The sequence below is a fragment of the Crotalus tigris genome, unplaced genomic scaffold, assembly GCF_016545835.1.
Source record: "Crotalus tigris isolate CLP2741 ecotype Arizona unplaced genomic scaffold, ASM1654583v1 scf7180000018784.18638703518:1950463, whole genome shotgun sequence".
Lineage (NCBI taxonomy): Eukaryota > Metazoa > Chordata > Lepidosauria > Squamata > Viperidae > Crotalus > Crotalus tigris.
Window position 1 is genome coordinate 1,575,545 of NW_024097199.1, and position 144,179 is coordinate 1,719,723.

Genomic DNA, 144,179 nt, shown 5'->3' on the forward strand with positions numbered 1-144,179 from the left:
GGCATAATTGCTTTTGGTCTGTTGGCAGCAATATTTTAGGATGTTTTAGCATTTAAAAGAATAGCCCAGACATGTCAAACACAAGGCCCAGGGCTAGATGTGGCCCGCAGTGTGGTTTCATGTGGCCCGCGAAGCCATCCTGGAAACAGTGAGGGAATGGCCCCTGCTGCCTTGGCCCTGGCCCAGGTCGCCCGTGAGCCAATGTACAATTTTTTGGTGGCTATCTATGCTGAAACGCATTCAGTCTTAGCTCCACAAGGCCATCTGGAAACAGCAAGGGACTGGCCCCTGCTGCGTTGGCTCCACTCCATGGGCACACGCTGGGGAGATGTCACCCTTTGGGAAGAATGAAGAAATGCACCATCGCCTGGAAGTGGCCAGCAAATGGCCCTTGTCTACTTCACATATCCAGCTTGATGGGCTCCGGGGGAGAGGTTTCAGCAGGCAGTGGGGTGCTGTCCTCACAGCGCCGAGAGACTGAGCCAGGTGGTGTGAATCTAAAAAGAAGCACGCCGCCGCTCAGCCCCCAGCCTGCCCAATTTCAGCAGGCAGCAAGATGCAAAGCTGGCAAGCTTTGCACTGCCCAGCTCAGCCTCTTGGCAGTGAGGAGAGCACCCCGCTGCCTGCCGAAACTGGACAGGCTGGCTGGCGTCATGCTTCTTTTCGGATTCACGCTGCCTGGCTCTGGGAAGTCCGCACACCATCCAGCCCTCCTCTCATGGCCTGAGAGGAACAGTGAGGCTCTTCCAGTGGACCATGCCTTGGTGCTTGCCCCAGTTCCACCCCCTTCTGCCAGAGACCCTCAGATCTGTCCCACTCCTGCCCAGGCACCCTTGACACGAACAATGAAGAGCTGGCCATGCCCACCCGGTAAGCCACACCCACTCCAGCCATGCCCACCCTGGCCATACCTACCCCCCCCCCCGAGGACAACCGCAATGCTGATGCGGCCCTCAATAAAATTAAGTTTGACACCCCTGGAATAGACAATGGAATAATTCTGTGAAGAGCAAAATAATGAACTCAAAATGCATCTTGCAAGTGGAAATTACCAAGGCATGTTTTGGATAGGTCCCGTCCATTTTAAGACAAGGTGAATGGCCAGTATCCATTTTCTAAAGTAAACTTTTCTGAAGGTTTAGAACCAGTGGTGGGATTCAAGTATGTGAAACAACCAGTTCTCTGTGTGGGTACTGCTTCTGGAAGTCTAGCCTGGGCAACAAAAAATTAGCTACGGGTTCTGCCAAAGTGGTGCAAACTGGCTGAATCCCACCACTGTTTAGAACTTTCCAATATGTATTTGTATTTAATGAAATACACTAGCCCAACAAAACCTATGCTACAACTATCCAGAGATTAACTGCTGTCTCTGTACATTTTGACTGTGAGGGATGCAATATCCAATTTGGTCGCTGTGTATATAGACTATTAGCCACTCTGTTAAGACAGAACATTGCCCGGGGTATACCATTGTGGAGGTAGTCTTCATACTTCCATCAGTAATTGCATGACTTCTATAGATGCCATACACTAAATAAATACATAAATAACTATCCAGAGGGCAGATATAGATTCTTGTGGGGGAGGGGTGGCTTACTCTGAATTCCTGCATTGAACAGATGGTTGCATTCTGTGCCAAAAATGCCAGCTTTATTTTATGGCTGATGCCAGGGGAAAGATTTCTGAATATGATATGTTGTGCTGGATCATCTTGACAGGATATCAAGAACATTTCAGGCTGCCCAAATGGGCACACTGGGTTAGCACCACATACATACAGCAAAATATAACAATTTTGTTGAAAAGGCATACTGATAACAACAATTTATATGAAGGCAACTTTTTATGGCCAAGAGACACATTTAACATGGTGGAGGCCAAGGATGTTTATGGGTGGGGCAATTATGGAAGAAAAATGGGCATGACACAACAATGGGTGGAATTAGGAATTCTGCGAACTATAGAGAGAGAATTTTGTTTTAAAATTTAATTTATTTTCATGTATTTTTCATGGATTCTGTGCTACAACTATTAAAATAGTTGCTTCCAGGATGGCCTAAATGAAGACCTGTACAACATCTATATGGCCCACAGGGCAATTGTACAATTGGTGCCTCTTTGCAGAAGAAGTGGAAATAGATCAACGCGAGCACCAGCGCCGCCCGGTAAAACCCACCTTCAAGCCAATACCAGAGAAGAGATCTGAGACGGCCCGGCCATCACCAACCACACCTCGCTCTACTGCATGTTTCAAGTGTGGGAAAGGGACACTGAGTAGTTAACTGCTGTAGCAAGGTACCAGCCAAGAGAGGAGACCGACAATCCACTGGCAGATCTACGAAAACGACACTATGCCCAAGAGAGCTGGTGATGGTGTTTGAGGAGACTGTAGAACTCTCCCAAGCTCGTGGGTCAGAGGGTCGAGTTCCGGCTCCCACAAACGATGACTTCAAGGCAGTTGAGAGTGACTTTGAGAACGACCCCTCAAATGCAGCAAAAATAACAAACTGGAGCTTTTATGGTGTAGTGCTTCTGTGCAGGGCTTTTTTTTTGTCATAGAATGCCCAGAACAGAGTTCTGGTACCTTGTAGAGTAGGCAAGGTGGGTTGTATGACATGTGTGAGTTCCTGCACCTTTTTTTTATTTTACAAAAAAAAAACACTGCTTCTGTGTATAAAGCAACAAACTGTATATATAGTCATCTTCTCTAAATTTGGATCAGTTACACGAACAGTAATAATCTATTAGGAATCTTGACTAGATATTGCCTCCTTCCTTCCTATTTCATAAGAATATACAAATCCCATTTACAAATTATTTATTCTTAAAACATTGTCTTAGTCATAGCTATCAATATTCTTGTTTTGAAAGCCCAATTGATTCATAGACCATATTCCAGTAAAATAAGATATACATTTTCAAGATCAAACCAGAAGATGGTGCTATCTTAGCTGACAATGGTTTTCTCAATTTTTGAGATATTTTACAGACACAAAGACAGAATCACCAATGGGTATGCAGGCTAGAAATGACAAGGGTTACTGTTCCACAGATATGGGAAGTAGATATTTAAGATAAATCCACTCCTCATTTGTGTCAATGTTTAATCTCCAGAGAAAGCAAGAATAAGGAAGTGATAAAACAATATACATTTTATGAAAAGTGGCTGTGTAATATGACTCAAACAGATCCAAAAGCAAGTATTATTTTTTATTTATTTATTCAATGCATATAACTATAATGTGAACAAAACAAGTAGAAGGATAAAAAAAAGGGAAGGAAAGAAATATAATTCTTTCTTTTAAAGAAAAATACAGCTCCAACCAGAAGTAGCAGAAAATGCACTGATTTTATAATACAAATTGAGAAAAATGACAAATGTTTCTTTTTAGTACCAAGGACTAGTCAAAATGTAGCATATTTAAATATCATAGAACTCAGTGAGAAAATTGAAGAATTCATTTCTTCACTTGGCTTAATAGTTCTTATTTATGGGACTAAACTTCAGATTGTATAAAAGAAATATACCAGTATTGGGCAAAAAAAAATCTTTATCTTGGGATGTTTATTTAAAATTATGTGTACATGATAACCTCTGGTGCAAATCAATCTATTCATCTATGTTATTTCCATGCATTCAAAGGTACCTGCGTATATTAGAACTCCTGAAACAATAAATGTAAACCCCCCCAATTGTTTGAGATATAAAGTATTAGATGCCCACACATTCACTAGACTATGGATATCCCCTGGATCCCACTAGGTGACACTGTTTCATGGAATGGACCCAGAGCATGCCCCTTCTGCCAGGATGAAGAGAAATGATTGGAGAGAAGTTGTTGTCCTGCAATAATTTGACATTATGCCACAAGAGGCTTTTTAAGTGGTAACCAGCACTTTGAATTACACATGGAAGTTTATGAGGCACTAGTAAAGTGCTGCTACAGGAGTACACCGAAGTGCTTCAATAATAACTACTGTATTTCAGATCAATAGCAGCTTCTGCATGGTTTTTCAAAGTTAATCTAATGTACAGTAGTATGCAATAATCCTGCCAAGGTGTGGCTAGGCAATGCAGATGGATGACTTCACTTGGAGATTTCATGTAGACGTTAAATAGTAGTTGAGAAAATGTAGAGGCCTGGGAAACCCCATAGAATAGAGACTTGGGGCACAATTTCTCCTTTATCTACCAGCACTAATTGGAAAGGGAGTGGCTGCGTGTTTCAGGAGGACTGCAAAAGGCGTGCACGGATCCCTGCAGCTCCTGGAGGCTCCGAGCACTCTTTTTGGTGCTGCTTCTGTGTGCGCGTCTGCCTCGCTGTTTTAAGCAGTGCTTCAGATCAGCTGCAGAGTGCCATGGAGAGGATGGCTGAAGTTTGAAAGATGGTCTATTCCCATTTGTAGCATGGCTGCCTGTTCTGTCCCAGCCTACGCGACTCCTTGTTAAGCTCACAAGGAGGAACCCCTCTTCCAACAAGCAGGCTGGAACTGCAGGAAAAAACCAATCCCCTTTTATTATTTACAGATCTGAGTCAATGTCCAAGGCAAACAAACACAGTTCACAGAAACTCGATCCTCAACACGAACGGTTGCCTTCAGCAACCAGCACTTCCCACACCTTCCCTTTTATTATGCAGCCAAGGCGTGGCTTCCTAATGCCTTCTCCTTTGCCTTTGGAGCCGCCCCATTGCATTCCTCTGTCCTACTCTCTTTTCTTGCCGGTGTTTTCGTGCATCCTGGATGTCTCCCAGCTGTGATTCATCACTGTCCAACTCAGACTCCCAGCACAGCTGTGTCTCAGCCTGAGCGCGAGTAGAGGGGCCAGGCTCCTCGTCAGACTGTAAGTCTTGGAGCTCCTCAGAGCCTTCCTCTGACTCTGATCTCACTCCAGGCCCCTCCTCCTCCTCTGATTCCTCAGATTCAGCTGTTCAGTCCACTGGCTGGTGAGGAATCACAACACTGCCGTCCAATCACCGTTTTGCCTCTTAGGAGGGCAGCGTCAGCTGCCAATGCAGCGGTGGGGAAGGCAGAAGGCAATCCCGCCCACCAGATCAGCCTGGCAGGATGGGGTGGGAAACCGAGTGGTGCCAAAAATAGCGCTCGAAACCTCCAGGAGCTGCAGGGATCCACGTATGCCCTTTGCAGTCGTCATCCTGCAATTCACAGCCTCTCCCTGTAAGCAATCCGGCTCGACCACAGTCAGGTTGGCTGTCACAGAAGACTTGTCCTGCATGTGCGGCAGAGCTGGAGGACAGGGATGGGCCACGTCTCTGGCGATGGCCAACCTGACCTGGGTGAGCCGGATTGCTTCAACTGCGAGAAACCTGGCCCAAGGTTTCCATCACCCAGGCTGCCTGAAGCTGATGGGAACTGTGACCCACCGCAGCTGAAGAGCTTAGCTCAGCCACAAAGTTGAACACACCTGCAACAAGTCTCCCTGAACGAGGAAGAGGCGTGAGGGTATGAGTGTCTGTATTTCTGTGGCTCATGCGCAGAATTCATACCACGCCTTCTCATAGGAGGCTAATCGTGGTAAATACAAATAATTTTTTTAAAAAAATAAAGGGATGGATTACAATATTGATGATGAATGTAAATGAAAAGGCAGTTTCCAAAGCCTTCCTCCCCCACCAAGGGAAACCTGAGTCTCCTGGTGGGGCGGGGCCCCAGCCAGGCTGGGCCTTGTGGTGAAAAAAATAAGACATCCTCTGAAAATAAGCCCTAATGGGTCTTTTGCACCAAAAATAAATATAAGACCCGGGCTTATTTTCAGGGCAATACAGTACCTCTACTGGAATCCAGCTACATATTACCAACCGGGAGCCCCTAACCAGCTAAGAGAAGCATTTAACTAATATACAGCCTATTGGTGATATTTCATTCCATACTGGCCATGATCTCTCCAAGTGACTTTATGCGGCTGTTAAATAGTAATGGAGACAGGAACAAGGTCTGGGACACTCTATAATGAAATGGCCAAAGGCTCAATCTCTTCCACTGACCACCACTGACTGAAACTGTGAGATTCTCCAGGAAGGAGATTCACTGAGGAACAATGCTCTCTACAGTTTTCCCAATCCTTACAGAAGTTTTAGTATACCATGGTCAGTGGTACTGAAGAACATTGAGAAAATCAGCAGGATAACACTCATACATTTCTCCCCTTCATACTACCGGTAATTGAAAACAAACAGAAAATAAAACAGGCCTATAATAGTTATCTCTGATTCATAACATTGGATCTAGAATTGATAAATGCAGACTTTTCTATTTTAGCAGCCGTTAAGTTTAACAAGCCTACTGCATTAAATATACAGGGGTTGGAAAGCACCTCCTTCCCCAAAATAAGTAGAGACATATTCCATACTCCCACTAGCAGAAGTTGCCTCTATTCAGTTTTTACTCTCCTCGTTGTTTTATAGAATAATCCTTCCTGTTCAACAGAGTCCTCTACTCTCAAAATAGGTTTCAGAGGATGATGGGATGATTAGGAAGGAAAGGCGACTGTCATCAATCCTCTTCAATATGGCCTCAAACCTTCTGTACCAAGTGGCATAGTTACAAAACTGATAAATAGCCAAATTCTAAACCATACAAGGATATTTTACACTTAATGGGAAGCCAATTGTACAGTTATTTAATATATAAAAATAAAACAATATATTGATATTCACAACAAAGACCTGAGAGCTAATTCTATTTAAGTCACCTTAAATCACAAACATTTGGACACCCTAATACTCAACTATATCAATGTACATAATGAAAAACACAAAATGTAAAATATTTTAGGAAAATGTAGTTTCCTTTAAAGATATGTAGTATTTAATTCAAGGATCGTGTTTCTACCTACTTTTACCCAGTCATTCTGTAACCCAGTCAAATGATGATTTCTGGCAACACACAATCACCCTAAGCAGGTCACAATTAACCATTTACAGAATACAGTGTCCCATATACTTTCTCCAGGAAATATATAGTTTTATCAGGAGTTTTACCCAAATATCATTATATCACTATCATCTTCCCCAGGGAATAGGCTTGCTTGAATCATGCCACTAAACAGCATTTGGTACATACATTACGTGTGCTTGAGCCTCAAAAATTAGTTCTGTCACTGAGAAGGTTGCTTTTTTATTTACTCTTTTTCTTCTGGTCTTTTTCTTCTCAGGTATTAAGTAGATAACTCAACTACCTGTCTTTATATATTCCCACAATATGATTGGATAAAGTTAATTTAACTTTTCCTTGTTGGGGTTCCTAGTTTAATTCCCTTCTTGACCTACTTAACATTATTATAAAAACAGGGCCCCAACAGTGTGCAGTAAATAGTAAAAACATATATACAGTACACATACTTGTGCCTCTGAGATTTTTTTGTATGACATTGTTTCTCAACGTTCAGAGACAGTAAGTTGTTCTCTAGAAAGCATGCATTTATTTGCCAATATATTTATATGAAGAAAAGGTATGGCTTGCTCCAGCTTCACAGTGTAAGTAAGATGGATTCAGAGGTGATTTGGGGTTCACTAAATTTGAAAGCTAGCACATCACAGGAAGAATGTTTAGCTTGCTTTCGGATGGAGTTTTCATCTGTAACATCATCAGATTTCAAGGCATATTCAAATAAAGAAAAGCGTCCCGGAGTAAAATCAGGCCTAGGTGCACTTCCACATTCCCTTTTAGAACACACAATATAGTATCCTAGTTTTGTAGAATGACCTTTTTGTTTCCTGAAACAAAACTACTTTCCATTTGTGGAACATGTTAAATTTATAAGAATCATTTCTTTCAAGAATTCTCAAGTGCCAAATATTTTACAAAAACATGCTTTGGTGTCCATAAACAGCTTTTTCTTCACTGAAGAAAAATCAGGTTGTCAGTCTTATCAAGATTGTTCCTGCAGTTAACTTTTGAAAAAGCACATGATTTTAACTAGCCCATTTTGAAACATTACTGTTTAGTTTCAGAATGTATTGTTTCACATTACAATTTAGGAGTCCAAAAGCAATGTCTGCTTGGATTCAGAAACACACACATACACCCACCTCCTTGTAATCACATATGACAATTTTTTTTATTAATTTCCATTTCAATGCAGTCTTTGCCCTCAACTCTTCATAAAAGCATATGAAACTATAGATTCTTTTAAAATAGCAACTGAACAAAAATGTTAGCCACTCTATTGTATTTTTTGTATGCATGAAAAAAGAGGGGGAAAGCTGTTCTGTATCCAAGCCATGATTTACAATCTGAATCCAGGGTACATTTTCTATTGAAGAAGAGGAACAGATAAAGGCACAATATTTATATATACTGTAATTTTCTGTGCACTTAAGCAAGTTAAATAACACTGCTTTCCTATTTTCCATAATGAAGATGGCTACAGAATTCTTTCATAGAAAAGCAAATAGGCTTGTGAATTTAATACTCTTGATTCTGGGACTGCTTGTACATAGGTATCACTGACATATACCCACTGTCCTACAGTTGATCCCAGAGATTCTTTTAAACCTGCAATGCAAACAGACATGTACACCAGTTTTCATTAGCTGTAAAATCAACAAATAAGAGAAGGTACAATCAAGGGTATAAGGCAGAGGTAGGCAACCTTGGCTCTTTTATGACTCGTGGGCTTCAACTCCCAAAATTCCTGAGCCAGCCATGCTGAGGAGAAATGGAGAGGTTTCCATGCTGAGCCATGCTTGCTCAGGAGTCATAAAAGAACCAAGGTTGCCTACCCCTGGTATAAGGGAAGGTTTGGTTACCTAAATGTAATTAATTATGAGAAAAATGATAACTGATTAAGTTATTTTGAATATTGATGGGGAATTACAATTGAAAAAAAAAAGAAAACTGGGATAAGGATTGAATAAGGGAATTTTGATTGCATATACATTTGATATGTTTTGGCCAGAGAAGATATTATAAACTGACATTATAGATACTAGACATAACATTGGAAACATGTGATGAAGATACTTATATTTAACTGTATAGGTATTAATAGCAGTAAGAATTGTATTTGCCTAGTGTGGAAAAACGATTATTATTGGGAGAAGAGAGTACTGGGGAAATACTGGATGGAGTAGTATTGGATATTTTGAGTGAAAGTTAATATGTACCACTGAATGACAAAAGAACCCAGACACACTTGAAAGTAATAAAATATTTATATATAAAAAAGAATGCTTAGCTGAATGTTGTTCATTAACTAAACTTTCAAAGCAAAATGATGTTTCTAAAAAAATAAGTATACATACAGGTGATTCTTGACTTACAACCATTCATTCAGTGACCATTCAAAATTACAAAGGCACTGAAAATAATAAGCAGAAACCGTCCTTGCATTTATGACCGTAGCAGCATACACTGGTCACATAATCAAAATTTAGGCACTTGGCAACCAGCTTGTATTTATGACAGCTGCAATGTCTTAAAGTCATGTGATCACCATTTCCAACTTTCCCAGCTGGCTTCCGACAAGCAAAGTCAATGCAGGAAGTCAGATTCATTTAACGCCCACATGATTCACTTAACAAATGTAATGATTCACTTAACTGCAGCAAAACAGGTCATAAAATTGGGTGCCACTCACTTAAATACTGTCTTGCTGATCCCAACTGTGGTCGTAAGTTGAGGACCACCTGTATACACAACACAAAAGGTATATATATATATGTGTGTGTGTGTGTGTGTGTGTGTGTGTGTGTGTGTGTGTGTGTTTGTGTATATATATATATATATATATATATATATATACACACACACACACATATATATATATATATATATATATACACACACACACACATATATATATATATATATATATATATATATATATATATATATAATCTAATCACACAGTTTTTGTTTAGATACCTACCTTGAACATTTTTATTGCTAGAATTGTGCTCCAAATGTTTTTTAGACGATGATCGGATTTTTACATAAGCTGCATAATGACCTCCCCGCATTGAACCATTATGCTCTACTATTCCATAAAGCGCATAGAGGACCTTCCCACCGTCAGCCACATTCTAGGAAAGGAAGGAAGGAAGTGAGGGCCACGCAGTATGGACTTTGTAATATTTTCAATATAGGTTTTGAAATGCTGTTGCACTGGCTAACTAACATGGTTTTTTTATATTTTAATTTGCCTTATTTCTCTCTTTCTTTGTCTTTTAAATGTATTGTTAATAATTAGCCATAAATCTAAGCTACCAAGAAGAATGTAAAGCCTTTATTGTAGAAACTAGGACTGGCCAACTGTTTGATACATGTTAAATAAATGCAATTTTATTTTTTTAAAAAAACAGCCAGTTTATTCTAATTTCAAGTAGCAAAAGGTATTTTCAGCTAATGTTAAAGCTTGGTTTAACAGAATAATCCTGTGTTGTATAAGAATCTAACTGAAATGTATGACTAAAAATGTTTGACATCTGTAAGAAGAAATTTTCAACTGAAACATTACCAATTTTGCTTCAAACACAATCTGATATTATGTTTTTATTATGTCTTACCTTGCAAAAGGCAGAACAAAATGGAGCCAGGTCCAAAACAAGTGGGAAATCTACATGCCGATTTACTTTTCGTAGGCTCATACCAGCCTTAAGAAGAAATTGAAAATATTTGTAAAATTTTAATTTAATGCTTAAATATTTGAAATGTTACATTTTAAAATAAGTAAATCAGTACTTACTATGAGTGATCTACAAAACAAATGATCTTATAGAGCTACAATATACAACCTAAAATATCTTCTTGCTTTGTATCATTCCAGTCCAGCAAAAATTAAACATAGAATATTTAGGAATCAAGAGCAAAACCTGAACCTTCATGCTATATTTGAAGCATATTATTAAGCTAGGAGTCAAGTAGTGCTGAAACAAAACTTGACCCATTTATTTTTTTCTTTTAACAGAAAATATGCTATATTACTTTGCAAAAGTATTGGAAAGACAACTAACTCTGAATATAACCTATATATCAGCTGCTCAGTCAAAATGGTAAAATTCTAGTGTGCAACAAAGACCATTTTGTTTTTGCAAATTTTCCACCACTCCTAGACAACTTTTGAAAATGAACCATACAAATATTAAATGTAGCGCTAATAAAAAAAAACTCCTGTCTATTAACTTTGGGGGGGGAACCCATCTATTTCAGGGCATTACCTGATGAAATCTTTTCAGATGAAGGATCAGAATAGCAGGAACCAAAGAAATCAGTAGCTGCTTCCTAGCATTTGTATAGACACCTTCTGTCTTCTTATCTATAAAAAAAATTACATCATTTATAAGGAAAATGATCTGGAAATACATGAAAAACACATCATTTATAAGGCAGAGCATAGAGACAGAGATGGAGATAGAGACAGAGATGATAGAAATAGAGAGAGATGATAGAGATAGAAACAGATGTTCCAACAATATATCCTGGTCAATAGTATCACAAGCCACTGAAAGAGCCAGTAGCATTAATAAGGGTTTTCCTTGTCATTCTATATGTACAGGTCAACCAATGGACAACTCCATGGCTAAACTCAGAATGTTAAAAAAAAAAAACCTTTGAATGAGTATCTTCTCCATCAACTTAGCTGAGTGTGGAATATGGGATATCACCCAACAGTCATTAAAACTGACAAAGCTATAATTCCTTCAGCAACAACTTTACTCTTTCCTTCTATCTGCAAGAAGGAAGCAACAATCTGATCATTGGCTGAATAGTTTTTCTTTTTTTATAGGGCCCTCAAAGCCAACTTGAGAAGAGTTTCAACTGGCTCCAACAGATTCAAGAACATTCCCCTATTCTTCAGGAGATAAACTATAAATCTGCCACAAAAGGATGCTGCTGGGTGGTTCAGCAGACACCCTTGGTTCAAAGGGCCATCAAAGCCAGCAATGAACTCGAACAATCTTACCTGCAAAGAATCAATGAACAGTTCACCTCTAGGTGAGTTTATATAAGGTCTTTGAAATGGATTCCCCAATTCACTTTTAAAGCAGATAGTATAGATTATAACAGGGGTGTCAAACTCGCAATGTCACATGACATGTCGTGACGTATCATGACTTTTTCTCCATTGCCGGCAATGGGGTGGACACGGTTTCAGCATGACGCATCCAGCCCACGGGCCGGCAGTTTGACACTCCTGGATTAGAACATGGGGAGGGCACGGCTTTGCAGGACACGCAAATACCACTCTTGAAGGAGCATGTCCTTGAATCAGAAAGATTTTTTTATTATTATTACCAGCTACCTGCGGAATTTGCTTTTTTCTGGTTTCTGTGCTTCTGATCTGTACAGTTTTCACACAGCAGCTTATTGTTTCCCATTAGCAGCTCCACGGAGGTAAACTGATAGAGGCATGATTGAACCGAACATTCCTTAGAGCTTGTTACATAACTCTGAGAAAGAGTCTGGAAAGCATTTTGAGGGTTTTGCCCCTCTGTTGAAAAGGCAGTGCTCTTCGACAGGCTCGAAAGAGTGTTGAGAGGGCCTTCGCTCTCAATGGCTGTGCTTCCAAAGTGAAATTTTGACAAGGCACTAGTAAGTGCCTCTGTACTGCTATTGCTTGATTTGCTGTACTGCATTTTAGTATTTGCAGGTAAGTGTCTGTGTCCATTTGTGCACAAATCAGGCGTGGGGCAAGTTTTATTGGCCGTCATTTGCTTAGAAGTGTTTTCACTTTCAGAAGCCTCGCTATCGGCATCAATGCTACTTTCAGAACGGCTGACTTCTTTCTCACTGCCTTCAGTCTGACTTCCATTTCCTGGAGAGTCCAGGAGGGCACTGCTGTCTCTTGCACATGAAGGATTGGCTCTGTCTTCTATTTTAGAGTTTCTGATTTTTCCAGGCAGGATAAAAGGGCTTGTTTCTTTTTCATCAGATTTGTTGGCAAGTCGTCTTTCATGGTTTACTTGGTTCTGCCAAGTCATCATCAAAGTGTTAAAGGAAAAAGAAAAAAAAAAACATTACCACATGATTCAAACCGCATAGAAGCAGTGCAAATACATTTATGGTTGGAGAAAATAATTAAAAAACAAATAGTCTTTAAACCAGAATTATTTTTGTTAGGAATAATAGGAGCTAATTATGAGAAAGATTGCAGCAAGAATTGTATTTGCCCAACATTGGAAAAATGAAAATTTACCAACTGAAGAAGTACTAATCAAGAAAATTCTAGAGTGTGCAGAAATGGATAGATTGACTTTAAAGATAAAAGAGAAAGAAGACTCAGTGTATTTTAGAACATGGGATAATTTTCATCAATGGCTAGAAAAACAAGTCACAGAGAAAAGAATGTGATATGTAATTTTGCATATATATTAGTAAGAAGGCTATTGAGTGATTAATATATTGTTTATGATAATTGACTACATCTATTATTGTTAGTTAAATACATGTACCCAGACATTATGCTGTTTGCTAAATATTGAAAATGTTATTTGGAAAAAAACCCACCCTCACCCCGACCCTAACCCTAACCCAAATCCCAACCCTAATCCCAACCCCACCTTATCCCTAACCCTATAATAAAATCTATATATATATAAAAAGAAGCACTGCAAATACAATCTTACTTTCTTTACACATGCATAAATATGTAGGTATACCTAGAAACTGGGCCTTCTATACGATTAGATTTTAGAGTTCAGACTGATAGTCTAAGCAGGGATGGTACCAAGTGGTTGGGAAGAAGAGCTGGGGCATTTGCTCTCTGTTCTTGAAAAACGTGAAATCCTACCCATTTTATAAAAATGCATAGCTTTATTTTATATTGCACATTAATTAAACTTCTGGCTCATTCAGATTTATATTAGATATAACTGTTAGCAAGTCAATATGATTCGGTCCCTTCAGCCAATTTTTGTTTTATTATTTGTAAAACCTGTGGTAACTAATCATACTGATTATCTAAGTCATTGTTTCTTTTCATTTATTTTTACATTTCCCATGTCTTAATTTCTATTTCCTGGTAAGTGTAATTTTGGTCACTGACCTTCATAAAAGACTGACTGACCTTCTTTTAGACCTTTCTTGTATTCAAGCTAGTTTTTATTCAATGATGTCCAGCTGAAGTTTTATTTTTGCTGTTTATTGTTGGCCTACCTATGGCACATTTGTTATTTCCTTTGGAAATATGTCCTTTTTCTTTTTAAATTGTGTTATGTTCTGCTTTTATTGCAAGAGTTTGCTTTTTACTATTTAATATAGTTTGTGTGTGTAGAATATATATTAATAATTTGTATTATTAGAATTCTTCTATTTACTTTTTGGTATATTTGATTCTTCATTTACATTGCTGACTGCCAGCAGTTCGGCAGTTTGATTCCCACTGGCTCAGGTTTGACTCAGCCTTCCACCCTTTCGAAGTCGGTAAAATGATCCAGATTGCTGGGGGCAATTTGTTGAATCTGTAAACTGCTTAAAGAGATATATAAGTCTAAGTGCTATCACTATTGTTATTTATATTTGAATTCCATTATTGTCCTTTTCTGTTTGCTACAAATTAAAGGCAATGGGTTTTTTTTAAAACTCTCCACAAATTAAAAAGACATAAGATGACATCTTTTTCTTCAGATTAATTCCTGATCCACAATATTTCATGAAAGAGTCTTTCTTAAAGAAAGGCCATTTTTTACTGGGTTTGTTGTAGCCAATTTGAAACTGTAAATGAACATTAATATTACAACATAAATAAAAGAATAATTTAAAAAGTTTATGTTGGAATTCCACTACTGGTGCTTTTTATTTTTGAATTTTAGGTTTGGCAATGAGAAATTTAAAAATTGCTATTCAATTCAGTAAGGTACATTACTGAATTAATTATTTTGTTTATTTGTTTGTTATTAAATTTATTTGCCACAAGGTGAATTAGAATGGCCTTAATTTTTTATAGAGAAGCAAAGTTTTCTGTCATCCTTGGCTAAGAATACAGGATTTCAACACAGGACATAAAAAAGAAAATAACAGCAATACGTGTATTTTGTAGGTAAAAAATATTTCTATATTACACCATTCGGCTTTAGGAACTTACTTAGGAACTTAGGAAATAAGTATCAATGGTGATTACTATCATACATTGTGCTAAACCATGGTTTATTTTAGGCATAATCAGATAACCCAAGTTTCTCTTGAAGATGAACAAATTATCATACTGTAGTTTCTATGGCTTATTCATGATTTATTTTCCTTCTTTCTTTAGCTGGTCTTTAGCTGCACTATGGATTGATTAAAGGGTTGAGCAAAATGCAACCCATTAACCAGGAAACTATAAAAAACTCAAGCACATTCATTGGCACAATCTTTTTGGCATCTTTTCAATTTATTTATTAAGTTAAACCAAATGTCAACCGCATTATCGCTTACTGTGATTTGTAATATTGTAAAATGTTTATGTCTGAAGGGGCCAAAAAGCCTGAATAAGAAACTATCAAATGAAAGGAAATCTACATAATTATGAGATGACAGAAATTTAAACAGAAAACCATTTAGTTTTAGTCTTTGTGTAAATAGTTTAAATTAATACATAAATTACTTTAAATTGATAGAGCCTCTTGATCTTGTTAGAACCTGCCAACTTCATATGTTTGTAATTGACGCTGCCATTTATAACCAATGTGCAGAATGTGGAAACTAAATTTTGATAATGAATAAACAAACAGCTTCTGAATTTATGGAAGTTCTTTTCAAAAGATTTTAAATGATACTGTTTAAAATCATTTTTCAGCAAGGTTCCCAAATCAGATTTGAATGTTTGTCTTCAAGTACCTATACTTTAAATCTATCATTTTAAGATATCTTCAGTCTCTTCATACTTATATACAATCTTATATATATTTCAGTCACAATCATTTCTTTTATTAAAATCTTTCAATCAATGCAGTACTAAGATTTCTGAAAAAAGTGATCAAAGTACATCGAAACACTTGGGATCTACAATTGCAAATTAAAAATATGTTACTCCAGGTATTTAGAGAGAACATTGAAATTTATGTGAAAAACATCTGAATTCATGTACAATTGTCCATACTGGCTTATTCTTACCTTATCCTTTGTTAATGAACATTTTCTAGATAATTTTGATTGCTGATTAGTCAGAACTCTTATGGAAGAACAGCTGAATCGATCAATATCTGCTTCTTGTATTTGTTTACCTTTGCTTGTCCTTCCAAAACAAACAGGTTTTGAGATCTAGAAAAATCAAGATGGGTTATTAGGGTGTATCAAATCATCTTAAGACATTTTTAACCAGAATTGGAGTTCATACATACCATGAATTAAAAATTGTAATGTCTGAGTTTACACAGTAATCTAGTCTAAATCAAAACCAAGCCAGATTTAAAGTGATATATGACACCAGCTATAATTTCTATGAGTAACAATATATTCTTCTTTTCTTCATCCTAAATTGGCTGAGTTCTTTATATCAACTGGCACAAAGAAGACTTCTGACAATTAAAATGAAGGCTTTATTGAACAAGAACTTTCTTACCCTTTCTTCTATGATAGGAAGGGAAAGATCAATGAAGGGTTCTTTTACTGTGGAAATCTTAAAACACAAAAAAATGAAAATGGCAAGTGAATATACACATCTTCTGGATTCCCCCATACATACAAAGTTATATAGTAAACACATTTTTATTAGGCATTGGAATACTTTACAAAACTCGAAGAACTGGGATTTGGAAATGGAAAAAACAAATCCCTACTGTACAGGTAGTATTTAATGAGCACAATTGGGATTAGCAACTCTGTTGCTAAGCAATATAGTCATTGTGAGATACCACATGAATGCAAATGGGCTTACAGCCATACATGCACTGTGATTGTTAAGCAAATCACCTGTGGACATCACATGATCACAGCTTGCAATTTTATTGCCAGCTTCTCTGTTGACTCGGCTTGTTGGTAGCCAGCTGTGAGGCAATCATGTAACCGTGGGACACTGTGACAGATTCTATTCTGTGTGCTTTGCTGTTTAATAGCTTTATAAAAGAGTAGCACTTAGCAATAGCACTTGGACTTATATACCACTTCACAGTACTTTACAGCCCTCTCTAAGCAGTTTACAGAATCAGCATATTTCAACAATCTGGGTCCTCATTTTACCGACCTCATAAAGGCCGGAAGGCCGAGTCAACCTTGAGCTGGTGAATAACTCTTTATGCAAGTAAAACAGTTTTCATGTACCTTTACACAGATAAGACACATTAAAATGCACTGGAAGTATTATAAAATACAGTATCCTATTACAAAAGAGAACAGAGATTCCTTTAGAATAGAGGTCCCCAACCTTTTGGGCACCAGGGACCGGTTCCGTGGAGAGGAGAGAGGTTTTCCACAGACCAGAGAATGTGTGCTTTTGTGTGCTACCTGCATCCCGCAGATGGGGCTTTGCTTGTTTGTGCAGACTGGTTGCTGGTATGCCGTGGCCTGGTATTGGTCCACAGATCGGGGTTGGGGGCTCCTGCTTTAGAATTTTATGTTGAATTCTACAAGCATGAACACATAATTTGACTACTTTATAGGTCAGTGGTTCTCAACCTGTGGGTCGGGACCCCATTTGGGGTCGAACGACCATTTCATGGGGGTCGCCAAACAATGCAGTCCGCCCTTTTTCCCCCTTTTCCTTAGCTGTGCTACTCTCTTTTATCCTATTGGCTTTTGAAAGCCAATAGAATAGACTCTCTTGAATAGAGTCTAATTCTATTGGCTTTCAAAAGCCAATAGGAATTGTCCAGGCTGTCTCTGCCCTGCTGAGCCCGCCAAAAGTTCCATTCTGCAAACGGTGCTGCACCAGTTGAGTAGTCCTCGACTTACGACCGGTTTAGTAGTCCTCGACTTACGACCGGTTGGGGGTCGCGGCATTAAAAAGGTTGAGAACCACTGTTATAGGTGGTTTCAGGATGTTGTCCACTAAAAGCAGAGAAAAATAACCAACTTCTATATATGTCTAATAGTAGTATCAAACCTCTTGACAACAATGTACAAGATATGAAGCAAGGTTTATATGGAATTTCATTAATCTGCTCTAATACTAGGAAAAAGGGAGCAGGATAAAGAATCTTGGAAACTGAATACGTAATCCTCGTTGCTTATGAATTCAGAAATACAGACACATTAGGAAAAAAACTCACGTAATTATGAACTGCTCATTATCACCAATGTAAGTTATAGAAACTATTAAAAGATGATTCTTCATGGGTATCGACAAATATATTTAAATCAGTACTATTCATAAAAAATACTTCTTTAAAATACTTAATTATTCCCCAGTCACATGACTATATATTCAGCTAATGTCTCTTGACTAATAGAAAGTTTTTGCTATCTATTAGAAGTAGAGGGTGAAGAGATCATTTTCAGTTATTTCCCCTCTTCCTGCTCTGATGGATTGGCAGCTCTTTAAAAAGAACTGTGGAAGGCAGTGAGGCCAAAGAGTAGTTATCAAAATTGTCATTCCTTCCTTAATGCATAAACTTCTACTGGATCACAGAATCTTCCTTCAGCAGAGACACCAATTAAAGCAAACTATGAAACAAGGCCAAGTGTACTGGCTGGTAGAATCAGGCACCAAGCAACTGAGTTGTCTCTCATCTTAGAAGCTAGAATATCAAAGTCCGCACCCTGGTAGGAGGCCCACTCCCAACTCCGTTGCCTAGAGTTGCTTTTCTTCCTTATTATTCTGATTTGTTCACTTGCTTTTTTTCAAGCAATTGAAGGCAATGCAATTGAAGGCAGTGAAGAAAGAAAAATAGATGTAATTTCTGCATATATATATATATATATATATATATATATATATATATATATATATGTATTTGCCCTTTTCATCTTATACCAGTACCTGAGGCAGCCTATTGACTTCTGTGATGTGCCTCCATCCCCTGCTCAAGTTGCAGGCTACAACACAAGTGTTGGCCTGCATGCACTAATGAATATTTCAGGAAAAAAAAAACATTCTTTCTCTTTACATATTAGTATATTTTCCATAACTGGTATTCTTAGATCTATGCTGATTATAAGAAAAACATTTCTTTTTTTTTAATCCAAGTAAAGCAAATACTTGACAAATTGGAGAGCTGGAAGATCAAGTTGAACTTAGTGAATTGATTTCTCTAATATTTAAGAAGCCAATCCACATTGTCATGACAATATCAGAAATTAGCCTACCATTATCCAAATGATTATTCAACACCCTTCTTATCAAATCATATCGAATTCCATAATACTTACGTTTTCACATTCCTCACACATGATAGTGCTGGTCAATTCACCCACAAAAATCCTGTCTATGAAATTCATCTTCACACCCTCTCTTCCATATGCTGCAAAAAAAGAACTTCTTTAAAAATTGTGCACCTCTCTTCTAAATTTAGCAGAATTAATTCTAGGATTTATTTCAGAAAATATACACCCAAAATAAGTTATAGTTTGCATCCATCAGCAGGAAAAATATATACACCAGTATATCATACCAAAGCTGCAAATGCTTGGGTGGCCACCAGATGGCAATAAGAGGAAAGAGGTCACTGGATGTTTGCATCCAGATACAGTTTGATTATAAAAATGAGTAATCTATGACTGCATTCAGTTTTGGTTTTTATTTCTGATGATTAGATAAAGATATGTCCTTTGTATTTCACAAGGAATGTGGCAGATATTTTATTACGTTGTGTGATGCATCAGTAAATTCCAATAGATTTTATTTTTCCCCCTTAATATAATTTTAGAAACTATTCAAAGAATATGGGTTTCACTATCTTTAAATAATTATGTCAACTTTACTCATTAACAAGCTGGGAAGCACAACTATTTTCCCTGAAATGACATAGCTGATGTTTTATCAGCAGAAAATAATCTCTCCAACTCCTTACATAGCATGAATTTTATACATTCTGCAGCTAAATTATGTTGAGGGCTATAGTCTTCTATTTATATCTGAAATCTTTTTTATTGCACCCATCAAGTTGCCAACTTTTCAACTTTTCTATCTAAAAGAAAAGTAGTGCCTCATGGTACAATCCTAGTACCTTCTCAGAAATCAGTGAAACATTTCCCTAGATAAGTGTGTACAGACTCTGCAGTCTTCTACTTGTGTACTCTTCTTCCCTCCTCAATTATTGATCGAGTACTTCAGCATGCAGCTTAAATACACTACCTCTGTTATACAATATTCTGCCTTCTAGTGAAAATGCTAGGATATCCATTTTTATGGAGTCTATTAGAGAACAATCTGATTGTCTCTATCAGAGAATCAGGCTATTATGGATAAACCACCCTGATCCAACAAGTGTTTCATATCATCACTAGGTGGCGCCAGAATAGATACAAACTCCTAATATATACTGCTCAAAAAAATAAAGGGAACATAAACGTATAGGATCCTATACGTTTGTGTTCCCTTTATTTTTTTGAGCAGTATATATCAAACATTTATTTCAATCTGAGTTAAATTCCTGGTGATGGGGGTCAGTTGTCTTGATAACAATACAGAAGTCATTTGCTTCTACCACTTTCTGGGATGTTTACTCAATCTCTCAGTTAATGCACTCTCTTAAATTTTCTTGTGGTTTCCCATCCAACAACAACAACAAATTAGATCCAGATAAAACCAGGTCAGCTTCCAAGTCCAGTTAATGTATGCATGTATGTATACACAGAGAGATAGACACACATATGACTTTGGAACTCAGTATTCTTTATAAATGAATTTGCCTTTTAGACAACACTATAAAAGTCACTCATTTGCACAATAAGAGAACTCTATGAAATAACACAGGTAAGTTCTGCCAAAGGAAACCATACCTTTGACTTTTCTTTTGGTTTCTTCATCTGCTGTTTTAGTTGTTGGATTATTAAATGCTTTTAAGATTGCAGCTTGTATGCGCTGAAACACAGATATTTAGCACATTTTTATTAAAGTTTGTAGTTTTAACTTTAAAAAAAATTAAACGGCCTACTTAGATGAGAGGAATAGAATAGAGCTGGAAGGGACCTTGGAGGTCTTCTAGTCCAGCCCCCTGCTCAAGCAGGAGATCCTATAGTATACCATCTCAGACAAGTGGCTTGTCTAGTTTCTTCTTAAAGGAGTTACTCTTCTTTCAAACACATAGACTTATATTAATGACAGAGTTTGAAATACAATCTCAGTCTTTCACAATAAGGCCCCTACTCTTGTTTCCACATTCTTTTATTTAATTATTCTTAGTTATTTTTATACTTCCTTTTCCTTAAGGCCGAGTCAAAGGAGTTGCAAAATGAGTCCAAAACTACAAAATATATAAGAACAGCTATAATAAAATACGGTTCTACAACAAATTAAATATATATTATCAGCAATAATTCAATCAGAAAACAACAGAATGATGAACTTTTCCCTTCTTATACAAAAAACATATGTGTGTCACAAGAAAAGATATAGTGGATTTTATCAAGTTTTTAAATACATTGTTGCTCCTTTTCTAACATAAAACTAGCAATTTGCATAATTAAAATTAACTTAAACCAGAAAGCGTCCACTTCAAAACTCATTCAGCCTAAAGATGAAAATATATATATACATATATATACATATATATATATATATATATATACATACATATATATTGCTGCTCGAAGCACGAAGCTGAAAACACCAGCCTGAAGATGACGAATGGGACTTCGTCGAAACGTCGCCAAAACACTTCCAATTTTACGCGGGAGAAAACCCGAACAACCAAAGACCTACATATATATATATATATATATATATATATATATATATATATATATACACACACATACATATATATATATACACACACACATACACACACACACAAAGTCTACTGTTGTCTGAAAATACACATACACACACACACAAAGTCTACTGTTGTCTGAAAATCCATTACTTCAATAATGTTGCAGTCTGTGTATTTTAGTAAAATGCATCACTTCTGGAATGATTTAAAAGAAGATTACTGCTCGCATCAAGCATACACAGAAAAAAAAATTAGAGAAAATATTAAAATCATTAGCAGAAGGAGAAAAGATGACCACATGGAAGGGGAAAACCAAATTCAGTTCCAGTGAGAAAAGGAGGAAAAGGTTCCTTTCTTTGCAGGATAATATATATCCCGATGAATTGGCTAACAGATGGGGTTAATGTTACAAAGACAAAAGAAAATAATAAATTACAAAAGATCAATTGATCTGTCTCCTTCCGGTTTGAAAAAAATAAACTTATGATAAAAATGTAATCTTGGACACTTTTACTTGAGTACTTGTTTCTCAAAAATATTAAGAGGTTTGCTGGATGGGTAGCACAATAGAAGTTTTAATCTGATATCTGGAGGTAAAAATAAGTCCAAATATTTGGCAGGGAAAATATTGGGCAAGACAAAATTTACACCTGGATATTTTTGGTATTAATATATATTAATGTAACATTCAGGACGGACATCATTAAACAATCCATACAAAAAGTTTTAACATTAAAATGTATGCTACAACTCGACTGTGATTATTGCATAGACCTCTGTGCTTCTAATTAAATCATACATGACTGCATTTTAAAAATAGGTCTCTATAAAGTGATTTCTCATTTATGTGAATAAAATGTGTCACTATCACCATCAGAAAACCTAGAAAAAATTTAATCATGAAACAGATGAAGGGTACCTACTTATATATTACTGGTTTAATGGTACAATGATGAATATATAGTGAAATATATTAGCACTACTCTACCAAATGAGTTTCTACTTCACAAATACTTGCCCTAGTTATTAATTCCCAATGACTCAAGGACTTTTTCTAATCATCTTAAATCCAATAACATGTTAAAAAGAATCCATCCATGAAACTAAATAAATAACTCATTAAGATGATCTCATAAACAAATTTGCAGGCAAAAGAAACTCTCTTTTTATTGAAATGACATATTGAACCATTTATTTAGATCAAAAAGACAGTCTTTTAAGAGTTTGAGTGCATCAGACATTAATCAATTAACAAGCAATGGTGTGAAGCACTCTTAGTATGCAACACTGGGATAAGGGGACTGTATGCAATTTCACCCGGATTACTGACTTTTTGAAAAATAGTTATGTATTAATTTATCTAAACGCTATATTTATAATAATTCAGGACAAACCAATTACAAATACAAGTCCATGAACAGGACATATTACTAAGAGAACTGTCTCAAAATACAAAATACAGATTAAGTAGCCACAAATCCCTCTGTGGCTCTAAAGTAAGAAAATTTAATTTTACCAAAATGCTTATTATTTCTAATGATTGTTTATGATTAAAAACAGTTCTTATTAAAAAAAACTTCACAAGCTACAAAAAATACCTATTTTAATTACTTGTGCAGAAATATAGATAACTCAGAAAGATGGGATAATACAGAACTGCAAATTAAACAAAAGTTGACCCAAAGTGAATCCTTATAAGAACCACATTTAAGAAAAACATGAGAACAGAGTGCTTAGTCGTTCTAATCAGTTTTAAAGGATTCTGGTGGCGGATAGACTGCTGGAGGCTTTCTTCAATTAAAAAAAAAAAAAAGACACCGTAGTGACACTCTCTAACAATAGCACGATTAACAGCTGTGGTATTCCCATGACAGACAATGTTGTTCAGGTTTGTTCAGGCTGGCACAACTGTCGCTGCTCACAAGATGGTCCAGATTCTCAGATTTGACATTCTCCATTTGCCATGATTATACAGAAACCTGAAAAGTGGAGGGGGGGGAAGGAAGGGGGGGGTGCAACAGCTTTTACTAGTAATGCCCCTTGCTGTGAAGCCTGAGGTAATAAAATCCCTGTTTGCTATATTGCTCTATTATGGCAAAATATGGGTTTAATTGTTGATGCAGGCTCAACATTTGCCCTCCTTAAAGGGAAAGGAAGAAAGGAATGTAGGATTATGGGCAATGAAGAAAACAGATGATAGGATCGTTTTGATTTATTTCTGCTAATACGCTATCAGATAGTGCTCTTTTGGGAATTAGCACTTTTCCTGCTATATAATTTCACAACGGGCTAAAATCAAGATAGTTATCTCCCTGTTTCCTGACACTCCCCTTCATATGTGTTTTTATTACATTATTATAATTATTAAATTACAATATAATAAAAACAGCAGTATAAAATAAAAGAACTTCTTTCAGTGAATCCCTGAACATAGTAAAATATGAGAGCAAATCTTAGGTTTCATTTGCAAAACAAATTCACACAGCAATCAGACAGTACCCAATGAATAAACTCTATTTAAAATTAATAAATGGAAATAGCTACAAACATCATCGGTGCTTCACTGAAGACCCACAATACACAGTCGACATCTTGAAGATGTAAACCAAAGTAAATCATTTTCTTCATATACAGCATATAATAGCACAAAGTTGTTGTTTTTTTTAAAAAAGTAGTCATTTCAGTCAAACTGGTACTTTTTGCAAAAATAAACACTTCACCTTCGTTTCTTCTATTCTCATTGCATCCAACAAGTAGTGGAGCACCTCCTGGCTATCCTGTTGTTGAAATCCTTTAAACCGAGGGGCCCTGCAGAGAGAAAAATGGAAAAGGAATTATAAGGCTTCAAAATAGAGATTTAACATGTACATGCAAGCATATGTTCAAGAACAGTGTTGCTGTGATGGGCAGAGAGGAAAACAACATTCAGAAAGAGGGTGAGAAACACAGGTCAAAGTGTGAGAGAGATGGACAAAACACAGAAAATACCTTTAGTTTCCAAAAAGACTATAATGTGAAATCTGATTGAAAGATGACAGGCCTCAACTACATTATCTTGGGATAATATGTGACAAGGGCAGATTGCTTATTATCTTATTACAATGATCATGGTGTTCTACTTATTACAGAGATCAAGGTGTTCTACCAGGTTCTAATCAATTCTCAGCCATTGAAGGTTACCTTGGGCCAGTCAGCCTCTTGTAGCCCAGTTTACCTCAGTGTTGTTATAGCATAATTACACATCAGGTTGTAAACCATCATCATCTGCTCTGTGATTGAGGTAATTTCTGGAGAATTTCCTCCCAGAAGGGTTACATGGGTGACCCACCAACTATCTGTTAAGCTCCATGCTGCAGGGCATAATCCACAAAGCAAAACCATTCAACTGCGGAGCTTTAATACAGGTAGTCCTCAACTTACAACAGTTCGCTTAGTGACCATCTGAAGTTAGAACAACACTGAAAAAAGTGACTTATGACCATTTTTCACACTTATGACCATTTCAGCATCCCCATAGTCATGTGATTTACATTCGGATGCTTGACCACTGATTCCCATTTATGACGGTTGCAATGTTCTAGGGTCATGTGATCCCCTTTTGCGACCTTCTGACAAGAAAAGTCAATGGGGAAACCAGATTCACTTAGCAACGATTGCAAATTGAAGACTATCTATACAAGAATTAGGGGCAAAGTATAGAATCTTGAAAATTCTAATAGGAACTTCCAGCTTTCTTTTACTAAGGAGTTCCTCAAGACAGAATCTCTATATATTCTGAATTTCATCTTCAGGGCTTTCTGCAACTCTGCCATCTATTTATTTATTTATTTATTTATTTATTTATGAGACTTATATACCGCTTTTAAGTGCAAGCACTCTCTAAGCGGTGTACACCAGTAAGCAATATATATATATATATATATATATATATATATATATATATGTGTGTGTGTGTGTGTGTGTGTGTGTGTGTGTGTGTGTGTGTGTGTATATATATATATATATTTACATTGCCCCCAACAATCTGGGTCCTCATTTTACCTACCCCAGAAGGATGGAAGGCTGAGTCAACCTTGAGCAGGTGAGATTTGAACCACTGACCTGCTGAACGCAGTCAGCTAAAGTGGCCTGCAGTACTGCACTCTAACTGCTGCGCCACCTCGGCTTTTCTCCCATTTATTATTTTGATTTAAATTCCCCCATATCTTTCTTAGCCTCCTCAAAATTTCTCACACTGCCTAAACATCTTGCCAAAAAGTTACACAGTATTTTAACATATATTGTTCTGTAATAAGGTCTAATAAAATTACTACCATGTTATGAATATGTGCTTTTTTATTTTCATTTTGTTCTCATGAATCAACAGAATCACTCTGATTTTTTAAGACAGGCTTTGACTCAAGTTTATCATCAACTATTCCAATGGCTGGGAAGCAAAGCATCAAAGAGCCCAACTGTTTAAGTCAGAGACAGCTTTTTAAAAGATTTATAACCATTGGGAGGCTAATATGGAAGAATATTCAGCATATGCAGTTTTAAGCTAAGCTGCTAGCCCAATCATTGCATTTCTATACATAAAACTGCAAGATGAAAATACTTATCATTTCACTGGTCACTTGTGATAAATAATGCTTCAAAGTGCCCAGGCAGGAAAGTTGAGATATTTTTGTTAGACTGATGAAGTTATATATGGGGGGGGGGAGAGTGGTGGCTAGTAAAGCTTATCTGCAAAACTGAAAAGATCAGTCACATTTAATATGACAGTAACACCATCCTAAATGCAACTCAGTTTCTTTAAACTGTTCCTGAAAAGTTGAACTGCTTTCTTATTGGAAGAATGGGTGTTGCTATTTATTTACCTATTTAATCGATTTTTATGACCATCCAACTCACAAACTGTGATTCTGGAAGGCTAACACAGGATGATCAAAACCAATTCAAAAACATTGTACAGACAAAGACATGATTCAGTTAAAATTAAAATTAAACTGTTCCCCAATTCCTCCTGTCTCAGACAGACTGTCACCCTAAATAGGGCTGCCAGGGAGTCAGCTATCTATGGGCATAAGAGAAGAAAAATAACCATGTTTTGTTGCTGTTATCACCCTAAGTACATATTAATTAAAAATATTTATTTGAACTCAGGTTTGTCCTCTTCTAACTGTCTTCTAGATGTTTCTTCTACCACTTCCTCTCCTAGAATTTGCCAGTAAACTAAGGAACTCTCTAGATCAATATACAGTTTTCTCAGATGCAGCTAATCTAAGGCTGTCATCATCCCCTTATTCCAGGTAATGACTAAGGCATTCTGTGCATCAAATCCCAAATTCCCTGTGAAACCCCAAGATCACATGAAGACCTTGAGGAAGATTAAGTTAATAAATCTTTTTGGGGGAGTGGTATAATTTGATTAAGGATTTTTAAAAAGATTAAAAACTAATGCAAGCTAATAAGAAGTGAGAAAAATAAAAGAAAGAAATCAATACAAGCCAAAAAAAGTGTAACAAAGGGGGGGGGGGGGTTAAAAAGAAAAATAGAAAAACAAAAGAAAAAAGATATAAAGAAGTAGTTTCTGATCTTTATAGCACTTGTAAGTACAATTATAACTTTATCTCTTACTCAATGGTTACAAAATAATTGTCTTCTTTTATATAAGCTATTCTGTGCAATCACCAAAGCCATAAATCAGAAATTCATTTTTTTCTGTTCCATTCAAAACGTCTATAAGGTGCCGATTTAACAAATCTTCCTCCCTGTGGTGAGGAACAGGAACAGGGAACTCAAAATGATCTGATAAAGGATTAATAGCAACCTTGCCTTCAGATCACATTGCTACTGCTCCAAATAAAAAAACGATCTAATTCTAGGTCAGGTCTAGGTCTGGTCTATGGTAGCAATTCATTCCCAAGATGCCCCCCTGCTTTGCACCTAAAGAGAGCAGGATTAAGTCTTCCAAATCCACAAGCTGCCAGGTAGGAAACAATCACGCAGCACAAAGGCTGGTCCAGTAGCAGCCCTCCCATCTAATCAGCAGGTTCTCCTATCTGCTTACATGGGGTGGGGGGACAATGCAAAAGCCATTAGAGTCCCAAGGATGGTGATAGCCATTCTATTACCTTTGCCCCAGCTGGGCAAATTTCCAAGAGGTCTTTCCCTTCTGTACTAAGCCGAGTCTTCGCAAGGCATGTCAGGTCAGCTTTAAACCTTCAAGGTCCCTTCCAACTCTGTTATTCTGTTAGTCTCTCATTCACCATTAAACCATGAATGAGAGAGATCTCATTACAATCTGAACTGGAATTCATCAATTGCTAAAAGCTCAGGCCGCTGGATCTCGGGGCTGAGTCCAGGAGCCTGGAACATGGAACCAATACACCAACACCACTTTCCCTATGAGTGACCCATCCCTGCCTCCCACCATTTCTCCTCTTGCCCATCACCAGCAAATTTCCAAGTTGCCCTTTCTTTGCACTGACTAGTGGAGCATGGCATATGCATAACTGTTGTCTGTCCTTTTCTATATTTAGTGTAGGCTATAATTGACAGAACAGAGCTTACGGTGCTTTCTAAAAAAAAAAAAAAAGCAGACTATGAGAAGAAAGAACATATTGCTAGCTTAGTTGAGTTTTAATAAAAAATTTCAGGGAGACCAATTTTTATTTCCTGCCTAAGGAAAGATGTTCTGAACAGTAGTTTTAATGTATGTCAGCAACTTGTCTTCCATACAATAATTGCATTTGTCATTTGCCCTGAGAGGACCCTTTCAATAAAAGACCTTAGGTAGCTTCACATATTAATAACTATAAGAGAGAAAATAATACATACAAAAGAATTCGGAGAAGAAAATGGGGCAGTATCAAAGCATGGCTTGTAAACTTCAGAAATCAAAGAAGGTCCCATGCTACAGAAGAAATAGCTCTCACATTTCCTCATGTTTTGTGAAAATACTAGTGCATAATAGAGACATTGCTTTTAGGAACTGTTGAGGCCAGGAGTATTAACCTGCAGTCTCAGTACAAATTTCATGTAGCCTTTGGCTCAATTTTCAAAAATATTTTGCAAGCCCTTTGTTCAACAGTTTTTGTCCTCTGAAAAACAATTCTAAAAACAACTGAGCAAACAGGAAAAGAAAGAAAAGAGGAGAGAGAGAGAAAGGGAGGAAAATGACTCTTACTTCTAACTCGCTCACTCTCACTGGCTTCAGACGTCTGTATCTGTATTCTGCCCCAATAGATTTGATTATGTGCCATCAAGTCATTTTCTTTTTTTTTAACAATATTTTATTAGATTTTATAAGGGTGGGGGAAAGGTAGGATCAATATAGGTAGTGGGATGGGATTCAGGGTAGGGTTCGGGGATGGGATTGGGATAGGGCAGTGCCCAAACTGCAACCCAAAACCTACTTATGCATCGTCGAGTGCCAGATGGGTGTGGCCCATTGGGTGGGGGTGGCTGTGATGATAACGGCAGACTGAGTGGGACTAAAAAGTTCAATCAATCAATTCCAACTATGCAATATTTTTTTTTCCCCAAGAGAAGTTGAAATTGACTGATTGAACCTTTATTTTTTTTTTTTGCACACGGTGGTGGAGGCCTAAAGTGAAAAGGTTTTATAAAACCCAGCTGAAGGCCTAGGACTGGGGCGACAGCGCACGTGCCCACAGAGAGGACTCTGAGTGCCACCTTTGGCACCCGTGCCATAGGTTCGCCATCACTGGGATAGGGGTAGGTACAACAATGGGGTTGTCTCCAATAACATTTCCAAGCTTTAGCAAGCAGACTATTGTCTGGATACAGATATTCAATAGGAATAGTTAATATGATAATAAATAGCTATAGTCAATAAAAATAACAATAATCATGAAGTATATCGATTAATCAGTAGATATTATTCATCTTATTAAATTTTACAATCATTACTCGCTAACTCGTTTTGCTAACCATTGGTAAAAGTTTTCCCAAGTTTTAAAATAGACTGAGTCTTCTTTCTCTTTAATCTCTAGGGTTAGTCTATCCATTTCTGCACATTCTAGAATTTTCCCAATTATGATCTCATCAGATGGTATATTTTCATTTTTCCAATATTGGGCAAATGCTATTCTCGCAGCTGTCAATACATGTAATATTAAACGCTCATTCTCTTTCCCATAGTTAGATCCTAGTATTCCTAACAATAACAGTTTTGGCTTAAATTCTATCTGTATTTTAGTCATCTTTTCCAGCCATATATGAAAGCCAGGTACTTATTACCATGTCTGGTGGGTATGTCCTAGCGCAAAAAAAAATTTGGTCTAAGATCCATCAAGTCATTTTCAATTCATAATAAATATATACAGTAGTTAAATTTTCTGCACAGCAATCTATTTCTAAGATCTATTTCAGATCTTCCAACATCACCACACTAAGTCCATCTACCCTGCTGCAGGTCATCCTTTTCTCTTTTTTCCCCCCATCCATCTTTCCCAGAATTACAGCCTGGGAGCTAAGTCTTCCAAAGTAGGATTTTGAGCCTAGTCATTTATGTCTCAAGTATGAACCCTTGAGTTAATTTGTTCAATGATCCATTTCTTTATTTTCTTGGCTGTCTACAATATTCTCAGGACTCTTGATTGATGATGATTTATCAATACCAATGGTGTTCAAGTGGTGCTCCAGTTGTTTTGCGATTACACTCAAGGTGCCTATTACTATTACTTTTGCTTTCTTTTGCTACCATCATTCTACTTCTGTTTGAAGGTCTTTGTATTTTGTGATTTTTCTCCAGTTTTTTCTCTCCTATTCTACCGTCCCCAGTACTGCAACCTCCACTATCCAGACTTTTTTGTCTTTATTATCAACAATTGTTAAGTCTGGAGTGTTACGTGACAGATATCTGTTATTGTATGTTATTACCATTATTATCATAATCTCCAGTACAATTTAAATTAAGTTTTAGGTAAAATGAAAAGGATTTTAAAAAAAACCTTGGGGAAAAAACTAAAATGAGTTAGAAAACATGCGGAGCAGGAGAACAGAAGCTGTAGTCCACATTGATATGTTTGGATTTGACAATTAAAAGATGTGCATTCCTCTCCCCTTGAAAATATGCTTCCAGCAAAATCCCTGGCAAAAATGGAGGACTCTGGAATGGTTGATTGAACTGACCACTCCCAGACGACTTGACATATGGAAGCCAGTGCCAACATGCTACAACCTGTTGTATGGCATTAGAGAATAAATGACTGAACAGGTTGAATTATTGCTAATGGCCATAAGCAGTGAAGGATGATTAGGACAGCTATGCCACACTTATTCATATTTATCATCTTAATACTCAACTTCATGAAAAATATAATTACCTGAATACCATCATTCTGTTGTTTATTGATAGAAAAATGTCTACTCATTTTAAATCAAGTAGGTTAGTAGATAATCTGTATGTTGTGTAATTATGCCACGATTCAATTTCCTTTTTAAAATATGCAGTATATGCTGTGCAAAAATGAACTATAAATAAAATTAAATGCAAAAAAATCATTTCTACTTGTTCCTCTACAAAGACTAAGATCTACATTTTCTAGTATGGCTAAGAGATAAATAAAATACAAAGCAAAACTCAGTATAAAGTGACATTGTGGGACACCGAAAAGAATTAGAAGAGGTATTTCTTTATTAAACCATAGATTATCACTCATTTCTGAAAATAAATCCCGTTTAAACTTTTGATTTTATGGTAAAACAACATCATCTACTCTAACCTAAAATGTACAGCTGTAACTCAGACCCCAGTTTCAATGATTAAAAAAAAAGAATCCTGTTAATTTCTTAGTCAGAGGCTGAACTGATTAATCTATCATTAACGGACAGTCTCATATTCCATGGTATATACATAGTTCCAGTGGAATATTGAAAAGGCCTGGCCTATGTGCTTTAGAATATATCTGCTTGAAAAAGAAATTTGTTACTTTCAGAAAAGCTGCTTTAAAGGGGTATTTATTCAACTCTGTACAATCCAGAAAACATAATTTGAAAATAGCTGCATTTGAGTTTTTCACATAAGCAGGATTTGAGCTGAGCGGTTCTATTTCAGCAATTGATATGACATCTTAGTACAGTAGTTCTCAACCTTTTTAATGCCGCGACCCCCAACCGGTCGTAAGTCGAGGACTACTCAACCGGTCAAAAGTCGAGGATTACTCAACTGGTGCAGCACCGTTTGCAGAATGGGACTTTTGGCGGGCTCAGCAGGGCAGAGACAGCCTGGACAATTCCTATTGGCTTTTGAAAGCCAATAGAATTAGACTCTATTCAAGAGAGTCTATTCTATTGGCTTTCAAAAGCCAATAGAATAAAAGGGAGTAGCACAGCTAAGGAAAAGGGGGAAAAAATGGCGGACTGCGTTGTTTGGCGACCCCCGTGAAATGGTCGTTCGACCCCAAATGGGGTCCCGACCCACAGGTTGAGAACCACTGTCTTAGTAAGATCATTTTGTGTTTGCCAGTGGAAAGATATCAAAGGAGGTCCTAACTGGACTTTGACTGGCAGGGAATTACAAATCTAAAAGTAATGATCAAGGTTGCTAATGATGGAACTAAGATAGCCACAGCACGTAGGCTTATATATAGCTCCATAGTGCTTTACAGCACCCTCTGAGTGATTTACAAAGTCAGCATATTGCCTCTAACAATCTAGGTTCTCATTTTACTGACGTCGGAAGGATGGAAAGCCGAATCTCTCTTAGCCTTATCTCAGGAGAGATAAATGTCTCTCCTGGGCAAAAACATGGGCTTCAAATCATTTGGTGGAAGTAGTTGCTTCTAAATATGAGTACTTCAACTCCCAGAATTCATAGCCATAGTTGTGGTTGGGAAAATCCTGGAGTTGAATCCACACATCTGGATGGTGCCAAGGCTGATGATACAGTATTGAGAATTAGTGTTGACCTATCATAATGCTTTTTATCCTCCCTCTCTAATAATCTAGAAAGAATAGTATTGGAAAAGTTCTGCTTGGTCTATTCTCTCTTATTGGAACTACTATACGGTCAATTCTATGTTCCAGGTTAATGGAGAAAGAAGTCAGAGATCCAGGACTACCACTGGATCCTTTGGGTTAAAAATAAATAATATATTTTACTACCGGAATAATCATTCAATAATGACCTAATGATTATTCATTTACTAAAGAAATGCTTACTTAGCAATATTAAAGCAGTAAAATTATAACAATGATGAAAAAGTAACCAATTCTATTTCTGTGAACATTTCACATAATTTAGAAATCTATATAAATGGGTAGTGTTACCACCATACTACCCAAGTTCATGATTTCGGTCAGCCACAAAAAAAATAAAAGAATACTTTATTTAAAAGTATATAAATATTTGATGAGCCACTAAGTCTCTAGATAAGTCAAAAGTCTGCATCCCTAATATTCAGAATAGTGGAAACAAACAGAAGGCAGCCTGTAGTTATGCACACAATCTGTCTTAGCAAAATGTCCGACAGCTGCAACACTAACAAAATTAACAGTGGATGAATTAGTACCAAACATTAAACAGTTGCTATGGAAAAAGAAATGATCAATTTCTTTCTTTTTTCTTGAAGACTTACTGTGTACGTTATTAATATCCAGGAAGGGATAGTCATACCAAAATGCAAATGCTTATGGTTTTAATTTTAAACAGCCCAATGCATTTCTGTTGACTGAAATACGATAAGACAACGTGAAATAAATCACTTTAAATTTATATGTGTACGTATTTTCCACATGAAAGCTATTACTGACACAAGATTATCCTTACTTCTGGCAGAGCTGGTTGAACAAAATTTTAGGAGAAAGAGGATCTTTCCCAGCATCTCTCATGCTATGAAGGAACAGGAGCATGGCTGAAGTCAGAGATCCAGGATTTGAAAGATTCACTATCAATGGATCCTTTGGGTTAAAAATAAATATTTTAATACACAATAACTTCCAACATGTACGTTCAAACTAACATTTCATTCAATATTATACGAAAGACTTCTGTTCAGATAGTTGGAGTCCTGCTAGTTCTCCCCCCAGCCTGCCCCTTCCGGCATGTTTTCCAGATCTATTCTAAAGGGTTTCGCAAACTTGAAATGGAAGAAGTATCTTCTCCAGAACTTCTTTTGATTAAACCTATGATTTCTACTTTAAAATGGGCTGATTTTGTTGTTGTTGTTGTTGTTGTTGTAATGGGCAACAATTTTGGTAGAGGGAACATGTGGGCGAAGCACCATTTATCAATGCAGAGTAACTCATAATATTCAGGACAAAATACAAATCTAAATACAAATCTAAATCAAAAGCAAAATATGAATCCAACGAAGAAATATGTTTTTGCATATTTTACCTAATTATATCTAGTTTTTTTTCCTAGATGAAATGAATAAATAAGTATTTAGCCATATGCAAGAGCCATAAGGGTTTTTCAGTTTAATTTTTTAAGTCTTTCTAAAAACATCTGGTATCCACTCCAGCTACAGTATATGGACTCACAAACTAATGGCATTAGTGAAATTGAAAGGTTGACATCTTCATTAGAAAAAAAGAGACACTTTGCTTCATTTAGCAAAGTGTCCAAATAGTAACCCCAGGGTTTGAGCAGTGATTTAGTGCAACCAGGTAAATCAGAATAAGGATCTCTTCTGTGCCATCCTCTGTTTAAAGAAGACTATCTATCGGTGGAACAGATGGTGATGCACTACGCTCCTGCTTGGAGGGAGGAAAGGAAGAAAACCATTTTTGTCATCCACATTCCTCCTGAATCCTCTGGTGCCACACCTTTCCAGATGGTTCCCCCAAACCCACAAACCAAAGGGGGAAATGGGAAAATCAAGCTTTCCCCAGCTAGAATACGCCTTGATTCTGCTGATTCAGACTCTACAAAATGATGCGACTCATTGTGCAATAGAAAAACTATCACATTAAGAGCGCTCCTCGTTACGATTCTTAGTGTCCACTTAATGTAATGCTCAGGTTCAGGAGAATGCTTACCAGTTGAGACGCTGGGCTCTGAGCTATTTTTAGCTTTGTCCCCTTTTCTTTCATTTCGCACATTAACTCACTTAACATGTGTGTCTGTGCCAAGTTCTAAAACAAAATGAAAAAAAAGGTATAGAGAATGAGCAACTGGACTAATACAGTGATTTTTTTTTTATAGAGTTGCTTCAAGCTGCAGAATGCATACAGGTAGTCCTCGACTTACAACAGTTCATTTAGTGACCGTTCAGAGTTACAACGGCACTGAAAAAAGTGAGTTTATTTATTTATTTATGAGACTTTGTGGTTGTATTTCACACTTACGATCATTGCAGCATCCCTAAGGTCATGTGATCAACATTCATATGCTTGGAAACTGACTCATACTTATGACAGTTGCAGTGTCCCGGGGTCATGTGATCCCCTTTTGTGACCTCCTGACAGACAAAGTCAATGGGGAAACCAGATTCACTTAATAACCTTGTCACTAATTTAACCACTGCAGTGATTTACTTAACAACCATGGCAGGAAAAGTCATAAAATGGGACAAGATTCACTTAACAAATGTCTCGATAGCAACAAAAATTTTGGGCTCAATTGTGGTCTTAACCCGAGGACTACCTGTAAATGGTCTCCCATGGCAGCTGCTTGACTGTATTATGGCACTTGTATCTATTGAGCAAGACTTTTGATATTTCAACCAATGTGTAAACTGCCTGCATCTCATACTACATATCTTTTAAAAGGAACTCTCAAGACCAAGAAAATGACAAGTAACTAAAAGTCTCTGGTTTCTGCTTGAACATTTCCTTCTTGGATTAGTTTATACATATATGCTAGGCATTTCTATCAATACAAGACATTTAAATATTAGATATTTCTTGAAAATGTGAGAGCAATATTGGATGTAAACTAGATATCCAGGTTATACAATTTTACACAACTTGTGTTGAAAAGGGAATGAATTACCCATATAACATATCATTATTTGATCTGCTTATTGCAGGCATGTCAAACTCGTGATGTCACGTAACGTATCGTGACTTTTTCCCCATTGCCAGCAATGGGGTAGGCACGGTTTTAGTATGATGCATCCGGCCCACAGGCCGGCAGTTTGACATGCCTGGCTTATTGCCACAGTCACCCTTACTTCTTTGTTGTGTGATTGTTATAGATTCCTGAGCAGGGAGAGTCCTCTTTAGTTTTACCTGCATAACAGCATTAAAGAAACACGTGTTCCCTAAGTTATTAATGCCTTTAACAGGAACAGATCCACAGCTGGAACTGAGGCCTTTTCCTCTTAATATGTCATTGGCTTCATTGCTTTCTTCATGCAGCCATATAATTTTTGATGATGAACCTTTAAAGAGAAAAGATAAGAATCAGGTCTTGTACACAAGGTACTGCATGCTGACCTTTAAAAAAAAACAAAATATCGAAGTCAACATAATAGTCCAGTTTGGAATCCTACTACATTCTTTTTTTTTATAATACAAGTTTTATTAGTTTTTCTTTTTACAACCAAATGCTTGAGAAACAACGTGGTGACAGGGTAATCAATTATGCCAAAACAAAATCATACATACGTAATTCAAATTAAATCATTAAAGACTCCCTATCTGTTCCCTCAAATAATATATTGTATTCAAATTGATATGTTTTTCAATATAATTCAATCAGTCCAAACAATCATCAATAACATTTCATTTATATAAATCAAAATCCTGTATTGAGCTTTACTATTTACAGTTATCATATTTCCATTTGGCTTAGATAACCATATTATTAACACTTCAGGCGTCTTTCCTTTCCCTTTTCCTTAACCTAATCAATAACTCATTTATTAATATCATTTCTTCTTTTATCAAAAATCCCTCTTATTCCTCTTGCTTTACAAAATAGCTTTCCTTCCTAGAAAACAAAAATATTGTTCCAAACAATACATTTCTAATCTATTTTAAATCTATAATTTAGCAATCAATCAAAATCTATATAATACTTTTTAACCCATTCAATAACATTTAAATCCAATCCAAATTATTATTATATCCCCTATGCACACATCTTTTCGTTAACTTCTCATTTAATTAGTCTTTCTTCAATCATAATCTCTGGTGTCTTATTTGCCAATCTTAAAGTTTAAGTCAATCAGTGTCTAAAAAGCCTCACACTCTTAAATCTTATTCTAGCTTTCTTTTTATGCCAAGCCGGTTTCCATAACAAAGCCTCTATGTCAACGAATAAGTCTCTTTTTATTCCTTGTGGTAGCATTTGAATCAGAGAAGAGCATCCCCTCTTCTGTTTTAGAGACCTGAATCCTTTGTAGGTAATCCCTTTTTGTTTTAAAGATTCAAGCCTTGACATTTGACTCTGCTGAATAGGAGACTCACTCCTGACCAGTTTTGTAGTTAGTAGTTGGTTAACAACATTGTCATAGTTCTTAATCAATTGTAATTGCAAATCCATTTCTGTTAATTTTGAAGGTATAGATGGTTTAATTACAATCATTTTTTGATCATCAAAAATCTCAAAAGATTGTATATAAGATGAAATAGAATCCTCTTTAATGATGATTGATTCCTCTTCTATTGTTTTTTGGTCTGTAGAATATTCAGATAAGATCTGAAAATCAGTTTGTAGGTTCAAAATAGAATTTCTGTTTATTATTTCTGTAGTACTCTCTCTTATTTGACAACCTATTTGCTCAGTAGCTTCATAAATTTTCTCCAGTATAAGTTTACAGTTGAAATGTAAATAAAATTTCTCCATTTTAATGGTAACTAGGACCAGACCTATTATCTTTTAGTGGAGGCTATATTCAAAAACATTTACCCAGTGCCCACCCGCACAAAACAGCTGTTGTTTCTTTGTCTTTTCCTTTATGATAATCTGAAGGTCAAAGCCAAATTCATCACCAGACAGAAAATGAAGACAGTTACAGTTTTAAAATTCTCCACAAGGTGTCCTCAGTGGCCAAAGATAACGTTGTCAAAGTCAGAAAAAAAAAAGAAAAACAAAAAGAAAGTAGTATTTTTCACATATATGCTGAGTCCAGTAATAAAGTTCAATAGTAAGAATCTTTTCAAGACCCCAAAGTAGATGAAAGTCAAAGATAGTCAATTAGGTTCAATTTTCATTCCATTTCACAGCTTTCCTTCCCACACTAGCACTCGCCGCTCTCTTAAAACAGGGAAATAGTTCCCCAAAAAATGCTTTTTACAGGAAACCAAAAAGAAAAAAAGGACTAAGAGAGGAAAGGAAAAATCTCACCCGGATCAACCACGGTGGTTCTTTGCGTTTAGATGTTCTTCTGACTTCTGGTTATAGCAGCAAAGTGACTGGCCATTTTACTGGCCGATCTTTCCTCCATCGGCCTAAGGAGCAATCTCGGACTGCGGAAGAAGCTGCTGCTCTCCCATGGTCGACAAGGACCTCCTCAACAGTAGCCGCCCCTCCAGGGAGCGGCTTTTCGACCCGATTAAGGGTCTACCGGCAGAGGGGAATCAGTGGGCAAAGAGAGCAGTCTGTTCGCACGGCTGCAAACGCCATGATCCTGAACTGGAAGTCGAATACTACTACATTCTTAAGAAATTCATTCAATGAGTTTGCAAACAGTCAATCAGTTCTCAGGCTCTGAATGGCAACTCTTCCTAAGTTTGGAAGACACTGCAGTTGCTACCTATGCTGTATAGATCATGTTTATGCTCACCTGTAATATAGAAATGATATGCATAATCAAATCAACTCAAACATCAAGAGAATGGCATACAGTTTTTCTTCAACAGCAAAGCTAAGATCCACATTCATAAATAGTTGTAAAATGGGATGCATCAACAAGAAAACAAGATTTTTTGGGCTAATACACGGGCCAGATGCATCACGTGGAAGCCACGCCCACCCCATTGCCGGCAATGGCAAAACTGTCCCAATACATTGCGCGACATCATGTGACGTCGCGAGTTTGACATGTGTGGGTTAATACTAGTATCTTGAATAGTCTTTGGCCCTCTGGTTTCAGATTTTAAGATATATAAAGTGCTGGAGTATGCGAAGTTAATTGGAACCATATATTTTCCAATTCTTTGTGCTATCCTAGATTTCAGAATTCCTCAGTATAAGCAGGTTTTGAGTCTGCAGCTCTTGAAAATGGAAAAATCTGCCACACAATGAGGTACAGAATAATTTTGTACTTTTTAATTGAGTAATGTTCTTTGTATAAGGCTCCAGTTTCTAAGGCACATTGAAACAATTAGTATCTAACACCTTGCCTCCAAATATAACTTCTAATCAAAAACTATTACCTGGCAAGTTCATTTAATTTTGCACAATTTTCGTATTTTTTTAAAAAAAAGACTAAAAATCCCAAATCCAGTTGGCAATTTCTTTAATTCTACAAGGGCTTTATTGATTAGTTTAAGAAATTAATACAGTCTTCAGAAAATAGTTTTACTTTCCAAGATATTCTGAATACTCTGGATTGGTTTCAGACCAAGGTAATTGTTCTCAATTCCCATTGGAATGAATGGGAAGAGTTAATAAATACCTGAAACACTATTGCTTTCAATGGATCCCAGCTAATTACATTCAAGTAATTAGCTGGGATCCAACTTTTAAATATTTCTTAACATATCCAAAAGATTCATCTTCCTGCTATTGATCTGTTACACAATATAACAGGAGATACATATAGTAACCCACGTAGCTTTGCATGAAATTTGTACCATTCTGAAGTATATTCCAGGTTCTAAACAATTATTTTATGAAAAACAGCATTTCAGCATTAACTGGAAATGAGAATTATGAAGTAGAAGCTTAAGCACCTAGTTGAAATCGTTAAGTCAAACTTACTCCAAGGTAAGTAAATAAATAACACTGCAGCTTCACATTTTGTCTAAGTGAACAACAATGAATTACTTTAAGTAATTGGCTAGATACCATATTGTTCCCATGACATAATTCTGTGAATCCTTAATCTAGATGCTTGCTATCTGCAATGAAATAAGAATGGTCTTAATGAGTAACACAGAGGTAATGAGAACTCTTGAAATATGTTATTCAGCCTAGTTTCAACTTGCAACTTTCATATTGTCATGGGTCCTGAACTAAATATGAAAATTACTGACATATATAATATTTCAAGTACTGTCCAACAATTCATGCCGATAGCAACTAGTAAAGGGCTTAATGGATGCGGGATGCCATAACTGACACCTATGTGGAGTAAGCAGCAGATTTTTTTTTCTTTGCGCCCTGATAGAGAAACATCTGTCGCTGCCTAGGAGTGAACTCTCAACTTCCCAACTGTGAGATGTGCATCTTCACCTCTAGGCCATTGTGCCTGCTACTCATAGGCAAATACTGTCAAAGGCAGTGGCTACATTCTCTCCCTATGCCAAAATTATCTTTATACAGTAGGAGTGCATTCCTTGTGGACCACACCCTAAAGAACAGTCAGCAAGAAGATCAACAACCTAAAGTATGTATTTCTCACCGTGCCTACCCTACATCCTGCTCAGAATGTAAGTCTGCAACATGTCTCAAGGGGAAAAACTAAAATATGCATGCCCCTGAAAGTTCCTAGATTCTTCCTACAAATTTGCTTCTGTACGATGAGAGATTAAAAAGAGCATATTTGGAATCATACAAAAAGGACGCTTTGAAAGGTAATTCCCATCGTACAACTTTAAATCCACTTGCATAATTTTGGATTTAATATTTTAGAATTCTCAAAGCAAGAAAGATAGAATTGATGCTTTGAAAATTAATTATAGTTCTCTTTCACCTTTATTAAAAACTCAAGCAAGCACCCTTGCTTTGCATTTCTTTCCTATTCTCATTCATTTTATAGTCTTTAACAATCTCACACGATACAGGTAATATAAAAGGTAGTATAAGACTTAAGACTTTTGTGGCTAATTTAAACTTTTGTTTTGCTGGACCAAGTCTGACATCCATATATTATTTCAACATGACTCACATCTTAAAAAAAACCCCAAGAAACTGATATTTTCATTTAAAATATATATAATATATTTGGATTTTTGACAAAAGCCTAACTGTATACTCAATTTGTATATTGGTATACCACAGTTGTTGCATTTATCCATCGGCATTCAGTAACATCTGGGAAAACATCTTAAAGTAAACAATGCTCAGTATGCCATCTGGACCAAACTGCAGGCAAAAATTAAAACAGAAGCATATGGAAAAACAGATTTTAACTCCCCTTCAGCACTGCAGGATGACAAATGTCAGATCTAGATCTGTCCACGCTTGACTGTGCGATGCTTTGCAGCACCACCTGGCTCTCCTTGCACAGCCACCAAATATGGGCAGCCCTGCCACAGCGGACCATATCTGCAGGGCAAACTTAATAAAAGCATTTCATTTCATGGTTAAATGACAGCTTCACACAAGTAACAAGGTTCTGTCTACTGAATCTCCAACCTGAATCATCCAGGGGAAAAAATAAAATATAATGACCCCTGAAACTACCTCCCTGTAAAGCGCAAAAAGCAAACAAACCTCAGTATTTTTTAAACTGGTATACTTTAATCCCATTCTAAAACTATTGTAAAATCTTCTGGGGGGCCTATTACACTTGAGGGTATTTCAAGTTTGAGAACTTTTACTGGAATTATTAATCTTTAATTTTAATCTCATCATAAGAAAAAAGTAACAGATGAGATGACATTGTCTTCTTTTTAACATTTAATTACCACAGAAAACACATCCCCTGCCAAATTTGTTCCATAATTCCTAACAAATTATAATAATTGGTGGAATTTGCTTTTTAATTTTGTAAAATATTTTGTAAAATTTTGTGAAGTTTTGTAAAATATTTTAATTTATAATTTTTAAAAATTAGGCAAAGCAATTATATAGTTCTTCAGAGCGTGATAAAAAACATTTTACAAAATATTCCAAAATTTCAAAATATTTTTCTTTTAATTTCTTTTAATTCACAGATTTAATTGGTATTCCTACAAAGGCCTTAGTAGTTATGGGTATCAGAGATATAGTGCTACATCTTTTTTCCTTATTTTTTTTTAAAAGAAAACAAACATAGAGCCCTGCAAAAAGGCACTTATTGAATTAGAAATAAAATTAAATAAAATAATAAAATAAAATACAGCTGTGATAGCAATCCATTGGTATTGAAAATTAGAATACAGGATTCTGTAAAACTCAAGGCAACTAGAAATTATTTTTGAATGGTAATTAACTTTTTTTCCCTATTCCCATTAACTGAAAAATGCACTGGGGGCAAGAATGGAGGGGGGGGAGAGACTGTTTGTTTCAAGGGATCAAACAAACCTTCATTTCTAATCTTGTTTCCCAGGCAACAGACAATCAAAACTGTAACAGCTCAGCATGGTTCCTGTGTACTACATGTGCACTAGGTTCATGTGAAACTCACAAGTGCGCCATCATGACAATATTGCACCTGCTTTCCTGGCAAATGCTGTATAATGGGCCAGCTCCCTTTTTTTTTGCAAAAAAGTAGTCTCTGTTGGGTGGTTACTCTGTGGCAAACCTGACTTATTGACCAAACAGATGACTTTCAGAAAAAAAAGATAGAAAGAAAAGGGAGAAGAGAAAAAAAAGACAATGCAGACTTTCTGGGCAGGATAAATCATAAGATCTGATGGGAAGTCCACATACTGCCAGCATTTTGCGGGGGAGAACTCCACACTTGAGCTTATCTCAATGACTTAATTTAATTTCCTGGTCAGTCATAGAGTAATAATGTCAGTTGCCCATTTTTGCAAGCAAGCTGAGTGTGAGTGGGAAAAAAAGCAGAGATCTGGGTCCCATGCATGCTCTTGGCAACTGCAAATATTTTGCTTCTCAAAATATATTTCTCAGAAAATCTCTGTTGCTTTTTCCATAATCCGGGTGTCTTTTCTTCAAGTTGATTAGTCTGAAGCTGGACAAGCAAGCTAAGCTCTGATTATTTATTTTGTCTCAAATACATATTGTTATAAAACAAGCATTGATTGTTTCTTCACTTATTTTAAGGAACTGCCTGTACATGGTGCCCTAAAATATCTTATTCAGTTAAAGGAAAACAGCTACTGGCAGTTTGCATGTTCCACTGGATATAAAAGAAAAGAACAAATCATTTGCAATTAAAAATTGCCATAAAAGTACTGTTTGAATTACTGGTCATGCTCAGTGCTCTTTCTGTTCTCTCTTTGGATTATGCTCAATAATACTATATTTAACTTCTTTATTATATGCAACAAAGAAGCTTTTTTAAAAAAAATCAATGTAACAAATCATTTCAACAGAAAAAAGAAAGGTTCCATTTAAATGTATATTTAACAAAAAAAGGCAAATAGAGAGACAATCAATTGCATTTTAGTATTATTTTTAAAAAAGATCATCTGGGCACTTTTAAAACTATCATTTTTTAAAAAGCATAAAAACTTCTTATAACATGCACAGATAGGGAAAATTCATTTTCTGCACTCACTCATGAGAGTAAATATCTCCAAGACAATACATAAAGTAGAATAAATTGTTATGAATGGTATGTATGTATGAAATATATTTATATCCTGTCTTTTTGCCATTGTGTATTTAAAGAGACTTAAGACAAAGAAAAGAGGTATTCCTATTACAAAGCGATCATTTATACACTAATTTATTTCAGCATCATTATGTAATATGCATATAACTGATCAAAAAACATGAAGCCTATTAAAGTCACTTCTGTTTGATTCAATGTGATTTACTTCAAGCAGACATGTAGAAAATTCCTTGGAAGAGCTACAATCTTATGGATATTCATTAAAAAGTAAAGTGGTTGGAATTTCTTTCTGATGAGACAAGTATAAGATTGTGCTTGTTTGTGCTTGTTAGTTTTCCAGTCTAGCAGGATTTCTTATCAGTATCTGGGTTTAAACAGTTTAAACACCCCACAAACCAGGTTCCATCTAATCAACCCAAATAAGAAACCAGCATCCATTCATCTACTCTTAGGTATTTTTTACTGAATTCAATATTTTATGAAGAAATGTCTAACCAATTGCCAAATGGATTTTCTATTATATTAATATTGTCACTTATCCAACCCTAGAGTATTTTGTCAAAGTACAATCCTTGATTCCTCAGTATAGAGTACATGAAACCTTACATACAAAAATAACATATTAAGATAGATATTATTTCCCAGATGGTCTGGAGCAGTGGTTCTCAACCTGTAGGTCGGGACCCCATTTGGGGTCGAATGACCATTTCACAGGGGTCGCCAAACAACGCAGTCTGCCAGTCTCACCCAGAATTCTATTGTCTATCTTTGCCCTAGTCTAATGGTTTGGAATTCCAAATGCCCAATCCAGTTATTTCTCAAGTTTTTCACCTCAATAGTAAGAAGGAGGGGAAGTATAAATCCCACCCAAATTCAATACATAAATACTAATCCCATCTTGGATAAAATCTGCCAATTAATTTCAGTACAAACAAATATTAAGCGGTGTTGTTATATTTAAAGCCTTACTCAGCTTAATTTGAAAGAATGTTATATGAACTTCCATGCTTACTGAATACATCCAAGGAGTTTGCCTACACTTGTCTGAAAGTTTCTTTGGCAGCAATTCAGGATCAAATTTTTTCTGTTGCCTTTCTAGCTCTTTGGAATAAACATTTTATTAGGCAAGACCCTTACACCATATTTTTAGAACATTTAATTACTGATTTCAAGTATTAATTTTAAATATTAATTCTACTTGTTTTACTTATTTTTAATCCTATTTTAATTGTATTTAATCTCTTATTTTAAAATTATTTTAGTCTATTTTAAACCAGTGAAATTTTTTTGCTAATCAGACAGAATATCAACTTCAATAAACAAATGAAACAGAGAATAGGAATATATATTCTTACTTACAACATAAATAGGACAAAACATGAACTGAGGATTGAATCAGACATAGAATATTTATATGGGATCTGATCATGATTTTCTTAAAGCCCATAATTTCAAGTTGCTACTAAAACACTGAAGACTAGAACCTTTGTTTTAGAAGTTAACCACTGCATCATTAGCAAGAGGTGAATGGTCAAACTTTTTTTTTTTGAAAGAAGACCTTTGCTTATTAGCCAAAAGATAATTCAGTCACTTATTTGAACTTTGTTTATCGTGCTATAACATCACACAATGTTTTTTTTATTCTACTTCATCCTTCTGATGTAACTAACAAGATTATAATTTGGTGGAACATTCAAAAGGTTTTTAAAAGGAAAATTAAATTTACTCCCCAATTATTTCTTTTGGTATTTTTGTGGATTTTGATGTTAAAGAAACTATTTTAATGCTGAATTTAATAACAGCAGCAAGACTATTGGTGGGTCAGTATTGGAAAAAAGATTCTCTGCCTTCTTTGGAAGAATGGATGTTCAAGGTTTCTAACTTAGCAGAAATGGCTAAAATTTCTGCTTACTTAAAGGATCATTCACAAAAGAGATATGTTTCTGTATGGAGAAGATGAATAGAATATATTCAGAAGAAGTATGGAACAACAAAGTTTCATTTATTTTATGAATAATGGATTTTTATTAAATTATGAATTCAAGTTTGCAGAGAGTTAAGGGTTATTAGGATTCCGGTTATTGTATAAGTAGTAAATTTAAGTTGACTATGTTTAGTTTTCTTTTTTTTTCTTTTCTTCTTCTTTTTTTTGTAACCCCGTACTGAGCTCTGGGAAGTCGGGGGGGGAAAGGGGGTGGGGGGAGGGGGGAGGGGAGCGTATGGGTAGTATGTTCAATAGTTCAGATTTTGGTGATAGAGGATTGCTCGGGCATTTTCCCGCAGACCGCATCCGATTGAGAAGAAGAGGAGAGGGACAAGTAAGTAGAAAAATGGAGGAGAGGGAGAGGAGAGGAGAGGAGGAGATAGAAGGAAGGGGGAAGTGAAGAGATGAGAGGGGGATGCGGTCTGGGGGGAAATGGGTGAGCAATGTCGGAATTTGTGTGTTGTATTTTAACTTCTTATGTATCTGAATTTTTTTTCTTATGATTGTAATGAAAATAAAATAATAAAAATTGGAAAAAAAAGATACATAACATCAAACTAACATAAAAAGTCTCAAGGTAACTTACTTGATTCATTTCTCGTAACATGCCTTTGGAGGAAGTCAACAATTTGTGTCAAAGCCTTTTTGTTACAATGTGTTGATAGCTCCTCATCACATTCATAACACCTGAAATAAAGCATTTAAATGCAATAACAATAACTCTCAAGTACATTTGTATGACACTAGCCATATGCTGGCTGAGGAATTCTGGGAATTGAAGTCCACCAGTCTTAAAGTTGCCAAGGTTGAGAACCCCTGTTCTAAAATCTAGAGTGCTCATGATGAGCACTGGATAGGTCACAATTCCCGTAATATAATTCAGATGTTGTCTTAGAGGAATCTGAAACGTAGAACTAGAGTTCCCATTTTGCTCACTTTCCTTAAAGATTAAAAAAAAGCAGCGGTCTCATCTCAAATGCATTGCTTATGCCATTCACTGATAAGAATATACTGACTAGTTCAGAAGAAATTATATGTGACCAGAGAGACAATGGAAGGAATTCACTTCTTCCCCACTTCACTCTCTACTGCTACAACATGTAACTGGCTTTTGCATGCTGCAATGATCCCATAATACAGTGGTTCTCAACCTGTGGGTCGGGACCCCATTTGGGGTCGAATGACCATTTCACGGGGGTCGCCAAACCACGCTGTCCGCCATTTTTTTCCCTTTTCCCTAGCTGTCCTACTCCCTCTTATTGGTGGCCACACCCACTTAGGGGTCACCACAACATGGGGAACTGTATTATGGGGTCACGGCATTAGAAAGGTTGAGAACCACTGCCATAATACAAATCAGGAAAACAGTGATGGTCATGGGGGAGTACATCAAAAAAAAGTATGTAATAATATAATAATAATAAATGGAATGGCTGTTACTATTAAAGGTAATAGAACAGATTTCAAAAACTACTTACTACTATTGAAATAACTAAATACATTTTAACAAGTTATAAGACAACCCCATGACCTGTTGTGTACTTTATTTCAAAAGATATTTCTTTATGTAAACAGAGAAACAGAATGACCAAGATCAAAAAAAAAAAAAAGGTAGTGGGAACAGAAACAACTTCCTATTTCCTGTCAGTCTGACCATGGCTGACTGCTCTCTGGCAGCCAATGGTATAATCCAGAGGTCCCCAATCTTTTGAGCACCAGGGACCGGTTCCATGGAGAGAGGTTTTTCTGCGGACCGGAAGAGGCGTGGTTTCACATACTGCCTGCATCCCACGGATGGGGCTTTGCTTGTTTGCGTGGACCGGTGCTGGTCCACGGACTGGGGGTTGGGAACCCCTGGTATAACCAGCCTACCCAGTCTCCAGAAGACCATGGCAGGATTGATCTACTAAACCTCTGGGCAGTGGTGCAGTAGCACTTTAACACTGAAGTGACCACAAATTTGCCAAAGTTCAATCCCATAGGAGTCAAGGGTCCCAGATTTTGAATGCATTCTATAAGTTAGCTATTTGATGTATTTTGGTTCAAAAAACTATTGTCCTATGATGCACTGTTTCACCAGTTAAAGGTTACAGGCATGAGTGTTTTAGTAGTATATAAATTAGTCTGACTTACTGAAAAAAACATGAATAAGAAACAAGAATTTGGTCTAACCAACTCGAGAATGACTAAATAAAACAATATAAATTCTAGCACATTTTCAAACAGAATTACCAAAGGGTGCCAATTTGTATCTTTAATTATTCATAACTAAAATTCTTGTAATAACAACTTGCAGAAACTATGAGGTATACATACTTAAGGCTACTTAACAACTAAAATAATGTTATTTCATTTCATGTACACGTTCACCTATATACACTTAAATGTACAACTGTATATATTTACTTTTACATGTACAAAACTTTCTCTCTCAAAATGTGAATTAGCTTACCATATGATCCATGTGCTAAGATTGATTACAATACAATGAGAATCCGCCTGTGCAGTCTGGAAATGCTTTAGAGAATGCTGATCTTCTGAATTTTGACCACAGCCCTAAAGATCATTGATAAAATCTTAAGATATAATTATATTCTATAATGAAAGCAGCAAGTATGTTTTACTCTACAGACTCTCTAAAACAGGTGTCTTCAAACTTGGCCCTTTTATGACTTGTGGACTTCAATTCCCAGAATTCCTCAGCCAGGCACGCTGGCTGAGGAATTCTGGGAGTTGAAGTCCACAAGTCATAAAAGGGCCAAGTTTGAAAACCCCTGCTCTAAAAGAATGCAAATGACCAGCTGTCTGCAAGGAGTATAAATCCTTCCATTCCCCACCATCCAGTCAGAGCTAAAGAAGCTTCTTGGATGAGAAGCGAAACATCTTCAAAGAAAAAACAAGGAAGTCCAGTTGCCTTGTGAAAAAGCATCTTTGGATACTCTACATCAGTGGTTCTCAATCTTTTTATACCGGCGACCCCGGTCATAAGGCCCCCTGCACGACACGCATGCGCGGCGGCGCCCCTGCATGGCGCACATGCGTGGTGGCACCCATGCGCTGCCCCTGCGCTGCCTCACACACGACGCCGCTCCATGCGCCACCTCATGCATGGTGGCGCTCCATGTGCGCCGCCCCTGTGCAGCGTGCATGCACGGCGGTGCCCCCATGCACCCATGCGCGGCACGCATGCACGGCGGCGCCCCCGCACGGCGTGCATGCGCGGCGGCGCCCCCTGCGGCGCCCTCTGCGCAGCACGCATGCGCGCCGCTACCCCCTGCACCGGCTGAGGAAAAAAAATGACGGATCGCGTTGTTTGACGACCCCCATGAAATGGTCGTTCGACCCCAAATGGGGTCGCGACCCACAGGTTGAGAACCGCTGCTCTACATCAACCTACAGACCCATCAGTTTATTATTATTATTATTAAAACAGGACATTAACATATTTCAACAAGCATAGCTTGTCTGAATGTGCAAATTGTGGAAAACATTATATTGTCTCCTTCATACTCAGCCATTTCCACAACAAATAACCAGTATCATAGAGAAATAATTTTTCTTGCGATGTTCTGTGACCTAGATAACAAACATTTATTTATCAAATTTAAGAGACTGCACATCTCTCTCAAAGAGTGATTCATATCAGATAAGGACTGCAGGCCAAAGGCCTATCTAATCTAGCATTCGGTATCATGCCACAGACAACCAGATACTTTTATGGAGCTCAGAAGCATGAACTGAAGAATAATATCCCTGTTTCTGCTCCCTTACTATTGATATTTAAATATTTTGCCTTTGATTCTGGAGGAAATGCATGACTATCAGAATAATCTGTCAAGATTCTGTCTAGTCCCCTTTAAGACCCACATGAGTGAACCACAGTCACTATGAGGTACAATGACATATTTATTTTATGGACAATTATCATAAAATAAAGTCAACATAAAATCAGAATTGATACTAAAAATTAAAATAATAAATACTTCATGAAAGTATCAACAATTAAAATCCTGATCAAAAATGTACCTATAAAGTATGTTAAAATTCCCACAAAGAATTCTGTTCTCTTCTTCAACAGGGAGTACATCTGCCATATCTGGGGGCAGTTAATTCCATTGTTTAACAATGCATTGTATATTTTTAAAAATGTGTCTTTTTTACTGGTTCAGAAACTCCTTGTCATTAGGAATCCATTCCACAGCTGATCTCCAATTCTAATAATGTGAAAGAATGAAAACTTTCTATACATTTTTCCACAGTATGCATGAGTGTTTTAAAATCTCTTTTCTGTCTCTCTTTAACACACTTTTGTGAAGTTCATAATCCTCAAATGCTACATTTATTCCATAGGAATGAGGTATAAATTATTACTTTATAATTTTAATTACCTGAAAGCCACATCGGAGACAAAGCCATATATCAGAAGGCATTACTGGTTCACCATTGTATATTCTCCTTTCCTTTAAGCACTCTGAGCATATTGACCAAACATTTTGAGCCACTGCTCGCTTCACATGATGGACGTCAACTGCCTGACCCACATGCTGGCATGTTAATCCTACATTGAACATTTTTTTAAAAAGAGTCAAATGATTAAGACGTATATGAGGACGTATGGAGGAAACATTTAATAAGAATATATTTTTATCATTACAACATAAAAAACTACATTGTTATGGTTTAAGATTTAAGATCTTAAGATTTAAGATTCCTCACAGAATTCAACATCTATCCCACATAAAGCATCATCAGTAATAATTAATATAGTTTGAAGTGTAACTCTTTTTATAAAAATTTTTATTTTCAACTTTACAATACATAATCTTACAAATACTTCAGATAAAAAAATAAAACAAATTGATACACACCACATTCGGTCTTGCCCACCCATTTCCCCCCAAACCGCATCCCACCTCAAACCAACTTACCGGTACATCTTTCCCTCTTTTTCTTCACTCACCCCCTCTCCTCCTTCACCTCAACCTTCCTACTTACTTCTCACCTTCTTCTCCAGTTTGAAGTGTAACTCTTGTATAGGCTAATACATTTTATGCTGCCTTTCTCTCAAAGTGTAATTTTTCTTGGGTTTTTAATTTTTTTATAGTATCCTCATTGTTATAGTAATAGTAGTAATTTTTCACCTGTAATATCATCTGAAGAATCTTCATCCTGATGCTGATTTGCCTTTTTTTGTCTCTTATTTTTATCATGGATAATCTTTGATGGGTCTTTTACCCTCATCAGTTATTTGCTACAAAAAAGAGAGAGAGGAAGAACACAACAAAAATAAGTGAGATGTGCATTGGTAAAAGGCAAAAGTTTTGGTTACCATAAGCATACAAAGCAACATAAACTATAAACATGCAAAGCAACATAAAGAGCCAATTTCAACACAAATACCAACCAGGATTATTTAGCAAAATCTTCTCTCTGACTTGCCATAGCAATTACAAATATTTCTTTTAAGCTACACCAATGAAATATAATAACATTGATTCCAATCAGAAATAGTTGTAATGAAATCAAAATATAATCATTCTAACCCAGGCTCAAGTACTTTTGAAAACATAATTCAGTGACTCTGACTTAATATCTATTATTTTGTATGTGTGCCTTGAAGTCAATGTTAATTCCTAGTGACTATCTTGGATAAGTCTTGGAAGTTTTCTTGGCAAGATTTCTCAAAAGTGATTTGCCATTGCTTAAGGTGGAGAGTTACTGGCCTAAGATCATCGAACTGGCTTTGTGTATAAGGCAGGTCTAGAAAAACATGGTCTCCCAGTATACTCTATAGCCAATGCCTTAACTATTACATCAAACTGAAGCCTTTTGGGTGATCTTGGACCAGCCACTTCTCAGTCCTAATCTCAGGAGCATACATTGAAAGCTTCACATTGTGGACCAGGCAAGCACAGTACAAATAAGTACACCCTGTAACTAAGCAGGAGAGGGGGGAGGAGGAGGAGTTGTAGGTTACATATACAAGAAGATCTGATTAAAACTTGGATGAGAAATCACTAAGAAATATTGGCGCTGTCAGCTTGTTTGCAAAGTCAAAGAAATAATCTCTAAGAAGGCAGCCAAAAACCACTTCTGTAGTATTGCCAAAAATATTGCAAAGGTTGTGTCTACAAAATCATCGGAAAACAATCTTGTCTTGAAAGAGACTTTAATACTTAAGCACACATACTCTTTGGCTTTTCCCCCTTATTAATTGATTTACAGAAGTCTTACTTAATAGTGACTTAAACTCAATGTGGTAACCAATGTGCTTCCTATATAAATCTATGGTACACAAAAATATGGTAATAAAGCCAATATCAAAATTATTCAGTATGCATCATAATAAAGTAAAAAGACGATCCTAGGATCCCTAACTATCTACATTGCTATACTGACTCTTAATTATTATATTAAAAATAATTATAATAAAACTGTCATCTGTAGTAACCAGTGCAATTTATAGTAATTGTAGCACAAGGTTAGACTGCAGGAGATAAAATGCCTCATTCCTCCCTTGGCTAGGAATGAAATGTTCATAAAGTACTGTGTTTATGGAGCTGTATGCAGAAATGTTCCATATTTATGGCATTAGATATAGCCAGAGCTAGATCAATGCTGATCCAATTACAGAGAGGACTGTTGCTATTATAACTAGCAAGTAGACAATGTCATCAATCAGCAGATCAGAAATTTCATCACAATGACAGCTCTGAAATCCTTTCAAGCATGCAAGCACTAAATGTTCCTGGAGCAGTAAAAGAACCAGAACTACAGACCAGTAATGACAGCAGCACTCCTTTAGTTTGTAACTGTCATGCAAAATTCTTCATAACCCATAACCTTGATAGTCTAAACTAAAGGCATGCTCCACTTACAAATGGCACCTTGGGGAAAGTTTTAAAAAGGTAGCCTCCTCCACCACTGAAACTATCTTGTAAAGTTCTACAGAGATTTGTCACTGATCCTCACTCAGATGCTGGATATGCAACTGACCTTTTCAAATTTATATACATGTTAAAAGATAGGAACAGTAGAAACAGCATTCAAATACCCAGAAGATGCTAAAGTCAGAAGAAAGAAATTCAGGACAAACAGGAACCAATCCCTGAACCCTCTTCTACAAAATTTCACTGCTAAATTCGTGACAAACCACTGAGAAATGAAGGCAAAATTTTCAATCACTTTCAACAAACAAAAATATTAACAAAGAATGCACGTTCTTTTTAGTCTTAACATATCAAAAATTAAAAATCACTCCAACACCACTCATTTAAGCTATCATTAACCATGAAGAATTAGGATTCAATGGGCATGTTGTGGCAGGGACTGATTCAAGTGTCCTCTTCATATTTCACATCAGCAACTATCAGGAGCTGACACAGAGCAAACAAATAGCAACCCTCAGGTGTTGGATTCACTTCAGGTACCAAAGTAGTGTGTGCATTCAGTCATCTATACAATGAATCCTATTTCCAAAGGATCCATGGTGGTTTATAATTCAGAAATGATGATGATGACCATGATGATGACCATGATGATCATGATGATTTGTCATGGTGCAGTGGTTAGAATGCAGTACTGCAGGCTGATTTTGCTGACTACCAGGACTTCGATCCTCACCAGCTCAAAGTTGACTCAGCCTTCCATCCCTTTCTAAGGTCGGTAAAATGAGAACCCAGATTATTGGGGGCAATAGGCTGACTCTGCAAACTCTTAGAGAGGAATGTAAAGCACTGTGAAGCGGTATATAAGTCTAAATGTTATTGTGATTGCTATGATGAAACTATCTAGGATAGGTCCTATTCTAGAATAGTTTCCTGAACCAATTAAGTCTCACCTGAGTGATACAGATTTTTTTTTTTTTAGCTTTGCTTGGGTTCCAGTATTCACTGATTGCTTTTTTACCTTCAATTTCAAAGTTCCCTCAGAGTAGATTCCAAGATTGAAGAACTAAACTAATACATCTGGCCAGGTTTGTCGGGGAACAATACCACACAATCCTCATAACTATGTTAACATGCATGTCTCCTATTTGTCAGCTGTCAGAAAAGTATGCCAGCCTAAATTGCATAGCTCTGGTACTATCCTTAAGATTTGATGCAGAACAGTTTCAGGGCAGAGCTTGTATCATATGCCAGCAGAATAATAAAAAAAAGCAATCAATTATTCTCCATGAAGTCTAATAGGACACCCTTCGCGAACTCCAGAAGTATCCCTCGAGTGTGACTGGAAAAGATTAGTTTTCAAATTTCCCAAGTAAAACCACATCTACCACTCATCTCCACTGTCAATGAAAAATATGCCAGCTGGCAAACTGGTTTTTGGAATGTACAAGCTTTCAAATATATTCACCCAATGCCCCTTTTACACTTAACTGTGCAGCCAGATGCTTTTTATTTTTGAGACACAAATATGGATCCAATTCACTCACATTAAAATCAATTTATCTAAATAATGAATGAATAAATCCATCCTTCCATCCTGTAAGTCAGGATTTAGTTCTCAAGCACATCAACAGACTTTCCTCCCACTTAATTATGCCCCCCTTCTTAAGTCTGTCAGCAGACTTTATTTATGATTGATAGGTACATATGCACACACATGGTTTATAAAAGAGCACTGATCTTCTGGAAGATCCATACAAAAAAATCTCATGAGTGTTCCAGGGACGTAGGGGTATACGTAACTGCAACATTTTGCATAAATTCTGGCACTTTGGCATGGGTGCATGTTGCAATTACATGTACACCTACTTCCCTATATGTGTGGATTCTACATTTGATAAATCTCAGCTGGGTCATGTTAATGAGATGCCATCATTATAATGAAACCACCTAGTTCAGAATTAGAACAAACATTAACAGATTCACTACCAGTTAATTAATATAATCACAACTATATTCAAGTACAGAATTAAGAAGGGCAAAACCTTGCATGCTGGCTATCAATGTCAGAAGAACCATAGTGTCTAGAAAGAATCAATTCAGATATGTGTTGGTACAGCTTGACAGGGAATGCAGTGTGCTTGACAAGAAAGTAGGATGTCAACATAGTGAACATTCTGCTTCCCAGAGAGTTAGTGATTGCCAAGAGTATAATACTGTATCAGAGTTTGGGGGATTTTTCTCTATACAACAAGCTGTCCTACTTTGTTCTTTGTGACACACATCACTCTCAACTCTCAATGATGATACATTGCTCTACTTTGGACATTACCAGCTAACCCCAAGAGGCAGAGGGTATGCTGCTACAGAACTTAAGGGGAAACATAACTACAGAATACCAGCTTTAAATTAGTTCCTAAAGAAATATGACAAAATGTTTACAAGTCAATCACATAATAAAGAAATGTCTGGAGTCTATAACGCACAAGCTATTGTGTTGCAATCTTGCCTCTATTTTGCCACCAGAGAGATCTTTAAAAGATTTCAGTATCTGGCATCCAGATTTTGAAGCATTTCATTCAATAACTGCAGATCAGTCATACCATACCTAATTAACTTGTAATGAAGTGTCATTTTACTTCAAGGGAAGTAAGTGGGTGCCACATAGCAGTATATCAGTTTATCTCTGGAATATTCACTACGTTCCCCATGGACAATAGAGAGCTTTTTTGCAGTTTACCAGGCTTTCTGTTTCTTCCCCCATCTTATTTTTTAATTTTGAAAGAATTGAAAAAAATATGCTATAAAGCAGTGGTTCTCAACCTTTCTAATGCCGTGACCCCATAATACAGTTCCCCATGTTGTGGTGATCCCCAAGTGGGTGTGGCCACCAATAAGAGGGAGTAGGACAGCTAGGGAAAAGGGAACAAAATGGTGGACAGCATGGTTTGGCGACCCCCATGAAATGGTCGTTCGACCCCAAATGGGGTCCCGACCCACAGGTTGAGAACCACTGCTATAAAGTGATGCACCAGCCTGTAGCATAAGAAATGCAAGAGAATGAAGCATATATTTTGTATACATGTTTCTTTGCTTCTTAGTCCCATGTATAATATCTTACCTGGTTTGGTGTGGAATGTTCTGTAAGTATTTTTGTTACTTTTTTATTCCAAATAGAAACTGGTTTTATGGTGATGCGCTTGAATTTTTTTTGGGGGGGGGTGGTAGTTGAGAGTAAATCATGTTTTATATGAAATGACAAGACAGTTTTATCACACAGAAATTATCCCAAACTAATGTTTAGCTAAATACGCCACATTTTAATGGAACACTTTTTAATGGAAAACACAAAGCCATCCATGGAACAAACCTCTCATTTAATAATTAACTACAAGAATTACAGCTATACTGCTGGGTAGACAGCTACTCTTAAAACCAATGACTCAAAAAAAAAAAAAAGGAAAATACTAACAAACACACTCTGGAGTTATTTGTCCTGATAGGTTTTAAGATCCTTTTTAAATACATCCTCTTTAACTTTTTATCAGTTGGCAGCTTATCGAATAAATACAGGTAGTCCTCCACTTATGACCACAACTGAGACCGGAATTTCTGTGGCTGACCAAGGCAGGTATTAAGTGAATCAGACCCAATTTTGCGACCTTTTTTTATTCTTCCCATGGTTTAGTAGTGAATCACTGCAGTTATTAAGTGGATCATGTGGTAATTAAGTCAGTCTGGCTTCCTCTATTGACTTTGCTTGTCAGAAATTGGCTGGGAAGGTTGCAAATATGCCTGTTGACAAGCCCCTGAATTTTGATCCCATGATAACGGGGAAGTAGTGACAGTCACGTGAGGCACATTTGTAAGTCACTTTTTTCAGTGACACCGTAACTTCGAATGGCCACTAAATGGTTGTAAGTTGAGGAGCACTTGTAAGAGCTCTATAATTTTCACTGCATAATTTCACTTACAATATAGCAGCAGCAGGGCCACATCTTCAGGCAAGTCAGCTTACTAAATCTGTAATACCTCTCTAAATCAAAGATCCTCTGACTGGTGAATAACCCTTTTTCTGGAATACTATTTCTCCACTAACTTGCAGCAGCCATCAGTGTATCAAAATATATATTTTGGGGCATCAGGTGGGTTTATTCTCTTTATTAAGAGAATATTTTGAAGACACTGATTAGCTGATAAAATAGCCAATGGCACAGCATGCATTTCCTTCCCAAAGACTACGATACAGATCTCTCCCAGGAGATTGTTCATATACCGGTAATCATATTTCCCTAAAGAAAGGGAGAAACAGAATAAATTTGGCGCACTTTAGCTCTCTCTCAAATTTCCTAAGAAAACCTTTTTTCTGCTGAACATCAGGGACCAACAAAACTGTTTAATATAGCGGTTGGAATAAGATACAGACAGCAGTAACAGTTGTGGGGGGGGGAGACATTAGATTGCCAAGGTCTTCATCGTTTTAGCCATTGTCTAGCCACTGCAGGATGAGGGCCTCTTCTGCATGTTTCCAACCATATTCCATAAGATTGGAATAAGGTACAGCCAGCGTACAGTATAGTTGTCAGGGGGAACATTAGATTGCCAGGGTCTTATGGTGCCTAAGTAAATTGTGTTGTGGCCTCCTGGTTTCCACATTCCACATTCTTAGAGGCCACACCATAATACAAACTGCACATAACTGCATAGGAAGTCAATTTTATGACACCAGTGAGACACTTAAAAAAAACAAAACACAGAAAACATCGTAGCGCCCCCCCCCCCAGGCTTTCCTCCCAGAAACCCTTATAAACCAGGCCTTCCACACAATTCTCACAAGCACTTACAAAACCTAAACGGGGGGGAGGGGCTACGGCAGGCCACAAGTTGCTGAGCAAGATCCCAGCTCTTGGCTTTCTAGGCAGCACCTCGAATGCAAGGAAGGGTAAGAGAGTCAGGCAGAAGCTCATCTAGCAAGTGTCTCGGGAGCCGGGAAAGATCACCGACCTTCAAACAATAAACCAAGTCAAAAAGGAAGCCTCGTCTCGGGGGCGACTCTGTCATTCCGCAGTCCCATCTCCGCCCCCAGGTTTGAAGGCGGCGGAGTGGAAGACCCGGGCGACGTGCTGCTACTACTTGAGGTCAGAAAAGGCTGCTAGGAAGGCCCGCCAGAAGCCAATCTTCCCCCTTCCGGAAAACTCGAGCGAGCGCGACCTGCTTTCCGAGTCCCCTGCCCTCAGCTGCGGACCCCACCAGCGGGCGAGATTCCGGGGGATTCCCCGGCTCAGCAGACCCCGCCACCGCTTATTCCTTTTTCCTAACTCACCGCGCTGAGCTTCTGCTTCGCCCAGAGAGGCAGCCGGCTAAAGCGACAACCGAAAGAGGAGGAGCAGGAAGCGGACCTTCTGCCAGCAGGATACCGTCCCTTGCCGCCCGGCAGGGTGATGTCCCGTCCCGTTCTGTCCCGTCCCCGTTTCGCACAGCCAGAACTGCGGTCCGGCTGGGGCTCGCTGCTTGGCTGAAGGGTGCTCAGCAGCTACTAGGCGCGTTAGGGTCGGGGGGGTGTGTGTCGGTATTTGCCGTTCAATTCCCAAGGATTGGGGTTTCCGAGCGAGGCCGCCGCCGGCTCGAGCAGAAATTCGATCTCCGGGCGCAATGCGTCGCCCCAACTTTCATGCCCAAGTGGGTTTCCAAAGGAGAAGAGAAAGGTCCCTTTAATCTGTGTTAGGCATCCCAGCCACCTCCACGTTTTGCAGATGGGAAAAAAATGCTTTTTTTTTAATGCAGAAGTTTGGTTTTGTTCCACAGCTTTCCACACCGCCTGCTGTGGCCCTGCACACACGCACGCACACACCCTTACCTGGCAGCTCCCAAGAGAAATGTAAAAAAGCTGATCCGCAGATCTATCTGGCTTAGGGAGAACAAGCTTCCCCATAGAGCAGACATTGCAGTTCACAGGTGAAATTGGAGGGGGAAACCAACTACTCTTTTTCTCTCCCCTTTTTTTTTTCTCTCCATTCGGCTTGTAAAGAGGGAAAGAAGCCTTTGATATCTGCCAAGAACCCTCTTCAAGTGGAACAAAACTGTAGACTGTAGGAATGCATTGAACAGAGAATGGCTGTCTGTAAGAATTTAAGAGTTATCCTAGGTTAAATTGCATGCTTATCTAGATTATCGTGCCATTTGAAACAGTGGCCAATTGGATGCTCCTAAAAGTCCAGAGTTCATCATTCAGGTCCTGCCTCTGACCCTGGAAGAACTATTATCATCACTAGGTGCCATTTATAATCATATCTTAAATGAATATATTACCATTTTGAAACTGCTATACAAAAGGATGTCATATAGCCAAGCTGACAGCCAGCAACTACAGAACCAGTTTGTATGCCAGTTTAAATTTATTATATTTTCCATTTAGAAATATGGTTGAGCTTTGCTTTATTTAAAAAATGAAATCAGTGTTATGTTTATTTAAATGCACTTCTTGGGATGAAAAAAAGCCAGTTCTGAAATAGGGTCAGTTTATATAAAAAAGAGAAAATGCTTGACACCAATTCTTAAATATCAATCTGAAGGTACTGTATGTTGTACAGTGTATATTGTACAGATTGAAGTGTTAATTTCAAGTGTGGTCCGCCCTCTTCTCAGGAAGCCATCGATGAATTCCACCCTGTTGGATAATTTTCAACCTGTCTTCAATCTTCCCTTTCTGGGGAAGGTTGTTGAGAAGGTGGTTGCATGGCAGCTCCAGAGGTTTCTGGATGAAACGGAATATCTAGACCCCTACCAGTCAGGATTCAGACTTGGATATGGGACAGAAACGGCATTGGTCACACTTTTTGATGATTTCTAGCAGGACCAGATTGGGGGTAGTGCCTCCATCCTTGCTCTACTTGACCGCTCGGTGGCTTTTGATACCATTGATACCATCCTCCTGGAACGGCTTTGGGGGTTGGGAGTGGGGAGTTCTATGCTATCCTGGTTCACTTCCTTCCTCCAAGGTCACTCTTATTTGGTGTTAATAGGAAATGAGAGATCCAGCCCTCACCCACTGCTTTGCAGCGTCCTGCAGGAGTTGGTGCTCTCTCTGCTCCTATTCGACATCTACATGAAGCTGTTGGGTGAGATCATCCATCACCATGGACTGAGATATCATTGATATGCTGATGATACTCAGCTTTATATCTCAATCTGTGGTGAGTTAAGGCTGTTAAGAGATGCCATAACCTCCCTTTCGCAGTGCCTGGAGGCTGTTAGGGGCTGGATGGGGAGCAACAGGTTGAAACTGAACTTTTGCAAGACAAAATGGTTCTGAGTTAGGGGTTCTTTGGCCTATGGAGACTTGCCATCTTTGGTCTTGGATGGGGTGGCACTGCCCCAAACACCCTGTGCTTAATCTGGGGATTCTCCTGGACTCACGACTCCTGCTCGAAGAGCAGATGGCAATCACAGCCAGGAGGGCCTTTGCACAACTGTGGGTTGTGCGGCAGTTACACCCTTTCCTGGACCAACACTCGTGCCCTAGTCACCTCCCGTCTTGACTATTGCAATGCGCTGTACATGGGGCTGCCCCTGAAAAACACCCAGAAGGTCCAGTTGGTGCAAAATGCAGCAGCCTACATGGTTTTGTATAGACCTTGGTGTGCACCTGTATCACCTCTCCTGCAGGAGCTGCATTAGTTGCCGATTTGCTTCTGGGTGCAATTCAAAGTGTTGTCACCCTTCATAGCTTGGGACCAGGTTATGTTTGAAACAGTAATATGTCTTGCATATAAAAATCTAAAATCAATATATACCACCCAGCTAGCTGTTAAAAAACTTTCATAGTATTATGAATATCTATCCATCCATCCATCTACCCAGGGAGGGAGGGAAGATGGGTACAATGTTGTTTAAAAAATGATAGTTACAATCCCTTGGTAAAGAACCTGAAGAGCAACATGAATTAATTCCCACTTTATTATGAAAATTTATCTTTCCGCTAGACTAGAGCAATGAAGTTTGAAAGATTTCTGTAGAAGAAACCTTGTTAATGCTATTGCACCAAAGGTCCACCTGGAATCTCAGTGGTAGTAATATATATATATGGGCGGCCAAAATATTGAAATATTCTTTAAACCAGTCAAGAGGAACTAACAGAATCTTAACCTACTAATATATTTATAAAGCTTAATGAAATTTGAAATCTTTGACTAGTTAAGGTTTGTTAAACAGTTTTATGAATACAAATTGTATACATGTAGGTTATATTTTCCCTAGCTACAGCAGAAGTAGTCATTCTCTAGTGCCCAAACCTTGCCGTAAAAGCTTATGATCACAGTTCAGTTTATAAAAAAAACTATACATAATACTATAATACTAATGATAATACTATTGATACGTTTGGAGCTTTATTAGGTCAGCTAGTATTTATTCTCCATAGAAAATAGGCCAATTTACATGGGATGCTTTCTTATATATACTTAGCAAAAAACAAAGGATCTTTACTAATTCCTGGGGGTGGGGGGAAGTGTTGCATTGCAAGATGTCTGGAATCACACAAATCCAAACAAGCCACATTATGGCCTCTTGTGAAGTCAGCTGTTGGTTCCTGTGTTGGATTTTCTTCCAAGTCCATATTTATTTTCCAGTTAAAGTAACTTAATCAGACTTTAACAGAGATCTAGAGTATTTTGTGTCCTTGTTGCCCTTTCCTGGTCACCCGAATTGTTGCAACCCTGATTTGGTAGCTGTCATACCAACTAAACTACAGTTTAACAAACCATGCTCCAAATCACATTTGGTTTAGTTTCTTGTTTATGAAACTGTCCAAAGAATCTTTAGCCTTCTGAAATACAATTACTCTTATTCGTCCTGCAACAATCACTGGCTTCTTGGATGAGCAATCGGGCTCCAGTCAGAGAAATAATTTAGCCCTGAAAGTAAAAGAACAGTACTCCTGATTTTTCAACTGGTATTTCTTGTTCCAGCTGAGATGCACCTTCCTAGGAAAGCGCAGCCAAGGAGACAGGCGAATCGCCTGGCCTACTATATTCGGGAAGCCCAGCCGAACTGGGCGGTGGCCTTCAAACTAGTTCCGCAGCAGTAGGAAGCATGCAAGGATGTTGCAGACAGCTGGTTCAATTAACGTTTGGTTTAATTACGCAGCCAGCTGCAAGAAGGCTAAGCGGCTACGGTGGACGAAAGATAAGCCAGCTGACATGGAGCCACCGTGAGAGAGTCCTGCATAGATTTGAATCGGTGGCTGGCATTGGTCCCCTTTGCCCTTCAGGCTGTAAGTGCTACGGCAGTAATGGGAGAGTCGGAGCTAGGAGGGCGTTCTCGTTTCTGGTTTCTAACGTCAGTGCTAAGTGATGGGCAAATGTTTTAACTTGGTTGTTCCCGAAAAAATACTGAGCTTTGAAAGACTTCGATTGCTTTAGTAGCAACGTCATCAGTGGAAAGCGGACTGAACGAGGAGTTAGAGTCTAGACCAGTGTTTCTCAACCTTGCCCATTTTAAGGCACGTGGACTTCAACTCCCAGAATTCCACAGCCAGCATTGCTGGCTGTGGAATTCTGGGAGTTGAAGTCCACGTGCCTTAAAATGGGCAAGGTTGAGAAACACTGGTCTAGACTGAGGCCCTTTGTAGCTTCCATTGGAATCGGTTCAGATTTAAGTTTACGTTAGTGGGTTTGGCAGTTTCTCTGCTGTTTTTTAGCCTGACTTCCTCATTTGTAAAAAAAAAATCTAACTGGTATTTTTTTCTGACTAGCAGGCCTATGGTAGAAGATACTTTCAGTGTTACATCAACACTGTAGTGATAACACCGAAACAAGTACAACTATAAACTAGTTTTCACATGCTAAGCCATGGATTGTTGCATAAGATACAGGTGAATGCGTTTAGCTCTTCAAATGGTATAAGAGAAAGCAGTCATAAAAGTTGGTATTCCTCATTTTATAAAAATGTACCAAAGACTTTTCCAAGAGAATTGGAATGATTTCCTGTAGTTTCTGACTCCACTACATTCGCATAGTATGCTAAAACAAAAACCATGGTTTACAATTCAAAAAGATTAAACTAAAATCAAACCATATTGATTAAAATAGTGTATGAACCAGACTATCGTATTCAACCATCATGTGGCTTAATACATCAGTTTCATGGGTTAAGCCAACACAACTTTTGTGTTGTAAAATGCAGCCTAAGCTGCCTTTTTTGAGCAGAGGAAAGAAATATATAAAATTCAAGTGATCTGGAAAACTGCTATAGTGTAAATATACAGAGAACAAGTCTGGACTCTGCTTGTCCATTTAAATGCTTGGTCAATGCATTGATTCCCTAGCTGGTGTTGTTGCCCAGAAGCACTTAGAAGGAAATTAGTGCTTTGATGATCATGTCAGAATCTGTAGTACTATTGTTAACTTTTTTATTTTTTTACACAGATCCAAAAAACAGGAGACAAATCGTTCGCCACTTTTGCACAACTGAGGATCATAGTGTCATCTCCTACCAACAACTCAGAGATTTGTTGGAATCAAAGGCCATCTGGCTTATTGATGTTAGAGAAAAATGGGAAATTGCAGAGCATGGAAAAATTCCTGGATCAATCAGTATTCCATGTAAGTTGCTGCTGGGTGATTTAGAGCAAGGAAAAAACAAATCCAATTTACTGTAGTGTATACTAAGGGGAGGAAAACATGGAATTATCTTATGCGTGGTACTTTCTGTACTAGGATTTGTGAAGGCCAATCCTTATGATAAGTCATCTAGAAAAATCAAAGAGGTACAAGCAACAAAATAAACATCACTACACAGGCCGTCACTTGTGTACTTGTGTCCAGCATTGGGATACAAATAGAAAAGAGCAAGATTTGCATTGTGATGTCACTTTGCATGTCTTTGGTTGCCATTGTGGCACACGGCATGCCATATGTAGTGGGTCACTTTATGGCTTAACATGAAAATGGTACTTCAGCCAATGGGGCATCACAAAAAAGCAATTAAATCAATTGAGATGGTTTACTTTTTTACAGTGGGACAAGTTATGGAAGCTTTACAGATGGACTCAGTATATTTTAAAGAGAAATACAATCAAGATATACCTTCTAAATCAGATCATGTAGTGTTTTCCTGTCTTGCTGGGGTGAGAAGCAAACAGGCTGTGGCTGTTGCGAAATCATTGGGTTTCAGCAGGTAAGTGTAAAACATTCAGGAAAGATAGGTTTAAGGCAGTGTAGTGTTATTGTAAATGGAGTTGATTCTAGTTTGATTTTATAATATTATGGACTTAAAAGGAGAAATACAAATCAGGGGAAAGTGTTTATTTTTTAACATTTTGCTCTTAAAATGCAATGAATAGATTGATCCAATAGTGTCTGGTGGTTTCTGAATAACACATCTGGATGTACTAAATGAACTAAGAGCTCAAATCTGCTCCATCAAAAACTTGCATTTACACTATTTCATTGTAATAGAAATTGTCTTGTAGCCTTCCCAAAGCATGTTTGTAGAAGAAAAACAGGTGCCATCATGTAGTTAATTCAGGACAAAGATAATTCAGTGTTTAAAACTTTGTGACAAGACTCACATTTGCATCACTATTTTATTTTCCAATATAGGTATCGCCTTTCCCAGTTGGGTTTAATATATTTTAAGGAATATCAATCCATTTTTAAACAGAAATACACTGCTTCTAGATGATTCTTACCCTACAATTTAAAGATGGTGTCATTATTCAACCTTTTACTTAGCTGATTAGAAAAAGAACAAGCTTGAAAGTACTGTGAGAAAATATTGTTTGTAACCCTGTGAAATTCAGTGTTTGGATTCAAGTATTCCAAGCCAGAGTCTGTTTAAAAATTCTAATATACTTAACCAAAATCAAATGGAATGGTCAAGTACTAAGCATGTCTCATTTAAGAACAACTAAAGAAACATTTTATTCTACATCCTTATATTTGCCATTACTCAAAATTACTTATTATCTCATTGATATCCAAAAGTATTTAACTACTATGATTCAAACTTTAAATTGTTTACTCTTTGAGGAAGATACTATACATGTTTTTATTGCCTTATTTGATATAAAATTACTATGCCAGAGTATTTCTCCTGCATCTCTGATCAGCCTACTCTTAAGAGAATAATGTTCCTGAAAGTGGTTTGTGCAGTAAGAAATGTTACAGAAACTGTCTTGTATACTTTCAGAGTTCAGCATTACCCTGGTGGCTTCAACGAATGGCTGGAGTATGAATGTTCAAAGAAGAAATGATATCTAGAATGCACAAATTGTATGTATTCTGAAAACGCAGAGGTCTATAGCTAATTCTATTTAATAAAAGGGCATCAAGGTATAAAAGGCATTTAAGCATATTGGTTATTTTGCCAACAAAAAAAAAAGCTGAGATATGCTTCAAATGTTTAGTCTGGTTAACACGGAAATTTTTCTGTTTAAATTTTAAAAATCAATTGAAACAGATTCAGGAAACTTACAACTGATCATTGCAATATATTTTGTAATAAATGATATTAAGTAAAATAAATTGGAATTAAGTTAGCTAATCAAATTTTTATAACTGCCCATCTCATGAGAAATTATGTGTATCTCTGGCCAGGAAACAAAAATGTACTATAAAATGTTAAATGCAAAACTAGGGGAAATGGCACTAAAATGTTTAGCCAGGTTATAGATGGGACCTGTATTTTTTTTCAACTTCATAATTCAGGAATTAAGCCTCAGTCCTGCTTATTGTTCTTGACCTTGAAATATCTCTAGATATTAAATATTTGCAGAAATAATATTGAGAAAACACTTTTGTACATGCAGGGGAAACTGATTAGAGCACATATGTGTTGTATCTGTGATAAGGTTTTTATATGCAGTATTTAGATTAGGGACACAATCTCTTTCTACGTAAACTTCTTCTATAAAATTGCTGAGAGATTACATGAAAACACTGAATTTCCAATACAGTGCTATGTGCTGAATGGTATAAGAACCATTATGTCCCACTTTAAGATAATGAAATTAATAAAATTTTGTTTGTTCATTTGAATATAGAAAATAGCTTTCCAACCTTTGATGTGTGTTTCTTTTCTCATACCCACAGAGCAAAAAGGGAAATACATTACTTGCAACTGTGATAAGGCACTCCAAACAAAACTTTTTTAAAATGTATGCTGTGCCCCTATGATCTGATGCAGTATTTGTAAGAATTATTGCTTATGATTCTGAAATAAAATAAGTCAATGTTGTTAAATTCCATTGTTTTATTCCTATGCAGCTAGTCCATATTACAAATAATGCTGAAATCCCCAAGTTAGCAAAGTAATTTCTAAAATACAACAGATGTGGTGCCTTAACCAATTGTTAGCAAATGTGTGGGACAACATGACCAGCATCAACAAAATTAGCAAAACTAAAAAGGGAACATGAAAAGGCTAAAATTAAAAAAATCCTCACAATTGTTTTTGTAAGTCAGTATCCAAACACTCTGTAAAAAAATAACTTCCAACACTTAAGTGTAGAGAGCCCAAGCGTTTGCATACAAAAACACTTTGGTTACCCTTAATTCAGTGACATCTCAAGTAGAGGCAGGCACTGCTGCTTTTAGATCAAGTTTTAGAACAAGCACCATTTGACAATACTCTTTCAACCAATGTTCCTTTGTATCATGGCAGAATAATGCTCCCTTGGGTGAAAGGCCATCTTAAAGCAGCCTTTCCCAACTGGCACCTTCACTATGTGCTGTATTTTGATCTCCCTAATCCTCCATTAACATGGCCATGTTGGTTGGTCTGAAGGCAACAGTAATCTAATACAGCTAGAAGGCATTATGTTGAGGAGAGCTACTTTAGACTGAAAGACAGGCTACTTTTAACTCATTTTAGGGTCCCAAACAAATAGTCCATGAATATTTCAGAGCTCTAGACTAAATCCCTTTTTAAATAGGGAAGTCTGAGTAAAGAACACAGCATATGGCCCTTGAATTTAAAAAAGGGAACATCCTGTCTTTGAATGATTCTTGTGTTAATTTGTACAGTAATTTATATTTTATTATGGAATCATAGTCTCAACTGCTTCTGCTTTCTCAAGAGACAAGTCATTCCTAGTAACAAGGAAAGCAGAAGAGAAACTTCTAGCACACAACATATCCACCATTACAACCTCAAATAGGTTAGATTCTTTACTTGATTGGATTGCAAAATATGTCAAGGACATAAAGCACATTCTTTCCTAAAACAGCCACAGTTTTCATTATATATATTGCACTTTGGGAGTATCCTGGATTTCCTCTAGCAAACTACAGGTATTGTAGAGTATCTCCTTAAACTTCAGATGAGGAATGCAACATTTTATACTTTTTAAGGAAATTTTTTTTCTTTTCTCTAAGGCATTTACTACAGCAGTGCATTCTTGAAACATCCATTGGCAAGTATATACCTAGAAAATTAGGATCTCAAATCCAACTTCTCAAGTCATCTCTTGTATTCCGTAGTTAAACAAGTATAGTTGCAAGAAAGATCCATTCACAGTTATCCATCTTTGTGTCAACACAGTTTGTTTAACTCACCACTATTTCTTTCAAATAACAAAATTTACTATAGTCTGTCCATACTGAATTACATCATTATTTATATCCAAAGTTTTTGATTATTCTTGTATCACAATTCAAATGGGTGTGTGTTTAAGGAAAAGCTTTTGTACACTTGATAGAAACATTGTGTTCTATCTGAAAAGACAATGAAACCTTCTGTCCATGTCTTCCACATATGAAAAGATCCCAATGTGCCTTAATCCAAAGTGGTCCACAGTTCATTTCTTTGGAATGTCTTAAGACTGACTGTAGCTAGAATTCTGACTTCCATTTGGACCCTGGTCACTTTCACTGTTTGAAACAAAGCAGGAAATTATTACATTATATAATTATTATTAAAATGACTATAAACACATTTGATTTTAAGATTAAGATAAGCTTTATTGTCATTTTTTACTGTGGGCACACTCGCTCACATTAAAATGAAAATCTGTTGCCAGCTCTCAAAAGAAAGTCTATATCTACCCATACATTTTATTAATATTATATATATTGATCACTGTCCATTTTGAATACATAGTGGAAAGAGGAAACTTGAGAGTTCACAGGGTTGATGCTATTTGGAACAAAACTGTGACTGAATCTGTATATTCTGCTTTGGATATCACAAAGCCTCCTCCCAGAAGGTAACAAGGAAAACAGGTCATGAAGAGGATGTGTAACGTCCTTTGATGGTTAATATGCAGAATAGATACAATAAGTCAACACAGTCCATTTATTGTTATCTATACTCCCCTCTGCGGAAAAATGCAAAACCAAACGACATTGGAAAATTATAATTTATACCAAATTTCAATGGAACAACCATAAGAACTATGAGGCCTGTAAAAATGCAGCTGCCTTCTTCTTTACCTGAGTCAACCCAAAGAACTCAAGCATAAAATGGGGAGAAGTCAAACTACATGGGACTCTCAAAATCTACCAACAACCGTCTATGGAGGTTGAATAGTGAAGGATTTCTTCACTAGGAGCATCCAAGTCTAAAATTATTTTCTCTACAAATGGATTGTTCTTAAAATGTTTTACAATTGATCTTCTATTCAAATGTACATATTTTGAAAACTTACCTATTTGGAGGCGGTTTTGGTTTAGGCATCTTGCTTAGAATTGTAGCCATTTCTTTCCTTTCATCAAAGTTTTTCCATTGTTCGTACAGTTTCAAAATGACCCTGATTATTTCTAAGATCTAAAAGAAAATAGATGAAAAATAGTTTTGTGCAGATCTATGGTGACTGCAATAAGTATATACTTCACATAAGAAAGATTTGAAGGTATTCTGGGATCATGGAGTTTATCCTGAAAACATTTTGCAGGCCACCTATATAAAAGACACCTGTCCACAGAAGCAAGCAATCAATCTATCAGATTCCAAACACTCTACCATGGCCAAGACCAAAGAGCTGTCCAAGGATAACAGGGACAAAATTGTAGACCTACACAAGGCTGGAATAGGCTACAAGACTATTGCCAAGCAACTTGGTGAGAAGGTGACAACAGTTGGTGCGATTATTCGCAAATGGAAGAAACACAAAATAACTGTCAATGTCCCTTGGTCTGAGTCTCCATGGAAGATCTCACCTGGTGGAGTTTCAATGATCATGAGAATGGTAAGGACTCAGCCAAGAATTACACGGGAGGATCTTGTCAATGATCTCAAGGCAGTTGGGACCGTAGTCACCCCCCAAAAAAAACAATTGGTAACATGCTATGCTGTGAAATACTGAAATCCTGCAGCGCCCGCAAGGTCCCTCTGCTCAAGAAAGCACCTGTACAGGCCCATCTGAAGTTTGCCAATGAACATCTGAATGATTCAGAGGAGAACTGGCTGAAAGTTTTGTGGTCAGATGAGACCAAAATCAAGCTCTTTGGTATCAACTCAACTCACCATGTTTGGAGGAGGAGGAATGATGCCTATGACCCCAGGAACACCATCCCCACCGTCAAACATGAAGGTGGAAACATTATACTTTGGGGGTATTTTTCTGCTAAGGGGACAGGAAAACTTCACCACATCAAAGGGATGATGGGTGGGGCCATGAACAGTCAAATCTTGGGTGAGAACCTCCTTCCCTCAGCCAGGGCATTGAAAATGGGTCGTGGATGGGTATTCCAGTATGGCAATGACCCAAAACACACGGCGAAGGCAACAAAGGAGTGGTTCAAGAAGAAGCACAGTAAGGTCCTGCAATGGCCAAGCCAGTCTCCAGACCTTTATCCCATAGAAAATCTATGGAGGGAGCTGAAGGTTCGAGCTGCCAAATGTCAGCCTCGAAACCTTAATGACTTGGAGAGGATCTCCAAAGAGGAGTGGGACAAAATCCCTCCTGAGATGTCTGCAAACCTGGTGGCCAACTACAAGAAACGTCTGACCTCTGTGATTGCCAACAAGGGTTTTCCACCAAGTACAAAGTCATGTTTTACGAAGGGATCAAATACTTATTTCACTCATTAAAATGCAAATCAATTTATAACTTTTTTGAAATGCATTTTTCTGGATTTTTGTTGTTGTTGTTCTACTTCTCACTGCTAAAAAAAGCCTACCATTAAAATTATAGACTGATCATTTCTTTATCAGTGGAAAAACATACGAAATCAGCAGGGGTTCAAATAATCCCCCCCCCCACTGTATAAGTTTTTCAATTTTTCACCAAGGGATGCTGGGCCAATAAACAGCTTTCATCTTACCTATTTTGTTGAATTGGCTGATACTGTACCAATCTACACAAGTTACTTTCTGTAAATCTGTAATTATTAAATAAAATATAACTACCTTCTCCATATCAACAGAGAGTTCGGCAAACCACTGTCTAGCATCCTTTTGCTGAACAACACAAGCCACATGTAGACAAGCTATAAAGAAAGAATATGGTTGAAAGGTAAACTTAAGACACAAAATTTCTGGTACAAGTGTTTTTACGTTATTAAATGAAAAACACATTGTCAGAACATGTTCTGTGTGCTACTGCCTCCCTCTCCAAACTGGATTTTCTATTATATCATTCTACAGATGTAATTATTTACGCTCACTTAGGATGCACACTTAAAGAATAGTTTCCCAGTTTACCATTCTTTTATTGTATGTCTGGACAATGAAAGTTCAGTTATTAGCTGGAAAATGAAATAGTTGAGGCTTTCACTATAACACCAGAATTTCTATGAAAATGGCCATGGATGCAACTCTATCTTAAACCATTCCATTCAAATAGTGATACAGCATACAACGTTAACATACCTAGAGCTATCATGAAAGGAGGGTATAGCAGACAAAGATCAGTTCTGTATGTGTCATTCACTATCCTCCTGCACAGACAAAAGCAACAGATCAGCAAGTTGTCATTCATGACTCCACACATGATGGGAGTCAAAACAATATGAAACAGAGATAGGAGCTTACTTTTCCTTTAAATACAGTATCTGATGTAATGGGTATAATCCAGGGATGTCAAACTCAATTTCATTGAGGGCCACATCAGCATTGTGGTTGCCCTTGGGGGTCCGGGTGGCTGTGGCCAGGGTGGATGCGATCTGGGTGGGCATGGATGGAGTGGGTGCGGCCTACTGGGTGGGCGTGGCCAGTTCTACATCATTCGCGTCAAGGGTGCCTGTGGGGGCTTGGGCAGGAGTGGGACAGATCTGAGGATCTCTGGCAGAAGGGGGTGGGACCAGAGCAGAGCCCATCAAGTGGGCGAGGGCCATTTGCTGGCCACTTCCATGAAGATGAGGCATGACCACGAACGCGAAGTCAAACAACAGCAATGCTCACCATCTCACATCCCCCTGCAACTCAGATTAACCTGAGCACAACAAAGCCCCCACCCAAACAAAACACTCCCCCAACCAATCAGAGCACAGCCAAGCTCCTAACCAATCAGAACACACCTCCATCCAATCAGAACACAGCCAAGCTCTCCTCCAATCAGTTCATACCCCCACTGGCAGTTAAAAGGAAGAAACAGCTACGATCACACATTGCTCCTAGAAGCACGAAGCCGAAAACACCAGCCTGAAGATGACGGATGAGACTTCGTCGAAACGTCACCAAGACACTTCCAATTTGACACGGGAGAAAACCCGAATAACCAAAGACCTACATGTATGTGTATGTGTGTGTGTGTGTATACACACACACACATATATATGTATGTGTGTATGTGTGTGTGTGTGTGTATGTATGTATGTGTGTGTGTGTGTGTGTGTGTGTGTGTGTGTGTGTGTGTGTATTATATATATATATATATATATATATATATATATATATATATATATATATATATATATATATAATTTCTATGTCTTTTTCTATATGGAACATTGGCATTACTTTTCCCTAAACAACAGAACTCTGCACAGAGATACTAGGTCAGGGGTAGGCAACCTTGGCTCTTTTATGACTCGTGGACTTCAACTCCCAGAATTCCTGAGCCAGCCACTCTGACTCAGGAATTCTGGGAGTTGAAGTCCACGAGTCATAAAAGAGCCAAGGTTGCCTACCCCTGTACTAGGTGTATTCATCTTCCATGCAGCAAGGCAAACTTCATCATGAGCTTTTCAGTTGTATGTTCAGACTATAAGGAGAAATAGTAGGAAATCTGCTGGATTATCTCATTCATAAAAAATTGGTCAAACCCACCCTCCTTTCCAAATCAATGAATTAAACAACTTTATGTTTTCATGCATTTTCCAAAGTGGATTAAGCAGATCCCCAGGCAACAATTTTATTCAGGTCAATAATTTTCCTAGGTTTTCTACTTAGGCTAAAGGACTTTTTAAATAGTTTGTCTACATTACCAAGCAAGGGGCAGCAGCATGTCTTCTTGGCCCATATCTTGTACATATTGAAGTAGAGGTCTATAGGGATGATATACTATCAAACAGCAGTCCTAGGAAGATTGTGTTTAGGAAAAATGTCAAAAGCATCATCATCATCATTCACAATACTCAACATATTAAGTACTTCTTTGATGTTTATAGTGCCATTTATTACAAAGACAGTAGTTGTCTTCACAGAAATAATTCCTCTCTAAACTGACTGGCAGCTTACCAAATTCTTTCTCCCTCTGAGACACAACTGCTGACACATTTGCAGCACATAGAAACCTGATTTGCCCACAACACCCTCACTGGAAATAAACACTGGCACAGTACACTCTATTACAGAATAGCAATATACAAGAAGCTTTGTGGAAATCCTATTAATATAGAGAAAATTTGAGTGGAAAAAAAAAACAGTATCAACACTCAGTGGTTTCATTTATTTTGTAAATATAAAGTTCGGCTTGAGTAACATTAACAGAATAACAGAGTAAGAGTTGGAAGGGACCTTGGAGGTCTTCTAGTCCAACCCCCCTGCTCAGGCAGGAAACCCTATACAATTTCAGACAAATAGTTGTCCAATCTCTTCTTAAAAACCTCGTCTTGGAGCACCCATAACTTCTGGAGGCAAGTTGTTCCACTGATTAATTCTTCTAACTGTCAGGAAATTTCTCCTTAGATCTAGGTTGCTTCTCTGATTAGTTTCCATCCATTGTTTCTTCTCCTGTCTTCAAGTGCTTTGGAGAATAGATTGACCCCCTCTTTTTTGTGGCTGCCCCTTAGATATTAGAACACTGCTATTATGTCACCCCGGTGATCCTTTTCGTTAAACTAGCCATACCCAATTCCAGCAATAGTTCTTCATACATTTTAGCCTCCAGTCCCTTAGACATCTTTGTTGCTCTTCTCTGCATTCTTTCTAGAGTCTCAACATTTTTTTTATATATCGTGGCAACCAAAACTGGATGCAATATTCCAAGTATAGTCTTACCAAGGCATTATAAAATGGTACTAACATTTTGCGTGATCTTGGTTCTATCCTTCCATTAATGCAGCCTAGGACTGCGTTGGCTTTTTTGCAGCTGCAGCACACTGCTGGCTCATATTTAAGTGACTGTCCACTAGGACTCCAAGATCCCTCTCACAGTGGAGTATCCTTTGTAAAAGCTTTCCTATTTAAAACGAAAGGCAGGGCACTTTCTCATAAACAAATCTGCATACTTATCCTCAAGCCAGTTATTTCAGTTAATACACTGGACATGTTTTTCTCATGCAATCTTAGATCTATAAATTACTTCTCATCTGGCATCAGTTCTAAGTTCATGTAAAAAATAGGAAATAATACACAACCTTCTCAATCTATAGCTTTTCATCCTTTCTCTAAGATTATTCTCATAGCCCACTATATCTCATCATTTTTTTCTCCAAGTACAGAATAATCCAAGTGTTCTGGCACACATGTGGAAAGTAGGAACATTTTGGGAGATGATATTCCAGATATGATCAGGAGAGGAACTGTATTTGTACTGTGCATTAAATACAGGTAGTCCTTGCGTTACGACAGCAATTGAGACTGGGATTGCCGCCACAAAGTGATTCAGTTGTAAAGTGCAACATCACATGACTACACTGTTCAGTGATAACAATCCCAGGCAGTCCCAGTTGCCACTGTAACCTCCAAATTCACTGATCATTAATACGAAGAGGCAGGAATCCCAGGTAAGAACCATGGGGGTACCAGAGAGGGTGGGAGGAAATCACAGGAGGACCTGGAAGGGCCAATGCAGTCCTTGTGGGAGTTATGGGAGTCAAGAAAGGCCTGCACAGGCCGTGCACAATTTGCAGGAGGCCCTTACAGGGCTGGCAGAGGCTTCACATGGGTAAGGGTTTGCCGAGGATGAGGGAAAAAAGCGGGAGCGACTTAACAAAACATCTTGCAATTTTCCCTGCTGGCCCCTCATAAACTTTGCTTGGTGTAGCCAGGGAAAGTCGCAAATGATCACATGACCCCCAACTCTGCGATGTTACAATCACATGCAAGGCATCTAAGTACCTGATTACAATAATGTTATGGGGGAAGGGGGGGGGGAAATGTGCAGAACATCAAGGATCCGTCATAGATCCATTTTTCAGTGCCATCGTAACTTTGAACAGTCACTGAATGAATGGATACTGTACAAGAGATTGAACAGAATGTACAAAGTAAATAAACTTACCATTAACTCTAACAGATAAAATTCACATTCTAATATCTGTATAGACATAAAAATATATTAATTATAAGGATGTAACTTGAATAACATGACCAACCACAGATTATCCTTTTCTATGATCAGCTGGATCTATTAAGATTCTAAACTTGGAAAACCAAGGGAACAAAAACATACAGGCTTTTTTTGTCAGCAGCAACAACATTTGGCATTTCCATTTCTATAAAGGCATAAGGCAACCCTTTTTTGAAATTACACTTTTTACTCCAACAAATACCTCTTTTACAGAGGTCAACTGATTTATCTTATATTTCTTCTTCTTTGCAATCAAACTCATTCATTCATTCATTTCCATAGCCACCCAACTCAACCAAGTGATTCTGGACAGCTTACAATTCTAAAATTATAAAGCAATTAAAAAAAAAAACATTAAAACAATAAAAAACATCCATAAAATAAATAATACAAACAGCAGCCATGAAGATTAATCAACTATAAGTAAAGCAAAGTAATGGGGCTCTTAGCACATTCTGAGTCCCAAACCTGGGTACATAAAAAAGTTTTTAAAGTTTTGCAAAAACCCAATAGGGTTAGGGCAGGGGCTACAACAACAACATTAAAAAAAGCCCATCTTTTTGTTTCTGCCTGTCAACACTTTTTGACTGAGGGGATCTACAGCATGTCTGCTGGATCAGACTGGATGGGTAAAAACTTAGAAAAAGACAGTCCCTCAGGTAACCCAGTCACAAGCCATGTAGGGCTTTAAAGGTGACAACCAGCCAGTGCAGTAGTGGTGTTACACATGCCATGTAGTCTGCACCATTTACTGCCCATTCAGCTGCATGTTGCACCAGTTAAAGTTTCCAAATGCTCTTCAAGGGCAGCCCCATGTAGAGATGATAGTGGATAGTAATCTAGTTTACTACCTTAAGTTTTCCTCTTCTTCAAGCCTCACTTCTAGAGTCTCTCAGCCACAGCTGATGACACAATGGCAAGACCCTTTTCTTTTTACTTCAATTTTCAACTTCAGTTTTAAATAATTTAAAACAGCTGGGACTACAGCAAATCACAAACCAACACGTTGATATATTCTCAAAATTCCCACTCTTCCATATACAGTAAAAGTGTAAATGTCTTTTCAAAATCATTTTGAAAAGATAAGAAAGTATTAAGGCAAGGAATGTTTTCTTAGAGTATACTTACATGGTTCATCCTATAAGGAAATTCTTTTGGAAAGGCATACGAAAACCTAGTTTTCACTGCAACAAAGAAGAAAAAAAATCAAGAATGCTTTTTAAAAATAAAAACAGTAAAAATTAATTTAGCATACTTACTTCTCTCGCTACACCTTAATTTAATTAGAATACCAGACGCTGAATTAAGGGATTTAAGTTTGAAAGCACAAGAGAACATACATATTTTTTATATTGGGTAGCAGCATTTTACAGAAATCTACAATACAAAATCGCAACAAAACAAATATTTCTGGAATATATATTAGGATCAGTTTACACAATGTTTATCAGTTTCTGCAAGTTTCAAACATTATCAAATGGGAAAGAAGCATACACTAGTTTAGAAAAACTAAATATTGTACCAATGTAATTTTTTTTTCTTCCATTCAATTGTGTCTAATTCTGGGAAACTTCCTGGGCTAGTCCCTGCAGTTTTCTTGGCAAGGTTTTTCAGAAGTTGTTTTCCACGGCCTCATTCCTACGGCTCAGAGTGACTGGTCCAAGGTCACCCAGATGGCTTTATGAACTTATGGTCTCCTGGTTTCTAGCCTGATGCCTTTAGCCATTACACCAAAACGGCATCAAACTTTAGCCACTACACCTAATGGCTCTTACCAATACAATACTACCCAATAGTATTATATTGTATCGCATTGTATCATATTGTATCCCACAATACAATAAGACACAGGTTAACAGCTCTTTAGTTTTTCATGCACCCACACACATGCGTGCCATTCCATATGTCTGAACACCATAACTATAAGCAATATTTAATTTAAAAATTCCTCTGAAAGACGACAGCTTTGCAAAAATTACACTTACATACAGAAGTAGCAGCAGATATCAATCTTGTATTTGAAACCACCCCAAATTCCTAAAACATCAAAAATAAAATAATGGTGAAAAGTACACAATTCCAGAAGCACCCGCTAACAAAATGTCAAACTTTGGTCATTATGTGAAATTACCGGAGGGGATCTGTGGGAAAAAAGAAAGCAAGAGCACATTTTGTCCTCACTTGGCAGCATTGCAAAATCATCCAAGCCTCACTCTGCCCAATTCCATAATATCCCATGTGAGATGATGTAAACTTTCTGCCAATCTTTCTTGTTTAGTCAAAATCACAGTATTTTGCAGATTCAAAGATTATATTACAATAAACAATTTTTCTCTGCGTGAAAAGAAAGGTATCTTCTTTCCTTTCATCAGTTTCCATTGGCTGCTATACTGTTGGCAGAAAGCCACTTTGATGCTAATCCCCCATAGCCAAAAACAGTAAAACAACTTGCAAAGCAAGCACTGAAATCCCAAACGATCAAGAGTCAGAAAACAACAACTGGCTGATATGACCAGCAAAATGTTGTGGAGGCTGGAGCAGGGGAAGCCCTAACAGAAAAATTCTATCAGAAAAAGGGTATTAAATGTGCTAATTATTGATACAGCAATTTCGCATTTAGCAACTGCCCCTTTTGGTGATCATTCACAGATAAGATGGTAATAAACAGTAATTAACAAATTCATTTCCAACCAATGCATGGGTTGACCACGAAATTTCAAAGCCTTCAGTGTGAATTAAGGTCATAGAGTTGAGATGGTTAACTTTGCAGTTAGAATTTTAAGGGACATACTGCACTGCAAAGAAAAATATTTCAGGAGGATAGCTAGTTTAAGCAATCTCTCCACCCTGTGAGAGAGGAAAAAGGAGGCATGAAAAATGGAGACACATCTTTGCAGACACACTCTGCAAAGATCTCTCTCTCTCCCCCCCCCCACTTCCTCCCCCTCTCCCTCTCTGAGAGCTGTTACATGTTCATTTAGTGACCATTTCACTTTGTCCAACCACAAAGCTGCTGGAAAGGATTGCAGTTGCCAGATTTGATGGGGTGCTTATTAAGACCAAGAGAAGAAAAACTAATTTACTCAATCATCAGGTCAATTCATTGTATTAATGAGTTACTACTAATTGGCTATGCTGGCTTTCTATTTATTTCAAAAGAACATGGGAAAATAAAAGTCAGAAAATCACCTGCTAAAATACCCTCTGTCCAACCTGCCCAAAATTCCTCATGTAGCAGGCTGCCTACTTACCTCTACTTTGGATGCCAAAAATACACATGTGGGAGCCATTAGCACTGGATCAATACTTTTTAGGGAATACCTAAAAAGTTATAATAGATAATTTTAAACAGCAGAAAAGGGGGATTTATTAGTCATACCACTTTTAAAGAAACCTTAGAATCACAAAAAGATTTATATAGAAAAAAATGAGATTGTTCCAGAGCTCATGATCTTACCTGGCATAGAACCTCTTGAAATAGACAGTAGCAGTGGCAATAACTTGTTGTCTTAGCTTCAAATGTTCACCTAAAGCTTGAATAACTTAAAATAAAATTTAAAAAAAAAATGAGTTAAATCTTCAATGTTCAGTTTTATATCCTGCAACTGTTACTGAAACTGAATCCCACAGAATTGCAAATCTTTTTCCTAACATTATTACATTATGTTCCTATACTTCTTTTGGTACTGAAAACCCTTTCATAGGTTCCCCGAAAGATGAAATAATATTTTATTTTATAGGGAGAAGATTGCAAACTGAGACTATGACACAATAGATAACACCATAAAGCATTGAAACTGTAGTTAGAAAAACTAGCATTCAATCACTACTTGATATTTCTGACACAAAGAACAATTCAAAGCAGACTGCACAGTTGGGATCATTAAACCTGATTCCTAAAATATTACGGTATATAGTAAGCTATGAAACTGGACAATGCCAGCATTTTTCTATGATCGCCACTAAGCTGAGTTTGTTTAAATTCAGGCAGATGACATTTATTTCCAGCCCTTTTAGATAATTCTGATGCATTATTCAACTTCTCCAAAAATGACAAAACAGATGCAAGGCATATTGAGGTTTAATCTGCACCTACAGAAATAATTTATTCTATTATCTGCAACTTCATGCAATTCTCAACTCACACTCATTCAGAAACTTAGGAAATTTATTCTGTGTGAAATTCAAAGCCTTCGATTACCAACCATCATATGCAGCCTCTAAATAATACTTTGCAAAAGAGGTATTTAATTTGTCCAAGGACTTAAGCTGCCAATATCAGCACAATTATGGAGTTGGCAAAGGCAGCAGGTGTCTGAAGTATGACATATTTCATCTATGAAAAGGGAATAGGGTGCCGGGGGAAGGAAGATCAGGAAAAAAAATTCAGCTGCTCCATCACTAGCACTATCTGCCAGTTGGCTAGAAAGCCACCATGGTGTCAGCTGTACAGGTAGCTCATTTGGGTTTCTGAGCAGAGGATATATTCCAAGCATGTACCAAGCATAGGTAGAGAGGCACAGAATGACAAAACAAAAGATGGTTACTTGATATTTTTCCAGAATCCACCCATCCATTTGTAATTTGAAGATGGCAATGTTTTATCATAATCCTGCCACTACCAAGATAATTCACACATCAATGCTCATTTTCAAGCTTGACAGCCAAGCAAATCCTTTGTACACAAGGTAGTTAGCTCAATATTTTTTTTAACTGTGATAAATCTGAAATGATCAGTGGAGGCAGGAATTTTATTTGAAGTAGAGATATTCAGAAAGCCAATAGAATGCTTGGGCAACAGAATTCTAACAGCATTGTCCATCTATCAGTATTTTTTCCTTGCTTACTTTTTTAATAATTTCCAAGATTCCACAAATATGAACTGTTTTAAATACAAAATAACTATTTCTCAATTTTAAGAAAGTAACTATTAATGTTATTTCCCCCATCTCACCTTGCCAGCTCCAACACAGAGGATACTGATTCTGACTGTAACAAGTAACTTTGACTATTCAGACACATTATGAAAAGTCCAATTGTGAATATACATGCATATTCTAAAATATTACTGTCATACTCCCTGTAAGGAAATAAGTTTGTACGTGCATTACTTAATAAATGCAAGATTGTTCAAGTAGTAATAAGACAGATTTACAACTTCTGAGCTGTAATTATGCACACTTAACAAAACATTTATCACGTTTTATAGAATCTTAGTACTTGTATTTATAGTAGATATGAAAGCTGTACTTCAGCTATTAGAATGAGCCAAAATATATTCTAATGTTTTAATGGTTTAAATATTTAAGCATGATTTCCACTCTTCTAAAACAAATTAAAGCCAAAGCTTCCTTGCATGTGAAGCTTATATTTATCTAGAATAAATTTTCAATGACACCCAGGTACTGTATTAAAATGCAGGCTTAAATTGTATTTATCGATCTTTGCTATTATTGGCTCTGACTGGAAAGTAATGACTTGCTTAAGTTTCAATACAAAAGAATTATCGAAATTAGTCATCATTTTAGAAATTTACTTTGCTTTTCCAAAAATCTCAACTGCCATTTTGGTTTCCCATCATTTTGAGAAAGGATACCAAAAGCTTAGAATAAATGTTAGGCGTAACACCATTACAAGCAACTTAAAACCTTTTCCACAAAAAGAGGGGAAAGGCCTATAAATGAATGGATCCGCATATGGTTTAGAATCATAATGTTCCAAAAGTAAAATATATGTCTAACTTTAGAAAAAAAAATGTTGACCAATGTTATATTTAAACCACGTAAGAGTCTAATGGGAGCATGCTCAAGGACCTGGTAGAGTGTGCTTCTTCTAAAAATCAATAATAAATCATTCCCCCAACTCTCTCACACACAGAGAGTATATCAATGATTCATTGATAGCATTTTTACCATTTGTAAAAAATATCTGTAGTTTCCAATATTCTTCTTCTGTTAAAAATTTTAAGTCTTTTTGGCGTTCCTTCAGCAGATCTTGTTTATCCAAAATCCATTGTAAGCTACAGAAAAGGAAGGAAGGAAGGAAGGAAGGAAGGAAGGAAGGAAGGAAGGAAGGAAGGAAGGAAGGAAGGGAGAGACAACTTTTAGATATTTGTAACAGATTGTATCTATTATAAACACAGAAAAAAGAAAACACTTTTTTATCCTTTGTTATATGGCCTGATGTCAAAGATACATAGTCTACTGAATATTCAGTCAAAAGTATTCAGAAATAATTTCTTTCTTCCCATGCTGCTTGTATTTCCCCAATGTTCACTGCCACCAGAATTTGAGAGCTCCACAACAGGCCAGAAACAAAATTCTGACAAATAAGAAACTACCATCAGACTTTGACAATCATTTCGAACTAAAAATATTTTATATGAGACCTTCTATAATCCAAAGATTATAATCAATCTCTTGTCAATAGTGAAGCACCTGAAAACTTGGAGGATAATTTGTTCTAATAATTTTGCCCTTTTCTAATGATTTGTCATTGTATTTAACCAGGGTGATGTAATAGATGTACAAGTAGAGTTCAGGTCCACCCTCAAGCACAGGATGACTTTGAACTATTTGCATACATGCACACATTCACTTGCAAATCATCAAGGATATATATTGTGGAGATTAAATGAAAGGAGAACCCTGTATAAATTGTTGACCTCTTGAAGTAAAGGTAGTTTATAAGACTAATACGTAAAATAATTATTTTAAATTGCCTCACGAATGTTAGATCTAAATGTTCTATTTTATTTATATTTCATATTTCTTAACTGCCCATCTCCGCAGACAAATTGCATACAAATGTTGTATAAACATTTAACCCCACTTTCTATCTCTCTTTTACAAATAGAATTTCTGTAATACTATGATTTTGAGTTATTATACTTCATATAATATAGGAATATATATTATTCATCCTAGGTATTTGGCTTCCTAGTACAGAAAAGTCTGGTTTCTGAATAAAAAGCCAGCATTCAAGTCACATATTTGAATTATATTTAGATAGAACACTTTCAGATGTTCTCCATGAATCTTGGTTTCTTTAGAGATAGTGGCTGTAAATTACACTCAAGAAGCAAAAGGAATAAAAGAGAAGCTTGCAGTTATACCAAATACCACTAAAGATTTTTCCCTCCAATGTGATTATTCATGCCATTCTTCACTTTCATAGTACAGTATTACAATTTAGTCACCTCAACATAATGCACTCCATGTGTGAATTAAAACAATATTCAATATTTAAATAAGGGTAAACTATTTTGGAAAGAGGCATATGCATCCCAGTACTTTCCTCATGATAAACCCAGTGCAATCAGAATACTTGTTTTTCATTTTATCTGTTTCCATATGAATTTAATAAGTAAGTCTTAGCTTTGTACAAAAGTTATAAGAACAAAACAAAAGTTAAAGATAGTACCTAAAAGCAGGGAACTGTGATTATCTGAACCACACTGCTGCAATGAAGGGAAAATCAGTATTTCTAATAACGCAAAACCCTTGAGGTAGTAATTGGACATTCTACAGCAAACCTGTACTAATGCAGCATGTAGTATATATTTTTCCCTTGTTAAAGTACTTGCCCTTATAAGAGCTGTCGCTTTATAAGTATCTCAAAACGTTCAGCGTGAATATGTTCAAGCTGGGGGGGAAAAAACTCTGCTTTTCTTTATACACGTAGAGTCACACGCTTTGTCCAATTGTTTTTGTTAGAATAGATAAAAAGATAAAACTCATCTTGTTGGAAATAACCTATGTTCTAAACAATAATGCAGCTATATATAATATTTTGAAAGTTCAACCTGCACAGACATCTCTCTCCCAGGCATACAGCAACATCCCACTACACTGAAACCCTCTGCACTGAGAAAATCACTTCCTACAGGGAAAGCCTCTTATAACTCCCCGCAACTGCCCGGCCCGCGCGCCTGTATTCCGCACCATCTTTTCCTTCCCTCCCTCCCCAGAACCTTCAGACTGCAAGGGCAACTCACTAATGCGAACTCTGCCAGAAATTCCCTGCCATGTAGAGGAGTCAAGGTGGCAACGTTTTTTCTTTCCTGCTTGCCGGTAGCCAGGGCAAACCTTTCTTTTCTCTCCTCTTCTTCTTCTTCTTCCCCCCACCCCCACCTTCCAGGAACAGGAACAGCTTTAGCAGCAGGAAGGAGTCTGCAAAAACAGCAGCACCCATACGAGCGGCGACCTCACTCCCTGTTCTGTGCTCTTCTTCTCTTCGTCCGGCGACTCGCCGCTTGCTAGCCGTTCAGTTCCGCGGCAGACAAGTTCCGCTTGCGGAAATGATAAATTAGCCCACTGCGGCCTTTTTGCTTATCCGCTGAAATTGGACTTTACGTACGCTATCGCTTTATCATAATTCTTTATTCTAAAAGTTGGCATGTGCCTTATAAAACATATTCACTGAATATGATCATGCATTTCACTTTCTCTCAATATAAATAAAATATCCAGCCATAGCGTTTGCTACATTAAGTTTAATCCTAAAATGAAGGGTTTTCTGCATTAAAAAAGAGCAGCATCAAATCAAATCAAACTGATGACTACATAAATATATTAGTGTTGGTTTTTTGATAGCTATGCCGAATTGTTTCACCATTGCCTTCTTATTTTTTAACTTCCCTATCTTTCAGCCCTGGGAGCTGTTTAGGAGTAGCGAAGAACACCCAGTATATTACCTGTTGAGATTTTAATTATTTTCAAGAACCCAGACATTTCTATTCTCTTTATTTCATTCACAAATGTTCTGTATTATCCTCTTATAAATGTTTAGTTGCGTCACTAATCCTTGCCTCTTTTGGATTTTTTTTTTAATATCACTGTAATTTACCAACTAGAAAACAGATGGAATCCACAGGTGAAACAACTGAAGTCCCAGATAGCTCAGTGTCTATTTCCTCAGGATTAATAGATTCAAATTGCTTCCAGATAATGTCACAAGGATTTATGAAACCGCCATCCAACTGTAAATGATTTTATCCTCCAGATGCCTTGCAAATACATCACTGTAGACTTGTAACTGATCTTCTGCCCCAACTTTCCCAAACAAAGATTTGGGTTGACTTAAATAGTTTGCTGGATGACAGTCTGGATGTGATAAGCCTGGAGAAGTATTGACACCTCAAAGCTATTACTGCCATAATGGAGGCTTACCCAAGCTTATACTCAAGTTTGGTCATATTTGCTCTTTGCTACTTGCCAATGTCACTCCAAGCACTCCAAACCCTGAACTCAAAAGTTATCTCTTCATCTCCCAGAATTCTTCAATATACCAATGAGTCTCCCCAGATCAACATTCAAGGAGAGGCTCTCTGGTGCAACCCTGTTAATCTTCCATACTCCAGGAGTCCATTAGAGTCTTGACAGAGCTGCAAACCAAAACCTTGGGAAATGCTTAAGTGCCTTTTGCAAATCAAACAGATCAATCAGATGTCTGAGATCAATCAACTGAATAGCACCACTCAGCTCCATGAAAACCAGGGATTGGTTTGGTCATATTGTCTTCCATTCTCGGATGACAGCTCATCTCTTCCAAGACAAAAAAACTAGATCAAACTGACATTTGAGTTGAATGCATAATGACCTGGGATAAGCCTGTGCTTGTCATGGTAGCCATGAGCTCAAGAGGTATCTCTGACCTCTCTTCTCTATCTAGGAAATCCAACATCAATCTAGATAGCTTAACAGCTCAGGCAAGGATGGAGTTCTGGGGATGACAGTACAATAGCAGCAGTCACAGTTATCCTTAATACCCAAGCTGAGTAACAAGGACTCACATCTGATTATCTGCAGAACAGTATTTCTGGTTGCATGCAGAGCTTCCTGCATAATAATCACCACATTTCCATGGGCACATAGCAGATGCCACATCTGAAACTAATGGAATATAAAGTTGAATGTCTTGCTGTCTGTTATTGTGATAGAATGTTGTGGGCTGGATTCCTAGGATGGAGGGAAGCATTCAAGAGGAATAAGAGGCTCAGTTCAGATAGCTTGTGTGAGAGAAAGGGGTGAAGACAGTCCCTCCCTAATAGTTCTCAGAGTATATTCTTGACATAGAAAGTAGAATAGTTCTGTTTGGCAAGATTCTATCTATAGATGTGGAACAATTAAAAAAAAACTCAGCTTGGAAGAATCACCACATGGCTTTCTTGGTTTGGGGGTGGTGGTGATATTTATTTCTTCCTGTGCAAGCATGTTAGTCTTTATGTGTTAAACATCCCAGACCAATTTTACCATTCTGTAAAGCCAGTGTTGTTGCAGGTTTTTTTTTTTTTTTTGCATTCTTGGAAGCACTGAAAGGAAGAAAATACAATTCACTTCTGTAGTTTCTAATCATGTAATATGTTTGTTATCCTGATCTTTGTGGGGTAGCAGTGGAGGGAGGGAAAGGATGCATGCTTTATTTCAGAGATGCAAAAATATGGCATCTGTTTTATAGTCTTCCAAGGGGATAGGAACAAAAACGTGGCCCATGTTTTGTGTTTGAATGGATGATTTAAGTGGAAAATGGGTACTTTAAGCTTTCAGGTGTTTGTGGTAGCCATTTCACCTCCTAAAACTCCTTATACAAATAGGTACTAGCTGTTCTCTCTTTTGGCCTGAGATTCTTGAAATACCAGGAAAGGGGCAGGGCAGTCCACAAAAATTTAACATCTTACTCTTACTTCATCCAGATTCTACTAGCTACAACTTTTCCCTTCTTCTCTGGCAACATATGCATCCTTTCCCACTACTTGTCTCATTCTTAAACCAAGCCATTCATAACAAGTGAAGTCTTCTTCTAGTTGAAGTCATTCCTCAGGATGTCCATGTTACATTCTTGGCAACAGTACAAAAGTTCCTTGCTTTTATGATATTTTCTGACTTCTGAGCCTAGCTTACAGCCTTTGAATTTTCTGGTAGTCTTTCACCCAAATACTAAGACATATTTGATCTTGATTAATATTTTCTTTATGATAGACAGGTGATTTATGGAACTATTTTTATGAAGTGAAATATCTAGACATGAATTACAAAACATTTTCTAGGAAAAAAATCCAGCAGCTGAACTGAATACAAACAAAATTCAAATAGAGAAGAAAAAAATTAGCTATATCTTATATTTTGACAGGGTATTATTAAAGAAAATAAATTAGAATAACTAAAGAAAATAAGATTACATCAATATTTGTTTGTCTAAAATAGCAAGTTTCTGTCCTAACAGTACACTCTGACAGAAACACTTTATCAATACAGTATGATTAATAAATAAAATCCAAATATTACTAACCTATTCTTTATAGTGGGATTTCCCACATTTTACAATATCATTAATCTAATGGCAACTGTGCTTTCAGCCTCCAGAGTTGCACATTTACACATCTGGCTACTAACAAGATATTGAATTAATTATTTTTGCAACTTTTTCCTTATTGTATAAAATGAAGAAAACAATATTATTCTATTGCATGATTCTTTTTATAAGATGGATGGGGTGTACAATTTTCTCCGATATGTGACAACTTTTTGATCAAAAGCTTTGCCCAATTGGTTATTACCTCAGAAGTTGAAAATACATATCAATTTATTCACAGCCTTGTCAATACAATTTAATAACGTGATTAGTGCAATGTAATTTTGAAATGGATTTAAAAGACATTATATCACAAAGTTTCATCAAGTTCAAAATCTAAATCTTCTTCCCAAACGTTTACTGACTTTAAAAAAAATGATATTAAAAAGATTCCTTTAAATGGTAAGCCCTTTACTGTTTATCACTTCTCAGATACTTCCAGTGAACTTAACTTGTATGACCTATATTAAGAAAGAATAATTCCCCCTTTATTTGGAAACAGGTTAGGGCTTGTTTTCATCTTGCAGCAATATATATTCAGTGGTGACAGGTTGATTCTTTATAATTAGGTCACTAACTCAATAAAATCCTCTGTCTTTCCATTCCTTCAATTGAGCAGATTTCTCTTCATACTTGAATAGTACATAGTCAAGAAATAGGAAGAAAGAAATCAGATTGGATATTGTTTTTATCTTATCCAAACGTCTAAGGACACTTTTAAATATACGTTAGAATTGACTTCATTTCTTATTAATTTCTTACCATTTTTAAAAATTCTCATCTGAATTGTCTCATGGAACTGTATCCAAATACAAGCTCATAGTTCATATTCATAGACCTACCTTTTTTTGTATTTATATTGGACATCTTGCCTAATTCTAGCTTGATGTAAGTATGAAAGACAATGATTTCTTGTGCTCTAATAAACCAGTAAATGGGCATTACTTTTAGCAAGGAAATAACCATTCTGGAAGAATAATCATTGCTATTTTTCCTAATATGATATTGAATGATATTGCCATGTATTTAATTCCATTCTAAATTAAAAGATTCTTATAAAGTTACATAACTGCAATGGTTTTCCACCCTTTATCATTATTATTCCTATATATTTTATATGCTATCCCCTATTATCCACAGAATATGCAATTCGTTATTTTTTATTTTGCTCCTGTTATGACAAGGGGTTTGTCAGTACTTATGAAAGTGCCACAATTTCATAAATTTATCTTTGATTGCAATTGAAGTATATTTCCATCCACCTTAAGAAATATAGACATACACACACACCATCCGCAAACAAATTAGCTACATTATTGAGCAAAAACCTCCATAATCAATAATCACACCAAATATAATAGCATAGCAAATATAAAAGTAGGAAGCCATCCTTGTTTTATACCTGTTAATATGGGGGGGGGATCTATCCCATTAAAATAGAATGGGTGTGTCATCCATCAGTGGTGGGATTCAAATATATGAACAACCGGTTCTCTGTGTGGATGCCACTTCCGGAAATCCATTCTGTGTCTGGGCAACAAAAAATTAGCTACTGGTTCTGCTGAAGTGGTGCGAACCGGCTGAATCCCACTACTGACTTGGCAATTGCCAGATATTTATGACAGTTGCATTGTCCTGAGGTCATATGATTATCATTTGTAATTTCTGACATGCAAAGATAATGGGGAAAGCAAGATTCATTTAATGACTGCATGATTCATTTAACAACTGCTGTGATTTGCTTAAAAACTGTGGCAAGAAAGATAAAAAATGGGACAAAATTCACTTGTTTAACGAAGGAGATTTTAGGCTCACTTGTATTTATAAGTCAAAGATTAGCTGTAAAGGGGACCATGCTTAAGTCTATGTGGGAATGAGGTCCCAGGCATTGTTCTACTCTAACTCCCACCTTCCTGTGGTGGCACAATGGTTAGAATGTAGTATTGCAGGCTAACTCTGCTCTCACTGCCAGCAGTTCGATTCCTTCGATCCCGACTGGCTCAAGGTTGACTCAGCTTTCCATCCTTCTCAGGTCAATAAAAATGAGGACCCATATTGTTGGGGACAATATGCTGACTCTGTAAACTGCTTAGAAAGGGCTGTATAGTACTGTGAAGCGATATATAAGTCTAAGTGCTATGGCTACTCCCCAAATCCTGCTGGTGTTGGCTCATCTCTTTGGATCCCCTTGTTTTCCAGGTGGCTGCAAAGCCGACAGTGAGAATCTCAAACCGGTCAGGACTTTCCATTTTTCCGCTTTTAAATCGGGATCGAATAATAGAAAAGGCCGCGGTGGATGGAATTACTGGAGTCAGAGGTGCCGCGGCGCATGCGTAGCCTCCTTTCTCAGTTCGGCGACCTCGGTCGAGCGAGCAAGATCTACGCTAGCAGCAGCAACAGCAGCAGTAACTTGAGCAAGCCGGCGGGCGGCAGGACCGACTCAGCCACCTGATAGCTTCGCATTGACCTGTAAAGTGGAGACGAGGGAAAGCTCTGAGAGAGGATTCATCTGTTTAGGATCAAATCATAGGGCTTAATTCACTTTCTTGCTTGCTTGACAGCTGTCGAGGCTCTTGGCCCCCGCAATTAAGGCACCCTCGAGAAGCAGGATGAGCCTGTCGATTGCAGGACTACGGAACGAAGCGAAACCAACACAAACCCTCTCACGCACGGAATACAGGTGGCTCTTCCCGTCCTGGGCTACGTTTCAAAAGGTTTCCTTCGTCCGAGAACTCGGCCGATGGATGTTTAAAGGGACGTGGTTAGGCAGAACTGCTTTATAAGGAATTAAGAGTTCGATAGATGCAAGACGCGCCTATGAATCGGATAAAAAATATATATATTACGATTCTTCGGCTCACTTTCCGTTTTGAGCCCGGATAAGAGTAATTGTCCTTTTCTAAAATAAACAATAAAACAAATTAACCTTCAATCACAAGGGTTAGAGCAAAATAAGAACGTTGCATGCCCTCTCCTTTGTTATCACAGAAGGCAGTTCTTTTAATTTTTATTTCCGATTTTACGAGATAAATGAGTTGCGAGGGTTTCACAGGGACACAGCGCTGAATATCGCGCCACTTGCGTTTGAATCAAGAGACAGAATTATGGGGAATTCTTAAAACCCACTGCTTCTAGAATAGCCTATTTTAAAGCAGTTGACTGGCATAGAAAATGCCAGCTTATCTGTTATCTGTTTTCGCATTTCTATGATATGAAGCCAAACAGTAACCCAGTGCAAAAAGAAAAAGAAAATACTTAGGAATAAATAGGAACTTGGGCAGCAGCCTAGTTAACTTTTATTGATTGCTAATGTACACATAATCCATGTATTTAAGCTCAAATCATAAGGCTTCCTTCACATTATTTATTTATTTTTGTTCCTGGGGGGGGGAGGGAGGTCAGTCAATTTTTGACTCCTGGCAAGTGCCTGGACTAGTCCCTGCTGGGTTTTTTTGGCAAGATTTTTCTAGCGCTGAGAGACAGGGACTGGCCCAAGGTCACGCAGCTGGCTTTAGACTCAAGGCAAGACTAGAATTCACATCCCCTGGTTTCTAGCCTGATGTCTTAACTACTACATCAAACTGGCTCTCTCACTTTATTTGCATGTAATTATACAATATTTCTTTATTTTAAAATTTTATTTTCAATCCACTTTTTATAAATAACCCAAGGTTGTGAATATATGTAATAATCCATCCTCCTCCTATTTTCCCCACAACAGGTGGATTGGGCTTGGAGAGTGTTACTGTTTTTTTATGCCTAAGATAGAACTAGAATTTATAGTCCCCTGGTTTCTAGTGTGGTGTCTTAACCACTACTAGACCAAACTGGCTCTCTGTGTCTGATATCAACCCCTAACTGCATACCTTACGAATACAGACTTCTCTTTCTATATAAATTTAGTGTATTTTTCTATGTAAGATGTACAATATGATAAAGAGCTGTGTCCTATAAATTCTTCAGCAGTTCAAGAAACAGCTATAAAAGAAAAAATACAAAAATCCTATTCCATATAAATCCCTCATTATTTCAGCCTATAATTTATATCTATTCCGCACCATTTTTCATCCTATATCCTCTTTTCCATCATTCATATTCATACAATAATACCTTATATGAAATGGAATATATTTGAGTTATCTTGAGTTATCTTGAGAATATGTGTTATGTAATATATGATAAGGATATATTTTTCCCATCTGAAATAACATCATAGTAATTACTGCCATTTCCTTTTAGAATTGAGATTTCATTTAAGAAGTAATGTGTAAATGATGTGTTATGTTTAGGCTTTCCTTAGATACTCAATCCTGGCTGGTCTAAATCATGAGTAGATTTGAGTCTGGTTCACCCCTACTCATACACCCCTCTCACTCATCCTATTGAGTAACACTGTAAAAGAAGTAAATGGTAAAAAGCATGAACTAACAAATAATACAAAAGAGAGAAAATAAGTATGTTGTCAATGAAACTAAGACAAGAGGGAAGGATGTGTAACTGATCTGGTTAAAGTGCTTTGACCTTGTGCAGAAGAGCTGATTAATACGTGCAGGGAAATGAAGGTATAGGAATAATTACAAAAGAAAGTTATCTAAGACAGGGGTCACCAACCTGTGGTCCGCGGATGTGGCTGTTGGCCACTGTGTGTGCACTCGCAACCCCCCCCCCCCACTCGTGCTCGCATCGCGGCATGCTCGCACACGTAAAGGCACCTCCAACCTCCCTGCTCTGGGCAGCCAACCCAGAAAGGTTGGGGACCCCTGATCTAAAAGTATGATTGATACAAAAAATAAAATGTTGTATAATGTATATAAAGAAAGTGTTGCAAAGAAAACCATCAAAAAGAGCATGAAATGGTTAAGAAAATGCACAATGATTTTGAGAGAAATAAAGACTTTTGTGGGAACGGATTGAAATGGGAAGAATGGAAATGGAAGAACACCATCATTTTTCCCCTATAAAAAGAAAGACAGTAAAAGTGGAGGCAGGGGCAATAACATCTTAAGTGTTCCTGGGAAGGAACTTGGCAGAATTCTGATTGAAAGGTTGCAAGATGTGACAATGAACAACAATAACAATAGAAAAATCTATGGAAAATGTTATATCTATGTGGAGTTGAAAGGTGGTTGCTGAATGTGATAATTTATGTGGAAATAATTCATTCTGAGAATAAATGGAATGCTTAATTGAATGCTAAACACTGAGCAGAGTAAAGGACAAGTATGTGTGATGTTTCCTTGGTTGTTTAACATATTCAAAGCTAGATGTATCAGGAATGTTTGCTCTAGATGTTAGAAGTGTGTTTGTTGGGGACATATATGTAAATATACGTTTGTATGTAAATTATGCCCCATTGTTGCCAATAGTGGTTCAAAAAATGAATATATTGAAAACCAAGGAATTGTTTTGATAGGGATATAGCTGCCTGAATCTAATAAATGGTTAAAACTACATAAATGGTTAAAAACACAGAACAAATAGATTTTTATTTATTGATCCAATTTATTGGCCGCCATCTTATTACAGAGTAACTTTGGGCAGTTTACAATATTAAAAATAAAACTGTATAAATAAAATCAATAAAAGTATAAACATACAAAATGCAACAGCTAAAAGATGGGGAGAGAAGAAGTAGGATAAGCAGGGGAGTGGGATTTGATATTAATCACCCCCAAAGTCCCTACTTTGGCACCTTAAGCCAGCTGGCAGGCCCAGGTGTTTAGGCTATTGTGGAAGGTCAGGAGAGTTGGAGCAAGATTAAGATGTGTATCTGAATGGAATGGAATAACTATTAAAGATGGGGAAATGGATGAAGAAATGTTAATATATGCAGATACATATGATTTATTGTGAAGAATGAGTGTTTAATGAAGAAAATGAAAATTGCTATGTATAAGCGCTGTATGCTTCTGCCTGCTTTGTTATAGGAAAATAACTAGTCCTTGACTTACAACAGTTCATTTGGTGACTGTTTGAAGTTACAGAGGCACTAAAAAAAGTGACTTATAATCATTTTTCACACAACCGTTGCAGCATCTCTGTGGTCTTGTGATCAAAATTCAGGTGCTTGGCATCATATTTACGTCCCAAGGTCATGTGATTCCTTTTAACAACTTTTTCATAAGCGAAGTCAATGGGGAAACCAGATTCACTTAACAATTGTGTTACTAACTTAAAGACTGCAGTGATTCACTTAACAATTATGGCAAGAAAGGTCGTAAAATGAGGCAAAACTCACTTAAGAAATTTTTCACTTAGCGACAGAAAGTTACATTTGATTATGTGATGGAACTAAATAAAGTCCATAAACAAAGTTTTCCTTACCTGCAAAGCATTGTTACTTAAAGCAAACTAAGGCCAGCCCACCCCGCAGTAATGAAAAAGAGTAAGGAATTCTAAGGCCTCCTCAGATGCTCATCCACAAGGTTTTGGAAGGCTTCAAGTAGCTCAGTTGATTGTACATAACACTCATTAACTTGTAATGATGGGAATGAAAGAATGTGCCTTATCAGCTTTAAGTCTGCACAATCTGGGGGGCCTTATTGTGAAGCACATCTATTTGGCTCCTTAATTCTTTCTGACATATTTGGGCTATTGTCAGCATCCTGCACCTATACCAAACTGCTGATCCACATGCAGTTTGGTCACCCTCAGGGGAGTGATGTGAAGGAATGTGTTGTCCCTCTTACTTTTGTTTCAGATATGCTTTTGGACCTGCAATTTTATATTGCCCTGAAGATACCTTCAGGGATGACCTTCTGCTGTGATATGGTCAAACTACCCCAGGCCCCTTTTCACAGGAAGGGAGGAAGACTGCTTTCTGTGTGAAAATGCCCTCAGAGTTAGGAGAACTGCATGGAATAGAAGCTCTGGTCCCAAGCAGAAGCCAACCAGTCAGGCCATTAGGCCATTGGAAGGAGGAGGAGGAGGTGGTGGTGGTGGTGGAGAGTCCTTCCCCCCCCCCTTTAGATGAATGGCAGTCATTCAAAAGGAATCACTTTTTAAAGTCCTTTAGTTTATTATATCAAATAAAATAATAGTTGCTTACACACTGTATGTGTGTGTTTCTACATGTGTGTTTTAAAAGGAACAATTAAAACTCTTGCCAAAGAAAACTTTACAATGTGTCAGGTTGCACTGAACATAATGCTTAAGATGCCATCCATATGTTAAACTTTGACATCATTTTTAGCACCTTTGTATGTGGCAAAAGCCCAATAATTGTTTGTTCAATAAGCTATTATGAATCAAAATCAAGATAATTCCCTCAATAGCAGAAGAGCTGATTTTAAATATTTACTAAAGAATTTGCTAGTGGCTGTCTGGATTTATGCCACTCAGATCTGAAAGCTCTAGTACAGAAAATTATTTACTTGTCTACTTGTTAAAAACTGAGATTGAGAACGTTGTGATTCTTCAATATGCTGAACAATACAGTTATGTGAACTTAGATCATATGATTAGGTCATGCTAACATAGAGCTTTGAGTTTAGTAGATGTGGCATGCAATATAGGTTGTCTCAGGGGCTGCCATAAAGAAGAGGGAATCAAGCTATTTTCCAAAGCACCTGAAGGCAGGACAAGAAGCAACGGGTGGAAACTAATCAAGGAGAGAAGCAACCTAGAACTAAGGAGAAACTTCCTGACAGTGAGAACAATTAATCAGTGGAACAGCCTGCCTCCAGAAGCAGTGAATGCTCCAACACTGGAAGTTTTTAAGAAGAGACTGGACAGCCATTTGTCCGAAATGATGTAGGGTTTCCTGCCTGAGCAGGGGGTTGGACTAGATGACCTCCAAGGTCCCTTCCAACTTTACTACTACTATTATTATTATAGTCCTCAACTTACAACAATTCATTTAGTGACCATTCAAAGTTACAACATTGCTGAAAAAAGTGACTTATGAGCATTTTTCACACAACCATTGCAGCATCCCCATGGTCACATGATCAAAATTTGAATGCTTGGCAAGTGATTCATATTTATGATAGTTACAGTGTCCTGGGATCATACGATTTACCTTTTGCTATTTTCTAACAAGCAAAGTCAATGGGGAAGCCAGATTCACTTAACAACCATGTTACTAATTTAACAACCACAGTGATTCACTTAACAAGTATGGCAAGAAAGGTCGTAAAATGGGGCAAAACTCAACAACTGTCTCACTTAGCCACATAGATTTTAGGCTCAATCATGGTCGTAAGTTGAGGACTACTTATACACCCAATGTCTAAGGGTTTACATAGTTGCAGGAGTCCATTTTTTTCCTTTAGGGTGGAAAAGCCAAATGTGTTCTGGATGGCTTAGGACAGTGGTTCTCAACCTTTTTAATGCCGCGACCCCCAACTGATCGTAAGTCGAGGACTACTCAACCGGTCGTAAGTTGAGGACTACTCAACTGGTGCAGCACCGTTTGCAGAATGGGACTTTTGGCGGGCTCAGCAGGGCAGAGACAGCCTGGACAATTCCTGTTGGCTTTTGAAAGCCAATAGAATTAGACTCTATTCAAGAGAGTCTATTCTATTGGCTTTCAAAAGCCAATAGAATAAAAGGGAGTAGCACAGTTAAGGAAAAGGGGGAAAAAATGGCGGACTGCGTTGTTTGGCGACCCCCATGAAATGGTCGTTCGACCCCAAATGGGGTCCCGACCCACAGGTTGAGAACCACTGGCTTAGGAGCATAGAATACTCCCCAAATCATCAAAAGATCTATTCTAGAAGAAGAAATCTGACAATATACTGTATCTGAGGGATTACTTTTGCAAGAAGTTAGTACTACATCTGACTGGCTGCATCAGAGTTTCCTGTGAATGAGATGGACATTTAATCAACTTTGGCGGTGGCGGGGTGGGGGGGTGGGGGTGGGATTCCATGGATCTTTAGTTTGTAGTCATTGTCTTCAGTGCTGTGTCTACATTTATTCAGAAACAAAATAAAACTCCACTAAGTTCACTGAGAATTGTCCCTGGGTTGTTTGATTTGATTTATAGCTTTACAGGGCCATTTGACTGAATTTTTCCAGGGTTAAAGATATTGGTTGAGCATATTCAAAAAGTAGAAGAACACACAGCTCAGTCTGTATCCTTTTTGTAACTTGAAGCTGTCCAGATAGCTTGGATTACAACTCTTGTTGCTCTTAGCTAACAGGATTATTTGAATAGCCTTGTAGTTGAGGATGAAGAGGGCTACAGTTCAATTAACATAGATAATTCCTGACTGGGTTATATTAATTTATATACATTCATGAAAGGAATTCTCACTGCACATAAGTTATACTTTCAGGTTTACAAGGAGAAAATTGTCCTGACTTTTGATCACAACATATTTGATCTCACTCAATTGTTTGTTTGTACAACTTTATGCTTTAACCTTTAAGAGATTCTCAAAGTCACTGTTCTGAAGAATATCCACACTGCGTTTTAACATGTGCCACCCTTTAAAATAAATATTTTAGCTATTCCAGACTCTAGATTTTAGCCAGTAAAAAGTCTCTGCTATTTATTTGGAGACTTGGTTAGAAGAAAGATTGGTCATCAGCAAAAAATTAAACACATTGTTTCAAGGAGACCTACAGTTCTGAGATTCATAGAGCTGTAAATATAATCCAGTATGTTTTAACTAAATCCTATTGTGCTATTTCAATTCTTGCTACAATTCAAAAATTAGCAGTTCTGATTTCCTCAGCTGGCATACACCCCCCCCTCTCAGAATTTGTATTATCTGTACAGCAAGCACTGTCACTGTCATGTCACTGTGAAGTTGATAAGATCCCATCTCAAGTGCTCAAGCTTAAAGAATGCTGAAACAGGCAGTCTTCCTGTAAATCTCAAACTGAAGCTTGCTTTAAGTGTATTATGATATTTCTCTGTAAAATACAAATTTGTTTTTCCAAACAAATCAAACCCCCTTTAGATTTAGCCACTGATGAGTAGCTAAAATTTACTTTTTTTGTCTCAGGATTGCCATTCCATCCCATTGACTCTGAGTCATATGATTACCAACAGTTCTTCTTTCAATCCATATTGCCCTCTGCACTCTCTCCAGCCACAGAATACAGCCCAGAAGAAAAGGCCACCATTACAAGAAACATCTCAGCTATCTGTCATATTACCTAAGTTAGTGAAAACTCAGTGAATGGCTCCTTGAGAATGACAGGCTGTGAGCTGGAAGGGCCTTTCAAATCCACTTACACTTCTTTTACAGTCCCTGATTTCCTCCTTCAGATGTCTCACATTTGGGGCTAGGAAGGGTGGGGGAGAGAAGCCTGCTGAAAATCAAAAGATTCCAGTCTTCCACAATCTTGTCGTTGGTTTCCTGCAGGGGGAAGATTAGACAGGATACTGCCAATATCAATATTATTGTCAGATTTAGGAAGCTGGAGAAGGAAGAAGCTATCTAGACAAGTGTGGCTAAACATCACCTACACTTGGCAGATTTGTTGTGTGCGCCATAAGGAGAGGGGGGGGGAAGGAGGTCCAACTAAATTAAAATGAGGTCCAGATGTACCAGCAACCAGGATATTTTAATTGGGTGGGGCATTTAGCCATCAATCAATGCAGACATTGCCTCTTTCACTCTACTTCCTGTCCCTTTTTTTCTACATGCTTTGCTTCTCAAATCAGAAAGCTTGTTTGTCAATTGCTACATTATTTGTTTTCTACAAACCCAGACACTAAAACGTGACTTTCCCAAAATGCACTGCAAACATACCTCCTCGAGATGCTTGTCAAGATCAGGGCTCCTTCTTTGGCTAAGCCAAAAGTGACAGCTGGGTTCACGTTAAGATTCTGCTGAAGTTTAATTTTACCTGCAGGTTCTCAGCTGCAATTCTCTGCTTTTCTGCCTGGCCATCCCTCCAAGCAGCTGCCTGGTCTCTCAGTCTGACACTGGAGTTGGTTTTTCTGGCTGCTTGCCTTCCTTGATTTGACACGTCCTCACTCACGTGCACATGTTGATCCCAACTGATAGGCCATTCCTGCAATCCTCTGTGTGTAGAAGTAAGGGTGAGGCAAGGCCCAGGAGACAACAACAGTGTCCAAATGCTGTTGAAATGCTGATAGAAATGGCTAGGCAGGCAGAACAATGATCCATCTCCCATTGCCTCAGATCTGGGCAAAAGTCAAGAGAAGCACCCAGTGTCTCCTACTCAAAAATAATCCAAATATGATGCCGTCTTTGACATGTACTGAATGCGGGAGACTCCAATACTGTAATAGGCTGAAGCTTAAGGTGAACCACAGTTCAGTGGATGTTTTTCAAAAGGCCTGATCCTAGAGCAAGATACCTATCTTCGTAAAATGAGCATCAATTAATTGTTGTTACTTTATTCACTTATTTATCCAGTTTTATTGTTGCTAAGTAGCCCTTCTTTAGCTTCCAGGGAGGCTGCTTGAAACCTAATTCCATGATCAGCTAAACAAAACATCTTATTTCTGATTAGTGTTGACTGCTTCAACAATAGGACGGGCTGCTTATAGATTGGGAAATACTGTATTTATACCCATATGGGTTAGCAAGTTAATTCAATCCTTACTTCTGAGTAAACTTTTATGGTATAGAATTGCTTGGTAGACATAGAGGTTTATTAGATGTGCCATAGTTGCTATATGCAGTATGATTTGTAGGGAGTTAGAAATTAGGGTGGTATAATGATTGAGGTATTGAGTAGGCTGTGGAGACCAAGGTTCAAGTTGCTGTGCAGCCAGAGAAGCTTACCAATGGTTTCCCAGTTTCTAGCCTGATAATAGAGTAGAGTAGAGTAGAGTAGAGTAGAGTAGAGTAGAGTAGAGTAGAGTAGAGTAGAATAGAAGCTGGAAGGGACCTTGGAGGTCTTCTAGTCCAGCCCCCTGCTCAAGCAGGAGAACCTATACAGTCTCAGACAAGTAACTGTTTAGCCTCTTCTTAAAAATCTTCAGTGATGGGGTGCCCACAATTTCTGGAGGCAAGCTGTTCCATTGGTTAATTATCCTCACTGTCAGGAAGTTTCTCCTCAATTCCAGGTTGCGTCTCTCTTTGATCAATTTCCAACCATTGTTTCTTGTCTTGCTCTCTGGTGCTTTGGTGAATAAGGTGACCCCCTCTTCTGATGCCTAACTGCTACATCAAACTGACTCTTACATACTGTGTACAATTCTTAATTTGGTCCCCTATATAAGCTGCCTTGAGATGCTGGGAAAAATGCAGGAAATGTAATTAATGAAATGAAATAATGGAATTTATTCTGTTATTCCTCATTGTTCACCTACACCAGAAACCACCTGAGTTCTGAGTTTTTCTGAGCTCTGCTTTTTTTTAACCTTCTTCTTTAAGTCATATATGTCTGACCTGCTGTTACAAAACCTTTATTCCATAAAGACTGACTGCAGAGTATTGTCATTGTGTTAAGCCACAATGTTGGCTTGCTGTCCCTTGATTCAACCTAGCTAATTATGATTTATCCATGGCTAAATAAAGTAGGATTCTGTGCTATAAATTAGCCAGATTAAAGATATTTAAAAGACTGCACTGTTCTGCAGTTTTACTTGTAAATGTTTGTTCCTGTTTTATGTTGTACTAAACCAGTTTTGGAAATGGCATAGAAAGCTTAAATTAAAAAAAGAAAATTGATTTGGAGTAAATACAGTTTCAATCTGCAGGCGCAGGATAGCAGCAGAGTCTGGAGCTGATATTGCTAATTCTTTAATGTAAGTCAAAACGGAAAGATTTCCAAAAGGGAAAGAGAAAGTGGATTCCTAACTTACAGGCTGAGATACAGTGCATCAAAATACAAGTAATGGGCCTTGGGAAGTGAAGAGTAGTGAACAGCATATGCTCTGAGATAGAAACAAGCATGGAATGGAACAGTTGGCAATACCTATTACATTTGCTCTGGATTTTTTTCCCCTCCACAATCCCAAGTCAGATGTGGCCCATTTTCATCTTCCCTCTTTCCGCCAGTTTTATTCACCTTACCAAATTTGATTCCCTTCCTTTCAGTTTTTAGAGAGGCAGGTGCAGTCCCAATCCTCTGCATAATTAATTTTGGAAGTTCTGTAGGGGTGGGAAGAATCAAACTACGCCCTAAGATGGTTGTTTCGGGAATGCCAAAATTTTTTGCCCTCTTGGATCCCGCTTTCCGCAGGCCCCAGAAGTAAAGCGGGAAGTCCTGGGCCGCCTCAGTAGAAGTAGTGTATACCTTTTTTTAATGAAAATTATCAGCACTTTTGATCAGTGACGTCATCAAAGTAAACAAGCCCACGTGCTGATTACGTCAACAGGGCACAGCCCTAAAAGGAAGTGACGTGCTCAGCCCCCACCCTCCGGATGTGACGTTTTGGCCTAATCCCATCAAGATTGGCAGGCAATCCTCTGGGTACATGATTAGGTTAACCCTAGACTAATTCTATGGACGTTCAAAACCAAAAAGAGCTAAGTAAAGTGAATAATTAGCAGAGGCCTGTGTTTTTGGGGAACAAGCCCTACTTTGGGGAGCTGTTAACCCTAGACTATTTCTATGGACATTCAAAACCAAAAAGAGCTAAGTGAATAATTAGCAGAGGCCTGTGTTTTTGGGAACCAAGCCCTACTTTGGGGAGCTGTTTGTGTTTTTGGGAAACAAGCCCTACTTTGGGGAGCTGTGAAATAAAAAATAAAAAAAAGGCTTTTTATTAGCCTAACGATGCTTTGAATTTTTGTGGAGTTTTAAAAATCAGTGCCTCAAAAGCTGGGGGAAAAGAATCCCCTGAAAGGCAGCCAGAGCCTGCATTTAACCCCCTTTTTCTAAAAGATATTTTTTCTGAAAGGTATTTATTTCTAGGTGGCTTTAAAAGCATTTCCTCGAACGCAGGGGAAAAAACAAACAAACACAGCCCCTTTTAAAACCCACAGCTGGTTTTTACTTTTGTAAAAAATCTAAAGACACATATTTTGCCATTTGCACCCTGAATAAAATTTATTCTGCCCCCCTCCCCACTATAGCAAAAGACAAGGAATATTAACAGGAATTAAAATGCTCACAAGAGGCAAGCAGCCAACCAGGCTCACAAGAGGCAAGCAGCAAGCAGCCATGCCTCTCTGTCTGCTAGTAAAAAAAAAGAAGGGGTAGGCCTTGTTTGGGATGTGCCCGGGCATGTCATGCTCCCCGTGATCTGGGCATGCGCAATGCTCAAGGGCGTGTCATTGCAAGGGGCAGGGGAGTTTGCTCCCCGTGATCTGGGCATGCGCAATGCTCAAGGGCGTGTCATTGCAAGGGGCAGGGGGGAGTTTGCACGGGCAGGGACATGCCCGGGCATGTCATGCTCCCCGTGATCTGGGCATGCGCAATGCTCAAGGGCGTGTCATTGCAAGGGGCAGGGGAGTTTGTGTGGGCAGGCCTGAACAGCTAGCGATTTAACCCCAGCAGTCTTTTGAAGATGGCAGCCTCTGATGGAGATTTGTTTGATGTAAATTTGACCCCCAAACCACCCAAGCGTGGGCGCAGAATAAGAAAAGGACCTGAGTTATACAGTTTCATTGAAGAGAACAAACTTATAAAACCTTGTTATTGCAGATTCTGCAAAACATCAAATGGTAAGTAAATATGTTTTTATTTATGATAATGTAAATGGTGCTGGAGCGGATACACCGCTAACAGGATGTGCTTTATATTTTGCAGACTCTGAATTAGTAATACCTAGACAGCAAACACTTCAAGACACCCCGCTTTTAGATTCCTGTGGTAATCGCCATGGTCAGAAAGCTTCTGCAGATTTCTCTGATCTAGACTGTAACAGGGATTATGAGCTATCCCAGAGACCACGCTATCTACCTTGTGAGTTAAAGAGCTGCAATTTGTGTAAAGACTGGTTTGCTTGTGACTGCGGATGTGATTTGTGGGGCTCAGACGGGTCAGAGTATTATAAAATAGTATTATCTTCTGATTCTGATAGTGGTGATGAGGGATATTTTTCTGATGGCAGAGCCGTGCACCCTCTGAATTCTGTATAACCAATAAAAGACTGTGTTAATGTCAACACTTGAACATTTGTCAGTGGTCTTTCAGTATAACGATGCATGAAAAGCTTTTAAGTCGTATTTATTATACTCCGGGGTGTGTAGGGAGTTATGGAGGTGTGAATGCCCTTTTTCAGGAAGCTAGAAAACATGATAAAAACCTGACCATGAAGCAAGTCAAGACGTGGCTGTCAGGGGAAGACGCTTATACGCTTCATAAGCCTGCAAGAATTAATTTTCCTAGAAATAAAACAGTAGTGTCTGGCTTAGATCATCAATGGCAGGCTGACCTCATAGATGTCTCCAAATTTTCTAAAGAGAATCATGGAAAAAAGTACATCTTAGCAGTTATCGATGTGTTATCTAAATATGCCTGGGCCTCCCCTTTATCTGATAAAACAGGGAGGGAAGTTACATCCGCTTTCCAGAATATCTTTCAAACAGGACGTGCACCCCGAAAATTACAGACAGATGCAGGTAAAGAGTTCTTGAATATTCCACTGAAGAAACTTTTAGCACGTTACGGCATTCATCATTTTGTCACTCATAGCGAAACTAAAGCAGCCGTTATAGAGAGGTTTAATAGAACCCTAAAAAACAAACTCTGGAGATATTTCACAGCTAGAAATACCCACCGGTATGTGGACATTTTAGCAGATACTATTCAGGGGTACAATAGCTCTTACCATCGTAGCATCGGTACTGCTCCTAACACCGTAAATTTGTCTAACGAAAGGGGTGTGTGGATGAGGCTTTATGGGGCAACTTTAAAAAGAAAAAGAAAGGAAAAATGTCTTAAGATGGGGGATCATGTCAGGGTATCCAGACTGAAGGGTAAGTTTGAAAAGGGCTATCAGCAAACCTATACGGATGAGATATTCATCGTCAAAGAACTGCAGACAAGGGGGGAAAGAGCGGTGTATAGATTAAATGATTACACTGGTGACCCTGTAAAGGGGGCTTTTTACTTTGAGGAGCTCCAAAAGGTTCCTGCTGACCAACAGCGCATATACAGAATAGAGAAAATTATCCAAAAAAGAGGGCGGGGGAGACACAGAGAATTTCTAGTCAAATGGACTGGATGGCCAGAGAAGTTCAACAGTTGGGTTAAGGAGACTGAAGTACAACATCTTTGATATGGCAGAGTTTTACATCACCCTTCCCAGCAATGCGTCAGCAGCAATTTTCCCCCAAAACAGAAATTCTAATTTTACTATACAATTAGCAAGATCATTGGATCTTCCAGGGTCATGGGAAGTAGGGCTAGCAGAGATACAGTATCCGCATAGTTGGCACACATTAACTTCTCCTGGATATTTTGAAATTGCTAATGAGAGAAAGAGATGGCATTTTTCTTTGAGAAGCGGATACTATACTAGCATCCGACAACTGTTAGAAAATATGAACAAGCTTATATCAAGTGCCAAGGACGGCCCTAAGACAACCCTACAGTATGATGCAGTGGGTCGAAAAATTAACCTTAAAGGTGATGAACCGCATACCATTCTAGTTAGCGGAGAACTTGGACATCTGTTAAGTACATTCCCTGGATTCAACACCTTATATGTTTACACAGACATTGTAGAGCTCCAGATAGTGGGTGACTACTATGTGCCATTACTGCGCTGTGTGCCTGTGCAAGGGCAAGACAATGATTTCATCACAATAACCTATGACCGTCCACATTATGTACCAGTCAGCAAACATCACATCGATACCGTTACTATAGAAATCAAAACCGACCAGGACAAAAACGTGCGTTTTTATAATGGGAAGGTGATTGTCAAGCTTCATTTTAGGCCTCGGAAAAGTGAAGGATGGTTGTAATCAAGGAGCACGGGAACCCTCAAGACTACGTGGCTTACTACAGGGCACAAGCCGGTGGAGGCCTTCCAGGCTTCCGAGGAGCCCCCATTATGTACGGGACAGGGTTAGGGGGTCTGTTCCGTGGGCTTTTTCGAAAAGCAATGCCTTTTTTGAGGCGTGGGTTAGAAATCATTAAGCCGCATGTGAAATCTGCTGCCAAAAACATTGTCAGAGATGTTGCGGGGAATCTTGTATCCCAAGTTGTTGATAGGGGGCAGGCTGGATCAGGGTTGTTCATAGCCAGGAAGAATTATGCATCGGGCCCCCCTATTCCGCTTAAAAAGAGAAGACTTGTGAAAAAGGCCCGTCATACCAAGAGGAGACGTGCGCAGAAGAGGAAGCTCTGTGACAAGGAAGACATATTCTAATACAATATGTCATTTATTCATTCTGCTTCAGAGGAATGTGTTAAATCAGAACTGGATCTTTTTCAACTGGCGCCTACACAGACCAGTATTGAAAACAGTACCTATGTCGAGATCCCTCCTTTATCAGCGCTAACACCCAACGCACCCCTGGAATTTTTTATCACGGGGCATGGTGAGCATTACACGGATTTAAACAACACTCTGCTGTATGTGAGTTGCAAGATTGTAAAGGCGGATGGGACGGATATTGATGATGGGGCAAGGGTGGGCCTGACCAACTACCCTATAGCATCACTATTTAACCAGCTGGATGTTACTTTGGGAGATCGGCTCATTACACAGAGCCATCATTGCTATTCTTATCGGGCCATGATTGAACTGATTCTGAACTTTGGTAGTGATGCACTGGGTACCCAATTTACAGCTGGGGGTTTTTACAAAGATGACTCAGAACTCATGGAGAGTACTCTACTGACAGCTGCTGGGAACTCCGGTTTCAAAGCGAGAGCAAGACACACGGCCGGTAGTCGTAAATGGGATTTGCTAGGGCCTCTGCATAGCGATCTGTTTTTTCAAGACAGACTGCTGATTAATGGCGTTGATGTGAAAGTCAAACTCACAAGAAGCAGAAATGAATTTTGTGTGATGAAGGACGGCAATGAGAATTATAAAGTGCAACTCCTGGCAGCTTCTCTCTTTGTAAAACGTGTAAAAATAGCCCCGGGAGTGCGCCTTGGGCATGCAGAAGCTTTGCTCACCTCCAATGCCAAATACCCCATTGATCGAGTGGGGATGAAGGTTTACAGCATTCCTGCAGGGAGCCTTGTGTGTAATCAGGAAAATCTATTTCTGGGGCAGCTACCTAAACAATTAGTGATTGGGTTTGTGGACAATGCATCTTTTAGTGGGGATTATGAAAGAAACCCGTTCAATTTTCAACACTGCAATGTCAATTTTTGCGCCCTGTATTGTGATGGCGAGCAGATCCCTGCAAAGCCTCTCCAGCCTGATTATGAACACGGTCTTTTTGTGAGAGAGTACATGCAGATGGTGCAAGCCACGGGCAAAGGCATGAAAGACAGGCCACTGATAATCAGCCGGGAAGAGTTTAACCGAGGGTATACTTTGTATTGTTTTGACTTGAGTCCTGATCAGGGGTGTTCTGAGCACTATTCTTTGATCAAGAATGGTAACCTCAGAGCCGAAATTAGATTTGCACAACCCCTCCCCAACACCGTCAACATGATTCTCTATGCAATTTTTGAAAACCTTATTGAAATAAGTCACACAAGGAATGTGCTTTTTGATTATATGTGAGTATGGACACACTGCAGCTCCTCCAATTGTTCTCTGGAAATACTGCCTTTCTAGGGGTCTACCCTTGTGATCTGCTACCCCAGAGACATATCTCCAAAAGACCTTTTGGATTAATTGTAAATACTCACCCTCACACTCTGCCTGGTGAACACTGGCTGGCCCTCTACTTCCCATCTCCTGGATATGGGGAATTTTTTGATTCTTATGGAAGACCGCCGGATAGCCCTGACTTTCCTGGCTCTATAGTGATGTTTTTAGAGCAGCAAGCTGAGAAGTACACATTTCACCAACGTCAACTGCAACACCCCAGCGCTGTGACCTGCGGGCAACACTGTGCGTTTTTTCTACTAAACCGGACTAAAGGAGTGGACTATGAAAATATTTTAAAGATGTACTCCAAAGCCGATATTAAAAATGATCAAATGGTAAAGCTGTTTGTAAAAACTATAAAGGTGGGAAGGGGGCTTGGAACCTGTAACCGTCACCAATGCATGCAGACATGCATGCCTTATTGTAAAATAAAGAAGAAGACTTAAACGTTTTTACTTGTTTCACTGTGTTTTTATTCATTTTACAAATTGAGCCAGTCACCAAACTTGAACCTACTTCTAGGATTTAATGTCCAAGGGCTAGAGGGGGTACCGGTAATCAGAGGCTTCTGAGTTCCAAAAGGGGGTGTCATAACAGAGACGGGGTTAGTAGCAGCTTCATCCTTAACAACCAGAGAATCTTTCAACTTTTCTATTTGCTCTTTAACAGTTGTAGATCCCAACACAGAGGTTGGAACATTCACCTCGGCCATAGCATTCATAAAGTCATCCCAGCCTTTAGGTTTCCGCTTCTCAGTAGGAGCTCGGTGTTGTGAGGCCCCTTTTACCAAGTCTAAAATATTAGTACCAGGAATAGGGACCCCTTTGTATAAAAAGGTACCACGATCATCCCAGGCTGAGACGTCCTGATGCTGCTTCATTTTGTTCAGTAAAAGTTCTGCATTTTTCCTGTAACGGGTGCTCACACCCCTTAGGATCTCATCCATCGCTGTGTCCTGCGGAGATGGCTGTGGCGGCTGTTCTGGTAAAGTTGGAAGTGGTCGAGGCTCTTCCGGTGGATAAATGAGATTCAGTCTGTCCTTTTCAGATTCATTTTGCCTGGTCAGTCTTAGATACCTCTGCAGTGTAGAATTGTAGAGCTTAATCTTGTCATCCTCAGACAAATCAGCTCTCTGAAGAATGGTACGCATCTCATCATCCAACCGGTTAGTGGCTATAGCCCCCATAGTAGGTGGCCTACCCTGTAGTTGCTCCATCTGATGACGCGACACCAGGTACATTTTCTCGGCATGATCCATGGTTTATCCAGCTAACAGGCTAGTCAACAGCGGAATAGCTGTCCCTAGTAAGGGCCCGATAAAACCACCCGACTGAAGTATGATCTTCTTCTTCTTTTTTAGTGAGACCTTTCTATCACTCAACTTTTTAATGACACCTTTCTTTCTCTTTAGAGACCGGAATTGTGAAGGTTTCAGAGGAAGGTTTCCTTTTAGGGTGTTCAGAGCTATTTCTGCTATTGCCCCCACCAGGTCATTGTTAGCATTGCATAAGATGGCTTTTCTCTGTCTTGGTCCAGCCTTTACTAAGATTTTTAAAAGCCCCCAATTTCTACGTACCCTCTCTGACATCTTAAATGAACTAGTGCTAGGGTAACTGAGCTACTGCTTTTTACACTTCTTTTTCATCGTGTAAACAGTAGGCCAATCAGGCGGGAAGAGGCCTGTTCTCAACCTGTAGGATTCTGGAGTGGTGGCTGCCAAATCTACCAAAAGGTACCCATGTGGTTTGTGAGTGGCATCTTGGAATACTTCTAAAAAATACTTTGTGTTAGTGGGATACATTTGCCTGGCCAGTGTGACAATTTGCATCTGATCACGGGGGCTGCTGAACAAAACCAAATATTTGGAATTCAGAGCTATTGTTCTCATTTTCTTACCTTGAAAGAACAGGTTTTGTAGTATGAGAATAATGCTCAGGTTTCTGTGATGGACGTACTGTGTAAAAGCCTTCTCTATTTGATCGCTGTCACCGGCCGATGCCATGAGATCATCTATCACAGCTAGAGTGATTTGTTTTGGCGGAAACAAATCATCATCTTCAAAAGAAGACGGAAGCCCCTCCATAAACTTAATATAAGGAACTTTATTAAGCAGTTCTTTGTACAGAGGTTGCCAACAACTATAAAACCATACAATATTTTGAGGCATTTGAGACAACACAACATCACCATGTTCTAACATTTGTTTGATAAAAAAAGATTTGCCAGAATTGGACGGGCCGCTTATAATACAGGAGAAAGGATGTACAAATTGTGCAATGTTTTCTGCCATCCTTAATAACCGTAAGGCAGCGTACAGTAATCCTCACTCTTTAATAACCTTTTATTATACACTACTTTTAGAGTTTTTCGGAGGACCCGCGTTTCTAGGGTCCAATTTTTCTTAACCCTAACAATCCCCAACTGCTCTACCCCGATCTCCTTTTTTCTCTCTGCACCAGACACACAATAATCATCTACCAAATCTTTCAAGCTGTCAAAATTAACCTTGTTGCTATTACCACAGTTTAGCGTGATCCCCTTCACTTTTAGCACCGTTTCCCCGTTGGACAAAGCATAAGCATACGTTTTGGGACCAGCTGCAACAAACTCTGTTATCGTAGTGTTTGGTGGAATCTCACTTGTCAGCTGTCCTAAATAATCACCCAAAGGAGGTGTCCACGCCCCCTCTCTACTTACAAAAATGACTGAATCGGTGTCATGGTACAGGCACCTATCGCCCAGCCCATCCAGTAGTCTGTATAATTCCAGCCGGGCATAAGCAGTAGTAAAGCTGGCGATAAATACATTAGTGCATGTCGATTTGGTGGGGTGGTTCTTGGCTGTTTTCCATGTCACAACAGCTGTCTCTGTATCCACAAACTCACATGAGGAAACATCATAATAGGGCACAAAAAGGTATTTGAATAAATCCTCAGGGTTTGTCACCACGGATGTGGTCGGGTGATTGGTGCTCTGACCAAACTTGCCCCACAGCGAATTTAAAAACAGCTTGGCAATCTGTCTTTTAGCAGGATTTACTTCAATGTGGTCACGTCGTAAGCGGACACCTTCCATCTTTTCATAATCCTGAATATATTGCTCTTCATCCTGTTCTGTTTTGCACCAGTCAGGGTAACCACTGGCCTCCTGTTTCTGTCTGAGATGCGTGTTCATATAACCTGAAAATAGCTCATTTGATGTTCTTTCAAAATGCCAGATCTCATAGATTTCAACAATTCTGTAACCTTTTTCTAAAGCTACATTCAATTCAATGGTACACCATGTCCCAGTCAGAGCTCTTTCCTCATCACTGTGTTTACAGGGGGTGGTTTGCAGTTTTTCTGTGCAGGTTGCACACAAACTAAACATTAATTTGCCCCCTGATTTGTGGGGTAGGATTGGGAAATAGAGATTCCTTGGTGGGTACACTTTGACTTTGGCCAACCCAAAATATTGCTTTATGTCCCCAAAGTTTTGGTAGATGATTTGCGGATGGCCAATTGGGTACTCCTTGGTCTTATTCACAAACGGGTACAAACTGGTGAAATCATAGTATAAGATTTGTTCACCGGGTTTTGGTTTGTAGTACAGGCATGTAGCATTTGTTCTACCACCAAAAAAAGCATCTCGAGGATTCAAAGGAGTTGGGAGCTTATTCTCAACTAGAAACTGCTTCAAAGAGGTGTCATCCTCCACCATGGCCCTCCATTCATGTTCCCAGATGCAGCGCACAGCATACCCCTGGCCCCTGAGGTACTCTTCTTTAATCTTAGTACGATTGTGCAGGCCTCCATATGTTGAATCAAGTAATTTGTTGAAGTCTTTTTCAGAGTAGCAGACAGGGCACCCATGAAAAAAACACCCGCGAAATTCAAAAGCTGTGGGAGTTCCATTTATGACAGCAAAACCATCCAAAAAATATTTGCCTACTTGCTTTTCACCCCCCTTCAGAGCATGCTGGATATTGAGATTCTCAGTGTGCTCTATATGCAACAACCATTGAATCGCTGGAGCTGAATACCTTTTCTGTGTCTTGTGATAATTGTCCAAAGGAGCTAATGCAATGGTATAGCTCTTCAAATACATGAACCGGTACTGGGCCATACAGACAGATGCCAGTGTGATATGTTGGAAGGGGTCAATGCCTCGAATCGCTATCTCCTCAACAATATCCCCCCCGACCCCCCTGAAACACTCTCGCTCAGTCATTTCCATCACCTGTTCCCTAAATCGAATACAGGCCTCTCTTAATATATCTACATCTTGTCTGCAATAGTAAGCCAGAGCCTTCTTTAGTTTAAACACAGTACCTGTATTAGCAGAGTGCCATTTCATGAATTCTTCTCTCTCCCCGGGCATCATGGTTTCAGGGCTGTAATACTTGATTTCAGGGAGTGGCCCCACATAGTCTTGATTGGCCATTGTATTGAACAAGTGGGGGAAATATCCTTTGCTGCCTTGAAACCCCATAGCTTTGGGTAATTTGCTTAATTTAAGGGGCAAAAATGAGAGGCTATCAATAAACCGGATCTTATAATCTGGCAGGGTGATACACAAAAGTTTCCCCCCTTGATTTATAAGCTGAACCCTAACCTTTTCACGGATCAATTGCTTCAGTACTAGGTACCCGTCATAACCTTTGGAGTTGTGAGCGATAAAAGTACATCCTTTAAACTTATGATTTATAAAATTCTTTACAAACTGCTCCAGGCATCTAACACCATAACAATCCCACCTCACAACATCTTTATCATCCTCATCCTTCAACATATCCCTGGCGCAGGCATAATTAGGTATATGGATGCCTGTCTCTTGACAGCATTCAAAATCATAAATAATATATCTTTTGCCAATTTGCGGCCGGTCCAACGAATTTAGAAAGCATAAATGCCCTTCCAAACTTTCAACCTTCTCAGAGCACTGTCCACACTTGGTTTCCTTGCACTTTTTGTGGGGGCTAAAGACGTAAGCCCCACACGTTTCACAATATTCTTTATTCTTACAGTCTACTTTTCCCTCCATAGCAAGCTGTGTGTGTCTTTCAAGACACACCTTAGACCGGCAAAACTCTTTGCACCTACAGCAGCGCGCCTTCTCCCCCACCACCTGCTGGCATTCTTGGGTGAGGCAGGCTCTGCAGATATATTGACAGCCATGACTAAATTTGTGGTGGTAGGGTGTGTGGCAGAATTTACAGAAATAGCGTTCACCCAGGAAGCCCTTGATATTTTTGATGCCATAATAATGCTTGTCGTGTAACAATATAAACACTATTTTTTCTTGCTGGGGGCTACCTGTGACAAAAAACCGCCAACCGTCCTGCATATAAAACAAGATCTTTATAGTGACCCTTAAAGCTTCTTCAAAGAGGTGTATCTGAGAAAAGTCAATTCTGTTTTCTGTGGAAACACCCAGTCTATTGTGAAGTTCCCTGGCCCTGGTAATAATTTCTTGATTTCTAACATCCCCGCCAATCAGCCAGAGCAAACAGCTAGCAAAACATAGAAATTCACCTCCCACATTGAAATCTACTAGGTGCTGTCTTTTTTTCTCCAGCACTCTGGTGAGCAGCACAGTGCTTAACTTCCTAAGACCTCCCCCCTCCTTGTTCTTCACGACAGTAACCACTAATTGCAAATTACCCCCCCACAGTATCTCGGCCTTACTTTGCAGCAGATTTTCAATACCGGTCAGAAAATCCTCAGCATTTAAATCATTGATATTCCTCCTGAGAGAAAAGAGAGGATGATTTAACCCCTCTGCATCCAGCCGGAGTTGAACAAAATCATTTGGACCTATGTCCCTAGCAACATTATTCAAAAGAGGCTGTATCACATTATGAACAGCCTCTATAGCATCTACAAAAGACCGGATTTGGTCAAGATTAATAAATCTATAGCGTTGATAATATTCCACAGCCCTGAAATTCCTGATAGGCTTCTCCCATTCCTGTACCATATCCAAATAAACATTGTTCATATTCTGAGAGTTTGCAGAGTTAGGGGCTTGTAGCTGTGGTGTAGAATGACATATCTCCCCTTCTGGTTGAGATGCTGGCATGGAATCACATTTATGACTGTCTGCTGGGGATGCGGGAAGTCCACCTCCATGCATTTTTGCTTTTTTGCAGGCCGGCTCTGGTTAAACAAACAAACAAAAGGCTATCACCAACATTCCTAATAATGTAATAACGCTCCCCTCCCTTTAGTTTCTAAAAAAATAATACTAATGATTTTGTAGTTGGATAAAATGCTAGATATTATACCTCCTAACAGCATTCGTGTTGTGTAGCTTGTGCATGGCTGGGCCTCTTGGGGCTCCTGGGGTAATGTAAGGTCTACATAGGGCTGGTCATCCACCCATTCTGAAGGAAAAAAAGCCCCCAATGTTCAGAATTGTTGCAGAAATGTTTACCAGAATCTAAAATGTTATGAAAATATGAAAGACAAATACCTTCATACGCCCTCAAACATTCTGAGTCTGTCAATTGGTTCTCTACAGTAATAGCAACATCAGTGAATAACTGGTCATCCCCCCATTCTGAAGGAAAAGAGAAATCCTATGGTCAGATTTGTTGCAGAAATGTTTACCAGAATCTAAATGTGTGAAAGTATGAAAGACAAATACCTTCATAAGCCCTCAAGCATTCTGAGTCTGTCAATTCATTCTAGTGAAATAAAACAATCAATCAGTCAAACAAGCAAGCAGACAAGAATATTCTAAAACTCCATTTTGCATCTAAGTGTTTCAAAAATTAGCCATAAAACTACTTACAATAGTGGCTTCCATTCTGAAAAGGGTCTTCTTAGCAGATCAAATGGCTCCAGAGGTACAGATATGCCAGAAACCAGCAAATGTGACTAGACCAGTATGGACCCTGCTTTTGTATACGCTGGTGATGTCACAACTTAATCACATCAGAGGAGGTGTGTTTTTCACAACTTTTGCAAATCTGACCAGCCCCGCCTCATCAGGGAAACCGAATTGAATAATACCCCTTGAGTTTTGATTAAATTGTGTTTAACATCTGCCAAAGTTAAACAGGGGTCAGCAAAAGAAAAACATAATACATATTTCATGTGATTTGTAAAGCCCATTTTATTATAAATTTCATAGCATTAAGAGATTCTTGTAATTAATTTCTGTTACATTTTGGCATATGAGCCTCTTCAGAGACAATGGCAATTCAGATTCAATCTTTGACATTAATGACAGTGGTTTACGGCTCTTTTCGATACGCTGTATGAATGTCTTGACCTCATCAAGGGAACCCTGGGTGAAATATAAGTTATTCATTTTGTCAGAAATACTGATGATGATCCAGAGAACATGAGGCATAGAAAGTCTAAAGCATAAGCTTTTAATATGTTCTGTTTCACTGGTACCATCCACGTGGTCTTCATCTGATTGTAGACACCCCATTAAGCAGTGGTGTAATATTTTAATAATACACGCTTTCAGAATCTGAGGCATGCTGGCATTTTGAGACTCCGCCGTTTCTAAAGCAGGAAATAAGGTAGATTTAGGCTTGCTGTTTCAACCAATCAAAATACTGTTTTCTTAATTTTTATATATATATATTTACTTACCATTTGATGTTTTGCAGAATCTGCAATAACAAGGTTTTATAAGTTTGTTCTCTTCAATGAAACTGTATAACTCAGGTCCTTTTCTTATTCTGCGCCCACGCTTGGGTGGTTTGGGGGTCAAATTTACATCAAACAAATCTCCATCAGAGGCTGCCATCTTCAAAAGACTGCTGGGGTTAAATCGCTAGCTGTTCAGGCCTGCCCACACAAACTCCCCTGCCCCTTGCAATGACACGCCCTTGAGCATTGCGCATGCCCAGATCACGGGGAGCATGACATGCCCGGGCATGTCCCTGCCCGTGCAAACTCCCCCCTGCCCCTTGCAATGACACGCCCTTGAGCATTGCGCATGCCCAGATCACGGGGAGCAAACTCCCCTGCCCCTTGCAATGACACGCCCTTGAGCATTGCGCATGCCCAGATCACGGGGAGCATGACATGCCCGGGCACATCCCAAACAAGGCCTACCCCTTCTTTTTTTTTACTAGCAGACAGACAGGCATGGCTGCTTGCTGCTTGCCTCTTGTGAGCCTGGTTGGCTGCTTGCCTCTTGTGAGCATTTTAATTCCTGTTAATATTCCTTGTCTTTTGCTATAGTGGGAAGGCGGGCAGAATAAATTTTATTCGGGGTACAAATGGCAAAATATGTGTGTTTAGATTTTTTACAAAGGTAAAAACCAGCTGTGGGTTTTAAAAGGGGCTGTGTTTGTTTGTTTTTCCCCCTGCATTCGAGGAAATGCTTTTAAAACCACCTAGACATAAATACCTTTTAGAAAAAAATATCTTTTAGAAAAAAGGGGTTAAATGCAGGCTCTGGCTGCCTTTCAGGGGCTTCTTTTTCCCCAGCTTTTGAGGCACTGATTTTTAAAACTCCACAAAAATTAAAAGCATCGTTAGGCTAGAATGATTAGAAATAAAAAGCCTTTTTTATTTTTTATTTCACAGCTCCCCAAAGTAGGGCTTGTTTCCCAAAAACACAGGCCTCTGCTAATTATTCACTTAGCTCTTTTGGGTTTTGAATGTCCATAGAAATAGTCTAGGGTTAACAGCTCCCCAAAGTAGGGCTTGTTCCCCAAAAACACAGGCCTCTGCTAATTATTCACTTTACTTAGCTCTTTTTGGTTTTGAATGTCCATAGAATTAGTCTAGGGTTAACCTAATCATGTACCCAGAGGATTGACTGCCAATCTTGATGGGATTAGGCCAAAACGTCACATCCGGAGGGTGGGGGCTGAGCACGTCACTTCCTTTTAGGGCTGTGCCCTGTTGACGTAATCAGCACGTGGGTTTGTTTACTTTGATGACGTCACTGATCAAAAGTGCTGATAATTTTCATTAAAAAAAGGTATACACTACTTCTACTCGCCTCTATGCATCGCAGCACTGACCTACCCAGACGGGCTGCCCCTTCTTGCAGCTTCTTCATTAACACGAGGTCCCTTTTTCTCTTACCCTTAGAACATTCCTAAAAGTCCCAAATTGTGCGGAGGGCGGAGCCCAATGTCAGGGGAGAGAAGGAGAAGGAAAGGAGGAGGCCTCAGCTAAGTGGCGCTGCTGACGCGGTTGCAGGACGAGAAGCCGCGATTGAGATGGCCTTCTGGGAGGCTGGAGCGAGATCTGTCGCTCCTCGAGGCCCAGCTTAAGTGGTCCCGGTATCCACGTTTTCATTGCGATGGGGCATTGAAGCGAGCTGCTACTAGCAGCTTTCCTGCCTGGCAATTATTTCCGTGTTTAGAAGGTGTTTCGTTTGTTTATTCTCCATGCCGCAAGACATTTCGCGCCTGTTTCTCGCCCCGCAGTTTTTGCTCTTCTGAATCTTTTCAAGGTGGACAATGACGAACCGGCCTCTGGGAAATCTGCTGGTAGGCTGAAGCTGCCAGGAAATCCTTGAATAAAACAAAGGAAGAGATTGGATAATTTAACGCTTGTAAAGAGCTCAGCTTGAGGGAAAATGCATAAGCATGGATTTTCCTGACTCATTGGCACTGCCAGTTATCCTTAGGGCTTCAGAAGAGCTACCTCTTCACTTCCATCAGAGACTGTGGACCATAGGTCTCACAATCTCAATGGGCTGCTGGTTATGGGGATTACAGTTTAAATGCCTTTAGGTCAATATAAATGGGAGGAAAATGACATTGCCATAGGTGTATACTATAGGTCACCTAACCAACCAACCAGAGGAAATAGATACACTTTTTGCTAGTCAGTTAACTAAGGTATATAGGAAGCACATCACAATAGTAAAATGGGGGACTTTAGTTACCCTGACATCAGCTGGGAGACAAAGATCAAACAGATTCCTGACAAATCTAGCAGACAACTTTGTCTCCCAAAAAGTAGACAAGGGAACTAGGGGATCAGCCATATTGGACTTAATTCTCACTAACAGACATGAAATGATAGAAGGTGTTGAAGCCACAGGAACCTTGGGGGGGGGTAATCATGTAATATTGGAATTCAATATTATGCAAGCACAAGCAATAGAACATAGTCAAACTAGAGTCTTGGACTTTAAGAGAGCTAATTTCAATAAACTTAGAGCTTGGGAAGGATTCCATGGATGAGAATCCTCAAGGAGAAAACAACTCAAGAAGTTTGGGAAATTTTGAAAAGTGAGATTATAAAAGCCCAGTCTAGCACAATACCAATGAAGAAGAAAAATAACAGCTCTCAAAAGAAACCAGCATGGCTGCATAAATAACTCTTTGATAAATTGAAAGACAAAAAGGACAAGTATAAAAAGTGGAAAGAGGGGCATATAACTAAGGCAGAATATCAGCAAATAGTCCGAGCCTGCAAAGATGAAGTGAGGAAAGCTAAGACTCAAAATGAACTAAGGCTTGCAACAAAAGTCAAAACTAACAAAAAAAAAGCTTCTTTCAACATGTATAAAACAAGAAAAAAGTTAAGGAAATGACTGGTCTATTAGTGGGAAAAAGTGGCAAGAAAGTGATAAGCAACAGGGAGAAAGCAGAACTACTTAACTTGTTTTTTGTATCCGTCTTTACACAAAGGGAAAAAAACAGTCCAACCAATCAAAAACAGTACTGTAAAAAAAAGATTAGAAACACAAGTTAATATAGACAAGAAAATAATAAGTAAGCACCTATCCACCCTAGATGACTTCAAATCACCAGGACCAGATGGATTACACTCCCAAGCTTCTGAAGGAACTGGCAGGTGTGATCTCAGAACCACTGAACTATATCTTTCAAAGATCCCAGAGCACTGGGGAACTACCAGAAGACTGGAAAAGAGCTGATGTAGTTCCCATCTTCAAAAAAGGGGGAAAATGAATCCAGGAAACTACAGTCCTATCAGCCTGACCTCAATACCTGGGAAGACTCTGGAAAAGATAATCAAGCAACAATCAAGTGAACACCTAGAAGCAAAGTCATTACCAAAAGCCAACATGGGTTTGTCAAAAACAGATCATGCCAGACAAATCTTATTGCATTCTTTATCCTGGGCCCAGTGCTCTTCAACATCTTCATCAATGATTTGAATGAGGAGATAGATGGGGAACTCATCAAATTTGCAGATGACACCAAGCTGGCAGGAATAGCCAACACTCCAGAAGATAGGCTTAAGATACAGAAGGATCTTGACAGACTTGAACAATTGGGCATTATCTAACAAAATAAAATTCAATGGTGAAAAAAATAAGGTTCTACATTTAGGCAAGAAAAATCAAATGCAGAGGTATAGTAAGGACTATAGGTGGTACCTTGCTCAATAGTAGTAACTGTGAGTGGGATTTCAGAGTCCTAGTGGACAATCACTTAAATATGAGCCAGCAGTGTGCTGCAGCTGCCAAAAAAGCCAACACAGTGCTAGGCTGCATTAACAGAAGGATAGAATCAAGATCATGTGAAGTGTTAATACCACTTTACAATGCCTTGGTAAGGCCACACTTGGAATACTGCATCCAGTTTTGGTTACCACGATGTAAAAAAAAAAATGTTGAAGACTCTAGAAAGAGTACAGAGAAGAGCAACAAAGATGATTACGGGACTGGAGACTAAAACATATAAAGAATGGTTGCTGGAACTAGGTATGTCTAGTTTAATGAAGAGAAGGACTAGGGGTGACATGATAGCAGCATTCCAATATCTCAGGGGTTGCCACAAAGAAGAGGGAGTCAAGCTATTCTCCAAAGCACCTAAAGGCAGGACAAGAAACAATGGATGGAAACTGATCAAAGAGTGAAGCAACCTAGAACTAAGGAGAAATTTCCTGACAGAACAATTAATCAGTTAGAACAATTAATCCAGAAGTTGTGAATGCTCCAACACTGGATGTTTGCTTGTTTGTGCAGACCAGTTGCTAGCATGCCACGGCCCGGTACTGGTCCATGGACTGGGGGTTGGGGACCCCTCCTCTAGAGGGAAGGCTTCAAGAAGTAATAGCAGAGAAATAAGGATTGGTAATGGAAGAACAAGTTTTATGTCAATATAATTTTATGCCCACAAAAGGGTGAATGTTTAGCGTTTCAAATAAGCCTCAAATCAGCCTATTTGCAACTGAATTTGGATTCAAAGAAACTTTGCCATAGGCTCTAATTGGTGGAGTCCTTCAATTATTGCTGCTTTTAACTCAGATTCCCTTCTCCAGTTATAGGTTTTAGTAGCATTTAGCATTTTTATTTAGCCTAAGTCAGTGGTTCTCAACCTGTGGATCGGGACCCCATTTGGGGTCGAACGACCATTTCACGGGGGTCGCCAAACAACGCAGTCTGCCATTTTTCCCCCCTTTTTCTTAGCTGTGGTACTCCCTTTTATTCTATTGGCTTTTGAAAGCCAATAGAATAGACTCTCTTGAATAGTCTAATTCTATTGGCTTTCAAAAGCCAACAGGAATTGTCCAGGCTGTCTCTGCCTGCTGAGCCCGCCAAAAGTCCCATTCTGCAAACGGTGCTGCACCAGTTGAGTAGTCCTCGACTTACAACCGGTTGAGTAGTCCTCGACTTACGACCAGTTGGGGGTCGCAGCATTAAATGGTTGAGAACCACTGGCCTAAGTACAGCGTGAAGAAAATTGGACTGAAAAAGTCTGAGTTAAACTCACCTGGTTCTGTGAAAACTTAATTCCATGTTTTAACCACATCCTGGGCATTACTAGTTTTGTCCAGTACTGTACATCCAAGTTTTATGGCACTTCTGCCTGGATTCAGATGAAGCTGGTAGAATATCACCTCCTATCAGTCTTAGTTCTGGTTCTCCTTCACAGAAAACCTTTAGGCAATGTACTTTTCTACCATTTATGCTAGTCCTTAGTGAGCAGGACAAAGTGTTGGTATGCTTGTGGGCATTTTGTCTTAGTTTAATAAGATGCAGGGAAGTGTATGTTGATGGATTAAAACAAGAGAGCTTGAGGCACAGAATAATGTCAATAAAAGGTTTCTAAATAATGTAGCTTTATAGAAGTCACAAAGAAAGCAATTAAACCAGCATCCACAACCAAGTTAATAGGACAAGAGAGTGCGAAAGTAAATAGAAAGTGACACAGAAACAAGCCAAGCTGGGCATGGTATTTTAGGCAAAGAGAGAAAGACTGTCAGCTTGATTCAGGACAAATGCAGAAAAAGAATTTGAGACTTCACAGATGATGACTGATCTTTTAATTGTATCTAATCTTACTGAAATGGAACGTTTGGTGAGTGGGGAGAAAGATGCACTTTTAGTGCTGGTTCAAGAAGCTGAGCTCAATTGTGTGGCTTTTTTCTCAGGAGGATTGAAATACTTGGGAAAGCATCAGCATCACTAGGAACTTCAGCATGGGGAGGAATGACAAACCCCTTCTGGTCCACCATACAGAATTACAGAGTCATCAGTTGGGGCTCCTGTTGAAAATATGAACACAGATTAGATTGTTGGGGTTGGGGTTTTTTTTAATACTCTGATACACATTTTGAAGAAATGAATTATTTAAATGGAATATACAGTGCTCATCTGGAACCTCTGACCATATATTATATTGCAGACAGAAAATATTGTATATAGAGGAGACCAAAAATGCTTTCTCAAGGTCTTGTGTACAACCAGTTTTATTAGCACAATATACTACAGCTGTTATGACTGGTACAGAAGGTATTTTTCTCCATCAAGTATATGCTTTTGTGATAGCTATATTACCTTTCTCCATATCTGCCCACAGCTCTGGATAAACTATACCTGGATATGACATTCTTAGTGTATATAGTTTTTGTCATTCTAAAACTTTAATTACTAAGGAAATAAGCCAGCGTATTGCCTAATTCTCTTTTCTACCAGTATCTGTCTAGGGGTTGAAAACTGTGCCATATTTAGTCATGACAATAGAAAGCATGGACTGAACAGAGGCAGTTTGTTCAACTGGTCTCCTGAAATTTTGAGTGGTGTGTAAGAAGATGGAATGTATGGAATTGTCTTTTACCAATTGGATTGATTGGCCCCTTAGTTAAATATTACATAAACCTGAGTGGGATATTATCTAAACATTGATGATATCCAATAAAGTAACAACTTACTTCTAATCTATAAAACAAACATTATTCTATTTGGTCTTGTGCTATTATTCTGTGTCCTTTTTATTCATTGCTACTATATTTTCTCTCCGTGCTTTTTGATTAATTGTAATTTAATAAGAAATATTACATATTTCTAACCTTACAAGTCTTCTTGCCCTCTTCAGGTTAAGGCTATTTTGCTGTGATTAAGTGGGAGTAAAGATATACTTAGCCAAGGCTGTAGGAAAGCTTCTCTGCAGCTGCTGGATGCAGTTTGTGAATGCTCAAGAGAGAAAAAATTGGATATATTGGCTATTGTCCCATCATACACAATCATTGTGCCACATCTCTTTGGGTGAGGTTCCAAAGCACAGGAACACATTAAAGGGGTCAAAAGTTACCATTCTGAGAATACAAGGTCACCACACATTTTCTCCAGGAAGTGGCTGGTATGAGATCTTGTATCAGGTCAATACTAGTGAGGCTTCATAGCATCACCAGCCACTCCCCCATTGATTAGGCAAGCAGCAGTAGATGTGAAAGGCCCAGGAGAGAGAAGGAGAGAAACGGAAACAGAAGTGCTCCAGACCTTGGCTCAGGCAAAACCCACAACTCCCACCACTATACATATTCTGGCTTCCTATTTCTTTTGTCAGCTTCCTTTCCAATAACCAACCACTCAATAGCTACTTTGCTGATTTCTGCCCAGAATCATTCTTCATCCAGAGCAGCCAGAGGGAGCACTGGGTTGTCAAACTTGACTCTATTTCCTCTTCCCCCAGTCTCTCTGTGTAAATGTTCTCTGAATTAGGTATAAGATACATCCACATGCATGAGGTTTCAGGAAGACCATAGATACTTAGCAGATTCTGTACCAGATTTTGTCACCTTTCTATGCATTTTGTGGGTCTGACTATGTATGGTTCATTTTGCAGTGCATGTGACAAAACATTCAGGTTTCCTGCTAAATGTTGAATTTTGAATAGTGGACCTCAGAAGCAATAGATGGACTTGTACAATATATAGGCTTCAAACACCTGTGTTCTGCTTCTATATTTTTATTAGTATATTGATAACTAGCTTGCTAAATAATCTTAGATGTCGAAACACACAAATACATCAGGGGTAAAAGGCCCATCTGTTTAATCCAAAGATGGAGAATAAACTTTTATGAAGGCTTCATGATACTTATTTGATTCCGCTTCTTTTATTGCATAAACAAGTTTTTCAGCTTTGGGCCCCAGATGCATACATATGCCATTTTAGCCCCCTTCTGGCAATGTGTTTGCTTCAGTGATCATGCAGCTCACATCCTTCCATCCACAGCTGCACTAGGTCTTTCTTCAAGATGGATAAAATCCAAGCCCTGGAAGCCACTGCTGCAGCAAGTAGAGTTCACTGAAGAGGCATTTAGAAACAGAATTTACTGGCATGTCATGAAAACTGGCTGCCACCATACCCTGACCTCTTTTCTGATAATAATTCTACCCACAAGTATGCAGAAAATGAAAACTTGGAAGCTTAAAGATTATCTTTGCAAGGTAATTGAGGCTTAAACAAAAAAAGAATGTATATTACATTTGTGATCAGTGACAAGAATGATAACCATTGTTAAAGGTGCATATTGATGTTGCACAAAGTTAAGAAGAGCCTACCCCAGATGGCACTTTCCTGGTTTCCCACAATCATAATTCCCTTTGGGAGGTACTGGGAATTCTGGAATTTATTTATTTGATTTTGGCACTGCCCAACTGCAAACCAATATCAATGAACCAATATCAATATATGTGAAAAGCTATTGTAAGTATTATTTTACTCCTTGAAAACATATCCAGTAAAGGGCTTAGAAAAAATCCATGAAAGTATTTTACATGTTACCTTTATAAAACAACATAAGTATACAATCTGTTACTACTAGTTTTGCAAATAGTAAAGAAGCATCAGCAAAGTACAGAAACTGTGGAACAGGGGTTCTAAACATGACATCAGATATTATATGGAATCCTAAATAAATGTTTGCCACAGAAATTACATCTAAATGCTCAAATTCCAATTGGTTCAGTCTGTGCTTTTACTTGTATTTATTACTTGTTTTCTTCAGTTAAGACCTGGGATTCTTTTGCTGGTATGTTTGAATTGAAAATGCAATGCATAAATTGTACTCTTAAGCCTTTTATATGCAGTTAATTTCATGCCTCCTTTTGTTTTGTAGTAACTCACTGCATTGTGCACTTTGTAGTCTAAAACATTTCACAGTCTTTTCAAATGCATATTTCATCAAAGGCAATGTCTTGTAAAAACACAAAGAGATTTGGTGAAAAAAAGTTAAGTGGTGAAAAAAAATGCCATGGAGTTGTCAAAAGTGCAAGAATATAAAAAATTTATACAGTATGACAAAAGTTGTTGAATGCATTTGGATTTCAGCATATCTGCCTGATTTTTCAGAACAAGATTTAGTATTACAGTACATTAAAGGACATGACCCAGCACAGCTTTTCATACTGACATTTGGAAAATCAACAGCTCAAGTCCAGCACCCTATTTTCAGCAGTTGCCAGTGTGACTTTCTTAAAAATATTCTAAAAGCAGATCACAGACTAAGCAGTTCCTCCCCAATTGTTTTCTTCCCAGCAATTGGTATTCTGAGGTACAGTACATTCATTTGTGCAGAAGTTTTATTTAGTTAACATAGTCATGAGTTTTGGGGCAGACCTATCCCGGATGACTGTGTCTAAGGCCTGCTGAGACAGCTATTCTGATAAATAAATCAATTATGCATTGTGGGAAGAAGTCCTTTCTTTTCAAACTCTTATCAGTCACTTCCACTGCATTACTCCAATATATTTATCTCTACTTTCAAATATTACAAAACAGGAATAAATATTTCCTCTTTTCTATATGTACAAATTGATAATAGCAACAGCTATTGCCTAATAATAACCCTAGTATTTATATACTGCTTTCAGATGTATTTCCAATGGCTATCTTATAACCCCAGTAAGGTAAATTATGCCAATTTTGTTATACTCTGTACAGCAGATGAGAAGACTGACCATTTCTACAGTAATAACTCATAACGTCTTAGTATCCCCTTGCTATTTGTGTGGTGACAACAAGCAAGTCTTTATTATTAATAGCACAGAAATGATTAAATAGTACATAGGTTTCTCAAGATGATATCACTTCCTACTAACAGAATGTCTTGAGGCTGAGAAAGTTGGTCCCCTAGACCAACTAATGAGCAAATTCATAGCTAACCCCCAAATCTTGGGGAGGCTGAGGACATATCACTTAACAATAAAAAATAGGGTGATCAGTCCTTTCACCCACCCTGCACCCAAACAGGCCTACCAATGAATTTATGGCAGAGATCCCTTTCAACCACTGAAGGCATTTTCAGAAACTCAGCCATTAGCTACTATACAAAAGACTCCTTTTACTCAATCTCAATTCCTGGTGACATCATGGACATATCTGTGAAGGTGTTTTGTTTTTTTATTTTTAATTTGGCAGTGATAGGATGTAGTTTGCCATTGCTTTCTTCTAGGACTTTTAACCAAGAAGTCCAGCCTACACGTCTGGTATTTGTGATATGTTATGATCCTACTTAGTTTCTAAGATCAGACAATTTAAGTATGCAGCAAAATTTACTCCAAGACTGATGCTCAGAAATTTGCTTCTGGTTCACTTAGTCACACACTCTTTGGTTATCATAGGCAACTACAGAAAAAACAGTACTGTGTTTTAGATCATGATTATGGTCCTGCATAAACTAGAGGAAATTCTGTATATATAGCCTTGAGTCTTGAAAAGAAAAAAGAATGTCTCCCTGAAGGCCACTGATCTCCAGTGTATGCATAGAAATGTCCATATTGTTTTCTTGATACAATACAAAATTGTGTGTTCTAATTTCTTTTATTATGGTTTCTTGTTTGTTCTTACTAATTAATGTTAGATTGCATTCCTGCTGGCCTTCCAGGCTAGTAGTACCTGCTTAGTTTTCTGAGATCAGCCAGGGTAGCTATATGGGCCTTACCTGCCAAAACCTGGGATTTAGATCTCACTAATAAAGAGGGATATAAATAACACGATGTGACTGAAAGCTGGGAGAGTACCTCCGGGTGGCAAATATTTTCAAGGACTTCTGGCTCTGGCTCCTAACCACCCTGAGCTGTCAGGAAGAGGCCCTGTGATTCTTCGATAACTGGGAGCCGAAGTCCTGCGACCCTTCCCTCCTCCCTGGGCCGACTAGGAGTTCCTCGTCCATCACTTCTCCGGCCTTGCCTGCCACGATCCGATGGAGTGTCGGCAGCGCGCCCAATTTCCCGCGCAAGAATTCCGAGCGGGAGGGCTCTTTCCAAGCAAGCTGGATTCAAGCGAAACCCGCTCGCCACCCGCCCCGCGGGTCTAATAAGGTCACGCCGTTTGCTGCGCGCTTTTTTAAGGACACGCCCTCGGCTCCCAGCCTCCTCGTTCTTCCCAGAAGCGCTGACAGCAAGGCGCGGGAGGGGCCGGGAGCTAGGCGAGCCTCCGTCTTCGGCCTCCCCGTCCCTTTTATGTACGACTCTGGGGCGGGCCCGGCTGCTTGAACCTCCTCCTCCTCCTCTCTCGGAGGCGCGCCCAGGCGGGTCGAAGGCTGCACACAAAGCGACCTGAGAATTTCTGTCACTCTCCGCATCTGGTCCGAAGTGCTTTAATCCCAATTAGGGGCGGCTGACACACGGTCCTATTCACGGCCCTCCGCTCTTGAATACATTTGCCTAGAAATGAACTTCGCCCATAGAGGCGCCGCTAAATGTGCCCAACAGCAAGGAAAATCGAATTGAGGCCCGGGCGCCTCGAAAGGCGAGGGTCGGAGAAAAGATATGAATTTATAAGGGCGACACCGAAACATCGCCATTCACCCCCAAGGCGGCCGACTTTTCTTCGCACCCTGTCAACCGGGAGATAAGTGGGCCGAGGGAAAGGAGGGCGGGAGCCGGGAGAGGGGACGCTGAAAGGAAGGCGACTCTCGACAGACTTTGAATACGTGATGCGGCAAGTGGCCGCCCGCCTGGCCCCCCCTATTTGAAAGCACCCGATTGTGAGCGCTTTCAAATAGGGCCGCGGCCCTTCGACGGGGCGGCGGGTCGCGCGCAAAGCGGTGCGCGCGCAAACAGGAGGAGGAGGAGGAGGAGGAGGAGGAGGAGGAGAAGAAGAAGAAGAAGAAGAAGAAGAAGAAGAAGAAGAAGAAGAAGAAGAAGAAGAAGAAGAAGAAGAAGAAGAAGAAGAAGAAGTAGTAGTAGTAGTTAGTAGTAGTAGTAGTAGTAGTAGTAGTAGTGGAGGAGGAGGAGGAGGAGGAGGGGGGGGGGCAGGCATCCGAGGAGCCCGGTGGAGAAGGAAGTCGGCAACGGCTATGGAAACTGAGATGATCGTGTCAACTGCCGTGGGAGCCCAATTACTATTTAAAAGCTGCTCCAATATCCCACCCGCCTCTTGTCTGTCCTGCACGGGTACTTGGGGAAACCCGCCACCAAACCCGCCCGTGTCCAATCGCCTTTCTTTGGCTCTAGTCGCGCACCTTTCGCACCATCCAGAGAGCGCTAGATTCGCCCAGGAAAGCAAACGGAGCCGAGCTCCGCTGGGGCGGACGATGGAGTCGAGTGGTGTACATCGGCTCTAATTAAAGGGATGGTTTAGAGAGAGAAAAAACGTTCTCCAAAATGATGCTTCTAGGCATGGAATATGGGTATACAAGGGCTAGATAGAAGATGGGAGTTGTTGTCCAGACGTACTGAAGGGGGATTGGCAACGCTTAAGCCTGCTTTACCCCTATGGCAAAACTCGACTGAAGTATGCTGAGTCTGCCTTCATTTCCTGCTTTGTGTGTGTGCTTCTTTTTCTGTGTTATGTGTAGGAGAAACTTCTGAAATATGATTCCCATACCCAAACTTTGCAGTTGGCGAATGGCTCTATCTCTTCGCCCCCCTTCCTGAGTCAGATCTCACGATGGTCGAATTGCATATCAAGCACTAGTTAACACTACATAGGGACAGATATATCAAATAAGTAATGTTTCCTCCAGTCCAGAGCAAGATTCGTTTAAAATTATATCAACCTCGTCCCCCATTCGGATTAAGAAAAATATTAGTCCCCCCCCCCGTGCTGCTTAAAAAACAACATCAAACATTTTTAGCTGTGTAAACCTTTATTTGTGGAGGAAAATATGAATTAGGAGTAAATAAATTTACGCTTCCTAGTTCACCCTCATAGTGGAGAATACAATATTAGGGATGAAAAAAAGTCTTCAGGTACAAATGGTTTTTTGATCCTTATGCACGGTTTATTGACTCGGATTAACTGCTATGTTAAATGCCCATTGAGCTATACAATTTATTTGCACCACCAGTCACAATAATCCGATTGACTTTCTTCGGATTTTGGCAAAGGGGGGGAGAGATTGACGTGAAGTTGAATAGAACAAACTCGAAAGTGAATATTAGAGTTGGGTGTGTGTGCGTGAGAAAGGGAAGAGAGAAACTGTAGCTGAAACGCATCTTTCTTTGAAGTCCCATAGGACTGACATTGCCGGCTCTATTCTGTTTATAATGGAACAATCTGAGCCACTGAATAAACTTTTTCTTTCTTTCTTTCTTTCTTTCTTTCTTTCTTTCTTTCTTTCTTTCTTTCTTTCTTTCTTTCTTTCTTTCTTTCTTTCCCTTTCCCCCCTTTATTATTTAAGCATCCACTGTGTTTCTTTCCCCCAACATAATGGCGCTGGCCCTGTATACAGGCATTCATGCTGGTTTGAATGTAATGTTGAATCTTCTCTCTGCTGAAGCAGTTTGATGGTCTGAATGGAGCTCCCTGGTGGGACATTGCTAGGCACAACTGTGCTTCTTTGGACGGCTGTTGTTCCTTAACATTCATGCCTCATTATGGGGCAACCTGTTCAAGCCAAAAGAGAGCCAGCTCTGAGCCAAAGCTTTCCCTTGGGGGCGTTGGCAGTTCAACGCTAGAGAGACAGAGAGGGAGAAAGGGAGAGAAAGCTCGCTGGGGGGGGGGAATCTTTTGGTCGCTGGGCAAAAGTGATTTCCCCCTTTTAACTGGTCTTTCCAGCGGCCCAGTTGAAGTGTCTGAAAAGGGACTAGTGGAATGTTGTGAGTCCCACATTGTCTCGGAATAAAGCTAGAAGCATGTAATTAATGTGTCCTTTTAATAAGGGACAATAAAACCGTTCAAGCTATTTAATTTCATTTAATTTTCCATCCCATTTGCTCCCAAGTCTCCTTCTCCTCCTCCTCTCCCCTCCGCCCTCCAACTTTTTTTTTTTTTTTTTTTGGTAAACACCCAAGCTTTCATGGTGTGGCTTGCTCCAATGGGCACATTAGGTTGATTTCAGACTCTTTTTAAAAGGAAGGAAGGAACACACATATATAATACTTATAATCACCTTTTCCTGCCCCGTTTTTTTCCGGAGGAGGCATTTGTTACTATAGAAAGCAGCTCTGCAGCTTTAAGAAGAAATAAAATAAAATAAAAATAGGCTGGAGAAATATATGTCTTCGTGGCCCCTTCCCCATGTTTCCCTTCTTGACATGGATGGGGTGCAGACCCCATTGACTAGGTTTCATATACAGGCTCGGTCCTCCAGCCCCTTTCTCTTACAGCTGGCTGTTTTCAGAACGATTTCGACCCTCGCTCTTTGACTTGAACTAGGCTGGTGAGAATCCCACTCCAGCTATAACCGAGATTCTTCCCCACTCCGGTCAATCTGTCCTCTTGTGGCGAGCTGCAGTATGCTGTGCAGGGCAGAGGTTATCTTCTTGTCCTGGGCCAGAATTTATTGCCCTCCCTTTTTGCTGAGGGAGGGGATCACTAGGTCATCTTCAATCTGGCCTTAAAGAAGCAGAGGGAGGGAGTCATTTTGGAAGCCAACCCAAATGTGGAGAAAGGGAGAGGGAGAGGGAGGGGGAGGAAGGGAGGGGGAGGGGGGAGGGAGGGAGAGAAAGAGACAGAGAAGAATTCAGCTTTAGATCCTCAACCCAAAGCCCCAGCTCTCTCCCTTCTTGATCCTTGGATGCTGCCTCAAAAATCTTGATCCCATTGAAACTGGCAGAGTTTTTCAGTGGAAAACTGATTTCTGAAAGTAGGGATACAGCCTATGGGAAAAGTCTCTAAAAAAAGATTTAAGAGTCCTAAAAATGCCTGTGACGAAATACTCATAAGGCCTCCAACCTGCATCACTGTCTGCTGCATCTTATCTTAATGTAGTTATTGCTTTATTTACTCATTCTTTCTCCATGAAATTAAAAGCCCGATAAAAGGAAAATGAATGGAGAAACTCCCCAAAGCTAAATAACTATATACACTTGGTCTACTAGTTTGAATGAAAAGCGTGGCTGCAGCCCATCAGATCAGAACCATACTTGGAATGGGACCTCGCTGTGTCCGTGTGTGTGTGTGTGTGTGTGTGTGTGTGTGTGTGTGATGTGCAGTTGTCTTCCCTTTAAAAGATCTGAAAAGAAGATTCTTTTTCAACAGCCTTGAGAACTGGACGGTGTTAATTCGGTACATAAGTATAATGAATCAGATGTTTCCTAAGCATGCTGCAAGAGTCTAACTTAGCACACCGCGGTCTCTGGAAGCACCTAGCTGCAAATGTTCTTAGCAGAAGCAGGTTGGAACTGCAGCCAAGATCAGAAAACTCTCTAACCCATCAAAATGTCTCCTGGAGGATAATAAGCCACAGTGAGTTGGGCAGCATAAAAATTGATATATAATTAAATAAAATTGCCAGATTTTCAGAGGCTTGGATCTCAGTATTTGATAGCATCATTGGAATAAAATGTGTAATATACCCCTACCTTTAATTCTTCAATCTCAAGCTATGAAGGAGTCCAAATCCAACACCTGGTTTGAAATTGAAGCATAGTGATTTGGCTAGCTAGCTCAATCAAAATGAACTTTCAGCTATCCTGTTTCAACTGTAACAAACTGGACCACCGCTAGATGACAGCAATGAGATATGAAAAACCTAAATTAGTTTCTGCAGCACAGCCAGTTTCACCCTGCTTTTGAAGTTAGGTGTCTAATGACCCCTTCTCATGGAATTGAACTTGTTTTCATGCAAGTTGAGGATGCTAGATCCCTTTCCTTTTCTGCTCGCTTGCTCTCATTTTTTTAAAGTTGCAATGGGATGCCCTCTTAAGTAGAGGTAAATTCCTGAATTCAACAGGTGCTATTTCTAACTATTACCGGGCCTCTCCTTCCAGGCATTTAGGTATCTGAGCAGTCGTCCCACTGGTTCAATGTCCACTTCACCTGCAATTTCAAACAGCTTCACGACCAACATGTGATTCTTTTTTCTTTTAGAAAGACTGGGTCTAAACAGGAAAAAAAAATCTGTACTTTTGCCAGAATCCTCCATATAACAAGTCTTTCCAATAGCAAAGAAGGTGCTCTACCAGCTGAAAGAACGACACCACCACTCTGTAACCTAAAAAGGAACAATCATCTCAGTATGTTTCTAACAGATCAACTTTCTGTGGTTTTTTTCTAATCTTGAGGAAATGGCAATTGATCTGGGACTATGTTCAAATAACAAAGATCAATAAATTAAGCGACTGTGGACCTGCAGGTCAAACCACTCCTATCTGTGTGAAAAATCAGCCCATTATCCTACACTTTGTGCATCGGAGCTGAAGGAAATCAGTTTAAGACTTGCTCAGTCAAGCAGCGCTTCGTGTTTTCATTAACTGAAGGGGTCCATAGTCAACAGCACTGGAATAAGGTGCAGGCTATGGAATAGACTTGCCCAGGACAGTCCTGTTATAAGCCCCCCCCCTCCGATCCACACTGGAGAGCCAGATGGAAAGGTCGAACCCCACCATTTCGGCAAAATTATTGAAGAGCTTTCTCTTCCCTGCCAAGTTAGAACGCCTTAGCATCGTAAATGTTTATTTATTTTATTTATGAGACTTATATACCGCTTTAAGTGCAAGCACTCTCTAAGCGGTGTACACCAGTAAGCAATGTATATATATATTTACATTGCCCCCAACAATCTGGGTCCTCATTTTACCTACCTCGGAAGGATGGAAGGCTGAGTCAACCTTGAGCCGGTGAGATTTGAACCGCTGACCTGCTGAACACAGTCAGCTAAAGTGGCCTTTAATAACTTTAATAACTAAGTAATCAGAATTAAGCCCGATTCCCATACAATATAGGCTTAAGATCTAAGCGCACGAGATAGTTCGCTCCAAGTGACTAAATATTCAACATTTTTAGGTCCCTAAAAACTGGTGTGAAGAAAAGAAAAAGAGAGAAAGAGAGAGAGAGAGAGAGAGAGAGAGAAAGAGAAAGAGAGAAAGAAAGAAAGAAAGAAAGAAAGAAAGAAAGAAAGAAAGAAAGAAAGAAAGAAAGAAAGAAAGAAAGAAAAACAACCCTGAGCCTCGCTTAAGGTTTTTAGTGAAACCGCCCGGATTCTGCCGGATCGGGTCCTTTGAATGTAGCGTTTCGGAGGCCGAGTCCCAAAGGTTATGTGAAAGTCAGCCCTACCCCACTCCTTTGAATGTAACTTCCAAGGGACGAGAAGGGGGGGGTGGGTGGGCTGCTTATCCCGCCCAGCCAGGCCGCGAAGCCTTTGCATAACTAGTGGGAAGTAAATCCTCTTCAAGCAGATGGGTTTTATTTGGGCTCTCCTTTGGCTTGCCTCCCAAATGATTCGTTCCGGTATGTTCACCGGTGGCGGAACTGCTGCTCGTCGACACTCTGGGAAGAGAGCGGGCTGGCAGCGAGAGGTCGCACAATGCGGCCGCGGCACGGAGGCGTCTGCTTTGCTCGCTCAACACCTAGGGCGTTTTCTCCAGGAACGAGGCGGCGGAGGTTTTCCTGGCGGAGAGCCTGCCCACCTCGCACGTGCGAGCGGGGAGAGCCAGCCAGCCAGCCAGCCTGTTTTGGGGGCTTTTGCGCGAAGTCCCCTTTTTCCACCTTGCACTGTCCCTTTAACACAGTGTTCCTCAACCTTGACCATTTTAAGGCATGTGGACTTCAACTCCCAGAATTCCACAGCCAGCATTGCTGGCTGTGGAATTCTGGGAGTTGAAGTCCACATGCCTTAAAATGGTCAAGGTTGAGAAACACTGCAAGTTTGGACAGTCAACCCCGCAATCCCCTAGCTCAGTGGTTCCCAAACTTGACAATTTTAAGGCATGAGGACTTCAACTCCCAGAATTCCACAGCCAGCAACGCTGGCTGTGGAATTCTGGGAGTTGAAGTCCACATGCCTTAAAATTGTCAAGTTTGGGAAACACTGCCCTAGCGGCGCGTAAGCACGCCAAGCAAGCCTTCGCAGGGTTCGCCTTCGAGACGGCGCAAATAAGCTGGGAAGTAAATTTTCGTCGGGTGAACGGGGTGGTGGTGATGGGGAGAGGGGGGACTCCTGTAGCCTGGTAGAGAAGCATAAAATCCCGCCAGGTCACGTGGCTCCTGGTCACGCCAAGGCTGGGCAGCTACTCAAAAGTTTTGAGGGCCGGTGATAAAACTGTTTCTCTTGACGCAGAAGGCAGTTCATTCCGCCCGATTTCAGCGCAGCCCCAAGACTTCTGAGGAGACGAAAACGACCTCTTCTGAGGTGCCTCTCCTCTTTTCTTGGTCACAAGTGGTTCCAGGTCAACCTGGATCCTACAAGTGGCTCCAGGTCAACCAATTGCTTGCAGTGTTTGCAGAAATAGAGGAAAAGAGGCCTCTTTTATGTTTTCTTTCCTTCCCCACAGCGCCGAGATGTCTTGTGTATAAATCCCCATGCCCTGTTCGGAGGGCAGGCCTGGTATTACGAGACAATAGCTGTGCATGGAAGGGGAGGTGCAGGATGAAACAGGAAGCCTTTGGACAGTCAAGAGCTGCCTGGAATTCTCCAGGAAAAGCGACCGGAACACATCTATCACTGCCATGCGAAGGACAGAAGCACCCTTTCGTGATAGATAGCCTCGTCGTTCCTACGAAATAAGACCCTGGGGTTTCAGTAGAGCTTCCTTCCAACTACATTCTAAGAATATTAGTTCCCAGCTATGGGGCTGAAACCTAACGCTTATTTCCCCACCCTTATTAAAGCCCTTCCCCTTAGTTCCTCGGCATTTCTTTCCGAAGAAGCATTGTGTAGGATTAACGTAATAAAATTCTCTTCCTAGAAAGATGCAGTTAGTTCAACGGGCCTGATTTGCAAACAAATTTGATTGAAATGTGGGTAATCCCCACACTTTCTATAGTTCTGCTGAAATATTTTATGGCTGTTCAATAATATACATGGTTATATATATCACCCATCCATCCATCCGTCCATCCGTCCATCCGTCCGTCCATCCATCCGTCCACCCACCCACCCACCCACCCACCCACCCACCCACCCACCCACCCACCCACCCACCCACCCACCCACCCACCTATCTATCTATCTATCTATCTATCTATCTATCTATCTATCTATCTATCTATCTATCTATCTATCTATTTATCTATCTCTATCCATCTATCCATCTATCCATCTATCTATCTTGTATTATTTCTCTCCATCCCATGATTATTTTTCTCTTTAGGTCTTGTATATGCAAATTTCTTAAATGAATAATTTGGCAGACCCTTCGGTTTTGCTACCTAGAGAACCAGACTTGTAGCTTTTCAATTTATTGTTCTAAATAAACAGAATAGCAGATTTGAAGGGTAAAAAAAATATTCTGTCTTTCCTGAAACAAGGTACGGGCAATGCACGCAAAGGAGAAGGGAGACTAGTGATTCTCACAAATGTGTGTCTTGTTATGCTTTCTCTTCCTTCTTTGAGTTCCAACGCAGCCCCTGAAACTCAAATAAAACTGTTTCTGCAATGTTTTTAAAGGCTTCCAGGAAACGAGGAGGAATCCTGGCTCTCGGACAGGTGGGTCCAGAAGAAAAGAAAAGTTAGGGCACGAAGCCGATCTCTGAGCAGAACTCTGGCCTTTAACGGAGCCACGAAGTTGGCCCTATAGCAGCGTTGCTCTTTCCTTTTAAAAAGTGTAAGCATTTTCTGGTGTTTTCCCATCAAGTACCTGCCCAGTTTCTGTATGGCACACGCCAGGAATCAATAGACGTTAACAAGGCCTCCAAACATTTCCCCCCCACCACCCCAACCACTCTTTGTTTAATCGCCTTTACAATCCCGCAAAAGGAGAGGGAATTAAAGATCTTTGAAGTCCTCCGGTTTACAAAAGGCTCAGCCAAGTAGACTTAAAACACTCCCGTCTTTTCCAAAAACGGGTTTGTCGAGGAACAATCGGAGGAAGTAAAATTTATGGAGAAATTATACAGTGGATTTGTCACTTAAAATATCGTAACTGTCTCGGGGACAATCCCCCATGCTGAGGATTAATGGTCCCTCCAGACCTTTGATTCACCAGCGCCTTTTCTTTGCCCTTGACAAATTGGATTTTTAGGAATGGGAAGGTCGCCTGGGCCATTGTTGGCTGCCCCATTCAAAAAAAAAAAAGGGGGGGAAGGCCCTTGATTATGCGCTGCGGAGTGAGGGAGGGCAGGAGGAGGAGGGGGAGGCAAGGGGTAGGGAAAAGCGCCATGTGATCCTCTCGCGTGGAACTCGGCAGCTGCTTCAACTCTCTCGCCCGCCCCAACCGGGCGCTCCTGGAGCGCCGTCGTGCCAAGGGGAGAGCCCTCGTCGGGGAGCAATTGAAAAGGCGGCGCGCACCCCCGGCCGCGTCACTCACTCTGCGGGCGGAGAGAACACCAGGGCGTCTCAGCCCCCGCCGCCGCCGCTCTTCTGCTAGCACTCCAGTGCGCCCAGAGTTGGACCAGCTTTCCCAGCGCCGCGCGTCCTTGCCCAGAGGCAGCAATGCTAAGCAGCCGGCCCCCGCCGGCCCTCGGCATCACCGCGGAGAGCAGCGTCCCGGCTGGCCTGCGCCTGGGTCCTGTGCCCGGCACCTTCAAACTGGGCAAGTACCTGTCCGATCGCAGGGAGCCGGGACCCAAGAAAAAGGTATTGCTCCCACACCTGGGCGGAAAGCGCAGAGGGAGACCTAGAAGCCCAGACGGCTGAAGGGGAGCAGATCCCTTCGTAGGGTGGGGTGGGGTGGGGAAACAGCGCGCAAGAAGCCCTACTTTACTTCCCTCGTCCCGCCGGCAGAAGGAGAAAGGCAGGGAAGGGTTTGAGTCTCTGAGGCATCTGGGTTGGGTGACCTCCTCGTCCTGACGCCATTCAGACGTTTAGATTTAATGAGAGAGCTGGCTTTGGTCACACACACACACACACACACACACACACACACACACACACACACACAAATTTACTGGCATGCATTACTTTTCCTTCTCCATCCCGAATGGCTTTTGACACTCAGCATAACTCCCCCCCACCTCTTGTTGTCTCTTCCCAAATAACCTGAAGGCAGGATTCATAATTAAGAACTCATTAAATGATCAAGAGAGAGAGTCCTCGGAGTGGGGTGAACGTGGCGGCAACGCAATCTCGCCTGGTACGGAACCGGTCCTCTAGGCAGAAGTGTGGGCAGGTAGCTGGTTAAAGCAAAGTCAGCCGTCTTGGAGCACCGCCACCCCACAGGCAGTTTAATGAGGCACTAGTTGCTTTATTCTAAAGACTATTCCACAGAGGTAGCACTCACGTTCACAGGAATATAGAGCAAACAACAACAACAACAACAACAACTTTGCAAGCTGTGGATTTATAGAATCGCCTGATTTTTCACATGTCTTTGCCAAGATCAGAATAACTAGGCAAGTTTTGTCATGGAGCTTTGGGCCACGTTGGAGAGATGCCTGCTGCATATCCCAAGCCGTTGCTGACATAGTCTATCTATCTCATCTTCTAATGCCGAGTCATGATAATTATAGGGGCATTTTGATCCGGATGAAATATTTATTTAGCAAAATGAATCGGGACTATTTTCCAAACAGAGCTCTGTGGGACATTAATAATATCTATGCACCCCAAAGCTATAAATGAATTCCAGAGTGAAACGGTTTCAGGGATATGAGAATTTTTCCAGATGAATCTAACAGGAGACAACTTGGCCCCCAAGTTCAGCGATCTGTCACAAGCCCCCCCCCCCATAGCCTTTAATTGTTTTTAAGCGCTTGGCCAAGACTCTTCAAATTTATTTCTCATCCAGCTCCCTCGGTTGCTCCCTTTAGCATGCCTTTGGAAGAATGATGTTTATTGTGCAGTCTTTCAGCGAGGTAGTTCCTCACCCGCACTCTCTCTTTCCCGTGTTCAAGCAGATTATGAAAGGTAAGAGAGATCTGGTGACTAAACCGAGTCACCTATGCTTTCTCTTCCTGAACACGTCCGATTAGATGATTAATTAAGTAATTAATTACACTGAAGGGGATTGAAACCAGGAGATCGGTGCAGAGATTTGCCTGGGTGGATGGAAAAACAGAGCATTTTGAAAGGTGGCTGCAACTAACCATGGGGCAGTAGAGTCAGGGCAGAGAAAGTGAAAGGAAAAGTAAAGGCTGGTTTGCCTCCCCCCCCAAACTCCCCCCCCTCGATTTTTCACTTGCCAGGAATTTTTCTGAAGCAGCATGAGGGCGATCTGTTACTTTCTGCCTGCTGGGAGAAAATAAGGGCAGCAAAACCCAGTTTGAAGCCTCAGTTCTTGGAAGGCAGGCTAATTAAACTCAGAAGGACTTACTTCGAGGAAAGATGCAAGCTCCTTTATGGCCGCAGTACTAGCTAGACCACCTGAACACCAGCCCTTCAATTTAAGTGGATCTGGCCCTTCTTTTTCCCCACGGTGCCTAGGCAAACCTGTTCGGAGGGTCTTTTAGCAGAAATAAACGAAAATCGAAGAAAACACTAGGCTTAATACTGACCCTGACTTAGTACTAGGCTTAGTCCTGACACTACTCCTTTAAAGACAATCCAGATTTACTGCTGAGTACATAGGCGTTTTTCAATTCAGCGCTCTAAATCCAAGGTCCATTTTTTTTTAAAAAAAAAAATTCCTCGCACTCAATCGCTTAAACCAGATTCTGGTTTGCAGCCGTGGCTGTAAGTGGCCCATGTTTGCCCCTCTAGGGATGCGATTTTTCTGGACATTGAGCCGACGATAAGCCCCGACGGAACTTACTTCGGAGTGCCTGCTCCTGGGGGCCACTGGCAATGGTCTCCTGGCTGCACCAGGTGGCTAAGGAGCTCAGCCCACCGACAGGTCCCTTTTCTTTGCAAGCGGCAGGAGTCCTTTCTTAGCGGCCAGAAAGCTCCAGGGTGAGTGAGAACAATTAATCAGTGGAACAGCCTGCCTCCAGAAGCAGTAAATGCTCCAACACTGGAAGTTTTTAAGAAGAGACTGGACAGCCATTTGTCCGAAATGGTGTAGGGTTTCCTGCCTGAGCAGGGGGTTGGACTAGATGACCTCCAAGGTCCCTTCCAACTTTACTACTATTACTATTACTAGGGAGAAGGAACTCAACAGATCCCGCCCTGATTGGAACGCCGGCTTCGAACGCGCGCCCTGCAAAGGCAGCGCAAGCCAGTGGCCAAGTCCCTGACCGGCTACAACTGACCGGCTTCCCCTGTTTTTCAGGTGAGGATGGTGAGAGGGGAGCTGGTGGACGAAGCTGGAGCCTCGGCTGTGGAATGGATCGGGCTAATCCGGGCTGCCCGACACGCGCAAGAGCAGACGCTGGAAGCGGTGGCCGATCTGCCGGGGGGACAGGTACTGGCCTCCTAGCTTGCTCCCGGTAACCGGAGAGGCGGATAGGGGCGCCCTCCGGGTCTGGAGGTGGCGAGGCTCGCCCCCTCTGAGCCGCCGAGGGTCTCAAGCCTCTCGTTTCTCCTTAGATTTTCTACCGGGCCTTGCGAGACGTCCAGCCGGGCGAGGAGCTGACCGTGTGGTATTCCAACGCTTTGGCTGAGTGGTTTGATATCCCGGCCACGGCGACCCCGACCCACGACGAGAAAGGTAGGCTCCTGCGAGCGAGCATCTCGGCTGGGGCAGACGGCTCTGGTCCCGCCCGGGTGTCTTGCGACTGACTTTCACGTAGCTACTGCAGTCCCGTCCCGTCCACCTCAGTTTAAAGCCCCAACGGCTTTGATTCGGAGGAATGGAAGCCCAATGGGATTAGCCCCCACTGCGGATCTGGATTTCCTGCCAGGGCGGGCACACCCACCACTCGGGCGCAGCGTCGGGGAAAAGACGGCGTCTTACCGCTTCATCGCGCCGCGTGTTCAACTCCACCGCCAAGGAGGCAAAAGGCGGCGGTAGGAAGCCGCGAAGCCACCTCAAGTCTCCTACCGGCCCCTCGTAGCTTACCTCGTATAGCCAGGAGAAGGCAGGCTCCATCACTGGTGGCCTAGGCAAGGTTCTCGAAAGATGGGGGAACAGTTAATAAGCCCTAACATGCAATATTTTTCCATTTTAAACACGAAGTCCAGAGACCCTTTATTTGGCAGCAAATCCTGAGATGGTATATAGGTTCTCCTGCTTGAGTAGGAGGGCTGGACTAGACGATCTCCAAGGTCCCTTCCAGCTTCTATTCTATTCTATTCTATTCTATTCTATTCTATTCTATTCTATTCTATTCTATTCTATTCTACTCTATTCTATTCTACCCTACCCTACCCTACCCTATTCTACTCTACTCTACTCTACCCTACCCTACCCTACCCTACCCTACCCTACCCTACCCTACCCTACTCTACTCTACTCTACTCTACTCTACTCTACTCTACTCTACTCCTACGGAGCCGTCCTACAGTTGGGGGGATTTCTTGATATCAAGATACGCTGTTCTCCGGAAAAAAAGGACCCCGAGGGGTCTAACGGTCTTGGGCTCCAAATTATCAGTGTAAAAGATGGCAAGGTTTATGTTGCTCTGCAGGAAAGCTGGCAGATTTAGGCTGATCTTCAAGAAAGAAGGGGAGGGGAAAGTAAGTGGGTAAAAGAGGGGATGATGAAATGAAATGGACCCCCCCATGTTTTTGATTAAACTGGGCGCTAGCATCTTCACTTCCTATTTGAAATGGTAGGAAGTTTTCTTTGCCTTTTGGAGGCATCGCCCACCTCCTGTGTGAGACAACGGCATAGAGCTAAGGAAGAAGTGGCCCACCTTTAATGATTGGAAACCGGCCTTAGCTTGGCGGGGGGGGGGGAAACCTGAGGGATGTAGTGGGCGGGGCAATGAAATTGGTTTCAGGGATGAAGACAAAGTTTCTTGTGGTTGGGGGAGGGGCTTGGAGCTTTTAGTTTCCTGAACTCTTTTTAAGGTTTCCTCTATATTCCCTTTTTCCAAATGGTGAGAAAGCAGAGCAGAGTCTTGGTGGTGTGGGGAAAAAACAGGCTCACGAGTCAGCAATGCACAAATCTTTTATTTCAAAAAACATTTCTTAGAAATAGCTACTAACAAGCCCCAGTGGGTCAGATTCTTTGCCTGCTAGTCCACAATTGCCTATTCCATCTTTCTGGAATTAATTTATTTATTTAACATATAGGTGACCCCAATCTGGTATGACTCTGATGGCCTATCTAGAAGTCCAGTTCATGCTTCCAGTCAATGTGCTAGAATTGCAAAAGTCTCCAAGGAAGGTCTACTCCTGATGCCAGTGATTGCTTTCCTAAGTTTCAGTCTAGCATTTTAAAACTTGGGTGCATATTCCACTTCTGAGTTTAAAGAAGTCAGACAGGGAACAGTTCTAGATTGGGGACAAATTTCTGATTTACATATACAGGATTGTAGTACATAATTTCTTATACAGAAGCTGTTCTAGCAGTCCTTGTTTAAAAACCTTCTACATCCCCTCTTAAGGGATATTGTTGCTTCATTATTTTATTTCTTACCTTTCTAACACTGGGGGCACATTTCTTTCTTTGGTTGATTCATCACTGTCGGTTACAGCAATTTTATGACAAAGTCCTCAACACTTTATTCTAGGATAAGGAGCTGGAGAGTAATCAAACCAATAACAGGTGGTTTTCTGGGCAATTGTACAGGAAGTGTAAAGCTTTTTCTAACTTGGTAGTCTAGCTTAGGCATTTCCTAGTGGTCTCCCTTCTAAATGCAAAGTAGGTCTCACCCTTCCTAGCTTTTTCTGGATCAACTAATAATACAAGAGCCTTTCTAAAACTGTTCTTTTCATCATCTGTACTTAGCAATGAGGTTCCTGCTGTTGCCGGGAGCTGCCCACAACGTCCCCAGGAACTGAGCCTTCTCTAGAGTTTTTATGTAGAGTTAATCCAATTAGAACCAAATCGGTCTGGTTCCCAGTGGAAGTGCTGCAGGGCAGCAAAGCCCTTGGCAAAGAGTGAGACTCGCTCCCCAGTTACTCTTTTCTTATTTAGCTCATTCCTCAACCTTTCTTCTGGATGCTGCTAATCTGAAATTCCGGCTGCACCTCGCTTTAAATGACCTTAGGAGATGTTTAAAGGCGGTGGCCAGCGATCTTTTTCACTCGAAGAGATTCTCAGATTCTCATCTAGCCCTTGGAGGGAAAAAGTCCCTTCACATACAACAGGTCGAGAGGGAGACGTGGCACAGCAAACGGTAACCTCTCCATTCAGCCGGTGCAGATTGAATAAATGAGGCTCTTAGGAGCAGACCAAAAGCGGGCTGTGTATCTTTCTGGGCACGTGGAGAGGGAGGTAGGAACCAAGAGACTTTCTAATTAGACCTGATTCTATTTCCAAGTCGTTGTCACTTGAAACTTATAAGTCGGTCACAATTTCTAGTATCTAGCCTTCCATTCCTAGCAAAGGTTGACTTGTGTATCTCTTCCCTACTCATTCAAAGCACGTGGGTTATCAAGTCGGACTGAGAGCAAACTATTTCTCACGGACTCGAATACTAGAGAGATTTTGACCCTTCCTTTCTCTCCTTTTCCCCCTCCCGCACCTTATCCTTCCGAAGGTGAGCCGAATTAGGAAGATCTGCTGGAGAGGAAAACCTAGAGACAGCCAGTGAGAGGGAGAAATGGGGAAATTAAACACTTAAAAATAAGTTTGTAAGAGGTCTCGGCAAGAATGGCTGATGACGACCAAGGATGGTGAGATAGCAGCCCAGTTATAGTTGGGGACAAAGACTGTGCTTCAGTGTCTTTTTCCAACCTGAATTCCTTACAATGTGTGGGACCAGGACTCTCCTCATTTAGGGACAGAAAATCCAAAGCTGGTAGGAACCGCCCATACTTAAGCTTCTCTGGCCAGGCGAGTCAGCAAGCCAGAGAAAGAAACCCCAATTTATGGAAGCAACACTTCATTCAGAAGTTTTATAAAGTAGTTGCAAGCTTTCAAGTTTTCGAGAACTCTTCATTAGACAAGTGGACAGAAGAGAGAACCTAGGAGAAAATGCGAACTATGATTGCACCAGATGAGAGCTTAGGTAGAGTGAAGGAGAGCTTTTGCACCTGCAAACTGGGCTTTGGATGTTCCCTTCCTTCGGGAATATATATTTCAATCAATACATTAAAACGGTTTCCCTTGGTCCTCCCAAAAACAGCTTTGTATTGTTGGCTCTAACGTTTGTCGGTTTTGTTCTCCACCCAAGTTCCAGTTTGCGAGATGAGCGGCCATATAAATAGATCGACTGATTGGTCGAATAAATAAATAAATAAATAAATAAATATTTTCCGCAGAAGGGAGGTAATCTCTCCAAGTTTTTTTTTTTAAATCATTGGGAAACTAGAACGAAGGCCCATCTCCATTTTTTTTTTAAAAAAAAAACAGGTTCAAATGGATGTACCAGTAGGTAGCCAACAAATTTAGGCAGTCACAGAATTTATTTGCAAAGATTAAATAACAAGTCTGGGCTTAAATAACTGAAGAAGAACTGAAGGATACAGTTTTTCTCAGCGCAAGCCCCCCCCCCCAGCTATTATAGGAATACAACTATTAGTTTGTTTGTGAGATTTTGTATTTCACCCAGCGTTTCCTTTAGGAATAGACTTCCATGTCTATTCACCTCCTTCCTCCTCCACCACCATAAACCTGTGATCCGGAAAAAAGTTGTGTCCCCAGACTGGTGGGAATGTTCATTCTTGGGTGACCAATATTAACACAGTAATTCGGTCTTATTTTTAATTGGTGTTGTACTTCGATTCAGAGAGGTTTTGCAACCCGTTCCAGATCTTTTTGTGTCCTGCCATTTGATAACTAGCTTTTCAGTTCCCTATCAAGTGGTGGTGTTTAGAATCTTCTTTCCAAATACGAAATTTACTTTAGTGAGGTCTCCCCCACAGCAGTTGACACCAGCACTGGAAAAACGATATATATATATATATATATATATATATATATATATATATATATATATATATATATATATATATATATATATACACACACACACACAACACACACACACACACACATATATATATATATATATATTATATATATATTATATATATATATATATATATATATATATATATATATATATATATATATTGACATTTTCACTCCCTCTGAACTTAATGGATGCTGCTGGATAACCAGAAGATTAATATCGCTGGCCAGCACTCCGGCATAATCTTCGTTTTTCCTCTCCACCCACAAACCACAGAAACGTGGATGGCTTAGCAACTCCCAGAACCTCACCCGACCTGAGCCAAGTCGCTTTCACCCACTTCGGGGGGACAAACTAAACATTTCAGGAAGGGAGCCCACAGGCCATTGCCTTTTGAATCAACCGATTCCTTATGGCCCATCCATCTATTCTAGGCCATTGTCTTGCCTGGTAACGAGAGGTTCACGAGCGTTAGATTGCCCTTTGTCCCCCGATTCCCTTCCCTGACATACGCTACCTATTCTGTCCGCGTCAACAGATGGGCCGCCGGACCCGAGCGTGAAGGCAGCAGCTGCTGGCGCTAGCAGCCTCCTGGAGTCCCACAAGCAGCCCCGCTGCAGCGCTCGCCGCCTTCTCCAGCTTTATTGCTCTTGCTCCACTGTCACCTCTTCGGGGGCCCCCTCCGCCCCCCCAAAAGAGAAACGTATTAACTGAGAAAGGTGCCCCGCAACTGAGACATTCATATCGTTATCCAGTCTTTCCACTTTTCTCAACGAAGTCAGATGCGAATTGCAGCCTGATTCAGATTCTCCAAAGACTTGTAAATTGCTTTGATCGTTCCACTGTCTTCGTGTAACTTATCGTCTGGGCAGAAAATTGGGCTAGGAATTACATAAGTAACCGAGGGACCATGCAGTGAACCGTTTGGACTACCGAGAAGCAGTGGCAAGGTTCTTTTGAGACTGCGGTCTTAAAGATGACAGGTCTGCTTGTATTTGCTAAGCTGTATTTCTGAGTAAGGAAGCAGAATGTTTAGCATCAGACAAATTAATAACAGGCAACATATCGCTGGTTAAACTCACGCTTTCTTATGAAGAAGGAGACCTTAAAAACTGAACTGATTTTCTGTGGCATAAGATGGCTCACACAAAGTACCTTTTCACGTGGGGTCTGAAGCAAGCTTAAACTTGCAAAGAATGCCAAAATATCGAAGGAGTAAGATATCTATCTATCTATCTATCTATCTATCTATCTATCTATCTATCTATCTATCTATCTATCATCTATCTATCTATATCTATATCTATCTATCTATCTATCTATCTATCTATCTATCTATCTCTATCTATCATCTCTATATATATATCTATATATCTCTATCTATCTATCTATCTATCTATCTATCTATCTATCTATCTATCTATCTACATATATATCACTCAATCACTCAATCCATTATAAGTATACATGCATCCTTGATTTGGATAAGAGCAATTTGTGAAGAAAGGTGATGGGAGATGAAATGTGGAAAGTAACTCAGCATTACAAAGATATGTGTTGATAAGAGATACATTTATTGTATTGGTGAATCAATTAGAACACAAGTTATGATTTTTCTCTAACAAAAATACTATTTCCTCAGGATTTTTATGAATTATAACCTATATAATCTGCCTATAAAGTGTCTTTGTTCAAGAATGTCTACCATAAAACAACCTCTTGGGAGGTTGAAGAGTCTTGTTGCTGTTCTATGGATATTGACATTTTAAACATCAGATTTCATGTACTTGTTTGTGTAAATATTGGCTATCCTGGATAGAGGCAGAAAGCTCTTGTTGCCAAAGATAACATATGTGTCATTTTAAGATGTGACTATGGAAACCCCTGATATTGGAGAGGAACCTCATTAGGCTTTCCAGAATAGGTGAAGAGGGATAATTCAGGCATCTCACTTTGTAACAAGATATGATTTGTCAGTCTGTAGCACTGTTAGTGGTTGTGTTTGTTGCTGATAAAGAGTAGGGAGAAGAAATGGAGAGGAGTGAAATCGGAGGGAAATGGCATTCACAAAGAATAACCTATCAAATGAAACTCAAAAATTGTCCACAAAATCTAAAAGTTGCAATTATATAGAGTCAACAGTATACCTGACCATATGCATAAGAACTAATTAGCATTTGCAGAGAGACAAACTCATTTTGACAGAAGGCAAGAGATGTTACTGGAATATGATGATTCATTTTATAAAAGATCTTTTATACTGACTCCACTTAAATTCAAGATAGCTGATTATGACATCCTTGGCTGCCCAGTTAATCACATACCCAAAGCATTCAGGACAAGAACTCAATTCTGCAGTTGTAATCAAGGGGAAAATGGTTTCCAGGTAAGAGGAAAGCAATCTAACTTCCCCATTATGTGCATGTACACTCCAGAACTTGTACTATGGGTTGGGTTGGTCAGTTCGGATTTTTGTTTGCCAGACAAATTGATTACTTCATGCTAAACCGGTTAAAGTAGTACATTAATGACCCAAGATGCTGAATCTATAAATAGATAAGAGCAGGGCTAAGAGTATTGCTAAAATAATTAAAGGGAATTTAATTGCGCCCAGAGTCTTCCAAATTATTAGATGTGCAATATGAGTAGGGTCTGTTTTGAAATTGACAAGTGGGATTTGGCCAAGAAATTTTGGTTCAGTGCTTGTCATTCTAGAGATGAGTCAGGCTTGCCATAATTGTTAAATGACTCATCCATATATTGTTTTAATTCTTTTATATTCAGAATTATTCTTAATGTGATAACACTAGACAACTCTCCTTTCTGTTGCCTTTTTCAGTTTCTAGTATAATAGCAAAAATCTTACTGTAGAACCAACATAAAAGTTTACTCTTGACTTCCAGTGTTAAAAAAGAGACACTTAAAGTAAATTAATTAAAATCAAACCCTATTAACTTAAAGTTTAGAAATAATAATGAATAATCATTATATATTATATATGCAAGTAACAGCTGCTTATCCCAAATTCTTGGGATGGAATCAATAGGTAAATTAAAAATGCCAATTCTAGTCTAAACATCCGGCTGACTGTGAGACTAACCATAATATACTGAATTTGTGTCTCTAGGACTGCAGAAGTATAATAATTAAAATATTTTAAAAGTTCTATTTCTATTACTTCTACCATTCTCACAATAGTTATGCGATTATAATTGCTTAAAGTTAAGCAATTATCTTTAAGTTATGAAAATGTCAGATTGGGCTGTTTTAGAATTTGCTCTCATTTTGTAATAGGAGAAAAGATTCTGCAATATCCAGAACTACTACAAGTTGAAACTTACTCTATTTTACTAGCAACTTTAGGGCAAGCTCACGCACCTGCATAACCTTGTTTATCAACATAATGGAGACGAAAGTGATATATCACTGCGGTGTGAACCAAGGCGTGGCAATTCAGAGATTGTTGGAAAATTGTTCGGACTCATGAAAGGAGCAATTAAGTGGGAACTACTAATTAGGGAACTACTAATAGTCAGCAGTTACACTGACCTCTGCTTCAACAGATTCCCCCCAACCGCCCCCTATCACCACCCTCCCCTTCCTAATATCTTTAAATCTTTGTCAAGTGGCGCTTGGTACATTTCGGGTTGTGGTAATCGATCTCCCGGTTTGTTTTTCCTTGCTAGGCGAGGAGCGCTACATTTGCTGGTACTGCTGGCGAACCTACAAGTACCCCAACAGCCTCAAGGCCCACGTCCACTTCCACTGCGTGCTGAACCACGGCCGCGGCTTCGCAGGAGCGCCAGAGTCCCACAGGCCCGGAGATCTCTTCGGCACAGCTCTGAAGCCGGCAGCCGCGCCGCCTCTGAGGCCCCCTTACCCGGCCGCGTCCCGAGATGTTGTCAAGCGGGAATCCTCCGGCTCGCCGTCCTCAGCCAAAGGGGGCGGGAGCGGGCGCAAAGGCGCCAAGGCCGAGCAGGAGCGCGCCTTGGACATGACCGTCGGCTCGGGACGGAGCCCGGGACAGTTCTGGGGTCTGCTGGGCAGCACTTCCGGAGGCAGCAACGGCTTGTCTTTCTACCCCGGAGTGAGGTCGGCCTTCAAGCCCGCCGGCCTGGCTAAAGAGGACTCGCCCGCTTTTCGGGAAGAGGGCAAAGGCGGAGGTTTCAGCAAGGCCTCGGGGAGCCTCAAGCCGGGCCGCCTGTGCGGCCAGACCGGCGGTTCCCGCCATCCGCCTCCTCACAGCAAATGCCACCCGGCGCCCGCCCCGCCGCCCTCCTCCTCCTCCTCCTCCGCGGCGGGGCTGGCCTACTCCGGGGCCGTCCGGGGCTTCCCCTTCCTGACGCCCTTCGAGGAAAACTCCGCCTTCAAGCACGTGGAGCGCGGCTTCTCGGCCAATCTTTCCCCTCCCGCCAGCCGCTACCCGCGGTTGGCGGGCGGCGCCGGACTCCATTTGGAGCGCTTCGCCGCCCTGCCTCCCTTCGAAGGGCTGGCGCCCTACTCGCCCTCCGGGGACTGCCCGCTCCCGCCCCTCCTGCCTTCCTTTGCCGTCTACAACGGCGAGCTGCTCTACAGCGCCCCCTGCTACCCGCTCAACCTCCACTTCGGCAACTTCCTCAAGTACCCGGAGTCGGCGCCCTATTTCAGCAGGGCCGCGGCGGGCCTCCATCCGGCCGAGCTGGGCTCGTTGGCCGGCGTCGACCGCGAGATGGCTCTGCACACGCATCAGTTCTCGGAGATCGCCGCGGCCGAGAAGAGCCGCGGCCGCCTGGAGAGCTTGCCGGCCCCGCCGGCGGGCCCGGCCGGCGGCAAGCCCAAGACGGGCCACCTGTGCCTGTACTGCGGCAAGCTCTACTCGCGCAAGTACGGCCTGAAGATCCACATGCGGACTCACACCGGCTACAAGCCGCTCAAGTGCAAGGTCTGCCTGCGGCCTTTCGGCGACCCCAGCAACCTGAACAAGCACATCCGGCTGCACGCCGAAGGCAACACGCCGTATCGCTGCGAGTTCTGCGGGAAGGTCCTAGTCAGGCGCCGAGACTTGGAAAGGCACGTCAAGTC

At 39.5% G+C, this 144,179-nt stretch overlaps 4 protein-coding genes across 5 annotated transcripts in view; 2 read left to right on the plus strand and 2 right to left on the minus strand.

Moving 5' to 3' along the window:
• Window positions 1-7,153: 7,153 nt before the first annotated feature.
• Window positions 7,154-60,853, minus strand: USP45 (ubiquitin specific peptidase 45). Of its 2 annotated transcripts, none has more exons than XM_039356054.1 (18): window positions 57,465-60,853; window positions 50,396-50,505; window positions 49,643-49,812; window positions 47,707-47,810; window positions 45,841-45,941; window positions 35,943-36,094; window positions 34,749-34,844; window positions 33,535-33,665; window positions 24,476-24,563; window positions 20,821-20,902; window positions 19,249-19,340; window positions 16,505-16,561; window positions 16,057-16,203; window positions 12,266-12,932; window positions 11,181-11,278; window positions 10,530-10,616; window positions 9,893-10,046; window positions 7,154-8,517 (listed from the first exon to the last, which is right to left on the minus strand). In XM_039356054.1, the coding sequence occupies exons 2-18, from the start codon at window positions 50,493-50,495 to the stop codon at window positions 8,387-8,389; spliced, it is 2,457 nt and encodes an 818-aa protein (XP_039211988.1). In that variant the 5' UTR covers window positions 50,496-50,505; window positions 57,465-60,853; the 3' UTR covers window positions 7,154-8,386. The 2 variants fall into 2 exon arrangements, with proteins under 2 accessions (XP_039211988.1, XP_039211989.1); XM_039356055.1 differs by having other exon boundaries at window positions 57,146-60,853.
• Window positions 60,854-61,065: 212 nt separating this feature from the next.
• TSTD3 (thiosulfate sulfurtransferase like domain containing 3) lies at window positions 61,066-65,382 on the plus strand. Its single transcript, XM_039356057.1, has 5 exons — window positions 61,066-61,412; window positions 62,566-62,742; window positions 63,157-63,316; window positions 64,331-64,413; window positions 65,233-65,382. Exons 1-4 carry the CDS (start codon window positions 61,232-61,234, stop codon window positions 64,392-64,394), a joined length of 582 nt encoding a protein of 193 aa, XP_039211991.1. The 5' UTR covers window positions 61,066-61,231; the 3' UTR covers window positions 64,395-64,413; window positions 65,233-65,382.
• CCNC (cyclin C) lies at window positions 65,378-82,027 on the minus strand. The gene is made up of 12 exons (XM_039356056.1): window positions 81,814-82,027; window positions 79,730-79,836; window positions 77,275-77,359; window positions 77,069-77,138; window positions 75,803-75,854; window positions 74,946-75,001; window positions 73,749-73,784; window positions 71,509-71,600; window positions 69,953-70,020; window positions 69,491-69,570; window positions 67,788-67,906; window positions 65,378-67,011 (listed from the first exon to the last, which is right to left on the minus strand). The coding sequence occupies exons 1-12, from the start codon at window positions 81,843-81,845 to the stop codon at window positions 66,957-66,959; spliced, it is 852 nt and encodes a 283-aa protein (XP_039211990.1). The 5' UTR covers window positions 81,846-82,027; the 3' UTR covers window positions 65,378-66,956.
• A 49,478-nt stretch (window positions 82,028-131,505) lies between these two features.
• The window catches only part of PRDM13 (PR/SET domain 13), a 12,846-nt gene continuing 172 nt past the window's right edge, over window positions 131,506-144,179 (plus strand). Inside the window, exons 1-4 of the mRNA XM_039356083.1 lie at window positions 131,506-131,853; window positions 134,423-134,554; window positions 134,680-134,800; window positions 142,805-144,179. The exon at window positions 142,805-144,179 is cut by the window's right edge and continues 172 nt beyond it. Of these exons, the coding sequence (XP_039212017.1) occupies window positions 131,710-131,853; window positions 134,423-134,554; window positions 134,680-134,800; window positions 142,805-144,179 (1,772 nt within the window). The 5' untranslated portion in view covers window positions 131,506-131,709. The remainder of the gene's footprint in view (window positions 131,854-134,422; window positions 134,555-134,679; window positions 134,801-142,804) is intronic.

Excerpts from the sequence above, each read along its gene's own strand:
- CCNC (XM_039356056.1), bottom strand. The coding sequence starts at position 81,845 with ATGGCAGGGAATTTCTGGCAGAGTTCGCATTA. Across the intron at positions 77,139-77,274 it reads TTCAAGAGGTTCTATGCCAG|GTATTCCCTAAAAAGTATTG; the intron begins GTAAGATCATGA and ends ATAACTTTTTAG. Across the intron at positions 69,571-69,952 it reads TCCTTTCATGATAGCTCTAG|CTTGTCTACATGTGGCTTGT; the intron begins GTATGTTAACGT and ends CTTTCTTTATAG.
- TSTD3 (XM_039356057.1), top strand. The coding sequence starts at position 61,232 with ATGCAAGGATGTTGCAGACAGCTGGTTCAATTAACGTTTGGTTTAATT. Across the intron at positions 61,413-62,565 it reads TCCCCTTTGCCCTTCAGGCT|ATCCAAAAAACAGGAGACAA; the intron begins GTAAGTGCTACG and ends TTTTTTACACAG. Across the intron at positions 62,743-63,156 it reads TGGATCAATCAGTATTCCAT|TGGGACAAGTTATGGAAGCT; the intron begins GTAAGTTGCTGC and ends ACTTTTTTACAG.
- USP45 (XM_039356054.1), bottom strand. The coding sequence starts at position 50,495 with ATGAGGGTAAAAGACCCATCAAAGATTATCCATGATAAAAATAAGAGA. Across the intron at positions 20,903-24,475 it reads TGAGAATAGAAGAAACGAAG|CGCATACAAGCTGCAATCTT; the intron begins GTGAAGTGTTTA and ends TCTGTGTTTCAG. Across the intron at positions 8,518-9,892 it reads TAGCAATAAAAATGTTCAAG|GTTTAAAAGAATCTCTGGGA; the intron begins GTAGGTATCTAA and ends TTTGCATTGCAG.